Source organism: Manis pentadactyla, chromosome 4, assembly GCF_030020395.1.
Source record: "Manis pentadactyla isolate mManPen7 chromosome 4, mManPen7.hap1, whole genome shotgun sequence".
NCBI lineage: Eukaryota > Metazoa > Chordata > Mammalia > Pholidota > Manidae > Manis > Manis pentadactyla.
Genome location: NC_080022.1, coordinates 179,266,473 through 179,410,651, shown reverse-complemented (window position 1 = coordinate 179,410,651; position 144,179 = coordinate 179,266,473). Strand labels below are relative to the sequence as shown.

Sequence of the window (144,179 nt, the reverse complement as noted above, 5' to 3'; positions counted from 1 at the left end):
GGCCCCAGTGCCAACCAGGGGACAGGGAGAAGTACACACTTGATGGAACTCTGAATCCTAACACCCTCATGCAGCTTGACCTTTTCTGCAAGGAGTTGAGTATGTGGGCAAAGATCCCGTACGTTCAGTCTCTCCTTACCGACTGTATTGCTCCTTACAATGCCTACTTGATTTTGTTTTCCCATGCGTCTCTGAGTCGTTTGCCACACCGAGCCGGGTTCCTGCCTTCCCAACGTATTTGGGGCCTTGACTCAGGTCGAGGGGTGGTAAGTTACTGTTATTCTCCTGTTCCTTTGCCCGCTATCCCGGCCAAGACGGGTCTTGGACTGCCACATTAAAATGACTCTAATGCAGCCGAGGCTAAAATACTCCCGTGAGTGCATAAGGTACTTGCAGATCAGAGAGTGATGCAGTTAGCTTCTGGCCCCACGCGAGACAACATCTGCACGTGTTGGGCACACAGTAAATCACACACATGTCCAACCCCTGGCCGAGTCTCGAGTAGGTTTTCTTGGCTACCGTACGTGTTCTCACTTCCAGCTTCCTTTTTGTTGAGCCTGCTATGGATCAAAGGGATATCTTCTGCCAGCCTCTCTTTCCACTGTCTCCATTCCATTGGAATCACCACAGATCACCAGAATTCGCATAAGGCTTTAAAAAGGGAGCTGAAACTGGGCCCTGGGCCTCTGTCCTCTTATCAGAGATGTCCAAAGACAGGAATTGTTTCCCAGGTCTTGGGACACTGAGACTTCTGGGAAGCCCCCATGAATGCTAGATGCCAGGCTCTGTACCACATTTGTTTGTTCCCACGGGAGCAGCCAGGAATCTGTTCGACCTATCATGCCTTTGGAGTTTTTCCTTTCTCCTTGATCACAGACAGATCCGGAGACACTGAGAAAGAAAAGACTGATCCTTTGCAACACAGCTTGCCCCCAATGCCAACGAGGGACATGGAGAAGTACCCACTTGATGGAACTCTGAATCCTAACACCCTCATGCAGCTTTACATTTTCTGCAAGCAGGTAAGTTGGCAGAGATCCCGTACGTTCAGGCTCTCCTTGCTGAGTGTATTGCTCCTTACTATGCCTTCTCGATTTTGTTTTCCGATGCCTCTCTGAGTCGTTAGCCACACCGAGACGAGAGTCTGCCTTCCCAAAGTATTTGGTTCCTTGAGTCAGATCGATTGGTGGTAAGTTAGTGTTACTCTCCTGTTCCTTTGGCCCGCCACCCTGGACAAAGACGGGTCCACAACGAACACACTAAAATGACTCTAACGCAGGCCGAGGCTAGAATACTCCCGTGAGTGCGTAAGGTACTTGCAGATCAGAGAAAGATGCAGTTAGCTTACAGCCAAACGGGAAACAACATCTGCACGTGATAGACACACAGAAAATCACACCCAAGCCCAACGCCTGGCCGAGTCTCAAATAGGTATTTTTTGGCTGCACAACGTGTTCTCTCTTCCCACTTCTGTTTGGTTGAGCCTGCTATGGCTCCCAGGGATATCTTCTGCCAGCCTCGCTTTCCACTGTCTCCATTCCTTTGGATTCACCACAGATCACGGGAATCCCGCTAAGGCCATAACTCGGGAGCCGCCACAGGTCTCTGGGCATCTGTCCTGTAATCAGAGATGTGAAAAGACCGGAATCGATTTCCAGATCTTGGGACACTGAGACATCTGGGATGCCCCCAGGAATTCTAGGTGCAAGGCTCTGTAACACATTTCTTTATTTCCACGGGGTCAGCGAGGAATCTGTTCGACCTATCATGCCTTTGGACTTTTTCCTTTCTCATTGATCCCAGACAGATCCGGAGACGCTGAGAGAGAAAAGACTGCTCCTTTGCAACACAGCTTGGCCCCAGTGCCAACCAGGGGACAGGGAGAAGTACACACTTGATGGAACTCTGAATCCTAACACCCTCATGCAGCTTGACATTTTCTGCAACGAGTTGAGTATGTGGGCAAAGATCCCGTACGTTCAGTCTCTCCTTACCGACTGTATTGCTCCTTACAATGCCTACTTGATTTTGTTTTCACATGCGTCTCTGAGTCGTTTGCCACACCGAGCCGGGTTCCTGCCTTCCCAACGTATTTGGGGCCTTGACTCAGGTCGAGGGGTGATAAGTTACTGTTATTCTCCTGTTCCTTTGCCCGCTATCCCGTCCAAGACGGGTCTTGGACTGACACATTAAAATGAGTCTAATGCAGCCGAGGCTAAAATACTCCCGTGAGTGCATAAGGTACTTGCAGATCAGAGAGTGATGCAGTTAGCTTCCGGCCCCACGCGAGACAACATCTGCACATGTTGGGCACACAGTAAATCACACACATGTCCAACCACTGGCCGAGTCTCGAGTAGGTTTTCTTGGCTACCGTACGTGTTCTCACTTCCAGCTTCCTTTTTGTTGAGCCTGCTATGGATCAAAGGGATATCTTCTGCCAGCCTCTCTTTCCACTGTCTCCATTCCATTGGAATCACCACAGATCACCAGAATTCGCATAAGGCTTTAAAAAGGGAGCTGAAACTGGGCCCTGGGCCTCTGTCCTCTTATCAGAGATGTCCAAAGACAGGAATTGTTTTCCAGGTCTTGGGACACTGAGACTTCTGGGAAGCCCCCATGAATGCTAGATGCCAGGCTCTGTACCACATTTGTTTGTTCCCACGGGAGCAGCCATGAATCTGTTCGACCTATCATGCCTTTGGACTTTTTCCTTTCTCATTGATCCCAGACAGATCCGGAGACGCTGAGAAAGAAAAGACTGATCCTTTGCAACACAGCTTGCCCCCAATGCCAACGAGGGACATGGAGAAGTACCCACTTGATGGAACTCTGAATCCTAACACCCTCATGCAGCTTTACATTTTCTGCAAGCAGGTAAGTTGGCAGAGATCCCGTACGTTCAGGCTCTCCTTGCTGAGTGTATTGCTCCTTACTATGCCTTCTCGATTTTGTTTTCCGATGCCTCTCTGAGTCGTTAGCCACACCGAGACGAGAGTCTGCCTTCCCAAAGTATTTGGGTCCTTGAGTCAGATCGATTGGTGGTAAGTTAGTGTTACTCTCCTGTTCCTTTGGCCCGCCACCCTGGCCAAAGACGGGTCCGCAACGAACACACTAAAATGACTCTAACGCAGGCCGAGGCTAGAATAATCCCGTGAGTGCGTAAGGTACTTGCAGATCAGAGAAAGATGCAGTTAGCTTACAGCCACATGGGAAACAACATCTGCACGTGATAGACACACAGAAAATCACACCCAAGCCCAACGCCTGGCCGAGTCTCAAATAGGTATTTTTGGCTGCCCAACGTGTTCTCTCTTCCCACTTCCGTTTGGTTGAGCCTGCTATGGCTCCCAGGGATATCTTCTGCCAGCCTCGCTTTCCACTGTCTCCATTCCTTTGGATTCACCACAGATCACGGGAATCCCGCTAAGGCCATAACTCGGGAGCTGCCACAGGTCTCTGGGCCTCTGTCCTGTAATCAGAGATGTGAAAAGACCGGAATCGATTTCCAGGTCTTGGGACACTGAGACATCTGGGATGCCCCCAGGAATGCTAGGTGCAAGGCTCTGTAACACATTTCTTTATTTCCACGGGGTCAGCGAGGAATCTGTTCGACCTATCATGCCTTTGGACTTTTTCCTTTCTCATTGATCCCAGACAGATCCGGAGACGCTGAGAGAGAAAAGACTGCTCCTTTGCAACACAGCTTGGCCCCAGTGCCAACCAGGGGACAGGGAGAAGTACACACTTGATGGAACTCTGAATCCTAACACCCTCATGCAGCTTGACCTTTTCTGCAACGAGTTGAGTATGTGGGCAAAGATCCCGTACGTTCAGTCTCTCCTTACCGACTGTATTGCTCCTTACAATGCCTACTTGATTTTGTTTTCACATGCGTCTCTGAGTCGTTTGCCACACCGAGCCGGGTTCCTGCCTTCCCAACGTATTTGGGGCCTTGACTCAGGTCGAGGGGTGGTAAGTTACTGTTATTCTCCTGTTCCTTTGCCCGCTATCCCGGCCAAGACGGGTCTTGGACTGACACATTAAAATGAGTCTAATGCAGCCGAGGCTAAAATACTCCCGTGAGTGCATAAGGTACTTGCAGATCAGAGAGTGATGCAGTTAGCTTCCGGCCCCACGCGAGACAACATCTGCACATGTTGGGCACACAGTAAATCACACACATGTCCAACCACTGGCCGAGTCTCGAGTAGGTTTTCTTGGCTACCGTACGTGTTCTCACTTCCAGCTTCCTTTTTGTTGAGCCTGCTATGGATCAAAGGGATATCTTCTGCCAGCCTCTCTTTCCACTGTCTCCATTCCATTGGAATCACCACAGATCACCAGAATTCGCATAAGGCTTTAAAAAGGGAGCTGAAACTGGGCCCTGGGCCTCTGTCCTCTTATCAGAGATGTCCAAAGACAGGAATTGTTTTCCAGGTCTTGGGACACTGAGACTTCTGGGAAGCCCCCATGAATGCTAGATGCCAGGCTCTGTACCACATTTGTTTGTTCCCACGGGAGCAGCCAGGAATCTGTTCGACCTATCATGCCTTTGGACTTTTTCCTTTCTCATTGATCCCAGACAGATCCGGAGACGCTGAGAAAGAAAAGACTGATCCTTTGCAACACAGCTTGCCCCCAATGCCAACGAGGGACATGGAGAAGTACCCACTTGATGGAACTCTGAATCCTAACACCCTCATGCAGCTTTACATTTTCTGCAAGCAGGTAAGTTGGCAGAGATCCCGTACGTTCAGGCTCTCCTTGCTGAGTGTATTGCTCCTTACTATGCCTTCTCAATTTTGTTTTCCGATGCCACTCTGAGTCGTTAGCCACACCGAGACGAGAGTCTGCCTTCCCAAAGTATTTGGGTCCTTGAGTCAGATCGATTGGTGGTAAGTTAGTGTTACTCTCCTGTTCTTTTGGCCCGCCACCCTGGCCAAAGACGGGTCCGCAACGAACACACTAAAATGACTCTAACGCAGGCCGAGGCTAGAATACTCCCGTGAGTGCGTAAGGTACTTGCAGATCAGAGAAAGATGCAGTTAGCTTACAGCCACACGGGAAACAACATCTGCACGTGATAGACACACAGAAAATCACACCCAAGCCCAACGCCTGGCCGAGTCTCAAATAGGTATTTTTGGCTGCCCAACGTGTTCTCTCTTCCCACTTCCGTTTGGTTGAGCCTGCTATGGCTCCCAGGGATATCTTCTGCCAACCTCGCTTTCCACTGTCTCCATTCCTTTGGATTCACCACAGATCATGGGAATCCCGCTAAGGCCATAACTCGGGAGCTGCCACAGGTCTCTGGGCCTCTGTCCTGTAATCAGAGATGTGAAAAGACCGGAATCGATTTCCAGGTCTTGGGACACTGAGACATCTGGGATGCCCCCAGGAATGCTAGGTGCAAGGCTCTGTAACACATTTCTTTATTTCCACGGGGTCAGCGAGGAATCTGTTCGACCTATCATGCCTTTGGACTTTTTCCTTTCTCATTGATCCCAGACAGATCCGGAGACGCTGAGAGAGAAAAGACTGCTCCTTTGCAACACAGCTTGGCCCCAGTGCCAACCAGGGGACAGGGAGAAGTACACACTTGATGGATCTCTGAATCCTAACACCCTCATGCAGCTTGACATTTTCTGCAACGAGTTGAGTATGTGGGCAAAGATCCCGTACGTTCAGTCTCTCCTTACCGACTGTATTGCTCCTTACAATGCCTACTTGATTTTGTTTTCACATGCGTCTCTGAGTCGTTTGCCACACCGAGCCGGGTTCCTGCCTTCCCAACGTATTTGGGGCCTTGACTCAGGTCGAGGGGTGGTAAGTTACTGTTATTCTCCTGTTCCTTTGCCCGCTATCCCGGCCAAGACGGGTCTTGGGCTGACACATTAAAATGACTCTAAAGCAGCCGAGGCTAAAATACTCCCGTGAGTGTATAAGGTACTTGCAGATCAGAGAGTGATGCAGTTAGCTTCCGGCCCCACGCGAGACAACATCTGCACATGTTGGGCACACAGTAAATCACACACATGTCCAACCCCTGGCCGAGTCTCGAGTAGGTTTTCTTGGCTACCGTACGTGTTCTCACTTCCAGCTTCCTTTTTGTTGAGCCTGCTATGGATCAAAGGGATATCTTCTGCCAGCCTCTCTTTCCACTGTCTCCATTCCATTGGAATCACCACAGATCACCAGAATTCCCCTAAGGCCTTAACAAGGGAGCTGTAACTGGGCCCTGGGCGTCTGTCCTCTTATCAGAGATGTCCAAAGACAGGAATTGTTTTCCAGGTCTTGGGACACTGAGACTTCTGGGAAGCCCCCATGAATGCTAGATGCCAGGCTCTGTACCACATTTCTTTGTTCCCACGGGAGCAGCCAGGAATCTGTTCGACCTATCATGCCTTTGGAGTTTTTCCTTTCTCATTGATCCCAGACAGATCCGGAGACGCTGAGAAAGAAAAGACTGATCCTTTGCAACACAGCTTGCCCCCAATGCCAACGAGGGACATGGAGAAGTACCCACTTGATGGAACTCTGAATCCTATCACCCTCATGCAGCTTTACTTTTTCTGCAAGCAGGTAAGTTGGCAGAGATCCCGTACGTTCAGGCTCTCCTTGCTGAGTGTATTGCTCCTTACTATGCCTTCTCGATTTTGTTTTCCGATGCCTCTCTGAGTCGTTAGCCACACCGAGACGAGAGTCTGCCTTCCCAAAGTATTTGGGTCCTTGAGTCAGATCGATTGGTGGTAAGTTAGTGTTACTCTCCTGTTCCTTTGGCCCGCCACCCTGGCCAAAGACGGGTCCGCAACGAACACACTAAAATGACTCTAACGCAGGCCGAGGCTAGAATACTCCCGTGAGTGCGTAAGGTACTTGCAGATCAGAGAAAGATGCAGTTAGCTTGCAGCCACATGGGAAACAACATCTGCACGTGATAGACACACAGAAAATCACACCCAAGCCCAACGCCTGGCCGAGTCTCAAATAGGTATTTTTGGCTGCCCAACGTGTTCTCTCTTCCCACTTCCGTTTGGTTGAGCCTGCTATGGCTCCCAGGGATATCTTCTGCCAGCCTCGCTTTCCACTGTCTCCATTCCTTTGGATTCACCACAGATCACGGGAATCCCGCTAAGGCCATAACTCGGGAGCTGCCACAGGTCTCTGGGCCTCTGTCCTGTAATCAGAGATGTGAAAAGACCGGAATCGATTTCCAGGTCTTGGGACACTGAGACATCTGGGATGCCCCCAGGAATGCTAGGTGCAAGGCTCTGTAACACATTTCTTTATTTCCACGGGGTCAGCGAGGAATCTGTTCGACCTATCATGCCTTTGGACTTTTTCCTTTCTCATTGATCCCAGACAGATCCGGAGACGCTGAGAGAGAAAAGACTGCTCCTTTGCAACACAGCTTGGCCCCAGTGCCAACCAGGGGACAGGGAGAAGTACACACTTGATGGAACTCTGAATCCTAACACCCTCATGCAGCTTGACCTTTTCTGCAACGAGTTGAGTATGTGGGCAAAGATCCCGTACGTTCAGTCTCTCCTTACCGACTGTATTGCTCCTTACAATGCCTACTTGATTTTGTTTTCACATGCGTCTCTGAGTCGTTTGCCACACCGAGCCGGGTTCCTGCCTTCCCAACGTATTTGGGGCCTTGACTCAGGTCGAGGGGTGGTAAGTTACTGTTATTCTCCTGTTCCTTTGCCCGCTATCCCGGCCAAGACGGGTCTTGGACTGACACATTAAAATGAGTCTAATGCAGCCGAGGCTAAAATACTCCCGTGAGTGCATAAGGTACTTGCAGATCAGAGAGTGATGCAGTTAGCTTCCGGCCCCACGCGAGACAACATCTGCACATGTTGGGCACACAGTAAATCACACACATGTCCAACCACTGGCCGAGTCTCGAGTAGGTTTTCTTGGCTACCGTACGTGTTCTCACTTCCAGCTTCCTTTTTGTTGAGCCTGCTATGGATCAAAGGGATATCTTCTGCCAGCCTCTCTTTCCACTGTCTCCATTCCATTGGAATCACCACAGATCACCAGAATCCCCCTAAGGCCTTAACAAGGGAGCTGAAACTGGGCCCTGGGCCTCTGTCCTCTTATCAGAGATGTCCAAAGACAGGAATTGTTTTCCAGGTCTTGGGACACTGAGACTTCTGGGAAGCCCCCATGAATGCTAGATGCCAGGCTCTGTACCACATTTGTTTGTTCCCACGGGAGCAGCCAGGAATCTGTTCGACCTATCATGCCTTTGGACTTTTTCCTTTCTCATTGATCCCAGACAGATCCGGAGACGCTGAGAAAGAAAAGACTGATCCTTTGCAACACAGCTTGCCCCCAATGCCAACGAGGGACATGGAGAAGTACCCACTTGATGGAACTCTGAATCCTAACACCCTCATGCAGCTTTACATTTTCTGCAAGCAGGTAAGTTGGCAGAGATCCCGTACGTTCAGGCTCTCCTTGCTGAGTGTATTGCTCCTTACTATGCCTTCTCAATTTTGTTTTCCGATGCCACTCTGAGTCGTTAGCCACACCGAGACGAGAGTCTGCCTTCCCAAAGTATTTGGGTCCTTGAGTCAGATCGATTGGTGGTAAGTTAGTGTTACTCTCCTGTTCTTTTGGCCCGCCACCCTGGCCAAAGACGGGTCCGCAACGAACACACTAAAATGACTCTAACGCAGGCCGAGGCTAGAATACTCCCGTGAGTGCGTAAGGTACTTGCAGATCAGAGAAAGATGCAGTTAGCTTACAGCCACACGGGAAACAACATCTGCACGTGATAGACACACAGAAAATCACACCCAAGCCCAACGCCTGGCCGAGTCTCAAATAGGTATTTTTGGCTGCCCAACGTGTTCTCTCTTCCCACTTCCGTTTGGTTGAGCCTGCTATGGCTCCCAGGGATATCTTCTGCCAACCTCGCTTTCCACTGTCTCCATTCCTTTGGATTCACCACAGATCATGGGAATCCCGCTAAGGCCATAACTCGGGAGCTGCCACAGGTCTCTGGGCCTCTGTCCTGTAATCAGAGATGTGAAAAGACCGGAATCGATTTCCAGGTCTTGGGACACTGAGACATCTGGGATGCCCCCAGGAATGCTAGGTGCAAGGCTCTGTAACACATTTCTTTATTTCCACGGGGTCAGCGAGGAATCTGTTCGACCTATCATGCCTTTGGACTTTTTCCTTTCTCATTGATCCCAGACAGATCCGGAGACGCTGAGAGAGAAAAGACTGCTCCTTTGCAACACAGCTTGGCCCCAGTGCCAACCAGGGGACAGGGAGAAGTACACACTTGATGGATCTCTGAATCCTAACACCCTCATGCAGCTTGACATTTTCTGCAACGAGTTGAGTATGTGGGCAAAGATCCCGTACGTTCAGTCTCTCCTTACCGACTGTATTGCTCCTTACAATGCCTACTTGATTTTGTTTTCCCATGCGTCTCTGAGTCGTTTGCCACACCGAGCCGGGTTCCTGCCTTCCCAACGTATTTGGGGCCTTGACTCAGGTCGAGGGGTGGTAAGTTACTGTTATTCTCCTGTTCCTTTGCCCGCTATCCCGGCCAAGACGGGTCTTGGGCTGACACATTAAAATGACTCTAAAGCAGCCGAGGCTAAAATACTCCCGTGAGTGTATAAGGTACTTGCAGATCAGAGAGTGATGCAGTTAGCTTCCGGCCCCACGCGAGACAACATCTGCACATGTTGGGCACACAGTAAATCACACACATGTCCAACCCCTGGCCGAGTCTCGAGTAGGTTTTCTTGGCTACCGTACGTGTTCTCACTTCCAGCTTCCTTTTTGTTGAGCCTGCTATGGATCAAAGGGATATCTTCTGCCAGCCTCTCTTTCCACTGTCTCCATTCCATTGGAATCACCACAGATCACCAGAATTCCCCTAAGGCCTTAACAAGGGAGCTGTAACTGGGCCCTGGGCGTCTGTCCTCTTATCAGAGATGTCCAAAGACAGGAATTGTTTTCCAGGTCTTGGGACACTGAGACTTCTGGGAAGCCCCCATGAATGCTAGATGCCAGGCTCTGTACCACATTTCTTTGTTCCCACGGGAGCAGCCAGGAATCTGTTCGACCTATCATGCCTTTGGAGTTTTTCCTTTCTCATTGATCCCAGACAGATCCGGAGACGCTGAGAAAGAAAAGACTGATCCTTTGCAACACAGCTTGCCCCCAATGCCAACGAGGGACATGGAGAAGTACCCACTTGATGGAACTCTGAATCCTATCACCCTCATGCAGCTTTACTTTTTCTGCAAGCAGGTAAGTTGGCAGAGATCCCGTACGTTCAGGCTCTCCTTGCTGAGTGTATTGCTCCTTACTATGCCTTCTCGATTTTGTTTTCCGATGCCTCTCTGAGTCGTTAGCCACCCCGAGACGAGAGTCTGCCTTCCCAAAGTATTTGGGTCCTTGAGTCAGATCGATTGGTGGTAAGTTAGTGTTACTCTCCTGTTCCTTTGGCCCGCCACCCTGGCCAAAGACGGGTCCGCAACGAACACACTAAAATGACTCTAACGCAGGCCGAGGCTAGAATACTCCCGTGAGTGCGTAAGGTACTTGCAGATCAGAGAAAGATGCAGTTAGCTTGCAGCCACATGGGAAACAACATCTGCACGTGATAGACACACAGAAAATCACACCCAAGCCCAACGCCTGGCCGAGTCTCAAATAGGTATTTTTGGCTGCCCAACGTGTTCTCTCTTCCCACTTCCGTTTGGTTGAGCCTGCTATGGCTCCCAGGGATATCTTCTGCCAGCCTCGCTTTCCACTGTCTCCATTCCTTTGGATTCACCACAGATCACGGGAATCCCGCTAAGGCCATAACTCGGGAGCTGCCACAGGTCTCTGGGCCTCTGTCCTGTAATCAGAGATGTGAAAAGACCGGAATCGATTTCCAGGTCTTGGGACACTGAGACATCTGGGATGCCCCCAGGAATGCTAGGTGCAAGGCTCTGTAACACATTTCTTTATTTCCACGGGGTCAGCGAGGAATCTGTTCGACCTATCATGCCTTTGGACTTTTTCCTTTCTCATTGATCCCAGACAGATCCGGAGACGCTGAGAGAGAAAAGACTGCTCCTTTGCAACACAGCTTGGCCCCAGTGCCAACCAGGGGACAGGGAGAAGTACACACTTGATGGAACTCTGAATCCTAACACCCTCATGCAGCTTGACCTTTTCTGCAACGAGTTGAGTATGTGGGCAAAGATCCCGTACGTTCAGTCTCTCCTTACCGACTGTATTGCTCCTTACAATGCCTACTTGATTTTGTTTTCACATGCGTCTCTGAGTCGTTTGCCACACCGAGCCGGGTTCCTGCCTTCCCAACGTATTTGGGGCCTTGACTCAGGTCGAGGGGTGGTAAGTTACTGTTATTTTCCTGTTCCTTTGCCCGCTATCCCGGCCAAGACGGGTCTTGGACTGACACATTAAAATGAGTCTAATGCAGCCGAGGCTAAAATACTCCCGTGAGTGCATAAGGTACTTGCAGATCAGAGAGTGATGCAGTTAGCTTCCGGCCCCACGCGAGACAACATCTGCACATGTTGGGCACACAGTAAATCACACACATGTCCAACCACTGGCCGAGTCTCGAGTAGGTTTTCTTGGCTACCGTACGTGTTCTCACTTCCAGCTTCCTTTTTGTTGAGCCTGCTATGGATCAAAGGGATATCTTCTGCCAGCCTCTCTTTCCACTGTCTCCATTCCATTGGAATCACCACAGATACCAGAATTCCCCTAAGGCCTTAACAAGGGAGCTGTAACTGGGCCCTGGGCGTCTGTCCTCTTATCAGAGATGTCCAAAGACAGGAATTGTTTTCCAGGTCTTGGGACACTGAGACTTCTGGGAAGCCCCCATGAATGCTAGATGCCAGGCTCTGTACCACATTTGTTTGTTCCCACGGGAGCAGCCAGGAATCTGTTCGACCTATCATGCCTTTGGAGTTTTTCCTTTCTCATTGATCCCAGACAGATCCGGAGACGCTGGGAAAGAAAAGACTGATCCTTTGCAACACAGCTTGCCCCCAATGCCAACGAGGGACATGGAGAAGTACCCACTTGATGGAACTCTGAATCCTAACACCCTCATGCAGCTTTACTTTTTCTGCAAGCAGGTAAGTTGGCAGAGATCCCGTACGTTCAGGCTCTCCTTGCTGAGTCTATTGCTCCTTACTATGCCTTCTCGATTTTGTTTTCCGATGCCTCTCTGAGTCGTTAGCCACACCGAGACGAGATTCTGCCTTCCCAAAGTATTTGGGTCCTTGAGTCAGATCGATTGGTGGTAAGTTAGTGTTACTCTCCTGTTCCTTTGGCCCGCTACCCTGGCCAAAGACGGGTCCACAACGAACACACTAAAATGACTCTAACGCAGGCCGAGGCTAGAATAATCCCGTGAGTGCGTAAGGTACTTGCAGATCAGAGAAAGATGCAGTTAGCTTGCAGCCACATGGGAAACAACATCTGCACGTGATAGACACACAGAAAATCACACCCAAGCCCAACGCCTGGCTGAGTCTCAAATAGGTATTTTTGGCTGCCCAACGTGTTCTCTCTTCCCACTTCCGTTTGGTTGAGCCTGCTATGGCTCCCAGGGATATCTTCTGCCAGTCTCCCTTTCCAGTGTCTCCATTCCTTTGGATTCACCACAGATCACGGGAATCCCGCTAAGGCCATAACTCGGGAGCTGCCACAGGTCTCTGGGCCTCTGTCCTGTAATCAGAGATGTGAAAAGACCGGAGTCCTTTTCCAGGTCTTGGGACACTGAGACATCTGGGATGCCCCCAGGAATGCTAGGTGCAAGGCTCTGTAAAACATTTCTTTATTTCCACGGGGTCAGCCAGGAATCTGTTCGACCTACCATGCCTTTGGGCTTTTTCCTTTCTCATTGAATCCAGACAGATCCGGTGACGGTGAGAGAGAAAAGACTGATCCCTTGCAACACAGCTTGGCCCCAGTGCCAACCAGGGGACAGGGAGAAGTACACACTTGATGGAACTCTGAATCCTAACACCCTCATGCAGCTTGACCTTTTCTGCAAGGAGTTGAGTATGTGGGCAAAGATCCCGTACGTTCAGTCTCTCCTTACCGACTGTATTGCTCCTTACAATGCCTACTTGATTTTGTTTTCCCATGCGTCTCTGAGTCGTTTGCCACACCGAGCCGGGTTCCTGCCTTCCCAACGTATTTGGGGCCTTGACTCAGGTCGAGGGGTGGTAAGTTACTGTTATTCTCCTGTTCCTTTGCCCGCTATCCCGGCCAAGACGGGTCTTGGACTGCCACATTAAAATGACTCTAATGCAGCCGAGGCTAAAATACTCCCGTGAGTGCATAAGGTACTTGCAGATCAGAGAGTGATGCAGTTAGCTTCTGGCCCCACGCGAGACAACATCTGCACGTGTTGGGCACACAGTAAATCACACACATGTCCAACCCCTGGCCGAGTCTCGAGTAGGTTTTCTTGGCTACCGTACGTGTTCTCACTTCCAGCTTCCTTTTTGTTGAGCCTGCTATGGATCAAAGGGATATCTTCTGCCAGCCTCTCTTTCCACTGTCTCCATTCCATTGGAATCACCACAGATCACCAGAATTCGCATAAGGCTTTAAAAAGGGAGCTGAAACTGGGCCCTGGGCCTCTGTCCTCTTATCAGAGATGTCCAAAGACAGGAATTGTTTCCCAGGTCTTGGGACACTGAGACTTCTGGGAAGCCCCCATGAATGCTAGATGCCAGGCTCTGTACCACATTTGTTTGTTCCCACGGGAGCAGCCAGGAATCTGTTCGACCTATCATGCCTTTGGAGTTTTTCCTTTCTCCTTGATCACAGACAGATCCGGAGACGCTGAGAAAGAAAAGACTGATCCTTTGCAACACAGCTTGCCCCCAATGCCAACGAGGGACATGGAGAAGTACCCACTTGATGGAACTCTGAATCCTAACACCCTCATGCAGCTTTACATTTTCTGCAAGCAGGTAAGTTGGCAGAGATCCCGTACGTTCAGGCTCTCCTTGCTGAGTGTATTGCTCCTTACTATGCCTTCTCGATTTTGTTTTCCGATGCCTCTCTGAGTCGTTAGCCACACCGAGACGAGAGTCTGCCTTCCCAAAGTATTTGGTTCCTTGAGTCAGATCGATTGGTGGTAAGTTAGTGTTACTCTCCTGTTCCTTTGGCCCGCCACCCTGGACAAAGACGGGTCCACAACGAACACACTAAAATGACTCTAACGCAGGCCGAGGCTAGAATACTCCCGTGAGTGCGTAAGGTACTTGCAGATCAGAGAAAGATGCAGTTAGCTTACAGCCAAACGGGAAACAACATCTGCACGTGATAGACACACAGAAAATCACACCCAAGCCCAACGCCTGGCCGAGTCTCAAATAGGTATTTTTTGGCTGCACAACGTGTTCTCTCTTCCCACTTCTGTTTGGTTGAGCCTGCTATGGCTCCCAGGGATATCTTCTGCCAGCCTCGCTTTCCACTGTCTCCATTCCTTTGGATTCACCACAGATCACGGGAATCCCGCTAAGGCCATAACTCGGGAGCCGCCACAGGTCTCTGGGCATCTGTCCTGTAATCAGAGATGTGAAAAGACCGGAATCGATTTCCAGATCTTGGGACACTGAGACATCTGGGATGCCCCCAGGAATTCTAGGTGCAAGGCTCTGTAACACATTTCTTTATTTCCACGGGGTCAGCGAGGAATCTGTTCGACCTATCATGCCTTTGGACTTTTTCCTTTCTCATTGATCCCAGACAGATCCGGAGACGCTGAGAGAGAAAAGACTGCTCCTTTGCAACACAGCTTGGCCCCAGTGCCAACCAGGGGACAGGGAGAAGTACACACTTGATGGAACTCTGAATCCTAACACCCTCATGCAGCTTGACATTTTCTGCAACGAGTTGAGTATGTGGGCAAAGATCCCGTACGTTCAGTCTCTCCTTACCGACTGTATTGCTCCTTACAATGCCTACTTGATTTTGTTTTCACATGCATCTCTGAGTCGTTTGCCACACCGAGCCGGGTTCCTGCCTTCCCAACGTATTTGGGGCCTTGACTCAGGTCGAGGGGTGATAAGTTACTGTTATTCTCCTGTTCCTTTGCCCGCTATCCCGTCCAAGACGGGTCTTGGACTGACACATTAAAATGAGTCTAATGCAGCCGAGGCTAAAATACTCCCGTGAGTGCATAAGGTACTCGCAGATCAGAGAGTGATGCAGTTAGCTTCCGGCCCCACGCGAGACAACATCTGCACATGTTGGGCACACAGTAAATCACACACATGTCCAACCACTGGCCGAGTCTCGAGTAGGTTTTCTTGGCTACCGTACGTGTTCTCACTTCCAGCTTCCTTTTTGTTGAGCCTGCTATGGATCAAAGGGATATCTTCTGCCAGCCTCTCTTTCCACTGTCTCCATTCCATTGGAATCACCACAGATCACCAGAATTCGCATAAGGCTTTAAAAAGGGAGCTGAAACTGGGCCCTGGGCCTCTGTCCTCTTATCAGAGATGTCCAAAGACAGGAATTGTTTTCCAGGTCTTGGGACACTGAGACTTCTGGGAAGCCCCCATGAATGCTAGATGCCAGGCTCTGTACCACATTTGTTTGTTCCCACGGGAGCAGCCAGGAATCTGTTCGACCTATCATGCCTTTGGACTTTTTCCTTTCTCATTGATCCCAGACAGATCCGGAGACGCTGAGAAAGAAAAGACTGATCCTTTGCAACACAGCTTGCCCCCAATGCCAACGAGGGACATGGAGAAGTACCCACTTGATGGAACTCTGAATCCTAACACCCTCATGCAGCTTTACTTTTTCTGCAAGCAGGTAAGTTGGCAGAGATCCCGTACGTTCAGGCTCTCCTTGCTGAGTGTATTGCTCCTTACTATGCCTTTTCAATTTTGTTTTCCGATGCCACTCTGAGTCGTTAGCCACACCGAGACTAGAGTCTGCCTTCCCAAAGTATTTGGGTCCTTGAGTCAGATCGATTGGTGGTAAGTTAGTGTTACTCTCCTGTTCCTTTGGCCCGCCACCCTGGCCAAAGACGGGTCCGCAATGAACACACTAAAATGACTCTAACGCAGGCCGAGGCTAGAATACTCCCGTGAGTGCGTAAGGTACTTGCAGATCAGAGACAGATGCAGTTAGCTTACAGCCACACGGGAAACAACATCTGCACGTGATAGACACACAGAAAATCACACCCAAGCCCAACGCCTGGCCGAGTCTCAAATAGGTATTTTTGGCTGCCCAACGTGTTCTCTTTTCCCACTTCCGTTTGGTTGAGCCTGCTATGGCTCCCAGGGATATCTTCTGCCAGCCTCGCTTTCCACTGTCTCCATTCCTTTGGATTCACCACAGATCATGGGAATCCCGCTAAGGCCATAACTCGGGAGCTTCCACAGGTCTCTGGGCCTCTGTCCTGTAATCAGAGATGTGAAAAGACCGGAATCGATTTCCAGGTCTTGGGACACTGAGACATCTGGGATGCCCCCAGGAATGCTAGGTGCAAGGCTCTGTAACACATTTCTTTATTTCCACGGGGTCAGCGAGGAATCTGTTCGACCTATCATGCCTTTGGACTTTTTCCTTTCTCATTGATCCCAGACAGATCCGGAGACGCTGAGAGAGAAAAGACTTCTCCTTTGCAACACAGCTTGGCCCCAGTGCCAACCAGGGGACAGGGAGAAGTACACACTTGATGGAACTCTGAATCCTAACACCTTCATGCAGCTTGACATTTTCTGCAACGAGTTGAGTATGTGGGCAAAGATCCCGTACGTTCAGTCTCTCCTTACCGACTGTATTGCTCCTTACAATGCCTACTTGATTTTGTTTTCCCATGCGTCTCTGAGTCGTTTGCCACACCGAGCCGGGTTCCTGCCTTCCCAACGTATTTGGGGCCTTGACTCAGGTAGAGGGGTGGTAAGTTACTGTTATTCTCCTGTTCCTTTGCCCGCTATCCCGGCCAAGACGGGTCTTGGACTGACACATTAAAATGACTCTAAAGCAGCCGAGGCTAAAATACTCCCGTGAGTGCATAAGGTACTTGCAGATCAGAGAGTGATGCAGTTAGCTTCCGGCCCCACGCGAGACAACATCTGCACATGTTGGGCACACAGTAAATCACACACATGTCCAACCCCTGGCCGAGTCTCGAGTAGGTTTTCTTGGCTACCGTACGTGTTCTCACTTCCAGCTTCCTTTTTGTTGAGCCTGCTATGGATCAAAGGGATATCTTCTGCCAGCCTCTCTTTCCACTGTCTCCATTCCATTGGAATCACCACAGATCACCAGAATTCGCATAAGGCTTTAAAAAGGGAGCTGAAACTGGGCCCTGGGCCTCTGTCCTCTTATCAGAGATGTCCAAAGACAGGAATTGTTTTCCAGGTCTTGGGACACTGAGACTTCTGGGAAGCCCCCATGAATGCTAGATGCCAGGCTCTGTACCACATTTGTTTGTTCCCACGGGAGCAGCCAGGAATCTGTTCGACCTATCATGCCTTTGGAGTTTTTCCTTTCTCATTGATCCCAGACAGATCCGGAGACGCTGAGAAAGAAAAGACTGATCCTTTGCAACACAGCTTGCCCCCAATGCCAACGAGGGACATGGAGAAGTACCCACTTGATGGAACTCTGAATCCTAACACCCTCATGCAGCTTTACTTTTTCTGCAAGCAGGTAAGTTGGCAGAGATCCCGTACGTTCAGGCTCTCCTTGCTGAGTTTATTGCTCCTTACTATGCCTTCTCGATTTTGTTTTCCGATGCCTCTCTGAGTCGTTAGCCACACCGAGACGAGATTCTGCCTTCCCAAAGTATTTGGGTCCTTGAGTCAGATCGATTGGTGGTAAGTTAGTGTTACTCTCCTGTTCCTTTGGCCCGCTACCCTGGCCAAAGATGGGTCCGCAACGAACACACTAAAATGACTCTAACGCAGGCCGAGGCTAGAATAATCCCGTGAGTGCGTAAGGTACTTGCAGATCAGAGAAAGATGCAGTTAGCTTGCAGCCACATGGGAAACAACATCTGCACGTGATAGACACACAGAAAATCACACCCAAGCCCAACGCCTGGCCGAGTCTCAAATAGGTATTTTTGGCTGCCCAACGTGTTCTCTCTTCCCACTTCCGTTTGGTTGAGCCTGCTATGGCTCCCAGGGATATCTTCTGCCAGCCTCGCTTTCCACTGTCTCCATTCCTTTGGATTCACCACCGATCACGGGTATCCCGCTAAGGCCATAACTCGGGAGCCGCCACAGGTCTCTGGGCCTCTGTCCTGTAATCAGAGATGTGAAAAGACCGGAATCGATTTCCAGGTCTTGGGACACTGAGACATCTGGGATGCCCCCAGGAATGCTAGGTGCAAGGCTCTGTAACACATTTCTTTATTTCCACGGGGTCAGCGAGGAATCTGTTCGACCTATCATGCCTTTGGACTTTTTCCTTTCTCATTGATCCCAGACAGATCCGGAGACGCTGAGAGAGAAAAGACTGCTCCTTTGCAACACAGCTTGGCCCCAGTGCCAACCAGGGGACAGGGAGAAGTACACACTTGATGGAACTCTGAATCCTAACACCCTCATGCAGCTTGACATTTTCTGCAACGAGTTGAGTATGTGGGCAAAGATCCCGTACGTTCAGTCTCTCCTTACCGACTGTATTGCTCCTTACAATGCCTACTTGATTTTGTTTTCACATCCGTCTCTGAGTCGTTTGCCACACCGAGCCGGGTTCCTGCCTTCCCAACGTATTTGGGGCCTTGACTCATGTCGCGGGGTGGTAAGTTACTGTTATTCTCCTGTTCCTTTGCCCGCTATCCCGGCCAAGACGGGTCTTGGACTGACACATTAAAATGAGTCTAATGCAGCCGAGGCTAAAATACTCCCGTGAGTGCATAAGGTACTTGCAGATCAGAGAGTGATGCAGTTAGCTTCCGGCCCCACGCGAGACAACATCTGCACATGTTGGGCACACAGTAAATCACACACATGTCCAACCCCTGGCCGAGTCTCGAGTAGGTTTTCTTGGCTACCGTACGTGTTCTCACTTCCAGCTTCCTTTTTGTTGAGCCTGCTATGGATCAAAGGGATATCTTCTGCCAGCCTCTCTTTCCACTGTCTCCATTCCATTGGAATCACCACAGATCACCAGAATTCCCCTAAGGCCTTAACAAGGGAGCTGTAACTGGGCCCTGGGCGTCTGTCCTCTTATCAGAGATGTCCAAAGACAGGAATTGTTTTCCAGGTCTTGGGACACTGAGACTTCTGGGAAGCCCCCATGAATGCTAGATGCCAGGCTCTGTAACACATTTGTTTGTTCCCACGGGAGCAGCCAGGAATCTGTTCGACCTATCATGCCTTTGGACTTTTTCCTTTCTCATTGATCCCAGACAGATCCGGAGACGCTGAGAAAGAAAAGACTGATCCTTTGCAACACAGCTTGCCCCCAATGCCAACGAGGGACATGGAGAAGTACCCACTTGATGGAACTCTGAATCCTAACACCCTCATGCAGCTTTACTTTTTCTGCAAGCAGGTAAGTTGGCAGAGATCCCGTACGTTCAGGCTCTCCTTGCTGAGTGTATTGCTCCTTACTATGCCTTCTCGATTTTGTTTTCCGATGCCTCTCTGAGTCGTTAGCCACACCGAGACGAGATTCTGCCTTCCCAAAGTATTTGGGTCCTTGAGTCAGATCGATTGGTGGTAAGTTAGTGTTAATCTCCTGTTCCTTTGGCCCGCTACCCTGGCCATAGACGGGTCCGCAACGAACACACTAAAATGACTCTAACGCAGGCCGAGGCTAGAATAATCCCGTGAGTGCGTAAGGTACTTGCAGATCAGAGAAAGATGCAGTTAGCTTGCACCCACATGGGAAACAACATCTGCACGTGATAGACACACAGAAAATCACACCCAAGCCCAACGCCTGGCCGAGTCTCAAATAGGTATTTTTGGCTGCCCAACGTGTTCTCTCTTCCCACTTCCGTTTGGTTGAGCCTGCTATGGCTCCCAGGGATATCTTCTGCCAGCCTCGCTTTCCACTGTCTCCATTCCTTTGGATTCACCACAGATCACGGGAATCCCGCTAAGGCCATAACTCGGGAGCCGCCACAGGTCTCTGGGCCTCTGTCCTGTAATCAGAGATGTGAAAAGACCGGAATCGATTTCCAGGTCTTGGGACACTGAGACATCTGGGATGCCCCCAGGAATGCTAGGTGCAAGGCTCTGTAACACATTTCTTTATTTCCACGGGGTCAGCCAGGAACCTGTTCAACCTACCATGCCTTTGGGCTTTTTCCTTTCTCATTGATCCCAGACAGATCCAGAGACGCTGAGAGAGAAAAGACTGATCCTCTGCAACACAGCTTGGCCCCAGTGCCAACCAGGGGACAGGGAGAAGTACACACTTGATGGAACTCTGAATCCTAACACCCTCATGCAGCTTGACCTTTTCTGCAACGAGTTGAGTATGTGGGCAAAGATCCCGTACGTTCAGTCTCTCCTTCCCGACTGTATTGCTCCTTACAATGTCTACTTGATTTTGTTTTCCCATGCGTCTCTGAGTCGTTTGCCACACCGAGCCGGGTTCCTGCCTTCCCAACGTATTTGGGGCCTTGACTCAGGTCGAGGGGTGGTAAGTTACTGTTATTCTCCTGTTCCTTTGCCCGCTATCCCGGCCAAGACGGGTCTTCGACCGACACACTAAAATGACTCTAATGCAGCCGAGGCTAGAATACTCCCTTGAGTGCATAAGGTACTTGCAGATCAGAGAATGATGCAGTTAGCTTCCGGCCACACGCGAGACAACATCTGCACATGTTGGGCACACAGTAAATCACACACATGTCCAACCCCTGGCCGAGTCTCGAGTAGGTTTTCTTGGCTACCGTACGTGTTCTCACTTCCAGCTCCCGTTTGGTTGAGCCTGCTATGGATCAAAGGGATATCTTCTGCCAGCCTCTCTTTCCACTGTCTCCATTCCATTGTAATCACTACAGATCACCAGAATCCCCCTAAGGCCTTAACAAGGGAGCTGAAACTGGGCCCTTGGCCTCTGTCCTCTTATCAGAGATGTCCAAAGACAGGAATTGTTTACCAGGTCTTGGGACACTGAGACTTCTGGGAAGCCCCCATGAGTGCTAGATGCCAGGCTCTGTAACACATTTGTTTGTTCCCACGGGAGCAGCCAGGAATCTGTTCGACCTATCATGCCTTTGGACTTTTTCCTTTCTCATTGATCCCAGACAGATCCGGAGACGCTGAGAAAGAAATGACTGATCCTTTGCAACACAGCTTGCCCCCAATGCCAACGAGGGACATGGAGAAGTACCCACTTGATGGAACTCTGAATCCTAACACCCCCATGCAGCTTTACTTTTTCTGCAAGCAGTTAAGTTGGCAGAGATCCCGTACGTTCAGGCTCTCCTTGCTGAGTGTATTGCTCCTTACTATGCCTTCTCGATTTTGTTTTCCGATGCCTCTCTGAGTCGTTAGCCACACCGAGACGAGAGTCTGCCTTCCCAAAGTATTTGGGTCCTTGATTCAGATCGATTGGTGGTAAGTTAGGGTTACTCTCCTGTTCCTTTGGCCCGCCACCCTGGCCAAAGACGGGTCCGCAACGAACACACTAAAATGACTCTAACGCAGGCCGAGGCTAGAATACTCCCGTGAGTGCGTAAGGTACTTTGCAGATCAGAGACAGATGCAGTTAGCTTACAGCCACACGGGAAACAACATCTGCACGTGATAGACACACAGAAAATCACACCCAAGCCCAACGCCTGGCCGAGTCTCAAATAGGTATTTTTGGCTGCCCAACGTGTTCTCTCTTCCCACTTCCGTTTGGTTGAGCCTGCTATGGCTCCCAGGGTTATCTTCTGCCAGCCTCCCTTTCCAGTGTCTCCATTCCTTTGGATTCACCACAGATCACGGGAATCCCGCTAAGGCCATAACTCGGGAGCTGCCACAGGTCTCTGGGCCTCTGTCCTGTAATCAGAGATGTGAAAAGACCGGAGTCCTTTTCCAGGTCTTGGGACACTGAGACATCTGGGATGCCCCCAGGAATGCTAGGTGCAAGGCTCTGTAAAACATTTCTTTATTTCCACGGGGTCAGCCAGGAATCTGTTCGACCTACCATGCCTTTGGGCTTTTTCCTTTCTCATTGAATCCAGACAGATCCGGTGACGGTGAGAGAGAAAAGACTGATCCGTTGCAACACAGCTTGGCCCCAGTGCCAACCAGGGGACAGGGAGAAGTACACACTTGATGGAATTCTGAATCCTAACACCCTCATGCAGCTTGACCTTTTCTGCAAGGAGCTGAGTATGTGGGCAAAGATCCTGTACGTTCAGTCTCTCCTTACCGACTGTATTGCTCCTTACAATGCCTACTTGATTTTGTTTTCCCATGCGTCTCTGAGTCGTTTGCCACACCGAGCCGGGTTCCTGCCTTCCCAACGTATTTGGGGCCTTGACTCAGGTCGAGGGGTGGTAAGTTACTGTTATTCTCCTGTTCCTTTGCCCGCTATCCCGGCCAGGACGGGTCTTGGACCGACACATTAAAATGACTCTAATGCAGCCGAGTCTAGAATACTCACGTGAGTGCCTAAGGTACTTGCAGATCAGAGAGTGATGCAGTTAGCTCCGGCCACACGTGAGACAACATCTGCACGTGTTGGGCACATATTAAATCACACACTTGTCCAATCCCTGGCCGAGTCTCGAGTAGGTTTTCTTGGCTACTGTACGTGTTCTCACTTCCAGCTTCCTTTTTGTTGAGCCTGCTATGGATCAAAGGGATATCTTCTGCCAGCCTCTCTTTCCACTGTCTCCATTCCATTGGAATCACCACAGATCACCAGAATTCGCCTAAGGCTTTAAAAAGGGAGCTGAAACTGGGCCCTGGGCCTCTGTCCTCCTATCAGAGATGTCCAAAGACAGGAATTGTTTCCCAGGTCTTGGTACACTGAGACTTCTGGGAAGCCCCCATGAATGCTAGATGCCAGGCTCTGTACCACATTTGTTTGTACCCACGGGAGCAGCCAGGAATCTGTTCGACCTATCATGCCTTTGGAGTTTTTCCTTTCTCCTTGATCACAGACAGATCCGGAGACGCTGAGAAAGAAAAGACTGATCCTTTGCAACACAGCTTGCCCCCAATGCCAACGAGGGACATGGAGAAGTACCCACTTGATGGAACTCTGAATCCTAACACCCTCATGCAGCTTTACTTTTTCTGCAAGCAGGTAAGTTGGCAGAGATCCCGTACGTTCAGGCTCTCCTTGCTGAGTGTATTGCTCCTTACTATGCCTTCTCGATTTTGTTTTCCGATGCCTCTCTGAGTCGTTAGCCACACCGAGACGAGAGTCTGCCTTCCCAAAGTATTTGGGTCCTTGAGTCAGATCGATTGGTGGTAAGTTAGTGTTACTCTCCTGTTCCTTTGGCCCGCCACCCTGGCCAAAGACGGGTCCACAACGAACACACTAAAATGACTCTAACACAGGCCGAGGCTAGAATACTCCCGTGAGTGCGTAAGGTACTTGCAGATCAGAGACAGATGCAGTTAGCTTACAGCCAAACGGGAAACAACATCTGCACGTGATAGACACACAGAAAATCACACCCAATCCCAACGCCTGGCCGAGTCTCAAATAGGTATTTTTTGGCTGCACAACGTGTTCTCTCTTCCCACTTCTGTTTGGTTGAGCCTGCTATGGCTCCCAGGGATATCTTCTGCCAGCCTCGCTTTCCACTGTCTCCATTCCTTTGGATTCACCACAGATCACGGGAATCCCGCTAAGGCCATAACTCGGGAGCTGCCACAGGTCTCTGGGCATCTGTCCTGTAATCAGAGATGTGAAAAGACCGGAATCGATTTCCAGATCTTGGGACACTGAGACATCTGGGATGCCCCCAGGAATGCTAGGTGCAAGGCTCTGTAACACATTTCTTTATTTCCACGGGGTCAGCGAGGAATCTGTTCGACCTATCATGCCTTTGGACTTTTTCCTTTCTCATTGATCCCAGACAGATCCGGAGACGCTGAGAGAGAAAAGACTGCTCCTTTGCAACACAGCTTGGCCCCAGTGCCAACCAGGGGACAGGGAGAAGTACACACTTGATGGAACTCTGAATCCTAACACCCTCATGCAGCTTGACATTTTCTGCAACGAGTTGAGTATGTGGGCAAAGATCCCGTACGTTCAGTCTCTCCTTACCGACTGTATTGCTCCTTACAATGCCTACTTGATTTTGTTTTCACATGCATCTCTGAGTCGTTTGCCACACCGAGCCGGGTTCCTGCCTTCCCAACGTATTTGGGGCCTTGACTCAGGTCGAGGGGTGGTAAGTTACTGTTATTCTCCTGTTCCTTTGCCCGCTAATCCTGGCCAAGACGGGTCTTGGACTGACACATTAAAATGAGTCTAATGCAGCCGAGGCTAAAATACTCCCGTGAGTGCATAAGGTACTTGCAGATCAGAGAGTGATGCAGTTAGCTTCCGGCCCCACGCGAGACAACATCTGCACATGTTGGGCACACAGTAAATCACACACATGTCCAACCCCTGGCCGAGTCTCGAGTAGGTTTTCTTGGCTACCGTACGTGTTCTCACTTCCAGCTTCCTTTTTGTTGAGCCTGCTATGGATCAAAGGGATATCTTCTGCCAGCCTCTCTTTCCACTGTCTCCATTCCATTGGAATCACCACAGATCACCAGAATTCGCATAAGGCTTTAAAAAGGGAGCTGAAACTGGGCCCTGGGCCTCTGTCCTCTTATCAGAGATGTCCAAAGACAGGAATTGTTTTCCAGGTCTTGGGACACTGAGACTTCTGGGAAGCCCCCATGAATGCTAGATGCCAGGCTCTGTACCACATTTGTTTGTTCCCACGGGAGCAGCCAGGAATCTATTCGACCTATCATGCCTTTGGACTTTTTCCTTTCTCATTGATCCCAGACAGATCCGGAGACGCTGAGAAAGAAAAGACTGATCCTTTGCAACACAGCTTGCCCCCAATGCCAACGAGGGACATGGAGAAGTACCCACTTGATGGAACTCTGAATCCTAACACCCTCATGCAGCTTTACATTTTCTGCAAGCAGGTAAGTTGGCAGAGATCCCGTACGTTCAGGCTCTCCTTGCTGAGTGTATTGCTCCTTACTATGCCTTTTCAATTTTGTTTTCCGATACCACTCTGAGTCGTTAGCCACACCGAGACGAGAGTCTGCCTTCCCAAAGTATTTGGGTCCTTGAGTCAGATCGATTGGTGGTAAGTTAGTGTTACTCTCCTGTTCCTTTGGCCCGCCACCCTGGCCAAAGACGGGTCCGCAACGAACACACTAAAATGACTCTAACGCAGGCCGAGGCTAGAATAATCCCGTGAGTGCGTAAGGTACTTGCAGATCAGAGACAGATGCAGTTAGCTTACAGCCACACGGGAAACAACATCTGCACGTGATAGACACACAGAAAATCACACCCAAGCCCAACGCCTGGCCGAGTCTCAAATAGGTATTTTTGGCTGCCCAACGTGTTCTCTCTTCCCACTTCCGTTTGGTTGAGCCTGCTATGGCTCCCAGGGATATCTTCTGCCAGCCTCGCTTTCCACTGTCTCCATTCCTTTGGATTCACCACAGATCACGGGTATCCCGCTAAGGCCATAACTCGGGAGACGCCACAAGTCTCTGGGCCTCTGTCCTGTAATCAGAGATGTGAAAAGACCGGAATCGATTTCCAGGTCTTGGGACACTGAGACATCTGGGATGCCCCCAGGAATGCTAGGTGCAAGGCTCTGTAACACATTTCTTTATTTCCACGGAGTCAGCGAGGAATCTGTTCGACCTATCATGCCTTTGGACTTTTTCCTTTCTCATTGATCCCAGACAGATCCGGAGACGCTTAGAGAGAAAAGACTGCTCCTTTGCAACACAGCTTGGCCCCAGTGCCAACCAGGGGACAGGGAGAAGTACACACTTGATGGAACTCTGAATCCTAACACCCTCATGCAGCTTGACATTTTCTGCAACGAGTTGAGTATGTGGGCAAAGATCCCGTACGTTCAGTCTCTCCTTACCGACTGTATTGCTCCTTACAATGCCTACTTGATTTTGTTTTCACATGCGTCTCTGAGTCGTTTGCCACACCGAGCCGGGTTCCTGCCTTCCCAACGTATTTGGGGCCTTGACTCAGGTCGCGGGGTGGTAAGTTACTGTTATTCTCCTGTTCCTTTGCCCGCTATCCCGGCCAAGACGGGTCTTGGACTGTCACATTAAAATGACTCTAAAGCAGCCGAGGCTAAAATACTCCCGTGAGTGCATAAGGTACTTGCAGATCAGAGAGTGATGCAGTTAGCTTCCGGCCCCACGCGAGACAACATCTGCACATGTTGGGCACACAGTAAATCACACACATGTCCAACCCCTGGCCGAGTCTCGAGTAGGTTTTCATGGCTACCGTACGTGTTCTCACTTCCAGCTTCCGTTTGGTTGAGCCTGCTATGGATCGAAGCGATATCTTCTGCCAGCCTCTCTTTCCACTGTCTCCATTCCATTGGAATCACCACAGATCACCAGAATTCCCCTAAGGCCTTAACAAGGGACCTGAAAGTGGGCCCTGGGCTTCTGTCTTCTTATCAAAGATGTCCAAAGACAGGAATTGTTTTCCAGGTCTTGGGACACTGTGACTTCTGGGAAGCCCCCATGAATGCTAGATGCCAGGCTCTGTAACACATTTGTTTGTTCCCACGGGAGCAGCCAGGAATCTGTTTGACCTATCATGCCTTTGGACTTTTTCCTTTCTCATTGATCCCAGACATATCCGGACACGCTGAGAAAGAAAAGACTGATCCTTTGCAACAGAGCTTTCCGCCACTGCCAACGAGGGACATGGAGAAGTACCCACTTGATGGAACTCTGAATCCTAACACCCTCATGCAGCTTTACTTTTTCTGCAAGCAGGTAAGTTGGCAGAGATCCCGTACGTTCAGGCTCTCCTTGCTGAGTGTATTGCTCCTTACTATGCCTTCTCGATTTTGTTTCCCGATGCCTCTCTGAGTCGTTAGCCACACCGAGACGAGATTCTGCCTTCCCAAAGTATTTGGGTCCTTGAGTCAGATCGATTGGTGGTAAGTTAATGTTACCCTCCTGTTCCTTTGGCCCGCCACCCTGGCCAAAGACGGGTCTGCAACGAACACACTAAAATGACTCTAACGCAGGCCGAGGCTAGAATATTCCCATGAGTGTGTAAGTTACTTGCAGATCAGAGACAGATGCAGTTAGCTTACAGCCACACGGGAAACAGCATCTGCACGTGATAGACACACAGAAATCACACCCAAGCCCAACGCCTGGCCGAGTCACAAATAGTTATTTTTGGCTGCGCAACGTGTTCTCTCTTCCCACTTCCGTTTGGTTGAACCTGCTATGCCTCCCAGAGATATCTTCTGCCAGCCTCGCTTTCCACTGTCTCCATTCGTTTGGATTCACCACAGATCACGGGAATCCCGCTAAGGCCATAACTTGGGAGCTGCCAGAAGTCTCTGGGCCTCTGTCCTGTAATCAGAGTTGTGAAAAGACCGGAATCGTTTTCCAGGTCTTGGGACACGGAGGTATTTGGATGCCCCCAGGAATGCTAGGTGCAAGGCTCTGTAACACATTGCTTTATTTCCACGGTGTCAGCCAGGAATCTGTTCGACCTACCATGCCTTTGGGCTTTTTCCTTTCTCATTGATCCCAGACAGATCCGGAGACGCTGAGAGAGAAAAGACTGATCCTTTGCAACACAGCTTGGCCCCAGTGCCAACCAGGGGACAGGGAGAAGTACACACTTGATGGAACTCTGAATCCTAACAGCCTCATGCAGCTTGACATTTTCTGCAAGGAGTTGAGTATGTGGACAAAGATCCCGTACGTTCAGTCTCTCTTTACCGACTGTATTGCTCCTTACAATGCCTACTTGATTTTGTTTTCCCATGCGTCTCTGAGTCGTTTGCCACACCGAGCCGGGTTCCTGCCTTCCCAACGTATTTGGGGCCTTGACTCAGGTCGAGGGGTGGTAAGTTACTGTTGTTCTCCTGTTTCTTTACGCGCTATCCTGGCCACGACAGGTCTTGGACCGACACATTAAAATGACTCTAATGCAGCCGAGGCTAGAATACTCCCGTGAGTGCATAAGATACTTGCAGATCAGAGAGTGACGTAGTTAGCTTCCGGCCACACGCGAGACAACATCTGCACGTGTTGGGCACACAGTAAATCACACACATGTCCAACCCCTGGCCGAGTCTCGAGTATGTTTTCATGGCTACCGTACGTATTCTCACTTCCAGCTTCCGTTTGGTTGAGCCTGCTATGGATCGAAGGGATATCTTCTGCCAGCCTCTCTTTCCTCTGTCTCCATTCCATTGGAAGCACCACTGATCACCAGAATCCCCCTAAGGCCTTAACAAGGGACCTGAAAGTGGGCCCTGGGCTTCTGTCTTCTTATCAAAGATGTCCAAAGACAGGAATTGTTTTCCAGGTCTTGGGACACTGAGACTTCTGGGAAGCCCCCATGAATGCTAGATGCCAGGCTCTGTACCACATTTGTTTGTACCCACGGGAGCAGCCAGGAATCTGTTCGACCTATCATGCCTTTGGAGTTTTTCCTTTCTCCTTGATCACAGACAGATCCGGAGACGCTGAGAAAGAAAAGACTGATCCTTTGCAACACAGCTTGCCCCCAATGCCAACGAGGGACATGGAGAAGTACCCACTTGATGGAACTCTGAATCCTAACACCCTCATGCAGCTTTACTTTTTCTGCAAGCAGGTAAGTTGGCAGAGATCCCGTACGTTCAGGCTCTCCTTGCTGAGTGTATTGCTCCTTACTATGCCTTCTCGATTTTGTTTTCCGATGCCTCTCTGAGTCGTTAGCCACACCGAGACGAGAGTCTGCCTTCCCAAAGTATTTGGGTCCTTGAGTCAGATCGATTGGTGGTAAGTTAGTGTTACTCTCCTGTTCCTTTGGCCCGCCACCCTGGCCAAAGACGGGTCCACAACGAACACACTAAAATGACTCTAACGCAGGCCGAGGCTAGAATACTCCCGTGAGTGCGTAAGGTACTTGCAGATCAGAGACAGATGCAGTTAGCTTACAGCCAAACGGGAAACAACATCTGCACGTGATAGACACACAGAAAATCACACCCAAGCCCAACGCCTGGCCGAGTCTCAAATAGGTATTTTTTGGCTGCACAACGTGTTCTCTCTTCCCACTTCTGTTTGGTTGAGCCTGCTATGGCTCCCAGGGATATCTTCTGCCAGCCTCGCTTTCCACTGTCTCCATTCCTTTGGATTCACCACAGATCACGGGAATCCCGCTAAGGCCATAACTCGGGAGCTGCCACAGGTCTCTGGGCATCTGTCCTGTAATCAGAGATGTGAAAAGACCGGAATCGATTTCCAGATCTTGGGACACTGAGACATCTGGGATGCCCCCAGGAATGCTAGGTGCAAGGCTCTGTAACACATTTCTTTATTTCCACGGGGTCAGCGAGGAATCTGTTCGACCTATCATGCCTTTGGACTTTTTCCTTTCTCATTGATCCCAGACAGATCCGGAGACGCTGAGAGAGAAAAGACTGCTCCTTTGCAACACAGCTTGGCCCCAGTGCCAACCAGGGGACAGGGAGAAGTACACACTTGATGGAACTCTGAATCCTAACACCCTCATGCAGCTTGACATTTTCTGCAACGAGTTGAGTATGTGGGCAAAGATCCCGTACGTTCAGTCTCTCCTTACCGACTGTATTGCTCCTTACAATGCCTACTTGATTTTGTTTTCACATGCATCTCTGAGTCGTTTGCCACACCGAGCCGGGTTCCTGCCTTCCCAACGTATTTGGGGCCTTGACTCAGGTCGAGGGGTGGTAAGTTACTGTTATTCTCCTGTTCCTTTGCCCGCTATCCCGGCCAAGACGGGTCTTGGACTGACACATTAAAATGAGTCTAATGCAGCCGAGGCTAAAATACTCCCGTGAGTGCATAAGGTACTTGCAGATCAGAGAGTGATGCAGTTAGCTTCCGGCCCCACGCGAGACAACATCTGCACATGTTGGGCACACAGTAAATCACACACATGTCCAACCCCTGGCCGAGTCTCGAGTAGGTTTTCTTGGCTACCGTACGTGTTCTCACTTCCAGCTTCCTTTTTGTTGAGCCTGCTATGGATCAAAGGGATATCTTCTGCCAGCCTCTCTTTCCACTGTCTCCATTCCATTGGAATCACCACAGATCACCAGAATTCGCATAAGGCTTTAAAAAGGGAGCTGAAACTGGGCCCTGGGCCTCTGTCCTCTTATCAGAGATGTCCAAAGACAGGAATTGTTTTCCAGGTCTTGGGACACTGAGACTTCTGGGAAGCCCCCATGAATGCTAGATGCCAGGCTCTGTACCACATTTGTTTGTTCCCACGGGAGCAGCCAGGAATCTGTTCGACCTATCATGCCTTTGGACTTTTTCCTTTCTCATTGATCCCAGACAGATCCGGAGACGCTGAGAAAGAAAAGACTGATCCTTTGCAACACAGCTTGCCCCCAATGCCAACGAGGGACATGGAGAAGTACCCACTTGATGGAACTCTGAATCCTAACACCCTCATGCAGCTTTACATTTTCTGCAAGCAGGTAAGTTGGCAGAGATCCCGTACGTTCAGGCTCTCCTTGCTGAGTGTATTGCTCCTTACTATGCCTTTTCAATTTTGTTTTCCGATACCACTCTGAGTCGTTAGCCACACCGAGACGAGAGTCTGCCTTCCCAAAGTATTTGGGTCCTTGAGTCAGATCGATTGGTGGTAAGTTAGTGTTACTCTCCTGTTCCTTTGGCCCGCCACCCTGGCCAAAGACGGGTCCGCAACGAACACACTAAAATGACTCTAACGCAGGCCGAGGCTAGAATACTCCCGTGAGTGCGTAAGGTACTTGCAGATCAGAGACAGATGCAGTTAGCTTACAGCCACACGGGAAACAACATCTGCACGTGATAGACACACAGAAAATCACACCCAAGCCCAACGCCTGGCCGAGTCTCAAATAGGTATTTTTGGCTGCCCAACGTGTTCTCTCTTCCCACTTCCGTTTGGTTGAGCCTGCTATGGCTCCCAGGGATATCTTCTGCCAGCCTCGCTTTCCACTGTCTCCATTCCTTTGGATTCACCACAGATCACGGGTATCCCGCTAAGGCCATAACTCGGGAGACGCCACAAGTCTCTGGGCCTCTGTCCTGTAATCAGAGATGTGAAAAGACCGGAATCGATTTCCAGGTCTTGGGACACTGAGACATCTGGGATGCCCCCAGGAATGCTAGGTGCAAGGCTCTGTAACACATTTCTTTATTTCCACGGGGTCAGCGAGGAATCTGTTCGACCTATCATGCCTTTGGACTTTTTCCTTTCTCATTGATCCCAGACAGATCCGGAGACGCTTAGAGAGAAAAGACTGCTCCTTTGCAACACAGCTTGGCCCCAGTGCCAACCAGGGGACAGGGAGAAGTACACACTTGATGGAACTCTGAATCCTAACACCCTCATGCAGCTTGACATTTTCTGCAACGAGTTGAGTATGTGGGCAAAGATCCCGTACGTTCAGTCTCTCCTTACCGACTGTATTGCTCCTTACAATACCTACTTGATTTTGTTTTCACATGCGTCTCTGAGTCGTTTGCCACACCGAGCCGGGTTCCTGCCTTCCCAACGTATTTGGGGCCTTGACTCAGGTCGCGGGGTGGTAAGTTACTGTTATTCTCCTGTTCCTTTGCCCGCTATCCCGGCCAAGACGGGTCTTGGACTGTCACATTAAAATGACTCTAAAGCAGCCGAGGCTAAAATACTCCCGTGAGTGCATAAGGTACTTGCAGATCAGAGAGTGATGCAGTTAGCTTCCGGCCCCACGCGAGACAACATCTGCACATGTTGGGCACACAGTAAATCACACACATGTCCAACCCCTGGCCGAGTCTCGAGTAGGTTTTCATGGCTACCGTACGTGTTCTCACTTCCAGCTTCCGTTTGGTTGAGCCTGCTATGGATCGAAGCGATATCTTCTGCCAGCCTCTCTTTCCACTGTCTCCATTCCATTGGAATCACCACAGATCACCAGAATTCCCCTAAGGCCTTAACAAGGGACCTGAAAGTGGGCCCTGGGCTTCTGTCTTCTTATCAAAGATGTCCAAAGACAGGAATTGTTTTCCAGGTCTTGGGACACTGTGACTTCTGGGAAGCCCCCATGAATGCTAGATGCCAGGCTCTGTAACACATTTGTTTGTTCCCACGGGAGCAGCCAGGAATCTGTTTGACCTATCATGCCTTTGGACTTTTTCCTTTCTCATTGATCCCAGACATATCCGGACACGCTGAGAAAGAAAAGACTGATCCTTTGCAACAGAGCTTTCCGCCACTGCCAACGAGGGACATGGAGAAGTACCCACTTGATGGAACTCTGAATCCTAACACCCTCATGCAGCTTTACTTTTTCTGCAAGCAGGTAAGTTGGCAGAGATCCCGTACGTTCAGGCTCTCCTTGCTGAGTGTATTGCTCCTTACTATGCCTTCTCGATTTTGTTTCCCGATGCCTCTCTGAGTCGTTAGCCACACCGAGACGAGATTCTGCCTTCCCAAAGTATTTGGGTCCTTGAGTCAGATCGATTGGTGGTAAGTTAATGTTACCCTCCTGTTCCTTTGGCCCGCCACCCTGGCCAAAGACGGGTCTGCAACGAACACACTAAAATGACTCTAACGCAGGCCGAGGCTAGAATATTCCCATGAGTGTGTAAGTTACTTGCAGATCAGAGACAGATGCAGTTAGCTTACAGCCACACGGGAAACAGCATCTGCACGTGATAGACACACAGAAATCACACCCAAGCCCAACGCCTGGCCGAGTCACAAATAGTTATTTTTGGCTGCGCAACGTGTTCTCTCTTCCCACTTCCGTTTGGTTGAACCTGCTATGCCTCCCAGAGATATCTTCTGCCAGCCTCGCTTTCCACTGTCTCCATTCGTTTGGATTCACCACAGATCACGGGAATCCCGCTAAGGCCATAACTTGGGAGCTGCCAGAAGTCTCTGGGCCTCTGTCCTGTAATCAGAGTTGTGAAAAGACCGGAATCGTTTTCCAGGTCTTGGGACACGGAGGTATTTGGATGCCCCCAGGAATGCTAGGTGCAAGGCTCTGTAACACATTGCTTTATTTCCACGGTGTCAGCCAGGAATCTGTTCGACCTACCATGCCTTTGGGCTTTTTCCTTTCTCATTGATCCCAGACAGATCCGGAGACGCTGAGAGAGAAAAGACTGATCCTTTGCAACACAGCTTGGCCCCAGTGCCAACCAGGGGACAGGGAGAAGTACACACTTGATGGAACTCTGAATCCTAACAGCCTCATGCAGCTTGACATTTTCTGCAAGGAGTTGAGTATGTGGACAAAGATCCCGTACGTTCAGTCTCTCTTTACCGACTGTATTGCTCCTTACAATGCCTACTTGATTTTGTTTTCCCATGCGTCTCTGAGTCGTTTGCCACACCGAGCCGGGTTCCTGCCTTCCCAACGTATTTGGGGCCTTGACTCAGGTCGAGGGGTGGTAAGTTACTGTTGTTCTCCTGTTTCTTTACGCGCTATCCTGGCCACGACAGGTCTTGGACCGACACATTAAAATGACTCTAATGCAGCCGAGGCTAGAATACTCCCGTGAGTGCATAAGATACTTGCAGATCAGAGAGTGACGTAGTTAGCTTCCGGCCACACGCGAGACAACATCTGCACGTGTTGGGCACACAGTAAATCACACACATGTCCATCCCCTGGCCGAGTCTCGAGTATGTTTTCATGGCTACCGTACGTATTCTCACTTCCAGCTTCCGTTTGGTTGAGCCTGCTATGGATCGAAGGGATATCTTCTGCCAGCCTCTCTTTCCTCTGTCTCCATTCCATTGGAAGCACCACTGATCACCAGAATCCCCCTAAGGCCTTAACAAGGGACCTGAAAGTGGGCCCTGGGCTTCTGTCTTCTTATCAAAGATGTCCAAAGACAGGAATTGTTTTCCAGGTCTTGGGACACTGTGACTTCTGGGAAGCCCCCATGAATGCTAGATGCCAGGCTCTGTAACACATTTGTTTGTTCCCACGGGAGCAGCCAGGAATCTGTTTGACCTATCATGCCTTTGGGCTTTTTCCTTTCTCATTGATCCCAGACAGCTCCGGAGACGCTGAGAAAGAAAAGACTGATCCTTTGCAACACAGCTTTCCCCCAATGCCAACGAGGGACATGGAGAAGTACCCACTTGATGGAACTCTGAATCCTAACACCCTCATGCAGCTTTACTTTTTCTGCAAGCAGGTAAGTTGGCAGAGATCCCGTACGTTCAGGCTCTCCTTGCTGAGTGTATTGCTCCTTACTATGCCTTCTCGATTTTGTTTTCCGATGCCTCTCTGAGTCGTTAGCCACACCGAGACGAGAGTCTGCCTTCCCAAAGTATTTGGGTCCTTGAGTCAGATCGATTGGTGGTAAGTTAGTGTTACTCTCCTGTTCCTTTGGCCCGCCACCCTGGCCAAAGACGGGTCCACAACGAACACACTAAAATGACTCTAACGCAGGCCGAGGCTAGAATACTCCCGTGAGTGCGTAAGGTACTTGCAGATCAGAGACAGATGCAGTTAGCTTACAGCCAAACGGGAAACAACATCTGCACGTGATAGACACACAGAAAATCACACCCAAGCCCAACGCCTGGCCGAGTCTCAAATAGGTATTTTTTGGCTGCACAACGTGTTCTCTCTTCCCACTTCTGTTTGGTTGAGCCTGCTATGGCTCCCAGGGATATCTTCTGCCAGCCTCGCTTTCCACTGTCTCCATTCCTTTGGATTCACCACAGATCACGGGAATCCCGCTAAGGCCATAACTCGGGAGCTGCCACAGGTCTCTGGGCATCTGTCCTGTAATCAGAGATGTGAAAAGACCGGAATCGATTTCCAGATCTTGGGACACTGAGACATCTGGGATGCCCCCAGGAATGCTAGGTGCAAGGCTCTGTAACACATTTCTTTATTTCCACGGGGTCAGCGAGGAATCTGTTCGACCTATCATGCCTTTGGACTTTTTCCTTTCTCATTGATCCCAGACAGATCCGGAGACGCTGAGAGAGAAAAGACTGCTCCTTTGCAACACAGCTTGGCCCCAGTGCCAACCAGGGGACAGGGAGAAGTACACACTTGATGGAACTCTGAATCCTAACACCCTCATGCAGCTTGACCTTTTCTGCAACGAGTTGAGTATGTGGGCAAAGATCCCGTACGTTCAGTCTCTCCTTACCGACTGTATTGCTCCTTACAATGCCTACTTGATTTTGTTTTCACATGCGTCTCTGAGTCGTTTGCCACACCGAGCCGGGTTCCTGCCTTCCCAACGTATTTGGGGCCTTGACTCAGGTCGCGGGGTGGTAAGTTACTGTTATTCTCCTGTTCCTTTGCCCGCTATCCCGGCCAAGACGGGTCTTGGACTGTCACATTAAAATGACTCTAAAGCAGCCGAGGCTAAAATACTCCCGTGAGTGCATAAGGTACTTGCAGATCAGAGAGTGATGCAGTTAGCTTCCGGCCCCACGCGAGACAACATCTGCACATGTTGGGCACACAGTAAATCACACACATGTCCAACCCCTGGCCGAGTCTCGAGTAGGTTTTCTTGGCTACCGTACGTGTTCTCACTTCCAGCTTCCTTTTTGTTGAGCCTGCTATGGATCAAAGGGATATCTTCTGCCAGCCTCTCTTTCCACTGTCTCCATTCTATTGGAATCACCACAGATCACCAGAATTCCCCTAAGGCCTTAACAAGGGAGCTGTAACTGGGCCCTGGGCCTCTGTCCTCTTATCAGAGATGTCCAAAGACAGGAATTGTTTTCCAGGTCTTGGGACACTGAGACTTCTGGGAAGCCCCCATGAATGCTAGATGCCAGGCTCTGTACCACATTTGTTTGTTCCCACGGGAGCAGCCAGGAATCTGTTCGACCTATCATGCCTTTGGAGTTTTTCCTTTCTCATTGATCCCAGACAGATCCGGAGACGCTGAGAAAGAAAAGACTGATCCTTTGCAACACAGCTTGCCCCCAATGCCAACGAGGGACATGGAGAAGTACCCACTTGATGGAACTCTGAATCCTAACACCCTCATGCAGCTTTACTTTTTCTGCAAGCAGGTAAGTTGGCAGAGATCCCGTACGTTCAGGCTCTCCTTGCTGAGTGTATTGCTCCTTACTATGCCTTCTCGATTTTGTTTTCCGATGCCTCTCTGAGTCGTTAGCCACACCGAGACGAGATTCTGCCTTCCCAAAGTATTTGGGTCCTTGAGTCAGATCGATTGGTGGTACGTTAGTGTTACTCTCCTGTTCCTTTGGCCCGCTACCCTGGCCAAAGACGGGTCCGCAACGAACACACTAAAATGACTCTAACGCAGGCCGAGGCTAGAATAATCCCGTGAGTGCGTAAGGTACTTGCAGATCAGAGAAAGATGCAGTTAGCTTGCAGCCACATGGGAAACAACATCTGCACGTGATAGACACACAGAAAATCACACCCAAGCCCAACGCCTGGCCGAGTCTCAAATAGGTATTTTTGGCTGCCCAACGTGTTCTCTCTTCCCACTTCCGTTTGGTTGAGCCTGCTATGGCTCCCAGGGATATCTTCTGCCAGCCTCGCTTTCCACTGTCTCCATTCCTTTGGATTCACCACAGATCACGGGAATCCCGCTAAGGCCATAACTCGGGAGCCGCCACAGGTCTCTGGGCCTCTGTCCTGTAATCAGAGATGTGAAAAGACCGGAATCGATTTCCAGGTCTTGTGACACTGAGACATCTGGGATGCCCCCAGGAATGCTAGGTGCAAGGCTCTGTAACACATTTCTTTATTTCCACGGGGTCAGCCAGGAACCTGTTCAACCTACCATGCCTTTGGGCTTTTTCCTTTCTCATTGATCCCAGACAGATCCGGAGACGCTGAGAGAGAAAAGACTGATCCTCTGCAACACAGCTTGGCCCCAGTGCCAACCAGGGGACAGGGAGAAGTACACACTTGATGGAACTCTGAATCCTAACACCCTCATGCAGCTTTACATTTTCTGCAAGCAGGTAAGTTGGCAGAGATCCCGTACGTTCAGGCTCTCCTTGCTGAGTGTATTGCTCCTTACTATGCCTTCTCGATTTTGTTTTCCGATGCCTCTCTGAGTCGTTAACCACACCGAGACGAGAGTCTGCCTTCCCAAAGTATTTGGTTCCTTGAGTCAGATCGATTGGTGGTAAGTTAGGGTTACTCTCCTGTTCCTTTGGCCCGCCACCCTGGCCAAAGACGGGTCCGCAACGAACACACTAAAATGACTCTAACGCAGGCCGAGGCTAGAATACTCCCGTGAGTGCGTAAGGTACTTTGCAGATCAGAGACAGATGCAGTTAGCTTACAGCCACACGGGAAACAACATCTGCACGTGATAGACACACAGAAAATCACACCCAAGCCCAACGCCTGGCCGAGTCTCAAATAGGTATTTTTGGCTGCCCAACGTGTTCTCTCTTCCCACTTCCGTTTGGTTGAGCCTGCTATGGCTCCCAGGGATATCTTCTGCCAGCCTCCCTTTCCAGTGTCTCCATTCCTTTGGATTCACCACAGATCACGGGAATCCCGCTAAGGCCATAACTCGGGAGCTGCCACAGGTCTCTGGGCCTCTGTCCTGTAATCAGAGATGTGAAAAGACCGGAGTCCTTTTCCAGGTCTTGGGACACTGAGACATCTGGGATGCCCCCAGGAATGCTAGGTGCAAGGCTCTGTAAAACATTTCTTTATTTCCACGGGGTCAGCCAGGAATCTGTTCGACCTACCATGCCTTTGGGCTTTTTCCTTTCTCATTGAATCCAGACAGATCCGGTGACGGTGAGAGAGAAAAGACTGATCCGTTGCAACACAGCTTGGCCCCAGTGCCAACCAGGGGACAGGGAGAAGTACACACTTGATGGAATTCTGAATCCTAACACCCTCATGCAGCTTGACCTTTTCTACAAGGAGTTGAGTATGTGGGCAAAGATCCCGTACGTTCAGTCTCTCCTTACTGACTGTATTGCTCCTTATAATGCCTACTTGATTTTGTTTTCCCATGCGTCTCTGAGTCGTTTGCCACACCGAGCCGGGTTCCTGCCTTCCCAACGTATTTGGGGCCTTGACTCAGGTCGAGGGGTGGTAAGTTACTGTTATTCTCCTGTTCCTTTGCCCGCTATCCCGGCCAGGACGAGTCTTGGACCGACACATTAAAATGACTCTAATGCAGCCGAGTCTAGAATACTCACGTGAGTGCCTAAGGTACTTGCAGATCAGAGAGTGATGCAGTTAGCTCCGGCCACACGTGAGACAACATCTGCACGTGTTGGGCACATATTAAATCACACACTTGTCCAATCCCTGGCCGAGTCTCGAGAAGGTTTTCTTGGCTATCGTACGTGTTCTCACTTCCAGCTTCCTTTTTGTTGAGCCTGCTATGGATCAAAGGGATATCTTCTGCCAGCCTCTCTTTCCACTGTCTCCATTCCATTGGAATCACCACAGATCACCAGAATTCGCCTAAGGCTTTAAAAAGGGAGCTGAAACTGGGCCCTGGGCCTCTGTCCTCTTATCAGAGATGTCCAAAGACAGGAATTGTTTCCCAGGTCTTGGGACACTGAGACTTCTGGGAAGCCCCATGAATGCTAGATGCCAGGCTCTGTACCACATTTGTTTGTACCCACGGGAGCAGCCAGGAATCTGTTCGACCTATCATGCCTTTGGAGTTTTTCCTTTCTCCTTGATCACAGACAGATCCGGAGACGCTGAGAAAGAAAAGACTGATCCTTTGCAACACAGCTTGCCCCCAATGCCAACGAGGGACGTGGAGAAGTACCCACTTGATGGAACTCTGAATCCTAACACCCTCATGCAGCTTTACTTTTTCTGCAAGCAGGTAAGTTGGCAGAGATCCCGTACGTTTAGGCTCTCCTTGCTGAGTGTATTGATCCTTACTATGCCTTCTCGATTTTGTTTTCCGATGCCTCTCTGAGTCGTTAACCACACCGAGACGAGAGTATGCCTTCCCAAAGTATTTGGGTCCTTGAGTCAGATCGATTGGTAGTAAGTTAGGGTTACTCTCCTGTTCCTTTGGCCCGCCACCCTGGCCAAAGACGGGTCCGCAACGAACACACTAAAATGACTCTAACGCATGCCGAGTCTAGAATAATCCCGTGAGTGCGTAAGGTACTTGCAGATCAGAGAAAGATGCAGTTAGCTTGCAGCCACATGGGAAACAACATCTGCACGTGATAGACACACAGAAAATCACACCCAAACCCAACGCCTGGCCGAGTCTCAAATAGGTATTTTTGGCTGCCCAACGTGTTCTCTCTTCCCACTTCCGTTTGGTTGAGCCTGCTATGGCTCCCAGGGATATCTTCTGCCAGCCTCGCTTTCCACTGTCTCCATTCCTTTGGATTCACCACAGATCACGGGAATCCCGCTAAGGCCATAACTCGGGAGCTGCCACAGGTCTCTGGGCATCTGTCCTGTAATCAGAGATGTGAAAAGACCGGAATCGATTTCCAGGTCTTGGGACACTGAGACATCTGGGATGCCCCCAGGAATGCTAGGTGCAAGGCTCTGTAACACATTTCTTTATTTCCACGGGGTCAGCGAGGAATCTGTTCGACCTATCATGCCTTTGGACTTTTTCCTTTCTCATTGATCCCAGACAGATCCGGAGACGCTGAGAGAGAAAAGACTGCTCCTTTGCAACACAGCTTGGCCCCAGTGCCAACCAGGGGACAGGGAGAAGTACACACTTGATGGAACTCTGAATCCTAACACCCTCATGCAGCTTGACATTTTCTGCAACGAGTTGAGTATGTGGGCAAAGATCCCGTACGTTCAGTCTCTCCTTACCGACTGTATTGCTCCTTACAATGCCTACTTGATTTTGTTTTCACATGTGTCTCTGAGTCGTTTGCCACACCGAGCCGGGATCCTGCCTTCCCAACGTATTTGGGGCCTTGACTCAGGTCGAGGGGTGGTAAGTTACTGTTATTCTCCTGTTCCTTTGCCCGCTATCCCGGCCAAGACGGGTCTTGGACTGACACATTAAAATGACTCTAAAGCAGCCGAGGCTAAAATACTCCCGTGAGTGCATAAGGTACTTGCAGATCAGAGAGTGATGCAGTTAGCTTCCGGCCCCACGCGAGACAACATCTGCACATGTTGGGCACACAGTAAATCACACACATGTCCAACCCCTGGCCGAGTCTCGAGTAGGTTTTCTTGGCTACCGTACGTGTTCTCACTTCCAGCTTCCTTTTTGTTGAGCCTGCTATGGATGAAAGGGATATCTTCTGCCAGCCTCTCTTTCCACTGTCTCCATTCCATTGGAATCACCACAGATCACCAGAATTCCCCTAAGGCCTTAACAAGGGAGTTGTAACTGGGCCCTGGGCGTCTGTCCTCTTATCAGAGATGTCCAAAGACAGGAATTGTTTTCCAGGTCTTGAGACACTGAGACTTCTGGGAAGCCCCCATGAATGCTAGATGCCAGGCTCTGTACCACATTTGTTTGTTCCCACGGGAGCAGCCAGGAATCTGTTCGACCTATCATGCCTTTGGACTTTTTCCTTTCTCATTGATCCCAGACAGATCCGGAGACGCTGAGAAAGAAAAGACTGATCCTTTGCAACACAGCTTGCCCCCAATGCCAACGAGGGACATGGAGAAGTACCCACTTGATGGAACTCTGAATCCTAACACCCTCATGCAGCTTTACTTTTTCTGCAAGCAGGTAAGTTGGCAGAGATCCCGTACGATCAGGCTCTCCTTGCTGAGTGTATTGCTCCTTACTATGCCTTCTCGATTTTGTTTTCCGATGCCTCTCTGAGTCGTTAGCCACACCGAGACGAGAGTCTGCCTTCCCAAAGTATTTGGGTCCTTGAGTCAGATCGATTGGTGGTAAGTTAGTGTTACTCTCCTGTTCCTTTGGCCCGCCACCCTGGCCAAAGACGGGTCCGCAACGAACACACTAAAATGAGTCTAACGCAGGCCGAGGCTAGAATATTCCCGTGAGTGTGTAAGGTACTTGCAGATCAGAGACAGATGCAGTTAGCTTACTGCCACACGGGAAACAGCATCTGCACGTGATAGACACACAGAAAATCACACCCAAGCCCAACGCCTGGCCGAGTCTCAAATAGTTATTTTTGGCTGCGCAACGTGTTCTCTCTTCCCACTTCTGTTTGGTTGAGCCTGCTATGCCTCCCAGAGATATCTTCTGCCAGTCTCGCTTTCCACTGTCTCCATTACTTTGGATTCACCACAGATCACGGGAATCCCGCTAAGGCCATAACTCGGGAGCTGCCACAAGTCTCTGGGTCTCTGTCCTGTAATCAGAGTTGTGAAAAGACCGGAATCGTTTTCCAGGTCTTGGGACACTGAGACATCTGGGATGCCCCCAGGAATGCTAGGTGCAAGGCTCTGTAACACATTTCTTTATTTCCACGGGGTCAGCCAGGAATCTGTTCGACCTACCATGCCTTTGGGCTTTTTCCATTCTCATTGATCCCAGACAGATCCTGAGACGCTGAGAGAGAAAAGACTGATCCTTTGCAACACAGCTTGCCCCCAATGCCACTGAGGGACATGGAGAAGTACCCACTTGATGGAACTCTGAATCCTAACACCCTCATGCAGCTTTCCTTTTTCTGCAAGCAGGTAAGTTGACAGAGATCCCGTTCGTTCAGGCTCTCCTTGCTGAGTGTATTGCTCCTTACTATGCCTTCTCGATTTTGTTTTCCGATGCCTCTCTGAGTCGTTAGCCACACCGAGACGAGATTCTGCCTTCCCAAAGTATTTGGGTCCTTGAGTCAGATCGATTGGTGGTAAGTTAGTGTTACTCTCCTGTTCCTTTGGCCCGCCACCCTGGCCAAAGACGGGTCCGCAACGAACACACTAAAATGAGTCTAACGCAGGCCGAGGCTAGAATATTCCCGTGAGTGTGTAAGGTACTTGCAGATCAGAGACAGATGCAGTTAGCTTACAGCCACACGGGAAACAGCATCTGCACGTGATAGACACACAGAAAATCACACCCAAGCCCAACGCCTGGCCGAGTCACAAATAGTTATTTTTGGCTGCGCAACGTGTTCTCTCTTCCCACTTCCGTTTGGTTGAGCCTGCTATACCTCCCAGAGATATCTTCTGCCAGTCTCGCTTTCCACTGTCTCCATTCCTTTGGATTCACCACAGATCACGGGAATCCCGCTAAGGCCATAACTCGGGAGCTGCCAGAAGTCTCTGGGCCACTGTCCTGTAATCAGAGTTGTGAAAAGACCGGAATCGTTTTCCAGGTCTTGGGACACGGAGGTATCTGGGATGCCCCCAGGAATGCTAGGTGCAAGGCTCTGTAACACATTTCTTTATTTCCACAGGGTCAGCCAGGAATCTGTTCGACCTACCATGCCTTTGGGCTTTTTCCTTTCTCATTGATCCCAGACAGATCCTGAGATGCTGAGAGAGAAAAGTCTGATCCTTTGCAACACAGCTTGGCCCCAGTGCCAACCATGGGACAGGAAGAAGTACACACTTGATGGAACTCTTAATCCTAACACCCTCATGCAGCTTGACCTTTTCTGCAAGGAGTTGAGTATGTGGGCAAAGATCCCGTACGTTCAGTCTCTCCTTACCGACTGTATTGCTCCTTACAATGCCTACTTGATTTTGTTTTCCCATGCGTCTCTGAGTCGTTTGCCAAACAGAGCCAGGTTCCTGCCTTCCAAACGTATTTGGTGCCTTGACTCAGGTGGAGGCGTGGTAAGTTACTGTTATTCTCCTTTTCCTTTGCCCGATATCCCGGCCAAGACGGGTCTTGGACCGACACACTTAAATGACTCTAATGCAGCCGAGGCTAGAATACTCCCGTGAGTGCATAAGGTACTTGCAGATCAGAGAGTGATGCAGTTAGCTTCCGGCCACATGCGAGACAACATCTACACGTGTTGGGCACACAGTAAATCACACACATGTCCAACCCCTGGCTTAGTTTCAGTAGGTTTTCTTGGCTACCGTACGTGTTATCACTTCTAGCTTCCGTTTGATTGAGCCGGCTATGGATCAAATGGATATCTTCTGCCAGCCTCTCTTTCTAATGTCTCATTCCATTTAAATCACCAAAGATCACCAGAATCGCCCTCAGGCCTTAACAAGGGAGCTGAAACTGGGCCCTGGGCCTCTGTCCTCTTATCAGAGATGTCCAAAGACAGGAATTGTTTTCCAGGTCTTGGGACACTGAGACTTCTGGGAAGCCCCCATGAATGCTAGATGCCAGGTTCTGTAACGCATTTGTTTGTTCCCACGGGAGCATCCAGGAATCTGTTCGACCTATCATTCCTTTGGAGATTTTCCTTTCTCATTGATCCCAGACAGATCCGGAGACGCTGAGAAAGAAAAAACTGATCCTTTGCAACACAGCTTGCCCCCAATGCCAACGAGGGACATGGAGAAGTACCCACTTGATGGAAATCTGAATCCTAACACCCTCATGCAGCTTTCCTTTTTCTGCAAGCAGGTAATTTGGCAGAGATACCGTACGTTCAGGCTCTCCTTGCTGAGTGTATTGCTCCTTACTATGCCTTCTCGATTTTGTTTTCCGATGCCTCTCTGAGTCGTTAGCCACACCGAGACGAGAGTCTGCCTTCCCAAAGTATTTGGGTCCTTGAGTCAGATCGATTGGTGGTAAGTTAGTGTTACTCTCCTGTTCCTTTGGCCCGCCACCCTGGCCAAAGACTGGTCCGCAACGAACACACTAAAATGAGTCTAACGCAGGCCGAGGCTAGAATACTCCCGTGAGTGCGTAAGGTACTTGCAGATCAGAGACAGATGCAGTTAGCTTACAGTCACACTGGAAACAACATCTGCACGTGATAGACACACAGAAAATCACACCCAGTTCCAACGCCTAGCCGAGTCTCAAATAGGTATTTTTGGCTGCCCAACGTGTTCTCTCTACCCACTTCCGTTTGGTTGAGCCTGCTATGGCTCCCAGGGATATCTTCTGCCAGCCTCGCTTTCCACTGTCTCCATTCCTTTGGATTCACCACAGATCACGGGAATCCCGCTAAGGCCATAACTCGGGAGCTGCCACAGGTCTCTGGGCCTCTGTTCTGTAATCAGAGATGTGAAAAGACCGGAATCGATTTCCAGGTCTTGCGACACTGAGACATCTGGGATGCCCCCAGGAATGCTAGGTGCAACGCTCTGTAACACATTTCTTTATTTCCACGGGGTCAGCCAGGAATCTGTTCTACCTACCATGCCTTTGGGCTTTTTTCTTTCTCATTGATCCCAGACAGATCCTGAGACGCTGAGAGAGAAAAGACTGATCCTTTGCAACACAGCTTGGCCCCAGTGCCAACCAGGGGACTGGAAGAAGTACACACTTGATGGAACTCTTAATCCTAACACCCTCATGCAGCTTGACCTTTTCTGCAAGGAGTTGAGTATGTGGGCAAAGGTCCCGTACGTTCAGTCTCTCCTTACAGACTGTATTGCTCCTTACAATGCCTACTTGATTTTGTTTTCCCATGCGTCTCTGAGTCGTTTGCCACACCGAGCCGGGTTCCTGCCTTCCCAACGTATTTGGGGCCTTGACTCAGGTCGAGGGCTGGTACGTTACTGTTATTCTCCTGTTTCTTTACCCGCTATCCCGGCCACGACAGGTCTTGGACCGACACATTAAAATGACTCTAATGCAGCCGAGGCTAGAATACTCACGTGAGTGCATAAGATACGTGCAGATCAGAGAGTGATGTAGTTAGCTTCCGGCCACACGCGAGACAACATCTGCACGTGTTGGGCACACAGTAAATCACACACATGTCCAACCCCTGGCCGAGTCTCGAGTAGGTTTTCATGGCTACCGTACGTGTTCTCACTTCCAGCTTCCGTTTGGTTGAGCCTGCTATGGATCGAAGCGATATCTTCTGCCAGCCTCTCTTTCCACTGTCTCCATTCCATTGGAATCACCACAGATCACCAGAATTCCCCTAAGGCCTTAACAAGGGACCTGAAAGTGGGCCCTGGGCTTCTGTCTTCTTATCAAAGATGTCCAAAGACAGGAATTGTTTTCCAGGTCTTGGGACACTGTGACTTCTGGGAAGCCCCCATGAATGCTAGATGCCAGGCTCTGTAACACATTTGTTTGTTCCCACGGGAGCAGCCAGGAATCTGTTTGACCTATCATGCCTTTGGACTTTTTCCTTTCTCATTGATCCCAGACATATCCGGACACGCTGAGAAAGAAAAGACTGATCCTTTGCAACAGAGCTTTCCGCCACTGCCAACGAGGGACATGGAGAATTACACACTTGATGGAACTCTGAATCCTAACACCCTCATGCAGCTTTACTTTTTCTGCAAGCAGGTAAGTTGGCAGAGATCCCGTACGTTCAGGCTCTCCTTGCTGAGTGTATTGCTCCTTACTATGCCTTCTCGATTTTGTTTCCCGATGCCTCTCTGAGTCGTTAGCCACACCAAGACGAGATTCTGCCTTCCCAAAGTATTTGGGTCCTTGAGTCAGATCGATTGGTGGTAAGTTAATGTTACCCTCCTGTTCCTTTGGCCCGCCACCCTGGCCAAAGACGGGTCTGCAACGAACACACTAAAATGACTCTAACGCAGGCCGAGGCTAGAATATTCCCATGAGTGTGTAAGTTACTTGCAGATCAGAGACAGATGCAGTTAGCTTACAGCCACACGGGAAACAGCATCTGCACGTGATAGACACACAGAAATCACACCCAAGCCCAACGCCTGGCCGAGTCACAAATAGTTATTTTTGGCTGCGCAACGTGTTCTCTCTTCCCACTTCCGTTTGGTTGAACCTGCTATGCCTCCCAGAGATATCTTCTGCCAGCCTCGCTTTCCACTGTCTCCATTCCTTTGGATTCACCACAGATCACGGGAATCCCGCTAAGGCCATAACTTGGGAGCTGCCAGAAGTCTCTGGGCCTCTGTCCTGTAATCAGAGTTGTGAAAAGACCGGAATCGTTTTCCAGGTCTTGGGACACTGAGACATCTGGGATGCCCCCAGGAATGCTAGGTGCAAGGCTCTGTAACACATTGCTTTATTTCCACGGTGTCAGCCAGGAATCTGTTCGACCTACCATGCCTTTGGGCTTTTTCCTTTCTCATTGATCCCAGACAGATCCGGAGACGCTGAGAGAGAAAAGACTGATCCTTTGCAACACAGCTTGGCCCCAGTGCCAACCAGGGGACAGGGAGAAGTACACACTTGATGGAACTCTGAATCCTAACAGCCTCATGCAGCTTGACATTTTCTGCAAGGAGTTGAGTATGTGGACAAAGATCCCGTACGTTCAGTCTCTCTTTACCGACTGTATTGCTCCTTAAAATGCCTACTTGATTTTGTTTTCCCATGCGTCTCTGAGTCGTTTGCCACACCGAGCCGGGTTCCTGCCTTCCCAACGTATTTGGGGCCTTGACTCAGGTCGAGGGGTGGTAAGTTACTGTTGTTCTCCTGTTTCTTTACGCGCTATCCTGGCCACGACAGGTCTTGGACCGACACATTAAAATGACTCTAATGCAGCCGAGGCTAGAATACTCCCGTGAGTGCATAAGATACTTGCAGATCAGAGAGTGACGTAGGTAGCTTCCGGCCACACGCGAGACAACATCTGCACGTGTTGGGCACACAGTAAATCACACACATGTCCAACCCCTGGCCGAGTCTCGAGTATGTTTTCATGGCTACCGTACGTATTCTCACTTCCAGCTTCCGTTTGGTTGAGCCTGCTATGGATCGAAGGGATATCTTCTGCCAGCCTCTCTTTCCTCTGTCTCCATTCCATTGGAAGCACCACTGATCACCAGAATCCCCCTAAGGCCTTAACAAGGGACCTGAAAGTGGGCCCTGGGCTTCTGTCTTCTTATCAAAGATGTCCAAAGACAGGAATTGTTTTCCAGGTCTTGGGACACTGTGACTTCTGGGAAGCCCCCATGAATGCTAGATGCCAGGCTCTGTAACACATTTGTTTGTTCCCACGGGAGCAGCCAGGAATCTGTTTGACCTATCATGCCTTTGGACTTTTTCCTTTCTCATTGATCCCAGACAGCTCCGGAGACGCTGAGAAAGAAAAGACTGATCCTTTGCAACACAGCTTTCCCCCAATGCCAACGAGGGACATGGAGAAGTACCCACTTGATGGAACTCTGAATCCTAACACCCTCATGCAGCTTTACTTTTTCTGCAAGCAGGTAAGTTGGCAGAGATCCCGTACGTTCAGGCTCTCCTTGCTGAGTGTATTGCTCCTTACTATGCCTTCTCGATTTTGTTTTCCGATGCCTCTCTGAGTCGTTAGCCACACCGAGACGAGATTCTGCCTTCCCAAAGTATTTGGGTCCTTGAGTCAGATCGATTGGTGGTAAGTTAGTGTTACTCTCCTGTTCCTTTGGCCCGCCTCCCTGGCCAAAGACGGGTCCACAACGAACACACTAAAATGACTCTAACGCAGGCCGAGGCTAGAATACTCCCGTGAGTGCGTAAGGTACTTGCAGATCAGAGACAGATGCAGTTAGCTTACAGCCAAACGGGAAACAACATCTGCACGTGATAGACACACAGAAAATCACACCCAAGCCCAACGCCTGGCCGAGTCTCAAATAGGTATTTTTTGGCTGCACAACGTGTTCTCTCTTCCCACTTCTGTTTGGTTGAGCCTGCTATGGCTCCCAGGGATATCTTCTTCCAGCCTCGCTTTCCACTGTCTCCATTCCTTTGGATTCACCACAGATCACGGGAATCCCGCTAAGGCCATAACTCGGGAGCTGCCACAGGTCTCTGGGCATCTGTCCTGTAATCAGAGATGTGAAAAGACCGGAATCGATTTCCAGATCTTGGGACACTGAGACATCTGGGATGCCCCCAGGAATGCTAGGTGCAAGGCTCTGTAACACATTTCTTTATTTCCACGGGGTCAGCGAGGAATCTGTTCGACCTATCATGCCTTTGGACTTTTTCCTTTCTCATTGATCCCAGACAGATCCGGAGACGCTGAGAGAGAAAAGACTGCTCCCTTGCAACACAGCTTCGCCCCAGTGCCAACCAGGGGACAGGGAGAAGTACACACTTGATGGAACTCTGAATCCTAACACCCTCATGCAGCTTGACATTTTCTGCAACGAGTTGAGTATGTGGGCAAAGATCCCGTACGTTCAGTCTCTCCTTACCGACTGTATTGCTCCTTACAATGCCTACTTGATTTTGTTTTCACATGCATCTCTGAGTAGTTTGCCACACCGAGCCGGGTTCCTGCCTTCCCAACGTATTTGGGGCCTTGACTCAGGTCGCGGGGTGGTAAGTTACTGTTATTCTCCTGTTCCTTTGCCCGCTATCCCGGCCAAGACGGGTCTTGGACTGACACATTAAAATGACTCTAAAGCAGCCGAGGCTAAAATACTCCCGTGAGTGCATAAGGTACTTGCAGATCAGAGACAGATGCAGTTAGCTTCCGGCCCCACGCGAGACAACATCTGCACATGTTGGGCACACAGTAAATCACACACATGTCCAACCCCTGGCCGAGTCTCGAGTAGGTTTTCTTGGCTACCGTACGTGTTCTCTCTTCCACCTTCCTTTTTGTTGAGCCTGCTATGGATCAAAGGGATATCTTCTGCCAGCCTCTCTTTCCACTGTCTCCATTCCATTGGAATCACCACAGATCACCAGAATTCCCCTAAGGCCTTAACAAGGGAGCTGTAACTGGGCCCTGGGCGTCTGTCCTCTTATCAGAGATGTCCAAAGACAGGAATTGTTTTCCAGGTCTTGGGACACTGAGACTTCTGGGAAGCCCCCATGAATGCTAGATGCCAGGCTCTGTACCACATTTGTTTGTTCCCACGGGAGCAGCCAGGAATCTGTTCGACCTATCATGCCTTTGGAGTTTTTCCTTTCTCATTGATCCCAGACAGATCCGGAGACGCTGAGAAAGAAAAGACTGATCCTTTGCAACACAGCTTGCCCCCAATGCCAACGAGGGACATGGAGAAGTACCCACTTGATGGAACTCTGAATCCTAACACCCTCATGCAGCTTTACTTTTTCTGCAAGCAGGTAAGTTGGCAGAGATCCCGTACGTTCAGGCTCTCCTTGCTGAGTGTATTGCTCCTTACTATGCCTTCTCAATTTTGTTTTCCGATGCCTCTCTGAGTCGTTAGCCACACCGAGACGAGATTCTGCCTTCCCAAAGTATTTGGGTCCTTGAGTCAGATCGATTGGTGGTACGTTAGTGTTACTCTCCTGTTCCTTTGGCCCGCCACCCTGGCCAAAGACGGGTCCGCAACGAACACACTAAAATGACTCTAACGCAGGCCGAGGCTAGAATAATCCCGTGAGTGCGTAAGGTACTTGCAGATCAGAGAAAGATGCAGTTAGCTTGCAGCCACATGGGAAACAACATCTGCACGTGATAGACACACAGAAAATCACACCCAAGCCCAACGCCTGGCCGAGTCTCAAATAGGTATTTTTGGCTGCCCAACGTGTTCTCTCTTCCCACTTCCGTTTGGTTGAGCCTGCTATGGCTCCCAGGGATATCTTCTGCCAGCCTCGCTTTCCACTGTCTCCATTCCTTTGGATTCACCACAGATCACGGGAATCCCGCTAAGGCCATAACTCGGGAGCCGCCACAGGTCTCTGGGCCTCTGTCCTGTAATCAGAGATGTGAAAAGACCGGAATCGATTTCCAGGTCTTGGGACACTGAGACATCTGGGATGCCCCCAGGAATGCTAGGTGCAAGGCTCTGTAACACATTTCTTTATTTCCACGGGGTCAGCCAGGAACCTGTTCAACCTACCATGCCTTTGGGCTTTTTCCTTTCTCATTGATCCCAGACAGATCCGGAGACGCTGAGAGAGAAAAGACTGATCCTCTGCAACACAGCTTGGCCCCAGTGCCAACCAGGGGACAGGGAGAAGTACACACTTGATGGAACTCTGAATCCTAACACCCTCATGCAGCTTTACATTTTCTGCAAGCAGGTAAGTTGGCAGAGATCCCGTACGTTCAGGCTCTCCTTGCTGAGTGTATTGCTCCTTACTATGCCTTCTCGATTTTGTTTTCCGATGCCTCTCTGAGTCGTTAACCACACCGAGACGAGAATCTGCCTTCCCAAAGTATTTGGGTCCTTGAGTCAGATCGATTGGTGGTAAGTTAGGGTTACTCTCCTGTTCCTTTGGCCCGCCACCCTGGCCAAAGACGTGTCCGCAGCGAACACACTAAAATGACTCTAACGCAGGCCGAGGCTAGAATAATCCCGTGAGTGCGTAAGGTACTTGCAGATCAGAGAAAGATGCAGTTAGCTTACAGCCACATGGGAAACAACATCTGCACGTGATAGACACACAGAAAATCACACCCAAGCCCAACGCCTGGCCGAGTCTCAAATAGGTATTTTTGGCTGCCCAACGTGTTCTCTCTTCCCACTTCCGTTTGGTTGAGCCTGCTATGGCTCCCAGGGATATCTTCTGCCAGCCTCCCTTTCCAGTGTCTCCATTCCTTTGGATTCACCACAGTTCACGGGAATCCCGCTAAGGCCATAACTCGGGAGCTGCCACAGGTCTCTGGGCCTCTGTCCTGTAATCAGAGATGTGAAAAGACCGGAGTCCTTTTCCAGGTCTTGGGACACTGAGACATCTGGGATGCCCCCAGGAATGCTAGGTGCAAGGCTCTGTAAAACATTTCTTTATTTCCACGGGGTCAGCCAGGAATCTGTTCGACCTACCATGCCTTTGGGCTTTTTCCTTTCTCATTGAATCCAGACAGATCCGGTGACGGTGAGAGAGAAAAGACTGATCCGTTGCAACACAGCTTGGCCCCAGTGCCAACCAGGGGACAGGGAGAAGTACACACTTGATGGAATTCTGAATCCTAACACCCTCATGCAGCTTGACCTTTTCTACAAGGAGTTGAGTATGTGGGCAAAGATCCCGTACGTTCAGTCTCTCCTTACCGACTGTATTGCTCCTTATAATGCCTACTTGATTTTGTTTTCACATGTGTCTCTGAGTCGTTTGCCACACCGAGCCGGGTTCCTGCCTTCCCAACGTATTTGGGGCCTTGACTCAGGTCGAGGGGTGGTAAGTTACTGTTATTCTCCTGTTCCTTTGCCCGCTATCCCGGCCAGGACGGGTCTTGGACCGACACATTAAAATGACTCTAATGTAGCCGAGTCTAGAATACTCACGTGAGTGCCTAAGGTACTTGCAGATCAGAGAGTGATGCAGTTAGCTCCGGCCACACGTGAGACAACATCTGCACGTGTTGGGCACATATTAAATCACACACTTGTCCAATCCCTGGCCGAGTCTCGAGAAGGTTTTCTTGGCTATCGTACGTGTTCTCACTTCCAGCTTCCTTTTTGTTGAGCCTGCTATGGATCAAAGGGATATCTTCTGCCAGCCTCTCTTTCCACTGTCTCCATTCCATTGGAATCACCACAGATCACCAGAATTCGCCTAAGGCTTTAAAAAGGGAGCTGAAACTGGGCCCTGGGCGTCTGTCCTCTTATCAGAGATGTCCAAAGACAGGAATTGTTTCCCAGGTCTTGGGACACTGAGACTTCTGGGAAGCCCCCATGAATGCTAGATGCCAGGCTCTGTACCACATTTGTTTGTACCCACGGGAGCAGCCAGGAATCTGTTCGACCTATCATGCCTTTGGAGTTTTTCCTTTCTCCTTGATCACAGACAGATCCGGAGACGCTGAGAAAGAAAAGACTGATCCTTTGCAACACAGCTTGCCCCCAATGCCAACGAGGGACATGGAGAAGTACCCACTTGATGGAACTCTGAATCCTAACACCCTCATGCAGCTTTACTTTTTCTGCAAGCAGGTAAGTTTGCAGAGATCCCGTACGTTTAGGCTCTCCTTGCTGAGTGTATTGCTCCTTACTATGCCTTCTCGATTTTGTTTTCCGATGCCTCTCTGAGTCGTTAACCACACCGAGACGAGAGTATGCCTTCCCAAAGTATTTGGGTCCTTGAGTCAGATCGATTGGTGGTAAGTTAGGGTTACTCTCCTGTTCCTTTGGCCCGCCACCCTGGCCAAAGACGGGTCCGCAACGAACACACTAAAATGACTCTAACGCATGCCGAGTCTAGAATAATCCCGTGAGTGCGTAAGGTACTTGCAGATCAGAGAAAGATGCAGTTAGGTTGCAGCCACATGGGAAACAACATCTGCACGTGATAGACACACAGAAAATCACACCCAAGCCCAACGCCTGGCCGAGTCTCAAATAGGTATTTTTGGCTGCCCAACGTGTTCTCTCTTCCCACTTCCGTTTGGTTGAGCCTGCTATGGCTCCCAGGGATATCTTCTGCCAGCCTCGCTTTCCACTGTCTCCATTCCTTTGGATTCACCACAGATCACGGGAATCCCGCTAAGGCCATAACTCGGGAGCTGCCACAGGTCTCTGGGCATCTGTCCTGTAATCAGAGATGTGAAAAGACCGGAATCGATTTCCAGGTCTTGGGACACTGAGACATCTGGGATGCCCCCAGGAATGCTAGGTGCAAGGCTCTGTAACACATTTCTTTATTTCCACGGGGTCAGCGAGGAATCTGTTCGACCTATCATGCCTTTGGACTTTTTCCTTTCTCATTGATCCCAGACAGATCCAGAGACGCTGAGAGAGAAAAGACTGCTCCTTTGCAACACAGCTTGGCCCCAGTGCCAACCAGGGGACAGGGAGAAGTACACACTTGATGGAACTCTGAATCCTAACACCCTCATGCAGCTTGACCTTTTCTGCAACGAGTTGAGTATGTGGGCAAAGATCCCGTACGTTCAGTCTCTCCTTACCGACTGTATTGCTCCTTACAATGCCTACTTGATTTTGTTTTCACATGTGTCTCTGAGTCGTTTGCCACACCGAGCCGGGTTCCTGCCTTCCCAACGTATTTGGGGCCTTGACTCAGGTCGAGGGGTGGTAAGTTACTGTTATTCTCCTGTTCCTTTGCCCGCTATCCCGGCCAAGACGGGTCTTGGACTGACACATTAAAATGACTCTAAAGCAGCCGAGGCTAAAATACTCCCGTGAGTGCATAAGGTACTTGCAGATCAGAGAGTGATGCAGTTAGCTTCCGGCCCCACGCGAGACAACATCTGCACATGTTGGGCACACAGTAAATCACACACATGTCCAACCCCTGGCCGAGTCTCGAGTAGGTTTTCTTGGCTACCGTACGTGTTCTCACTTCCAGCTTCCTTTTTGTTGAGCCTGCTATGGATGAAAGGGATATCTTCTGCCAGCCTCTCTTTCCACTGTCTCCATTCCATTGGAATCACCACAGATCACCAGAATTCCCCTAAGGCCTTAACAAGGGAGTTGTAACTGGGCCCTGGGCGTCTGTCCTCTTATCAGAGATGTCCAAAGACAGGAATTGTTTTCCAGGTCTTGAGACACTGAGACTTCTGGGAAGCCCCCATGAATGCTAGATGCCAGGCTCTGTACCACATTTGTTTGTTCCCACGGGAGCAGCCAGGAATCTGTTCGACCTATCATGCCTTTGGAGTTTTTCCTTTCTCATTGATCCCAGACAGATCCGGAGACGCTGAGAAAGAAAAGACTGATCCTTTGCAACACAGCTTGCCCCCAATGCCAACGAGGGACATGGAGAAGTACCCACTTGATGGAACTCTGAATCCTAACACCCTCATGCAGCTTTACTTTTTCTGCAAGCAGGTAAGTTGGCAGAGATCCCGTACGATCAGGCTCTCCTTGCTGAGTGTATTGCTCCTTACTATGCCTTCTCGATTTTGTTTTCCGATGCCTCTCTGAGTCGTTAGCCACACCGAGACGAGAGTCTGCCTTCCCAAAGTATTTGGGTCCTTGAGTCAGATCGATTGATGGTAAGTTAGTGTTACTCTCCTGTTCCTTTGGCCCGCCACCCTGGCCAAAGACGGGTCCGCAACGAACACACTAAAATGAGTCTAACGCAGGCCGAGGCTAGAATATTCCCGTGAGTGTGTAAGGTACTTGCAGATCAGAGACAGATGCAGTTAGCTTACTGCCACACGGGAAACAGCATCTGCACGTGATAGACACACAGAAAATCACACCCAAGCCCAACGCCTGGCCGAGTCACAAATAGTTATTTTTGGCTGCGCAACGTGTTCTCTCTTCCCACTTCTATTTGGTTGAGCCTGCTATGCCTCCCAGAGATATCTTCTGCCAGTCTCGCTTTCCACTGTCTCCGTTACTTTGGATTCACCACAGATCACGGGAATCCCGCTAAGGCCATAACTCGGGAGCTGCCACAAGTCTCTGGGTCTCTGTCCTGTAATCAGAGTTGTGAAAAGACCGGAATCGTTTTCCAGGTCTTGGGACACTGAGACATCTGGGATGCTCCCAGGAATGCTAGGTGCAAGGCTCTGTAACACATTTCTTTATTTCCACGGGGTCAGCCAGATATCTGTTCGACCTACCATGCCTTTGGGCTTTTTCCTTTCTCATTGATCCCAGACAGATCCTGAGACGCTGAGAGAGAAAAGACTGATCCTTTGCAACACAGCTTGCCCCCAATGCCACTGAGGGACATGGAGAAGTACCCACTTGATGGAACTCTGAATCCTAACACCCTCATGCAGCTTTCCTTTTTCTGCAAGCAGGTAAGTTGACAGAGATCCCGTTCGTTCAGGCTCTCCTTGCTGAGTGTATTGCTCCTTACTATGCCTTCTCGATTTTGTTTTCCGATGCCTCTCTGAGTCGTTAACCACACCGAGACGAGATTCTGCCTTCCCAAAGTATTTGGGTCCTTGAGTCAGATCGATTGGTGGTAAGTTAGTGTTACTCTCCTGTTCCTTTGGCCCGCCACCCTGGCCAAAGACGGGTCCGCAACGAACACACTAAAATGAGTCTAACGCAGGCCGAGGCTAGAATATTCCCGTGAGTGTGTAAGGTACTTGCAGATCAGAGACAGATGCAGTTAGCTTACAGCCACACGGGAAACAGCATCTGCACGTGATAGACACACAGAAAATCACACCCAAGCCCAACGCCTGGCCGAGTCACAAATAGTTATTTTTGGCTGCGCAACGTGTTCTCTCTTCCCACTTCCGTTTGGTTGAGCCTGCTATGCCTCCCAGAGATATCTTCTGCCAGCCTCGATTTCCACTGTCTCCATTCCTTTGGATTCACCACAGATCACGGGAATCCCGCTAAGGCCATAACTCGGGAGCTGCCAGAAGTCTCTGGGCCACTGTCCTGTAATCAGAGTTGTGAAAAGACCGGAATCGTTTTCCAGGTCTTGGGACACGGAGGCATCTGGGATGCCCCCAGGAATGCTAGGTGCAAGGCTCTGTAACACATTTCTTTATTTCCACGGGGTCAGCCAGGAATCTGTTCGACCTACCATGCCTTTGGGCTTTTTCCTTTCTCATTGATCCCAGACAGATCCTGAGATGCTGAGAGAGAAAAGACTGATCCTTTGCAACACAGCTTGGCCCCAGTGCCAACCATGGGACAGGAAGAAGTACACACTTGATGGAACTCTTAATCCTAACACCCTCATGCAGCTTGACCTTTTCTGCAAGGAGTTGAGTATGTGGGCAAAGATCCCGTACGTTCAGTCTCTCCTTACCGACTGTATTGCTCCTTACAATGCCTACTTGATTTTGTTTTCCCATGCGTCTCTGAGTCGTTTGCCAAACAGAGCCAGGTTCCTGCCTTCCAAACGTATTTGGTGCCTTGACTCAGGTGGAGGCGTGGTAAGTTACTGTTATTCTCCTGTTCCTTTGCCCGATATCCCGGCCAAGACGGGTCTTGGACCGACACACTTAAATGACTCTAATGCAGCCGAGGCTAGAATACTCCCGTGAGTGCATAAGGTACTTGCAGATCAGAGAGTGATGCAGTTAGCTTCCGGCCACATGCGAGACAACATCTACACGTGTTGGGCACACAGTAAATCACACACATGTCCAACCCCTGGCTTAGTTTCAGTAGGTTTTCTTGGCTACCGTACGTGTTATCACTTCTAGCTTCCGTTTGATTGAGCCGGCTATGGATCAAACGGATATCTTCTGCCAGCCTCTCTTTCTAATGTCTCATTCCATTTAAATCACCAAAGATCACCAGAATCGCCCTCAGGCCTTAACAAGGGAGCTGAAACTGGGCCCTGGGCCTCTGTCCTCTTATCAGAGATGTCCAAAGACAGGAATTGTTTTCCAGGTCTTGGGACACTGAGACTTCTGGGAAGCCCCCATGAATGCTAGATGCCAGGTTCTGTAACGCATTTGTTTGTTCCCACGGGAGCATCCAGGAATCTGTTCGACCTATCATGCCTTTGGACTTTTTCCTTTCTCATTGATCCCAGACAGATCCGGAGACTCTGAGAAAGAAAAAACTGATCCTTTGCAACACAGCTTGCCCCCAATGCCAACGAGGGACATGGAGAAGTACCCACTTGATGGAAATCTGAATCCTAACACCCTCATGCAGCTTTCCTTTTTCTGCAAGCAGGTAAGTTGGCAGAGATCCCGTACGTTCAGGCTCTCCTTGCTGAGTGTATTGCTCCTTACTATGCCTTCTCGATTTTGTTTTCCGATGCCTCTCTGAGTCGTTAGCCACACCGAGACGAGAGTCTGCCTTCCCAAAGTATTTGGGTCCTTGAGTCAGATCGATTGGTGGTAAGTTAGTGTTACTCTCCTGTTCCTTTGGCCCGCCACCCTGGCCAAAGACTGGTCCGCAACGAACACACTAAAATGAGTCTAACGCAGGCCGAGGCTAGAATACTCCCGTGAGTGCGTAAGGTACTTGCAGATCAGAGACAGATGCAGTTAGCTTACAGTCACACTGGAAACAACATCTGCACGTGATAGACACACAGAAAATCACACCCAGTTCCAACGCCTAGCCGAGTCTCAAATAGGTATTTTTGGCTGCCCAACGTGTTCTCTCTACCCACTTCCGTTTGGTTGAGCCTGCTATGGCTCCCAGGGATATCTTCTGCCAGCCTCGCTTTCCACTGTCTCCATTCCTTTGGATTCACCACAGATCACGGGAATCCCGCTAAGGCCATAACTCGGGAGCTGCCACAGGTCTCTGGGCCTCTGTCCTGTAATCAGAGATGTGAAAAGACCGGAATCGATTTCCAGGTCTTGCGACACTGAGACATCTGGGATGCCCCCAGGAATGCTAGGTGCAACGCTCTGTAACACATTTCTTTATTTCCACGGGGTCAGCCAGGAATCTGTTCTACCTACCATGCCTTTGGGCTTTTTTCTTTCTCATTGATCCCAGACAGATCCTGAGACGCTGAGAGAGAAAAGACTGATCCTTTGCAACACAGCTTGGCCAAAGTGCCAACCAGGGGACAGGAAGAAGTACACACTTGATGGAACTCTTAATCCTAACACCCTCATGCAGCTTGACCTTTTCTGCAAGGAGTTGAGTATGTGGGCAAAGGTCCCGTACGTTCAGTCTCTCCTTCCCGACTGTATTGCTCCTTACAATGCCTACTTGATTTTGTTTTCCCATGCGTCTCTGAGTCGTTTGCCACACCGAGCCGGGTTCCTGCCTTCCCAACGTATTTGGGGCCTTGACTCAGGTCGAGGGCTGGTACGTTACTGTTATTCTCCTGTTTCTTTACCCGCTATCCCGGCCACGACAGGTCTTGGACCGACACATTAAAATGACTCTAATGCAGCCGAGGCTAGAATACTCACGTGAGTGCATAAGATACTTGCAGATCAGAGAGTGATGTAGTTAGCTTCCGGCCACACGCGAGACAACATCTGCACGTGTTGGGCACACAGTAAATCACACACATGTCCAACCCCTGGCCGAGTCTCGAGTAGGTTTTCATGGCTACCGTACGTGTTCTCACTTCCAGCTTCCGTTTGGTTGAGCCTGCTATGGATCGAAGCGATATCTTCTGCCAGCCTCTCTTTCCTCTGTCTCCATTCCATTGGAAGCACCACTGATCACCAGAATCCCCCTAAGGCCTTAACAAGGGACCTGAAAGTGGGCCCTGGGCTTCTGTCTTCTTATCAAAGATGTCCAAAGACAGGAATTGTTTTCCAGGTCTTGGGACACTGTGACTTCTGGGAAGCCCCCATGAATGCTAGATGCCAGGCTCTGTAACACATTTGTTTGTTCCCACGGGAGCAGCCAGGAATCTGTTTGACCTATCATGCCTTTGGACTTTTTCCTTTCTCATTGATCCCAGACATATCCGGAGACGCTGAGAAAGAAAAGACTGATCCTTTGCAACACAGCTTTCCCCCAATGCCAACGAGGGACATGGAGAATTACACACTTGATGGAACTCTGAATCCTAACACCCTCATGCAGCTTTACTTTTTCTGCAAGCAGGTAAGTTGGCAGAGATCCCGTACGTTCAGGCTCTCCTTGCTGAGTGTATTGCTCCTTACTATGCCTTCTCGATTTTGTTTTCCGATGCCTCTCTGAGTCGTTAGCCACACCGAGACGAGATTCTGCCTTCCCAAAGTATTTGGGTCCTTGAGTCAGATCGATTGGTGGTAAGTTAGTGTTACTCTCCTGTTCCTTTGGCCCGCCACCCTGGCCAAAGACGGGTCCGCAACGAACACACTAAAATGAGTCTAACGCAGGCCGAGGCTAGAATATTCCCGTGAGTGTGTAAGGTACTTGCAGATCAGAGACAGATGCAGTTAGCTTACAGCCACACGGGAAACAGCATCTGCACGTGATAGACACACAGAAAATCACACCCAAGCCCAACACCTGGCCGAGACACAAATAGTTATTTTTGGCTGCGCAACGTGTTCTCTCTTCCCACTTCCGTTTGGTTGAGCCTGCTATGCCTCCCAGAGATATCTTCTGCCAGTCTCGCTTTCCACTGTCTCCATTCCTTTGGATTCACCACAGATCACGGGAATCCCGCTAAGGCCATAACTCGGGAGCTGCCAGAAGTCTCTGGGCCACTGTCCTGTAATCAGAGTTGTGAAAAGACCGGAATCGTTTTCCAGGTCTTGGGACACGGAGGCATCTGGGATGCCCCCAGGAATGCTAGGTGCAAGGCTCTGTAACACATTTCTTTATTTCCACGGGGTCAGCCAGGAATCTGTTCGACCTACCATGCCTTTGGGCTTTTTCCTTTCTCATTGATCCCAGACAGATCCTGAGATGCTGAGAGAGAAAAGACTGATCCTTTGCAACACAGCTTGGCCCCAGTGCCAACCAGGGGACAGGAAGAAGTACACACTTGATGGAACTCTTAATCCTAACACCCTCATGCAGCTTGACCTTTTCTGCAAGGAGTTGAGTATGTGGGCAAAGATCCCGTACGTTCAGTCTCTCCTTACCGACTGTATTGCTCCTTACAATGCCTACTTGATTTTGTTTTCCCATGCGTCTCTGAGTCGTTTGCCAAACAGAGCCAGGTTCCTGCCTTCCAAACGTATTTGGTGCCTTGACTCAGGTGGAGGCGTGGTAAGTTACTGTTATTCTCCTGTTCCTTTGCCCGATATCCCGGCCAAGACGGGTCTTGGACCGACACACTTAAATGACTCTAATGCAGCCGAGGCTAGAATACTCCCGTGAGTGCATAAGGTACTTGCAGATCAGAGAGTGATGCAGTTAGCTTCCGGCCACATGCGAGACAACATCTACACGTGTTGGGCACACAGTAAATCACACACATGTCCAACCCCTGGCTTAGTTTCAGTAGGTTTTCTTGGCTACCGTACGTGTTATCACTTCTAGCTTCCGTTTGATTGAGCCGGCTATGGATCAAACGGATATCTTCTGCCAGCCTCTCTTTCTAATGTCTCATTCCATTTAAATCACCAAAGATCACCAGAATCGCCCTCAGGCCTTAACAAGGGAGCTGAAACTGGGCCCTGGGCCTCTGTCCTCTTATCAAAGATGTCCAAAGACAGGAATTGTTTTCCAGGTCTTGGGACACTGAGACTTCTGGGAAGCCCCCATGAATGCTAGATGCCAGGTTCTGTAACGCATTTGTTTGTTCCCACGGGAGCATCCAGGAATCTGTTCGACCTATCATTCCTTTGGAGTTTTTCCTTTCTCATTGATCCCAGACAGATCCGGAGACGCTGAGAAAGAAAAAACTGATCCTTTGCAACACAGCTTGCCCCCAATGCCAACGAGGGACATGGAGAAGTACCCACTTGATGGAAATCTGAATCCTAACACCCTCATGCAGCTTTCCTTTTTCTGCAAGCAGGTAAGTTGGCAGAGATCCCGTACGTTCAGGCTCTCCTTGCTGAGTGTATTGCTCCTTACTATGCCTTCTCGATTTTGTTTTCCGATGCCTCTCTGAGTCGTTAGCCACACCGAGACGAGAGTCTGCCTTCCCAAAGTATTTGGGTCCTTGAGTCAGATCGATTGGTGGTACGTTAGTGTTACTCTCCTGTTCCTTTGGCCCGCCACCCTGGCCAAAGACTGGTCCGCAACGAACACACTAAAATGAGTCTAACGCAGGCCGAGGCTAGAATACTCCCGTGAGTGCGTAAGGTACTTGCAGATCAGAGACAGATGCAGTTAGCTTACAGTCACACTGGAAACAACATCTGCACGTGATAGACACACAGAAAATCACACCCAGTTCCAACGCCTAGCCGAGTCTCAAATAGGTATTTTTGGCTGCCCAACGTGTTCTCTCTACCCACTTCCGTTTGGTTGAGCCTGCTATGGCACCCAGGGATATCTTCTGCCAGCCTCGCTTTCCACTGTCTCCATTCCTTTGGATTCACCACAGATCACGGGAATCCCGCTAAGGCCACAACTTGGGAGCTGCCACAGGTCTCTGGGCCTCTGTCCTGTAATCAGAGATGTGAAAAGACCGGAATCGATTTCCAGGTCTTGCGACACTGAGACATCTGGGATGCCCCCAGGAATGCTAGGTGCAACGCTCTGTAACACATTTCTTTATTTCCACGGGGTCAGCCAGGAATCTGTTCTACCTACCATGCCTTTGGGCTTTTTTCTTTCTCATTGATCCCAGACAGATCCTGAGACGCTGAGAGAGAAAAGACTGATCCTTTGCAACACAGCTTGGCCCCAGTGCCAACCAGGGGACAGGAAGAAGTACACACTTGATGGAACTCTTAATCCTAACACCCTCATGCAGCTTGACCTTTTCTGCAAGGAGTTGAGTATGTGGGCAAAGGTCCCGTACGTTCAGTCTCTCCTTCCCGACTGTATTGCTCCTTACAATGCCTACTTGATTTTGTTTTCCCATGCGTCTCTGAGTCGTTTGCCACACCGAGCCGGGTTCCTGCCTTCCCAACGTATTTGGGGCCTTGACTCAGGTCGAGGGCTGGTACGTTACTGTTATTCTCCTGTTTCTTTACCCGCTATCCCGGCCACGACAGGTCTTGGACCGACACATTAAAATGACTCTAATGCAGCCGAGGCTAGAATACTCACGTGAGTGCATAAGATACGTGCAGATCAGAGAGTAATGTAGTTAACTTCCGGCCACACGCGAGACAACATCTGCACGTGTTGGGCACACAGTAAATCACACACATGTCCAACCCCTGGCCGAGTCTCGAGTAGGTTTTCATGGCTACCGTACGTGTTCTCACTTCCAGCTTCCGTTTGGTTGAGCCTGCTATGGATCGAAGCAATATCTTCTGCCAGCCTCTCTTTCCTCTGTCTCCATTCCATTGGAAGCACCACTGATCACCAGAATCCCCCTAAGTCCTTAACAAGGGAGTTGAAAGTGGGCCCTCGGCTTCTGTCCTCCTATCAGAGATGTACAAAGACAGGAATTGTTTTCCAGGTCTTGGGACACTGAGACTTCTGGGAAGCCCCCATGAATGCTAGATGCCAGGCTCTGTAACACATTTGTTTGTTCCTACGGGAGCAGCCATGAATCTGTTCGACCTATCATGCCTTTGGACTTTTTCCTTTCTCATTGATCCCAGACAGCTCCGGAAACGCTGAGAAAGAAAAGACTGATCCTTTGCAACACAGCTTGCCCCCAATGCCAACGAGGGACATGGAGAAGTACCCACTTGATGGAACTCTGAATCCTAACACCCTCATGCAGCTTTACTTTTTCTGCAAGCAGGTAAGTTGGCAGAGATCCCGTACGTTCAGGCTCTCCTTGCTGAGTGTATTGCTCCTTACTATGCCTTCTCGATTTTGTTTCCCGATGCCTCTCTGAGTCGTTAGCCACACCGAGACGAGATTCTGCCTTCCCAAAGTATTTGGGTCCTTGAGTCAGATCGATTGGTGGTAAGTTAATGTTACCCTCCTGTTCCTTTGGCCCGCCACCCTGGCCAAAGACGGGTCTGCAACGAACACACTAAAATGACTCTAACGCAGGCCGAGGCTAGAATATTCCCATGAGTGTGTAAGTTACTTGCAGATCAGAGACAGATGCAGTTAGCTTACAGCCACACGGGAAACAGCATCTGCACGTGATAGACACACAGAAATCACACCCAAGCCCAACGCCTGGCCGAGTCACAAATAGTTATTTTTGGCTGCGCAACGTGTTCTCTCTTCCCACTTCCGTTTGGTTGAACCTGCTATGCCTCCCAGAGATATCTTCTGCCAGCCTCGCTTTCCACTGTCTCCATTCCTTTGGATTCACCACAGATCACGGGAATCCCGCTAAGGCCATAACTTGGGAGCTGCCAGAAGTCTCTAGGCCTCTGTCCTGTAATCAGAGTTGTGAAAAGACCGGAATCGTTTTCCAGGTCTTGGGACACGGAGGCATCTGGGATGCCCCCAGGAATGCTAGGTGCAACGCTCTGTAACACATTGCTTTATTTCCACGGTGTCAGCCAGGAATCTGTTCGACCTACCATGCCTTTGGGCTTTTTCCTTTCTCATTGATCCCAGACAGATCCGGAGACGCTGAGAGAGAAAAGACTGATCCTTTGCAACACAGCTTGGCCCCAGTGCCAACCAGGGGACAGGGAGAAGTACACACTTGATGGAACTCTGCATCCTAACAGCCTCATGCAGCTTGACATTTTCTGCAAGGAGTTGAGTATGTGGGCAAAGGTCCCGTACGTTCAGTCTCTCCTTACCGACTGTATTGCTCCTTACAATGCCTACTTGATTTTGTTTTCCCATGCGTCTCTGAGTCGTTTGCCACACCGAGCCGGGTTCCTGCCTTCCCAACGTATTTGGGGCCTTGACTCAGGTCGAGGGCTGGTACGTTACTGTTGTTCTCCTGTTTCTTTACCCGCTATCCCGGCCACGACAGGTCTTGGACCGACACATTAAAATGACTCTAATGCAGCCGAGGCTAGAATACTCACGTGAGTGCATAAGATACTTGCAGATCAGAGAGTGATGTAGTTAGCTTCCGGCCACACGCGAGACAACATCTGCACGTGTTGGGCACACAGTAAATCACACACATGTCCAACCCCTGGCCGAGTCTCGAGTAGGTTTTCATGGCTACCGTACGTGTTCTCACTTCCAGCTTCCGTTTGGTTGAGCCTGCTATGGATCGAAGCGATATCTTCTGCCAGCCTCTCTTTCCTCTGTCTCCATTCCATTGGAAGCACCACTGATCACCAGAATCCCCCTAAGGCCTTAACAAGGGACCTGAAAGTGGGCCCTGGGCTTCTGTCTTCTTATCAAAGATGTCCAAAGACAGGAATTGTTTTCCAGGTCTTGGGACACTGTGACTTCTGGGAAGCCCCCATGAATGCTAGATGCCAGGCTCTGTAACACATTTGTTTGTTCCCACGGGAGCAGCCAGTAATCTGTTCGACCTATCATGCCTTTGGACTTTTTCCTTTCTCATTGATCCCAGACAGCTCCGGAGACGCTGAGAAAGAAAAGACTGATCCTTTGCAACACAGCTTTCCCCCAATGCCAACGAGGGACATGGAGAATTACACACTTGATGGAACTCTGAATCCTAACACCCTCATGCAGCTTTACTTTTTCTGCAAGCAGGTAAGTTGGCAGAGATCCCGTACGTTCAGGCTCTCCTTGCTGAGTGTATTGCTCCTTACTATGCCTTCTCCATTTTGTTTTCCGATGCCTCTCTGAGTCGTTAGCCACACCGAGACGAGATTCTGCCTTCCCAAAGTATTTGGGTCCTTGAGTCAGATCGATTGGTGGTAAGTTAGTGTTACTCTCCTGTTCCTTTGGCCCGCCACCCTGGCCAAAGACGGGTCCGCAACGAACACACTAAAATGACTCTAACGCAGGCCGAGGCTGGAATACTCCCGTGAGTGCGTAAGGTACTTGCAGATCAGAGACAGATGCAGTTAGCTTACAGCCACACGGGAAACAACATCTGCACGTGATAGACACACAGAAAATCACACCCAGTTCCAACGCCTAGCCGAGTCTCAAATAGGTATTTTTGGCTGCCCAACGTGTTCTCTCTTCCCACTTCCGTTTGGTTGAGCCTGCTATGGCTCCCAGGGATATCTTCTGCCAGCCTCGCTTTCCACTGTCTCCATTCCTTTCGATTCACCACAGATCACGGGAATCCCGCTAAGGCCATAACTCGGGAGCTGCCACAGGTCTCTGGGCCTCTGTCCTGTAATCAGAGATGTGAAAAGACTGGAATCGATTTCCAGGTCTTGGGACACTGAGACATCTGGGATGCCCCCAGGAATGCTAGGTGCAAGGTTCTGTAACACATTTCTTTATTTCCATGGGGTCAGCCAGGAATCTGTTCGACCTACCATGCCTTTGGGCTTTTTTCTTTCTCATTGATCCCAGACAGATCCTGAGACGCTGAGAGAGAAAAGACTGATCCTTTGCAACACAGCTTGGCTCCAGTGCCAACCAGGGGACAGGAAGAAGTACACAGTTGATGGAACTCTTAATCCTAACACCCTCATGCAGCTTGACCTTTTCTGCAAGGAGTTGAGTATGTGGGCAAAGATCCCGTACGTTCAGTATCTCCTTACCGACTGTATTGCTCCTTACAATGCCTACTTGATTTTGTTTTCCCATGCGTCTCTGAGTCGTTTGCCAAACAGAGCCAGGTTACTGCCTTCCCAATATATTTGGGGCCTTGACTCAGGTGGAGTCGTGGTAAGTTACTGTTATTCTCCTGTTCCTTTGCCCGATATCCCGGCCAAGACGGGTCTTGGACCGACACACTTAAATGACTCTAATGCAGCCGAGGCTAGAATACTCCCGTGAGTGCATAAGGTACTTGCAGATTAGAGAGTGATGCAGTTAGCTTCCGGCCACATGCGAGACAACATCTGCACGTGTTGGGCACACAGTAAATCACACACATGTCCAACCCCTGGCCGAGTTTGAGTAGGTTTTCTTGGCTACCGTACATGTTCTCACTTCCAGCTTCCGTTTGATTGAGCCGGCTATGGATCAAACGGATATCTTCTGCCAGCCTCTCTTTCTAATGTCTCATTCCATTGAAATCACCACAGATCACCAGAATCCCCCTAAGGCCTTAAGAAGGGAGCTGAAACTGGGCCCTGGGCCTCTGTCCTCCTATCAGAGATGTACAAAGACAGGAATTGTTTTCCAGGTCTTGGGACACTGAGACTTCTGGGAAGCCCCCATGAATGCTAGATGCCAGGCTCTGTAACACATTTGTTTGTTCCTACGGGAGCAGCCATGAATCTGTTCGACCTATAATGCCTTTGGACTTTTTCCTTTCTCATTGATCCCAGACAGCTCCGGAGACGCTGAGAAAGAAAAGACTGATCCTTTGCAACACAGCTTGCCCCCTATGCCAACGAGGGACATGGAGAAGTACCCACTTGATGGAACTGTGAATCCTAACACCCTCATGCAGCTTTCCTTTTTCTGCAAGCAGGTAAGTTGGCAGAGATCCCGTACGTTCAGGCTGTCCTTGCTGAGTGTATTGCTCCTTACTATGCCTTCTCGATTTTGTTTCACCATGCCTCTCTGAGTCGTTAGCCACACCGAGACGAGATTCTGCCTTCCCAAAGTATTTGGGTCCTTGAGTCAGATCGATTGGTGGTACGTTAGTGTTACTCTCCTGTTCCTTTGACCCGCCACCCTGGCCAAAGACGGGTCTGCAACGAACACACTAAAATGAGTCTAACGCAGGCCGAGGCTAGAATATTCCCGTGAGTGTGTAAGGTACTTGCAGATCAGAGACAGATGCAGTTAGCTTACAGTCACACTGGAAACAACATCTGCACGTGATAGACACACAGAAAATCACACCCAAGCCCAACGCCTGGCCGAGTCTCAAATAGTTATTTTTGGCTGCCCAACGTGTTCTCTCTTCCCACTTCCTTTTGGTTGAGCCTGCTATGGCTCCCAGGGATATCTTCTGCAAGCCTCGCTTTCCACTGTCTCCATTCCTTTGGATTCACCACAGATCACGAGAATCCCGCTAATGCCATAACTCGGGAGCTGCCACAGGTCTCGGGGCCTCTGTCCTGTAATCAGAGATGTGAAAAGACCGGAATCGTTTTCCAGGTCTTGGGACACTGAGACATCTGGGATGCCCCCAGGAATGCTAGGTGCAAGGCTCTGTAACACATTTCTTTATTTCCACAGGGTCAGCGAGGAATCTGTTCGACCTACCATGCCTTTGGGCTTTTTCCTTTCTCATTGATCCCAGACAGGTCCGGAGACACTGAGAGAGAAAAGACTGATCCTTTGCAACACAGCTTGGCCCCAGTGCCAACCAGGGGACAGGGAGAAGTACACACTTGATGGAACTCTGAATCCTAACAGCCTCATGCAGCTTGACCTTTTCTGCAAGGAGTTGAGTATGTGGGCAAAGATCCCGTACGTTCAGTCTCTCCTTACCGACTGTATTGCTCCTTACAATGCCTACTTGATTTTGTTTTCACATGCGTCTCTGAGTCGTTTGCCACACCGAGCCGGGTTCCTGCCTTCCCAACGTATTTGGGGCCTTGACTCAGGTCGAAGGGTGGTAAGTTACTGTTATTCTCCTGTTCCTTTGCCTGCTATCCCGGCCAAGACGGGTCTTGGACCGACACACTAAAATGACTCTAATGCAGCCGAGGCTAGAATACTCCCGTGAGTGCATAAGGTACTTGCAGATCAGAGAGTGGTGCAGATAGCTTCCAGCCACACGCGAGACAACATCTGCACGTGTTTTGCACACAGTAAATCACACACATGTCCAACCCCTGGCCTAGTCTCGAGTAGGTTTTTTTGGCTACCGTACGTGTTCTCACTTCGAGCTTCCGTTTGGTTGAGCCTGCTATGGATCAAAGGGATATCTTCTGCTAGCCTCTCTTTCCACTGTCTCCATTCCATTGGAATCACCACAGATCACCAGAATCCCCCTAAGGCCTTAACAAGGGAGCTGAAACTGGGCCCTGGGCCTCTGTCCTCTTATCAGAGATGTCCAAAGACAGGAATTGTTTTCCAGGTCTTGGGACACTGAGACTTCTGGGAAGCCCCCATGAATGCTAGATGCCAGGCTCTGTAACACATTTGTTTGTTCCCACGGGAGCAGCCAGGAATCTGTTCGACCTATCATGCCTTTGGACTTTTTCCTTTCTCATTGATCCCAGACAGATCCTGAGACGCTGAGAAAGAAAAGACTGATCCTTTGCAACACAGCTTGCCCCCAATGCCAACGAGGGACATGGAGAAGTACCCACTTGATGGAACTCTGAATCCTAACACCCTCATGCAGCTTTCCTTTTTCTGCAAGCAGGTAAGTTGGCAGAGATCCCGAATGTTCAGGCTGTCCTTGCTGAGTGTATTGCTCCTTACTATGCCTTCCCGATTTTGTTTTCCGATGCCTCTTTGAGTCGTTAGCCACACCGAGACGAGATTCTGCCTTCCCAAAGTATTTGGGTCCTTGAGTCAGATAGATTGGTGGTAAGTTAGTGTTACTCTCCTGTTCCTTTGGCCCGCCACCCTGGCCAAAGACGGGTCCGCAACGAACACACTAAAATGAGTCTAACGCAGACCGAGGCTAGAATACTCCCGTGAGTGCATAAGGTACTTGCAGATCAGAGACAGATGCAGTTAGCTTACAGCCACACGGGAAACAACATCTGCACGTGATAGACACACAGAAAATCACACCCAAGCCCAACGCCTGGCCGAGTCTAAAATAGTTATTTTTGGCTGCCCGACATGTTCTCTCTTCCCACTTCCGTTTGGTTGAGCCTGCTATGGCTCCCAGGGATATCTTCTGCCAGCCTCACTTTCCACTGTCTCCATTCCTTTGGATTCACCACAGATCACGGGAATCCCGCTAAGGCCATAACTCGGGAGCTGCCACAGGTCTCTGGGCCTCTGTCCTGTAATCAGAGATGTGAAAAGACCGGAATCGATTTCCAGGTCTTGGGACACTGAGACATCTGGGATGCCCCCAGGAATGCTAGGTGCAAGGCTCTGTAACACATTTCTTTATTTCCACGGGGTCAGCCAGGAATCTGTTCGACCTACCATGCCTTTGGGCTTTTTCCTTTCTCATTGATCCCAGACAGATCCGGAGACGCTGAGAGAGAAAAGACTGATCCTTTGCAACACAGCTTGGCCCCAGTGCCAACCAGGGGACAGGGAGAAGTACACACTTGATGGAACTCTGAATCCTAAGACCCTCATGCAGCTTGACCTTTTCTGCCTGGAGGTGAGTATGTGGGCAAAGATCCCGTACGTTCAATCTCTCCTTGCTGAGTGTATTGCTCCTTACTATGCCTTCTCGATTTTTTTTTCCGATGCCTCTCTGAGTGGTTAGCCACACCGAGACGAGATTCTGCCTTCCCAAAGCATTTGCCTCCTTGAGTCAGATCGATTGGTGGTAAGTTACTGTTACTCTCCTTTTCCTTTGGCCCGCCACCCTGACAAAGACGGGTCCGTAACGAACACACTAAAATGACTCTAACGCAGGCCGAGGCTAGAATACTCCCGTGAATGCGTAAGGTACTTGCAGATCAGAGACAGATGCAGTTAGCTTACAGCCACACGGGAAACAACATCTGCACGTGTTAGACTCACAGAAAATCACACCCAAGCCCAACGCCTGGCCGAGTCTCAAATAGGTGTTTTTGGCTGCCCAATGTGTTCTCTCTTCATACTTCCGTTTGGTTGAGCCTGCTATGGCTCCCAGGGATATCTTCTACCAGCCTCGCTTTCCACTGTCTCCATTCCTTTGGATTCACCACAGATCACGGGAATCCCGCTAAGGCCATATCTCGGGAGGTTCGACAGGTCTCTTGGCCTCTGTCCTGTAATCAGAGATGTGAAAAGTCCGGAATCGTTTTCCAGGTCTTGGGACACTGAGACTTCTGGGAAGCCCCCATGAATGCTAGATGCCAGTCTCTGTAACACATTTGTCTGTTCCCACGGGAGCAGCCAGGAATCTGTTCGGCCTATCATGCCTTTGGACTTTTTCCTTTCTCATTGATACTAGACAGATCCAGAGACGCTGAGAGAGATAAGACTGATCCTTTGCAACACAGCTTGGCCCTAATGCCAACAAGGGGGCAGGGAGAAGTACACACTTAATGGAATTCTGAATCCTAATACCCTCATGCAGCTTGACCTTTTCTACAAGGAGTTGAGTATGTGGGCAAAGATCCCGTACATACAGTCTCTCCTTACCGACTGTATTGCTCCTTACAATGCCTACTTGATTTTTTTTTCCCATGAGTCTCTGAGTCGTTTGCCACTCCGAGCCGGGTTCCTGCCTTCCCAACGTATTTGGGGCCTTGACTCAGGTGGAGGGGTAGTAAGTTACTGTTATTCTCCTGTTCCCTTTACCCGCTACCCCGCCAAGACGTGTCTTAGACCGACACACTAAAATGACTCTAATGTAGCCAAGGCTAGAATACTCCCGTGAGTGCATAAGGTACTTGGAGATCAGAGAGTGATGCAGATAGCTTCCGGCCACAGGCGAGAAAACATCTGCACGTGTTGGGCATACAGTAAATCACACACATGTCCAACCCCTGGCCGAGTCTCGAGTAGGTTTTTTTGGCTATCGTACGTGTTCTCACTTCGAGCTTCCATTTGGTTGAGCCTGCTATGGATCAAAGGGATATCTTCTGCCAGCCTCTCTTTCCACTGTCTGCATTCCATTGGAATCACCACAGATCACCAGAATCCCCCTAAGGCCTTAACAAGGGAGCTGAAACTGGGCCCTGGGCCTCTGTCCTCTTCTCAGAGATGTCCAATGACAGGAATTGCTTTCCAGGTCTTGGGACACTGAGACTTCTGGGAAGCCCCCATGAATGCTAGATGCCAGGCTCTGTAACACATTTGTTTGTTCCCACGGGAGCAGCCAGGAATCTGTTCGACCTATCATCCGTTTGGACTTTTTCCTTTCTCATTGATCCCAGACAGATCCGGAGATTCTGAGAAAGAAAAGACGGATCCTTTGCAACACTGCTTACCCCCAATGCTAATGAGGGAGATGGAGATGTACCCACTTAATGGAACTCTGAATCCTAACACCCTCATGCAGCTTTACTTTTTCTGCAAGCAGGTAATTTGGCAGAGATCCCGTACGTTCATGCTCTCCTTGCTGAGTGTATTGCTCCTTACTATGCCTTCTCGATTTTGTTTTCCGATGCCTCTCTGAGTTGTTAGCCACACCGAGACGAGATTCTGCCTTCCCAAAGTATTTGGGTCCTTGAGTCAGATCGATTGATGGTAAGTTAGTGTTACTCTCCTGTTCCTTTGGCCCGCCACCCTGGCCAAAGACGGTTCCGCTACGAACACACTAAAATGACTCTAATGCAGGCCTAGGCTAGAATCCTCCCATGAGTGCGTAAGGTACTTGCAGATCAGAGACAGATGCAGTTAGCTTACAGCCACACGGGAAACAAAATCTGCACGTGATAGACACACAGAAAACCACACCCAGTTCCAACGCCTGGCCGAGTCTCAAATAGGTGTTTTTGGCTGCCCAACGTGTTCTCTCTTCCCACTTCCTTTTGGTTGAGCCTGCTATGGCTCCCAGGGATATCTTCTGCCAGCCTCGTTTTCCACTGTCTCCATTCCTTTGGATTCACCACAGATCACGGGAATCCCGCTAAGGCCATAACTCGGGAGATGCCACAGGTCTCTGGGCCTGTGTCCTGTAATCAGAGATGTCAAAAGACCGGAAACGTTTTCTAGGTCCTGGGACACTGAGACATCTGGGATGCCCCCAGGAATGCTAGGTTCAAGGCTCTGTAACACATTTCTTTATTTCCACGGGGTCAGCCAGGAATCTGTTCGACCTACCATGCCTTTGGGCTTTCTCCTTTGTCATTGATCCCAGACAGATCCGGAGTTGCTGAGAGAGGAAAAACTGATCCTTTGCAACAGAGCTTGGCCCCAATGCCAACCAGGGAACAGGGAGAAGTACACACTTGATGGAACTCTGAATCCTAACAGCCTCATGCAGCTTGACCTTTTCTGCAAGGAGTTGAGTATGTGGGCACAGATCCCATACGTTCAGTCTCTCCTTACCGACTGTATTGCTCCTTACAATGCCTACTTGATTTTGTTTTCCCATGCCTCTCTGAGTCATTTGGCACACCTAGCCGGGTTCCTGCCTTCCCAACGTATTTGGGGCCCTGACCCAGGACGAGGGGTGGTAAGTTACTGTTATTCTCCTGTTCCTTTGTCCCGCTATCCCGGCCAAGACGGGTCTTGGACCGACACACTAAAATGACTCTAATGCAGCCGAGGCTAAAATACTCCCGTGACTGCATAAGGTACTTGCAGATCAGAGAGTGGTGCAGATAGCTTCCGCCCACACGTGAGACAACATCTGCATGTGTTGGGCACACAGTAAATCACACACATGTCCAACCCCTGGCCGAGTCTCGAGTAGCTTTTTGGCTACCGTATGTGTTCTCACTTCCAACTTCTGTTTGGTTGAGCCTGCTATGGATCAAGGGATATCTTCTGCCAGCCTCTCTTTCCACTGTCTCCATTCCATTGGAATCACCACAGATCACCAGAATCCCCCTAAGGCCTTAACAAGGAGCTGAAACTGGGCCCTGGGCCTCTGTCCTCTTATCAGAGATGTCCATAGACAGGAATTATTTTCCAGGTCTTGGGACACTGAGACTTCTGGGAAGCCCCCATGAATGCTAGATGCCAGGCTCTGTAACACATTTGTTTGTTCCCACGGGAGCAGCCAGGAATCTGTTCGACCTATCATGCCTTTGTACTTTTTCCTTTCTCATTGATCCCAGACATATCTGGAGATGCTGAGAAAGAAAAGACTGATCCTTTGCAACACAGCTTGCCCCCAATGCCAACGAGGGACATGGAGAATTACCCACTTGATGGAACTGTGAATCCTAACACCCTCATGCAGCTTTACTTTTTCTGCAAGCAGGTAAGTTGGCAGAGATCCCGTACATTCAGGCTCTCCTTGCTGAGTGTATTGCTCCTTACTATGCCTTCTCGATTTTGTTTTCCGATGACTCTCTGAGTCGTTAGCCACACCGAGACGAGATTCTGTCTTCCCAAAGTATTTGGGTCCTTGAGTCACATCGATTGATGGTAAGTTAGTGTTACTCTCCTGTTCCTTTAGCCCGCCACCCTGGCCAAAGACGGGTCCGCAACGAACACACTAAAATGACTCTAATGCAGGCCAAGGCTAGAATACTCCTGTGAGTGCATAACGTACTTGCAGATCAGAGACAGATGCAGTTAGCTTACAGCCACACGGGAAACAACATCTGCACGTGTTAGACACACAGAAAATCACACCCAATTCCAACGCCTAGCCGGGTCTCAAGTAGGTATTTTTGGCTGCCCAACATTTTCTCTCTTCCCGCTTCTGTTTGGTTGAGCCTACTATGGCTCCCAGGGATATCTTCTGCCAGCCTCACTTTCCACTGTCTCCATTCCTTTGGAATCACCACAGATCACGGGAATCCCACTAAGGCCATAACTCGGGAGCTGCCATAGGTCTCTGGGCCTCTGTCCTGTAATCAGGGATGTGAAAAGACTGGAATCGTTTTCCAGGTCTTGGGACACTGAGACATCTGGGATTCCCCCAGGAATGCTAGATGCCAGGCTCTGTAACACATTTGTTTGTTCCTACGGTGTCAGCCAGGAATCTATTCGACCTGCCATGCCTTTGGGCTTTTTCCTTTCTCATTGATCCCAGACAGATCCGGAGACGCTGAGAGAGAAAAGACTGATCCTTTGCAACACAGCTTGGCCCCAGTGCCAACCAGGGGACAAGGAGAAGTACACACTTGATGGAACTCTGAATCCTAACACCCTCATGCAGCTTGACCTTTTCTGCAAGGAGTTGAGTATGTGGGCAAAGATCCCGTACGTTCAGTCTCTCCTTGCCGAGTGTATTGCTCCTTACAATGCCTACTTGATTTTTTTTTCCCATGCGTCTCTGAGTCGTTTGCCACACCGAGCCGGGTTCCTGCCTTCCCAACGTATTTGGGTCCTTGACTCAGGTCCAGTGGTGGTAAGTTACAGTTATTCTCCTGTTCCTTTGGCCCACTACCCAGTCCAAGACGGATCTTTGTCCGACACACTAAAATGTCTCTAATGCAAGTCGACGCTAGAATACTCCCGTAAGTGCATAAGGTACTTGCAGATCAGTGAGATGCACATAGAATCCGGCCTCATGCGAGACAACGTCTGCACGTGTTGCGCACACAGTAAGTCACCCCCAAGTCCAACCGCTGGCCGAGTCTCGAAATGTTTTTTTGGCTGCCCAGCATGTTCTCTCTTCCAGCTTCCATTTTTTGAGCCTGCTATGGCTCCCAGGGATATCTTCTGCCAGCCTGTATTTCCACGTCTCCATCCCTTTGGGATCTCAACAGATCACGGGAATACCCCTAAGGCCTTAACTAGGGAGCTGCCACAGGGCTCTGTGCCTCTGTCCTGTGATCAGAGATGTCCAAAGACAGGAATATTTTTCCAGGTCTTGGGACACTGTGACTTCTGGGATCCACCCAGGAATGCTAAATACCAGGCTCTGTACCACATTTGTTTGTTCCCACAGTGACAGCCAGGAATCTGTTCAACCTACCATGCCTTTGGGCTTTTTCCTTTCTCATTGATCCCAGACAGATCCGGAGACGCTGAGAAAGAAAAGACTGATCTTTTGCAACACAGCTTGGCCCCAATACCAACCAGGGGACAGGGAGAAGTACACACTTGATGGAACTCTGAATCCTAACACCCTCTTGCAGTTTGACCTTTTCTGCAAGCAGGTGAGTATGTGGGCAGATATCCCGTACGTTCATATTCTCCTTCCCGATTGTCTTGCTCCTTACTATGCCTTCTTGAATTTGTTTTCCCATGCTTCTCTTAGTCCTTTCCCACACCGAGCTGAGTTCCTGCCTTCCGAACATATTTGGGTTCTTGACTCAGATCGAGTTATGGGAAGTTACCGTTACTCTCCTGTTCCTTTGTCCGCTACCCTGGCCAGGACGGGTCTGGGACGGTCACACTAAAATGACTCTAATGCAGGCCGAGGCTAGAATACTCCCGTGAGTGCATAAGGTGCTTGTAGATCACAGACAGATGCACTATGCTTGCCGCCGCCCATGAGACAACATCTGCACGTGTTAGTCACACTGTAGATCACACCCAAGTCCATGTCTTTGCCGTGTCTCGAATAGGTTTTTTTGGCTGCTCATCATGTTGTCTCTTCCAGCTTCTGTTTCTTTGACCCTCCTTTTGTCGCCCATATAGATCTTCTGCCAGCTTCCCTTTTCACTGTCTCCATCCCTTTGGGTTCACCTCATTTCACGGGAAGCCCCCTCAGGCCTATACTAGGGAGCTGTCACAGGTCTCTGGGCCTCTTTCCCCTTATCAGAGACATCCAAGGACATGGATTCTCAGGACTCTAGTCCTGTGTCTTGCTATCAGGGATATCCAAAGACAGGAATAGATTTCCAGGTCTTGGGAGACTGAGAGTTCTGGGATGCACCCAGGGATTCTATATGCCAGGCTGTCTAACCCTTATATTTCTTCCCATGGGGGCAAGCAGGAGTCTATTGGAGCTACCATGCCTTGGGGCTGTTTCCTTTCTCATTGGTCACAGACGATCTGGAGACACTCAGAAAGAAAAGCCTGAGTCTTCTGCAACACAGCTTGGCTCCAGTGCCAACATGGGGACAGGGAACAGTGGCCTCTTGATGGAAGTCTGAATCCTAACACTCTCATGCAGCTTGCCCTTTTCTGCCAACCCCTCAGTAAGTTGGCAGAGATCCCATATGTTCAGGCTCTCTTTAGTGAGTGTATTACAACTTCCTGTGCTTTCTTGACTTTGGTTTTACATCTTGTTTTCAGTCCTTTGCCACCGACTCATTTTCTTAAGGTTGAGGAAACGGGGTGTTCCAGGTTAAGTCCCCTGCCCAGCACTGCGCAGCCTGTAAGGAGTAGAGCTAAGGTTTCAAAGTTAAACATGATGGAGGACTTAGAGTGCAGAAGTTGAGAGGGGGGCACATATACAGGTCACAGAGTAAAAATTTAGGTTAATTTTTTACATTGCCATTGGACTAGGTTTAGATAAGTTTCTCGCTAAGGTGGTCATTACTAGACTGGAATGCCACAAAGTACTAATACAGGACTTTTCAGATGAGAGAATTAAAAAATGGGCAAGGGGAACCTGAAAAAAGGAACAGAAATAACTCATTCAGTATAGAAATGGAGAAATGGAAAACCACAGGAAAGCTTATTTTAGAGACCATCAAATCAGATGACCAATTGAATTGAGTATCCTAGGGACTTACATCTCTCGTGGAAAGTAAAAGATTTTGCAGACTGGGTGCAAGAAGTAATTAAATCATCCCATTTCAAGAGCTACTTGGAGGCAGATAATAGAGATAGGTCAAAATATATCTGAGAAATGCAAATCCAGGACAAGAATATATCATACAAAAGATTCTTCAAGGTGAAAAAACAAACAAAACAAAACCCAGGACCAAGTAGAATTTCTTTCTTATGTTTTTACGAAGAGAAATTTTTGGAGAGTATCTGTCAAAACCCAGATGCAGCAATGCAGCCGGGTCTGAGGAAGGAAGAAAAACAAGAACAGAAAACTCCCTGGAAAATGAGCAGGCATCTTCAGGATTGCTGTCAGGCTACTGGTCCACTTCACACTTCTCTCTTTGTAAATCAGGTTTTTCTGCTTTTGCACGCTGTGGTGAAGGCTGCACGCAGATTCCGTGGCGCCAAGTATTCTGTACATGTAGCCACGGAAGGACCCTAGAGGAATGTGTAGCCTGATGCAAAATACACCACATAAAATCTACAAGGCTACTGGCCCCAGAGGATAATACTGCAAAATTCATGAAGCGAAAGGCTATGAGAAACTGCAAACAGGGAGAGTCCTCAAATGAACAGAGGCACATGCAAACAAGACAGCTCAGCATTTGTTGTTTATAGTCACAGCCTGGAGATGTCTGGGGTTGCAACCTAGGTTCTGCTATGCGCCAGGGGTGTGAATATGGGCAAATTACTTACTCTCTGGGTCTCGGTTTTCTCACCTGTAAAATGGGGGTGATTATACTAGTGCCCATTATAATCATGAGATAACTATGTGGATTAAATGTGTGAGTACCTAAGTGTGTTTCACATATAGTAAGTGTCATATCTGGCTGCTTAGTAAGTACTTTATGCTATAAAATCAGTGCCATTCCAGTTTTGAAATCCCAACATGATATTTTTTTTATTGGCAAACTGATTCAAAAGCTTATTTAGAAGAGTGAAGATATGACATAGTCATGAAAATGTTGAAAAGGAGATTAGTGAGGACAGGCTTTCTCTATTACAGTGCTTCAGAGAAGACAGTGTGGTGCATGTGAAGGAAGAGGCCAATATGAGGCCAATATATTGAAGGAAAAGGCAAAAATGGAATATAATATATTGATTGAAAAATATATAGGGCTAGAAGAAGTAAGTTTTGTCTTAGATACAAAGTTCTTCTATGAAAAAATGTTACTGAAGAAGCTTTCCTAAATTATATCTTTGTATAAATGGCTGCAATATTGTTAAATATGATAATTTTGTGTCTTCTACAGCAAAACACACAGAAAATCAGAAGCCTTTTTTTTTTAAGTTTGTCAGTCTCATGCATTAATGAACTCAATCTGCGTCTATTTTATTGGCTAAGCAATTTCTGGACTCATAGTTACCACAAAAGTAGATATGATTGAATAAATATTGAAAGAGTGGGAAGTAGGTGAGGAAGATTTCATGTCATTCTCACGGACAACGGGATACAGATGAGTCTGTCTGATTAAAGAATCACACGCATAGCACATTGTTCCCCTTGGGTTGTGTGCTCAGGAAGCGATTACAGCTCAGAAGAACTTCACAGCCTTACTGACTGTAAGCAGAAAGAGTGGTCCTTTTCCACCTTTCTTCTTCGGCCAAAGACAGACTCCATGAATTATAACAAGTTTTGGAACTGTCTTGTCTTCAACTTACAGGAAATGTTTGAAAAAAACAGAACAGCAGCTCTTACCAGTTGAAAATGTTTCTCGAACAATATGGAAAACAGGACATACTAAAAACCAGTGGTGGCTTACAGAGAAAGTAGTTTGTTTTCTGGGATTTATTGCAGAAATAACAAGTTTGAGGGCTTGGGACTGCAGTTCTTTCTATGTGGAATTGCTCTAAGGACTTTATTTTCTACTGTAGGACAGGTGTACTGTGAGCTTGCATGTCCTGCAGCTGAGATGTAGATGAAAATTCAAGGTTCATTTTGCTACACTGAAAAAAATGCCATTGCTTCATTTCCCTATTTCTACATCCAAGTTTTAAGAACTAAATTTCAGTGTAAGGTTTTGAGTTCCTTTCTGACCTCATTTGTTCATTGATAGCTATAATTTTTGAACAAATCTTGTCTTTTTCACTTCTCTCTGCTCTTCTCTGAACTCTTATATATTTTTAAAAGACTGTTTTGGGAGTCAACTCTCCCATTCAAGCTTTGTATGAAAAAGCTAATTGAGAAAGATGAGATTCTGTCTGGTTTTTACTTCTTAATGTTTTGATGTGTCCAGCCAGCCATCTGCAACTACGAATCCCTGCGGGAAACTGGCAGGGAGACAAAGAAATGAAAAACTGTAAAGAAGTCAGCCTGTCATGTGAGCAGCGTTTGGCAGGCTGGTTGAATTAAGACCATGATCCTTTTTGGAAATCATTCTAAAATGAAACTAGTCACAATAAACATGAAATAAAAAGCATGATGTAGTAGTGACCCAAAAGGGATGTGAAGTCTTCTCCAGGACATGCAGAGACCTGTGGATGAGCTCTTTCTAGATTGTGCTCCAGCTTTTCTGAGAGTAAGTCAACCTCTAAAATTGTGGTTGTTTTACGTACATAATTATAACATAGGACTTCAAAGAGGGAATGACAAACATTTGGGTGGGAACTAGTAAATGCAGGAAGTTTATGAGCAGGTCATTTTGATTGTTCAAATCATCTGAATGTTTTACGTTGTAGGACTGGATAACCAGTTGGAGAAACAAGATTTTTTTTTTCATTTTATTGCATGACTCAAGTGTATTTGGACAGATAGCATATAGTATCTATCTATAGTATCTATCAAAAAAATAGGTTTTTTGATAAATGGAAGGGAATGTAACTTTATGTTGCCTCTTTGCAAGCATGAGTTATATCCCAAGTTATTAGAATGATGTATTCTTTTCTGTTCAGTTTTACTTTTACTGCCAGAGGATTTGTAAGCATTTGGGGGATACACAACTTTCTGAATTTTGAGTAGTCTTAACTGACTTGAGAATATTTTCATCAAGAAAACTGAGGGCAGTATTTTTGTTGACCTTGTATATCATGCTAGATATATAAGAATTTAGCTCTAATTTGTTGTGCAATGTATTTATCCTTTATTTTCTAAGAATTCTATCTGACAGGAAATGAGTGGCTTTTTATAGCCAAGTTATTTCTAGATCACACGACTTCCTATTTGGAGGAATTTAAGTTGATGAGATGTTTTGTGTAACTACAGTAGGTAGTAGTTTTTTTCCTGATATGTAAATCATGGTGTGCAGTGGAACAAAATCAGTCCGAATAATCAGAAACAAATAGGCACACTCATGATAATGAGATCATGTCAATTACTCTTTATTCATAAATATTTTCTAGCACGTTTTGGTCCACAGAAAGAAGAGCGAGCACTCAGGCAATATATTTAACCCTTTCAGGTCCCGTGGTTTATCAGGGCATTGATTTCCTAATCGGAAATGTCGCAGTTTCATTTTTAGTTGGGGGTCCCAGCCTGCTCTGTGGCGTTATTATCAGGAGCTCATCCATATAGCTTCTGAATCCATTTGCTCGTTCTTGGACAATTTTTAAACATAAATTCATGCCCTCTTTGTTCCATGATTGGGGCGCATCAGAAAAACAACTATGTTTCAAAGCCCAGGCTTCAGACCAGTGTTAGAATTTCTTGTTTTCAGTTTTCAGGCTCTCGACTCCATTTATGCACTTGTTTTCTATTGCTGCTGTAACCAGTATTCACAAACTTAACGGCTTAGAACAAAACAGATTTATCATTTCACAGTTTGGGAGGTAAGAACTGTGATGTGCGTCTCTTGCCTTCCAATCAAGGTGTTGGCAGGGCCGCGTCCCTTCTGCTTCTGGAGAATGGAGAGGGGAATTCTGTTTCCTTGCCTTTCACAGCTTCTAGAGGACCCCTGGTTCATGCTCTTCTGTCCTTCAAAGCTGACAACGGGTTAAGTCTTTTTAGCATCACGTCACTCTGACCTCCTCTGCTGCCTCCCTTTTCCATTTTTAAGGACCCTTGTGATCCAGGATTTAAAGTTGGTTGATTTGCCCCCTTTCTCCCATCTGCTACCTTAAGCCTCCTCTGCTGTGCGCTCTATGTCACAAGGTTCAGGATTAGAAAAGGACCATTATTCTGGCTCTGACGTTCCTCTTTAATTATCCTTTGCTTTGCAGACTTCAGCAGCATCACAGCGTTAACAAATCAGCACTGGGCTCCCTCCAGCAGATCTTCCCGTCTGAGTTGCCTCCTGAATACCAGCAGGGGCCAGTATATTCATGGCTTTGTTCCTCCCTCATGGATACAATCAGGATTAGGTCATGGACTTAGTAGCCAGAAGCAACCTCGGTGGTAAAATGACGGAACCCTGTGATTTCCATCCACTTTCACACTGATACCAAAGCAGGGCACTGCTAGTGTGAAAACCCAGGTCTTGCGGGCCATTTGGCCTTGAACTCTAGGCACTGTACCAAAGCTCAAGCCACTACCCTTGGAAAATTTCTTGCACCAATTCCCTCTCCTAGAATGTTGGGTTCTGTTAACTAAGATTAGGCCTTATGCTTTATCAACTAAGATAATTCATAGGCATTTATACCCAGTAGGCCTTGGAGTATTTTTTGTTTTTCTTCCTAATTGAAAATAATGAGATAGACCTCTTGCAATTAAATTATGTTACCCATTCTGAGTGATACACTAGTCAGTCATTCTTAGGCTGCACTAAGATGACCATATAAATAATCACATCACACAACCACTACCAGACTGAGTGTCATCTCTGAAATTGGCTGCCTTCATGAGGTTTGAAGCAGATCAGTTAATGACTATTAGACAAATAAGTCCTGAATTCTTGTTGTATAGGTTCTAGACGAGAGTTAGGGTGCCCCCTACAAACTATTCTATGAAGAGTTGCCTATGACTCAGTCCACATATTAGAAACTGACAGTCTGGCTGACCGATGGACCTGTGTGCACACCTAAAGGCTAGTTCTCTCTGAGAATCACCCTGAAGCCCAAGGTCAAGCCCATAAAAAGGAGGCCATGGATGATTTTTTCCATCCACATTAGCACAGCAACATGGGAGCCTGCAAATAATCATGCCTATATTGCCTCCCAAAATATCCAATTAGAGTAAATTTCCAGTTCTAGAACCTCCATGTACAAATTTATCTGATTCATGTATCTGTGGTCAGCTCACCCTTGGCACTAGTCTCACCTCCTACCTGCCCACTCACATGAGTGGATAACTAACAGACATCAGGGATCTGAAAATTATTTAGGTGCTCCTTTCTCCAGGCAATAAAACAGCACCCTCCACTTTGTAAGAATCAAGTTGTCTATACGTAACACCATGCATACCCCTTTACCCAACAGACCTCCCCACAATAACTATTTTTCTGCCCATACTTCTCCAGCAAAGAGCACCTTCACACCACTGGGTCCACCTCTGATAGGGCCTCAGAATCCAAGCAGCGTGAGAATGCACAGAACTTCAAGCATTCTCTCTATTTTTCAGGTTCCTCTTTCATTGTTGCTTTTCTTGGGAAAATCCAATGTGGCTGCAGGATGAAAAAATAATTGTTTAGGCAATTTTTATTCTTTGTGTTCTAGACTCTTTTAGATCCCACTATTCCCAACCAGCCCATACTATCATCTAAAGTTTGATTTTTTTCCTCTTCATTCTTGCAACTCGTCTTTCTAGTAGACTCACCTTCTCTGTCTGCCGATACCAAGGCGAGGAGTTTGCCCCAAATGCAGAAGCTCCAAGGGTGGTTCACTTTGCACACACGATGGGCTTGTTTTTTGGGGAATTCAGTTCAACAAGGTCTCCTTGCATTTACTGTTTTTTGCTCATGCCATGGGAAATATGATTTTAATTTTGCTTGGATTATTGTTGTTTTGACCATTGGTGTAAAGATGTTTCATATTTATATCCCAACTTTGGAGTGGAAGAATATGAAGCTAATGTAACCTTGCAGTTTCCCCTTCCCCTACACCTGACATTCCACGTTATGGAGTCAGACTCCATAGTTCTGTCTAGATCTGTAACACTACAGGTCATTTCAAGTGGAGGGCTACTGTGTGGGTTTATCTATAACTTTAGAGTCAATTAATTTTCTCAAGTGATTTTAGATTAATACATACATCTTAGAAGAGCTGAAAAACTCCTTTGTGTATTTTCCTTAATTTGAGGCAAATTTCAGTGACGTAGCTGACATTCGGGGGTGGGGGTCACGTAGTTTGGAGTTAGATCATATTCTAGTTTTATCACAAATGAATATTTCTTCGGTGTTCTTTATTTTTTCCATTTTTGTATATTTTTCTAAGGAAAATTAGCAAATCACTTTTGCATGTCCACTTTGAAGATATCAGGCTGATTTTTGTTCTATTATGAAACATTTACTCAATCCCTCCTAAACTATCCCACCTCCACCCTGGCAAGTTGTTTCTTAGAGATTTTTCCCTTTATTCATTAATTTCAAAATACCATTAGTTTCTGATATTTTTTGTCATTATACTTGGTAGTTGGAGAGCCTTTTTGGGAAATATATTTTCCCACAGTCTTGAAAAATTCATTTCCATTGTACTTTTTACAATGTATTTTCTTCAATGCATTTTTCTTATAGCTGTAATTTCTTCTTTTTGGATATCTCTTTATAAAATGCTTTTCATTTTAATCATTTTTTTCTCTCTACTCCATGTATTTTTCTCATTGTTTTCAAATATGTTTTAAGTTTTCTTTGAAAATTTGGGAGGATTACAAAATTCTTCTCTATCATGAAACATTTTGTTCTTTATTGACTTCTTTACTATCTGGGAATTTTAAGAATGTTAATTGCTTTTCATTTCTTTTTACCTTCTCGCATTTTACTGTAGTCTTTAAATGGAAGATTTAAAAACTTTTCTTCTGGCTATTGTATTAAAACTTTCTTTAAAAAATTATATGTTTCCTTTGCTTTCTGGGGGTAATCTACCTTTCTTTATATTCCAGCCTTTGGGTGTTCCTGATAATAATGGCACAAACTGAAGCATGCAAATAAATCATGAGTGGATTCCTCCCAGAGTATGTCACTGCCTATCTGGATGCCAGTAGAATCTCAGATTCTAGATCTTACACTGAATAGAGAATCGGTCTATACATTCCCTAGACAAACGTCTGCAATAGTATGGCACACGGGTCAAGAGTGCGGTCCAGAGCTTGATCATCTGGGTTGAAGCCCTGGCTCTACCACCATTAGCTGTGTGTAGCAAATCACTACACCTCTGTGACTCACTTTCTTCATCTGTAAAATGGGGAGAATAATAGGATCTATCCCAAAGGTTTACTGGGAGGCTTAAGCTAATTAATCCTTAACGACCACTTAGAACTGCTGAAACACAACAAGCCACCATTAAATGTTAGTTCATATTATTTTCTCTCTGATATCTATATTCAAATCACCTCCAATCTCTCTTTGTTCCAGCCATAATGAAGAACACGAAATTCTCTGAAATTTCACGAAATTTTCTATCTACTTGCCTTTGGATTTTTGTTGCTGCTGGGTTTATTTGTTTTGTTTTTTTTTTAATGGTTGGTGTGGGACTTTTTTGGGCTTCACTTATGAAAGGTTGATAAAGATCAAGTTAATCATGTTTTTCATTTCATGGCACACAAAATAATGGGTTCAAAAACAGATCCTGTCTTGCTTTGATGATTTATTTCCTTAAATTTATAACTCGTGTTTCATACTGAATCTCCATTTCCCTTTCCCACCGCCACAGGTAACCTTTTCATTGTACTTGATGGCGATCCTTTAGTTGCTGCATGTTCTTGAAAAATATGTATTGCATGTACTCTTAATTAATATAAATGATACTATGATATAACTCTCAACCTTTTCTTATTTTTAAAAAATTGGCATGTTTTTAAGATCTCTTCATGTTGATAGCCACATACCAATTCATTGCTTCTGAATCCTGCACCAAACTACTGACTGCACACATTAAAATCTGTGTAAGAGCACTGTGCTACATTACATGACAGGGAGCATCCTTGTCCAGGTCCCCTCTGGGAGCTGGGTGGGAATTTCCTTGGCTTACCCACCAAGAACAGCATGGTAGCAAGGAATTGGTAATGACTCATCAAATGGCTGTGTAAGTCTATATTCCCACCATCAGTATATAAAGTCCCTTTGTTCCAGTTAGAAAATTGAACAATGCCAAGTTGTGGGGACAACAACTTGATGATATGAAAACTCTCTAATGCTTGTCTGTCTGATGGAAGATAAATATAAAAGATGTCTCGTAATTGGTTTAGTTTTTATTTCCTTTAATACTTAACATGACCATCCCTTCATATGTTTTTAGCCTTTTGGTGCCCTTTTCCACCCATGCAATTACGATGTTTCCTTTTGGTTTGGTAGTACCAAGTTTCCTATTTTAGACCTCCACTTTACTTCCTTTATTTCCTTGTTTTCAAACAAACAGGTCAGAATGAGCAAGAGGCACATCAACGTGGGTCAGCAAATGTGGGCCCTTCTCTACAAGAACTTTCTTTAAAAACGGAGGATGAAATGAGAGACGTTGTTGGTATGGTTCAGTCTATGTCTTGTCATATTTGGAAGAGAAAAAAGTATTTTCTCAGGCAGTGCAAATACTTTACCTTCATTATTTAATATTTAGCATATATTCTGTTCTAACTGGCAGGCTGGGTTTTTTTAACCCCCAAACTCTGGACTTCACTATTATTTCAAGGTAAGATCCTGTAAAATAGATCAATATTATAAGCCTTCCCAAAGGCATTATTAAAAGAATTCACATTCAGAAACTCCCAGAAAAATAAAGCCACATCTCTATGCTGCAGAGATAACAATTCTTAACATCCAAATTCATTTGAAACTCATGAAGGAATAGGTCCAGAAGTTCAGGGTCAAAGTCCAAGAAAGAGGCAGGATTTAATCCAGAATTAATTCAGGAAGTAATCAAAATTTTTTAAAATTCAAAAGCCAAACTGTAGCACGTCCACCCACTTGTACTACAGATACAATGTCCGTTTTAAAGAGATAATGGGCATGTAACCAAACAGAAAAAGAAAAAGGCATTTTGAACCTTTGCTTCTGTTAAGATAGTACTTGTTTCTTATGATCATAAAAATGATTAGATGTGCTTTGTGTAGGAAACTCAGTAAATTAAAAGTGAATAAATAAATAAGTTGAAGTCGCTCATAAGATACCTATAGTTCAAGGGCTATGTGAACATTTGATCTTAGGGACATTGTATGCATGTGTTCTCTCAGCAAATATGTAGTGAATGCTTGGATTGGCAATGAATAAAGTATACAAAAGTCTTTGCAAGAACTAAGGATTATATAAATATAAATTAAAATGTTGGATTATATATTATATAAATGTTTTACTTCCAATCTTTTAACTCTTTTTTATATAAGCAGTGTACCTGTCAATTCATCTCTCCAGGTAGGTGGTATAGACATAGCCACCCAACACACATAGCTAAAATAAGATCATATGATGAATAAGATACATACTTCTCTTAAAGGCCATGTGTTTAGAATTAAAACTAAATAATGAGGCATGTTCTTATCACTGAAGTTGAAATGCATTCTAATTCCAGAATGTTGTCACAATGACAAAGACTGAAAATTCTTTTCATGAATAATATTCTGGGACTATCATCTTCCACATGCAGGCAACAAAAGATAAAATACGACCTTGTTCCTGTTGATGGAAAATGGTTGTCTATTTCATGCCACCTAACATTTCTTTATCATTGTCACTCAAATTTTAAGATAACTCTAAACCATTGGGCCTTTCATGAAGCAAACCAATCTTAACACTTACACCGAAGTATGATGAACTTAGATTCTCAACTGGAATTGGAATTGATGCTACAATTCAGTCTTGATGCATGATGTGCATATTTCAAAACATGTAAAAGACAAAAGAAAATCAAGATATTTAAACTGGGAGAGAGGGAAAAATGGAATCCAGACTACATAGCAGAATTAAGTTTTTAAATTTCTGGTGGGTGATTAATTTGTGGTTCAACAGATATTGATTTGCTTCATTTCTCTCTCATTGCTGTGTAGGAATGGTTTTTCTCATGTCTTCTAATATTGTTTACATCCCAATTTTCCTTCAATTTACACCAAGTTAATGACTTTTTCAATTGTCTGCAGTAGATCTGAGATGTGTAGGTAATTGTAATGATTCTAATTATATTATTGCATTTGCACCTGATTCCAAAACAACCTGGGAGATCATGAACAAAGTGGCTTCAGCCCCATTCATGAGAGGTATGTTCTTTGGCAGTCCCTGGTAATTTCCTCATGTGCAAAACACACAATTCATTTTGGGGTTTCCTTGGTAAATCCTGTGTTAAATGTTTGAGTTTCTAGATTTAATTAACAAAGCTAATGCATATTCCTTTCTACTGTCAAGGGGATTTTTTTGCTCTATTCACTAGTCTCCTATTTAGGAAATTGTAAGTTAAAAGGGTTATCCTCATTATAGTCCATATCAAAATGAGAGAATCCAGGATTATTCCAATGTGTTTGTCAGAAGATTCTGGAAAGATTGGATAGCGGTGACAGAATGGCTTTTTAATCTCTTTAACTAGTCACACAAAAATTGAGAATAAATTAGCAAACCAAGAAACCATAAGCAGTATTTACAAAAAAAGCCAGGTGGACAAGGTGTTTCCTCAGACCCCAAAATACAGGTGAGCTGGCAAGACAGCTGAACAGCTCAAATATCTGCATGGTATCTCTGGGGCAGTGGGAGAGCAAAGAGAAGCAATAGGGTATCTGCTGGACCCTCAGAGAGAGTGAGAACCGTCTAAGGGTAAACCAGTAGCCACTGCAAAGCAGAAGATTAATTTGAGAACCACTGAAGTCATTTCCAGCAATCGTGTTGGTAGTACAGTATTTGGATGTTCTACCAAGGCTGTTATATATGTAAGGTGGAATATGCCAAGTAAGTAATTATGGAATCATCTAATTCTCTCACCCCTATATCCATGAAACACAGAAGCCTCAGCAGAGGAAAAGGGATGCAAAGGCCTGAGACAGCAATTGCAGGTTGGAGAACCTTGTTCCAGGTAGCGAGCAAACCATTGAGAACAAATAGGTTTTGTCAAAAGGACTCAGCAGTCAACTTGAAGAAGCTCCCACTGGTCAAAGATGGCTCACATTGAGCTTCAACAAAATTATAAGTATAATGATTTGAAACTCACCCAATGTATATTGAAAATCCATTCTTCATCATGATATTAAAAGAAAAAAACTGTTTGCCCCAGAGAATGATAGGAAATCAGTTCTTATGATGAACATTTATAAAGAAAAAGGAAATGCTGCATTTATCCTATATGAGCTGTACTGCTGGATAACTAAACAGATGGTGGAAAGTACTGTTTTATAAACAGTTTCTACTTGTAAATGAAAAACAAATGGTAGACATAGAGTATCACCACTTTGAAACTCCTGGTGAATTAATGGACTGAGGCACTGAGTATCAATGACTGCTAATAGCTCAGAAAGAGAGACAATCAGAAATTATGACATTCTGGTGAAGAATACATCACCAATAGTCTACATTCAATAGTCAATAGTCTATAAAAAATATAGTCTATAATCACTACAGTCTTCACAAAAAGATTGGACCTGAGTCTGATAAAGCCTCTGGATCTAGCTGTCAGATAGAGAAACACAGGGCAAACCACCACCCCAGAGACACCATGCAGATACATATTGACAAACAACATGCTCAATTTCACCAGCATACATGCACAGAATCCAGACTGGGGGAAATTATATGGTTACACGGCCTGGGGTTGGGCAGTAACGTCATTTTCATATTACAGATTTTAGAATAAAGAAAATTCTTTGAGAAAACACTCCTCTAACTTAACAATTTTATGCTGTGTTTGGAAATTTGGCCAAATCAACACCCACTGTTAAGTGGAAATAGATATAACTGTAGTATATATTTCAACTTTAGATAGGTTTGTATGTATCTGAGCTTGAATGTATGTATCGGTATTGCTAGTAGTCCAAGTTCTTTGTGCTTTAAATTATTGATTAATAGGTTATTTGGAAAGGCACAATCTATTTTAGTGATAAAAGTGACTGCCATGTAGCACTTCTGACTTTTTCTAGAATATTAGAATCCCCTTGTCCACAAATGTAAGTCTTTTATTTAGGCCCAGCGCTGCCTTTAGTGAAGAAATAACTGTAACATGAAATAGTTTTCACATCACTGCATATGGCATGCTGTCTCTGGGCCACAGAGAAATCCTCTTACTTAGCCTTCCCTCCTTTCACATGGCAGGAAGAACAGTCACAGGGCAGCCTGACGAAAAGAGTGTGGATGAACTGGGTTTAAATTATTCTATAGGTGCAGTGAGAGTCATCTTTAAGGACACCTTTGCATATCGTTTGAAGTTTTCCTGGGGAGGTAGAGTGTCCAGGATGAAGGAACACAGAGACCATTCAGGTAAGTGTCCTATTAGAAAAAAATTTTTTTGCTAGTCTGTCATTAGTCAAAAGGGAGCAGATGAAATAGCAGAAAGCAACACGAACATAACATAAACTTTTAAATTCTGAACATAAATGAGATCCATTCTTATTAAATAAAGCCAGTGTGAAGTATACGATTTTATTAAGAAATTGTATTTTCTATTATTCCTATGTTGTTCTTAAACATAACCTCAAGAAAAAGCTCTTGCTCAGTATGCCCAAACATTAAAAAAAAAAATTGGTGGTTTCTTGGCACAAGCAACAGAAGAGCAAAGCTCAACGAACCCTTCTTGGCTAATGGAGAGAATTATAAGATTGAATGGGAGATTATTGAGAAATGGTTTTGACAACATTAATGAAGCAATTCCGGGGTGTTTTCCTCGGGTGTGCTCTACAGACATCACCTGAGGAAGCCTCACCATACAGTATTAGTGTGGCCTTGGAGACATGTGATGTTTTGGCTTTTCTTAAGACCAGGATCATCCCATCCCATCACAATGGCTGTGTTCTTGTTTTCCCAAAGCTCATTGTCAAGCAATAGGTGACAAACTCACGTGTGAAGCTTCACTCTTCTGGGAGAAGGGCTTTGTGGCTTTTCAAGCTGTCATTAATGCTGCTCTCATAGAAGTGAGTATTCAGTTAAATGAAACTAATTGCATGGCAAATGAAATTTTGATGGAAGGTAATAAAATGAACTCTCCTATCTTATCACTTCATGAATTTATTCACTTAATTTATTTGACATGATATGCTGAGCAACCACCATGTTAAACCATTACACTAAGCACCAAGGATCAGGAAATAAGTAGAATACAGGTACTTTTCTCCAGGGATACTGGATCATGGAGGGATAGAAATATGGATATATAGTCATAATAATAAGCACTTAGGTTCTATCATGGAATTTTAAATGGTGTGCTAGACAAACAAGGAAGCAGAAGATACTCTCGTGAGAAATATCAGAGAAGATTTGAAGAACTGATGTGATGTTTCAGTTGTACCTTCAGTCATGAGTGAAATTTTGTCCAGTGGAGAAAGATGATAAGTAGGGATGTTCTATGGAGTCAAGACAAAACCTGGAGTGTTCCAGGAACTGCAAAGGACTAGATCATGATGGGCATATATATTTAAGGGTGGAATGCACACCATTTCTTATAATTGAGAGAAAACACATGAAGTTATCATTCACTTAAGGATAACAATTCGTTTGTTGGTATCTTTCTTTAGATCAATGTTAGGCTGGAGGAAGGAAAAACAAGGACATGCAAACAGAACAGAGAGATACCATAAAAGGAGAACAGACCAGACCCCAAGGTCCCTGCCTTATATGGAAAGGGGACAGCTCTTCTTGAATTCCATCCTGATGTGCTAACTAAGATCCAGATGTCAGCCTCCTCCCTCTTGGAAGGAAAAAAGTTTCTAGTTGTCTATTATGTCACCTGTAGCCAATCATACCTCTCCAGGTCCCCTAGGATGGCTTGCCCACTCCTCCCCTCCTAACCCCTTATAAGCCCCCACCTCCCTGACCGGGTGTGACTTCCCCGGCTGGTAATACCCAGACTGGGGAACATCACCTGGGAATTGCGCTCAAATAAACTGCCTGGCCCTTTGTTGCCTCTTGTTGCCTGCTTATTTTGGCTAGAATTTATCTTACAATCACAACAAATCATTCAGTGATGGAAGAGCTGATGTCAGCTACTGGTGTAAATATGAAGATACTTCCCTTTGTTGCCCAAGCAGGATATGACTGATTTTTTTCATTTTCTTCTGCGTTATTTCTTTTTCTACATTCATATACCATATATCAGTCAACGTTACACAAGAAAGACAATACAGTAAGTCAGTGATGACTGTGGTGGGACTTTGAGAGCCAGCATTCTGGTAATTTACATGGCCACAATCCATCACACCACATAAATAAGCAGAATGAGTTAGCTGGCTGGACTCCCTAGACCTAGAACATATCAGACTTAAACTTACTTGATTCTTTCATAAAAAAGTGCATTATAATTTCAAGTAAGCTAGGTAAATGAAACTTTCCATGCTTCTTTGAATTGAAGCTTACTCCTATAGATGTCTGCTGGTGCCCAGGTCACTAACCAATACAAATGACTCTCAGTCACTAGTTACCATGTCTGGGTGGACCCAAATATATAAGAACTTGAGGATTCTGATGTAGGTGAAATACATGCTTCATGCCACCACCACCTTGAATAAGTCATCACTTTTATGACACGGCAGGAAAATTCCTGTTATGCTCTTTAGACCTTTGTTTCACTTTCCTTAGTGAAGGTTAAGTAGTAAGAACACAAGCCTGGGAGGTAGGAAGCCATGGATCATCTCCACCTAAAACAAGTTACTAAATCTCTTTAAACCTCAGTTTTCTTTTCTGTGACACATTGATAACAACATCTATCTTTCATTGGTCATGAAGATTAAGGAAGGGAAAGGAAAGTGTTTACACTGAGCTGAACAAGAATCAAACACACAACTGTTAGATAGCAGTGGATAAAACTTTGGGAATGTTGTGTCCTGAGATGACAGGAGATGCAAAACACCCAGGATCGAATCCCCACTTAGCAACAAGGAGTTTTAATGAGTTTAGCCAAGGGATATATTTGTGACATAAAATAGTAAAAACATAAGTTCTATAGTCAGTAAGCAGTGGTTTGAATGTGCCTTTTACTAATCTGATTTTATTCTCAACATTAAACACGATTTGTAGGAAATACAGAATTGTTCTAGGTATCTATCATGTAGTCTTTATGAAAACATGAGGTACTGTTGAGTAGGAAGACCCCACATTTTTAGTGTTGGCAATTTACACCAAATTCATGTATTTTTCCTCCAGAAATGTTCAGTAAACTGAGTGCAAAAGTGCAGAAAATAGATCACTGGTTTGATCTAGAATGGGAGTTTTTTTCCATTGTCTCTTTGTATTAAAATGGTATGACTCAATACTGAAGGAAATTTTGGTCATTGTATTTAAAAAAAAAATAATGGCAATCTACAGTCTAGTAAAAGTAACCAATATGATTAAATAAAAAGAAACCAAATAAATCCAATAAGGAAGGGTTCAGAAATCAAGACTTTTCCTTCATAAGGAAAGGCTGGAACATTCTATTTGTATGGCATATGAATGCAATTAAAGAGAGGCTTATTGAACACAGAAAAATGAACAATTTTGGATGAACAGACATGTATTGTGCAAAGGGAATCATTAGTTAGGCAAGACTCCCCAAAACATGATGACATTTTCCACTCTAAATAAAAAAAAGAAAATGAAGTGTTCATTGTGGACCCATTACAACCCAGTTGCCGTAGTAAACCCATAAAATGCAACATTTCATTTAATTTTCATATTATTTTTCAGTAGAGAATAAGAAAGTTTAAAGAGATTAAGTAACTACCCCTCCTATAGTTAGAATATAATAAAGACACCTTGAACCTAGATCTGTATGATTGGAAAGCTTAATCTCTTTCCACTCTAAAGAACTTTCTCCCTGTTTCTTTGGCATTGATATCAAGAAAACACATCTTCATGTCCATCTAAATATGTGTGTTTATCTACGTCCTATGCCTACATGTTTATCTGTATATCTATATCAGCCTATATCTAACCATCTTTATCAGGGTTGGCAAACTATGGTCAGTTTTATACAATCTGCAAAGTAGGAATGGCTTTTACATTTTTAAACCCTTGAAAGAAATCCAAAGAACAATGATATTTTATGGCACACAAAAAGTTATATGAAATTCAAATTTCAGTGTCTACAAATAAATCATTACTGGAACACAGTCCCACTCATCGTCTCATGCTGTCTATGACTGTTTCTGTGCTATGAAGGCAGTGTTGAATAATTGAAACAGAGATTATTCAGTAGTCTAAAAACCCTTAATATTCACTATCTGGCTCTTCAGAGAAGGAGTATGTGGATCCCTGCTTGACCCTCCATTCTTTGTTCTATGGTGTCCGTACAATTAGTCCGCTGAAGGAAGAAATCCAGAACTGATAAATCATCATAGACGTCTTCGTCTGCAAGCCTCTCCCAATCACTCTCACAATATCATCCAGTTTCTTTCTTTCTTTCTTAGGTTGCAGTTTACTTCAACATGTTTATTTGTGTTTTGCCTACTTTCCCCAGTAAAATATGAGTTTTAGGGACCGAGAAATCTTCTAATTGATTAGCTGTATTGATTCTTCTAATTGATTCCCTTTACTCTTGATGTATGGTCAGCGTCACGAACCCTTTGCTGAGTTTGTCAGTGAATGAAGTGAAGAAGTAACAGCTCAAGGAACTGATGCCTCATCTCTGCACTAGGCTCTCACGGGGCTTGATGCATGCTGCCTCCATCTTTCTTGTGGCTGCTTTGATGGCTCTTACTGTGAAATCTGCCCAACTTGTCGTCCTCATGGGCTTCGTGGTGGTCTTCACCCTCTTTCTCCTCTATGGCCTGTCTTCAGTGAGTTGGTGAATTTAAAAGCAATCTCTCTCTGTCTCTGGACTCTTTCTCAGAGGAGCCTACCAGTCATTGGTCACTGATTCTCGCCCCATCTCTTCTATTTTGTTTGTAGTATTTGAGTAGTTGCATGAGATGGTATCTAGGCATGGGGGAATGGATGAAATATACTTCAGTATTATGAAATTCTTTCGGAGTGGACCTTATGTCTCCTCAGCCCCTTTGCTTTCACTGCTGGAATGGCCCAGTTAAGAATTAATATACCTATTTCATTTTTTACAAAACATTTCAAACCAAGGCCCTCTGAATAATTCATGCTACAGGTTCAAAGCATTAAAATTCCTGACCACTTTTGTAAAAAAAAACAGAAGAGAGAGGTTTTTATTTTTCTCTTTTCTCTCTCAGCATGATCAGTTTTCTTTTAAGTCACTAAATACAGGCTGATCCTCCATTATTGATGTGGTTCAGCTTTTGCTTTTAGTGACTTGTACCCATGAACATTTATCTAATTTGATGCCCAAGAAACATGATCTTTAATATTATTGCAAGTATTTGAAAACCAGGAATTCAATAGAAATAAATTTTTATTTTTAGTTGTCTAATTATATACGAAGCTGAACCTCTACTCAGAAAATTTAAGTCTAATTCCACCCATCCTATATCCTATGAAATCCTATAGACAGCCGAGCTCAAACATCACCGTCCTTGAGTTTTTATCACCTGAAGGACTTGCTTCCTGCTGTCTGTGGACCTCTAAGCCCTTAGTGCCAACCTCCTCTAATGCCCAAATTCCTTTGTAGTTAGATGGTTTTATCGCTGTGGCTTCCAATAGATTAGAGCCCTGTAAAGTCAGGGATTATGTTTCATTTGTCTTTTCAACCCCAGTGTCTAGCAGAAATAAGACAATAATGATTCTTAATGCTCTATCCTTTTTAAATTCAATGTATGGATCTTTTTCTTTTCAGCTTATACTTTTGGACTATGATGTGAATTCTACCATTTGGATTCTTCAAACAGCCCATACCTATTAATAGCCCCCCTATTCATGTTGGTTTTTGATACGCTTCTCTATTTGGTATTGACATCATATTTTGACAAAATTTTACCCAGTAAGTAGGAACATGATTGTGAGTCAGTGTATTTCATTCATTGCATTTCTTTAAAAAAAAAATCTCTACAAATTGAATATATATTCTCAAGCATCCTCACCCACCCCAGTTTCTAAAATAAGCATAACAATATTCTACACATTGTTTACAGAGTCACTTTCTAAGATCTTGTTCTTTTATAACACTTTAGATTGTGTCTTCTTTAAGAAGAGACACTTATAAAGGAGTGAGAATAATTATACTGATAATGCTTATATCAGAACTGGATGAAGAAAACTTGTGCTTAATACTGGATCTTAGGAATTTCTAAGTGCTCCCCAAAAAGGTTACACTGACATGCTGTCCTACAGTGCTTGTAATCCTTAATGTGGTGACTGACCCAATATTCAATTGCTTCCTGATCATGTAGCTGAATATGGACATCAATGTTCTCCCTGGTTTTTCCTGAAACTCTCCTTTTGTTCTCAACACCAAAGTGTGGATCATGTGGCCCTTGAGAATGAAATAGATTCAGATTCTTCATCTAATGACTCTTTTGAACCAGTGTCTCCATAATTCCAGGGGAAAGAAGCCATCAGGTAATAAAGAAGTTACATGGAGGTGTAAGCAGAGGACAGGGCAGAGACCAGAGATGGATCAGACAAAGATTTCCGTCAGTGCCTCTTGGTAGCCACCTGCACCCAGGCTGCTGCACTCATTCTGAGGAGTGTTTTGTTTTATTCACATGTCAGCAGTTCCATTTACTAATATCTGACAGCACAGCAACAGCCATCAGTGAATAAATAATCATTGTTCCATTTTCCTCATTATCTTTTTTTTCTGTTCTTCATGCTTCTCTCTCTCTTCCCTGTTCTCTCTTTAGGACAGATACTGTCATCATCCCCCTTGTTATTCTAGCCTCCTTTTCCCTTTGATTCATTTTGCCCCTATCCTCTTTGCTTCCAGATTAATAAGATGAGAAGAAGAAGCAGGGGATGCAGAAAGGGTGGAGAGACATTCCAGAGACATTGGAAGGAAATATGAGTTAGGGGTACTCATGTCATGCATATCTTCCCTCTGAGATGATCTGTGTGTTTTATTCAATGCCCTTGCCTTATTTGCAAACTAGAAATCCCTAGATTCCCTAGATCTTGGCTCAACATTTGTCTATCGTTCAATGTTGCCTTTGTCTCATTTCTCAGTAAACTATTTCCAGCCTGCCTCTCCCACTAATCTATTTTAACTCTGAATATTTGTGATACTTACAGTCTCTGAATATTTAGATTCTAAAAACATAGGTCCAAGATGAACAGACATCAAAGAGTAGATTCTCTCACTCCTCAGGTGTGTTATCAGGAACTGTGATCCCCCTCCAAGCTGGAACTCTTCCAGTATCTAAGACAGGATCAAGTGCTTTCAGAGCAGTGATAAATAGCCTTGGATACTAAAAGAAGGCATTTTGATTCACCCAGAAGGCAATGAGGAGGTTACTGAAGGCTTGTGAATTACAGGTAGCAAGATGAACCCTGTGGTCTAGGAAAACTGTCCCCAGCAATGGATGGAGGCACTGAAAGCAGAGTCTCACACACTTTCTTGTTAGGATAGTCTAGAAGGTTGGATTTATGGATTGACAACCTGAGTCTGCTTGTCCTGCTTCATTGCTGTGGCCTGAACTACATCCAACAGACCAGGGCACAGAGCTCTGAAACTCTGGGTCATTCTATCCCAGAGGCCAAGCCAGCTGGGCCCACAGTCACCTCCCAGTATAGATGGCAAAAGAATGGAACATCAATTAAAACTCACTGTTGTGCCAACCACAGAAGAGATTCTACCTAATCTAGAATCTCCTACCTTAACACTATGGCTAAATTCTATCCACCATCATTTTTATTATTTATTTCGAATGAAGGAGAAAAACAAGCTAATACCTGTTAATGCCTGAGAAAGAAAAGATGGGAACACAAAGGCTGGGAAAAGCCAAGCAACTTGCCTGACGTCCCACAGCTGAGAAAGAGAGGCAGTACTGAAGCCCTATGTGCTCAAACCCAAAGCCATTGCACCTCCCTGCCCATCCTCTTCAGTTATTTCCATAGTTAACTGGATTATGCCCATACTGTGGACTGAATTGCACCCCCAAAACTCAGATGTACTTCCTCTCACCGAGTCAACCTCCGCAAGTTCTTCTGACCCACTTACTGGTCATCAATAAAACAGATGAACATGGAGATAAAATGCAACTTTTAAGTGTTGTTCTTGTCGGTAAGACTCCTCAGACAACCTACACCATGAAGGAAAAACAAATTCTGTATGTTCTAGAAAGTACCTAGGAGGCCAAACAGGAAATTAATTTAAAAATGAAAAATCCAAGGTTGGGGAGTTGGTTTTACAGACACATTCTGCAAGTTGACTTAAACCCTAAAGCTTGTTGCATGGGATTTAGGAAGGTGGGTCAGTGACTGATCTGTGAGGTCTTTCCATAACATTTTCAAGTACTATGCCTTTGAGGGCTCCAGAAAAAATCAACAGTTCCAAATTTCTAAGAAAATAGAACATTAATATCTTCAAGGATTGTAATATTAATTTTAAATAGCATTTTTACATAAACAGAAATTTTAGGTAAATACCTAGGCTCTAGGTGATGTAACTGTGTCATATCTTTGATATCAGAGTGGATTTCAGTCCCACAGCATGAATCCTTAGACAGTCCTTATTATGGTGTGCTTTGAATGATATCTTTTATGCTTAGGGTTTTAAAAATTATTATTATTGCTTGACCATTGTTTTACTTCAATTTTGCTTCTTTTCATCTTTACCTTCATGGTAGGGTCGAGTATTGATCACTTTATGCATTCACTGAGGCGACAGAACATAGCTTTGGAAGTGGATCCTCGGGTCTAGAAATGGCCCAAACGAGCCATCCTACAATGGCGCCATCACCGTGTCCCAGGGTGACAAGGTATGCTGGGCTCTGAGGGCTACATCACACAAAGATGGAGAAGGAATGTGCAATTTGAATAATATTTGTCAACTGACATCAAAGGGCAATCTGACGCACACAGAAGGGATAGTTCTCATTTTTAGAGGAGAAACTAGACCACAACTACTTGCCCACAGCCTCCATTGTAATAATATATCAAAATGCTTATTTGATTTTATTCTTTTTATTTTTTATTTTAATTTTAATTTTTTTTGAAGAAAATTATGTTTACTAGGCTCTCCCCTACCCCAGTCCCCCACAAAACCCCCATTACAGTCACTGTCCATCAGCATAGTAAGATGTTGTAGAATCACTACTTGTCTTCTCTGTGTTGCAAAGCCCTCCCCTTTCCCCCACCCCCCACATTATACATACTAATCATAATACCCCCTTTCTTCTTCCCTGCCCTTATCCCTCCCTACCTTCCCATTCTCCCCAGTCTCTTTCCCTTTGGTAACTGTTAGTCCATTCTTGGGTTCTGTGATTCTGCTGCTGTTTTGTTCCTTCAGTTTTTCTTTTGTTCTTATACTCTACAGATGAGTGAAATCATTTGGTATTTGTTTTTCTCTGCTTGGCTAATTTCACTGAGCATAATACCCTCTAGCTCCATCCATGTTGTTGCAAATGGTAGGATTTGTTTTCTTCTTATGGCTGAATAATATTCCATTGTGTATATGTACCACATCTTCTTTATCCATTCATCTACTGATGGACACTTAGGTTGCTTCCATTCCTTGGCTATTGTACATAGTGCTGCGATAAACATAGGGGTGCATCTGTCTTTTTCAAACTGGAGTGCTGCATCCTTAGGGTAAATTCCTAGAAGTGGAATTGCTGGGTCAAATGGTAAGTCTGTTTTGAGCATTTTGATATACCTCCATACTGCTTTCCACAATGGTTGAACTAATTTACATTCCCACCAGCAGTGTAGGAGGGTTCCCCTTTCTCCACAACCTCGCCAACATTTGTTGTTGTTTGTCTTTTGGATGGTGGCCATCCTTACTGGTGTGAGGTGATATCTCATTGTGGTTTTAATTTACATTTTTCTGATAACTAGCAATGTGGAGCATCTTTTCATGTGTCTGTTGGCCATCTGAATTTCTTCTTTGGAGAACTGTCTGTTCAGCTCCTCTGTCCATTTTTTAATTGGATTATTTGCTTTTTGTTTGTTGAGGAGCATGAGCTCTTTATATATTTTGGATGTCAAGCCTTTATCAGATCTGTCATTTATGAAAATATTCTCCCATACTGTAGGGTACCTTTTTGTTCTATTGATGGTGTCCTTTGCTGTACAGAAGCTTTTCAGCTTGATATAGTCCCACATGTTCATTTTTGCTTTTGTTTGTTTTCCTTGCTCGGGGAGATATATTCATGAAGAATTCACTAATGTTCACATCCAAGAGATTTTTGCCTATGTTTTTTTCTAAGAGTTTTATGGTTTCATGACTTACATTCAGGTCTTTGATCCATTTTGAATTTACTTTTGTGTATGGGGTTAGACAGTGATCCAGTTTCATTCTCTTACATGTAGCTGTCCAGTTCTGCCAGCACCATCTGTTGAAGAGACTGTCATTTCTCCATTGTATGTCCATGGCTCCTTTATTGAATATTAATTGACCATATATGTTTGGGTTAATGTCTGGAGTCTCTAATCTGTTCCACTGGTCTGTGGCTCTGTTCTTGTGCCAGTACCAAATTGTCTTGATTACTATGGCTTTGTAGTAGAGCTTGAAGTTGGGGAGTGAGATCCCCGCCACTTTATTCTTCTTTCTCAGGATTGCTTTGGGGTCTTTGGTGTTTCCATATGAATTTTTGAACTATTTGTTCCAGTTTGCTGAAGAATGTTGTTGGTAATTTGATAGGGATTGCATCAAATCTGTATATTGCTTTGGGCAGGATGGCCATTTTGACGATATTAATTCTTCCTAGCCAAGAGCATGGGATGAGTTTCCATTTGTTAGTGTCCTCTTTAATTTCTCTGAAGAGTGTCATATAGTTTTCAGGGTATAGGTCTTTCACTTCTTTGGTTAGGTTTATTCCTAGGTATTTTATTCTTTTTGATGCAATTGTGAATGGAATTGTTTTCCTGATTTCTCTTTCTATTGGTTCATTGTTAGTGTATAGGAAAGCCACAGATTTCTGTGTGTTAATTTTGTATCCTGCAACTTTGCTGTCTTCCAGTATTAGTTCTAGTAGTTTTGGAGTGGAGTCTTTAGGGTTTTTTATGTACAATATCATGTCATCTGCAAATAGTGACAGTTTAACTTCTTCTTTACCAATCTGGATTCCTTGTATTTCTTTGTTTTGTCTCATTGCTGTGGCTAGGACCTCCAGTACTATGTTAAATAACAGTGGGAGAGTGGGCATCCTTGTCTTGTTCCCGACCTCAGAGGAAAAGCTTTCAGCTTCTCGCTGTTAAGTATGATGTTGGCTGTGGTTTTATCGTATATGGCCTTTATTATGTTGAGGTACTTGCCCTTTATACCCATTTTGCTGAGAGTTTTCATCAAGAATGGATGTTGAATTTTGTCGAATGCTTTTTCAGCATCTATGGAGATGATCATATGGTTTTTGTCTTTCTTTTTGTTGATGTGGTGGATGATGTTGATGGATTTTCAAATGTTGTACCATCCTTGCATCCCTGGGATGAATCCCACTTGGTCGTGGTGTATGATCCTTTTGATATATTTTTGAATTCGGTTTGCTAATATTTTATTGAGTATTTTTGCTTTGATTTTATTCTTAATAAATAGTATGCACTGCTAAAATTACTGATTTAAATCTTATTATCAATTGTATTTCATTCCAGTAAGTAAGTTAAATCTTACTGTTAATTGGATTTCGACTCAAAGGACATTTTGGTGAAACTTCCAAATATAGATTAATACCTGTTGTGAACTTCAGCTCCGATTACCAAATAAAAATGAGCTCTTAATTTCTATTATAGATTTTTGTGTGGCATTAATGGGAAAAAAATTCATTCCTACCTGTCAAACTTTACATGGATGGCTCAAACCTTCCTATAAATATTTATGCTCAGCTATCTGATATTTTTTTTAAAAAAGCTTTAGTTTCCTGCAGTTTGAAGTGTGGTCCTGAGTCAACAACATTGAATCACCTGGGAGTGTGCTAGAAATGCAGACTCTCAGGTCCCAACTCCAGGCCTGCTGAGTTAAAATCTGCACTTTAATAAGATCTGCATAATATGCATAATAATGAACATAATTGGTATGCTCCTTAAAGTATGAGAAGACCTCTTATTTACCAAATATTTAAGATTGCTGTATTTCACATGAAATTTTAAATTTCTGGCTTCTCTTGAAAAATCCCTCTATATACCAATTCCAGCAGTCTACAGGTAGAATTGAGAAACAGTTGCTCAATTTAGACCTGGACTTTCCTTTGCAGTTGGCTCTATTTCCATACTGTCTCATTCATTTATATGGCCTGCCTAGACCCTGCAGGAGCTTGGGTAGAGATCCGTATAGTAGAACAATGGAAAAAGATGAGAAGATAGTTATATGTTTAAATATAAGTTACTTAAACTAATAAGAAGGTAGTTAAATGTATAAATCACAACAGTTAACACTGTATCACAAAACTTGACCATTTGCAGCTTGTCAGAATTAATTTTCAGCAATTATTCCTATGCCAAAAGTAAAGTTAGAAATTATCTTCTAACTGGTCCTTGATATGTCTTAATCAGGTTAGTTTCCAGTACACCCTAAAAATTGGCTTTAAAGAATGGCACCCTTAATGTCAATAAACATGGCTTTAAGTAATTAGGTTATATACAACTCACTTGATTTATTTATGATTGAAAAAAATGTAGATAACAATTTACTTATATTCTTTTTATTTAGAAGAGAAATAATCATGTTTATGTGTGTATGTATATGTATATATATAGAAGGTTTTTTTTTTTTTTTACTATGTGGGTTTTTTCCTGAGCTTTGAGATATAATTGACATATAGCACTGATTCAGTTTAAGGTATACAGCATAATGACTTGATTCATGTATATTGTGAAATGGTTTTAAGATATCATTTTAAAGGAGATTTTACAGGCAACATTGCTATTGCAAGTTCAGTGTTTGTGAAAACCTAGGCTTTCATTACAACAGCTGCTTGCCTCCTGCTTCCCAAGTACCCACATTCTTTATTTATAAAATAAATGTACACATTTTGAAACAAAGCCTACTGCCAGATTAAAGTGAGGTTGCATTAAGGAGTTAAATAGTGTTGCTGCCAAAAATCATGTGAGGCATTTTGTTTTGTGAGAATTTAGGCATAAATAGCCACATGGTTGATGCTATGGCTGGTAAATGCCAAAATACTGGATTCCTTGCAGTATATTGTGAATTAATCAAATAATGGGAGTGATGGTATTATTTACATTCAGTGCTTCAGCTTTACCGTACTGTCAATCATTTGAATGGGTTTCCACCATCATCTTTCATTAAATTTCGTGTTTGCTTTCTGAAGACATAGACCGCCTATTTGTTATATCTTAGGATCACAAGTTATTGATGGCATGTAATATCAAAGGCTGAATTGCTTTCCTGTCCTCATGGATATCATTAGCAATGGGCTACTTGGCATTTTTAATTCTTCAGAACATATTCAGACTGACAGAAGCACAAATTTTGAAGTAAGTATATTATCTCCCTTATCCTGAGCCATAAAGAAGTTTTTGAGAAAATACTTGAAATGTGGAAATAACATCATGTTAATTTTTATGAACTTATTCTTGAATAAGTTTGTTTTACATATATATAGTTCACTACACATATATGCATATATACTATACACATACATATATGTTTATGTAAATACACACAGTATGTAGTAATGATTGTATAACATAACTTTAATCAGATGATTTAGGGTCAATGTAACAGCAGAAAATACAACTAATTAGGAAAGATAAATGATGACTTTTAGTCTTAGGTCTGTCACCACCCCCTAGATAGAGGGACCTCATTGAAACAGCCAGTCTTAAGGGCCAAATTGTGTGGCCTTCTTAATAACTTAACTTCTGTAAGTCTTGGTTCACCAGTCTACAAAAAAATACAGATTAAAACTGCATCACAAAGGTTTCTTGAGAAGTAAATAAGGCCATGTGAGCACCAGGTTTGGTTGGCTGAATTATTGTTGAGGTGAGCTTAATAAGGCACATAAACATAGAAAATGATAGGCACCCAATAGATGACGTTAGTAATGTTTTTCTTGGGAATGCATCAGGTTTCCCTTAAGGAATGCACCGCTTTGATTAGGTCAGGGGAGTGACTGGATTAGAACTAGAAGCAGTTCCTGTTTAGAATTTAAGTTGCCAGGCCTTCTCGAATCCTCTGAGTCAGAATCTCCACAGAGAGGAGGAGGGTAGGCAGGTCTATGTCTTACGTCATCTCCTTCATCTCACTCTGCTGAATCTCTCTTTGCCTCTTTCTAATGGCACCTTGGGCATATACTACTGCTTCCTGGTCATTCTTTGTTACTGACAATTATTCCAGCACTGTCAATTTCCTATCCAGTTCAAACACTGCAGGGTCAACTTGCGGCCTATGGGGCATGGACAGGATGGGTGGGTGGGGTGTGATCTGCTCTTCCAGTCCATTCCAGTCCATTCCATGGTCTAACATCTTGAAGTAGAAAGGAGAGAGCGCCTTGCTCTGGAATACCCCCCTTTCTTTTCCTTCTGAGAAAAATGCTGCTGGGGTGGGAAGCAAAAAGGATGGATGGACAGATCAAGATATGGAAAGAAATAGTGTTGTATGGAGACATTTCATGGTCTAGCTCTGTCTGCCCCCAGTAGCTTCTACTTGTGTGGCTAGCATAGCCCAGGTAACCCTGGGATTGTCTTGGTGTAGTGCTCGGCTTTGATGCCAGCCTCTCCTATAGATGAAGACACACTCGATGTTTCAGAGCAGAATTTCCCTTAGGCTGCTGCAGAGAAGTCCACACCATCAAGTTTCTCCATCATCCAGGTGATTTAATAACACCTGCCTCTGCTTTAACCTCTGTGCTTCTTTTGAGAGAGCAATGAGAACACGTCCTCTTGAATATTTGAAAACTATCAAGATTTGGAGTGTGATGGGGGTTGACCTATCCTCTCCATAAACACCTTATACCATTGTCCCCTCAAACCACATTTCAGTAGTCCTTTCTTCTGAAATCTTTAGGGCAGAAACAGTGGTCTCCTGTTCATACAAGACCCCAAGTTAACCTCAAATATTTAGAATATCTACCATGTGATTTACATGTACTATCATATTTAAATGTCTTAAGACTTTAAGATAGGTGGTATTTATTATTATTATATATAGCTAAGGAAACAGCAGCACATAGAAGTGCTTATATGTTTCAAATCAGACCTTTTGCAGTGTTTTGGGTGGTCAGAGTAATTTATCTATTTGAATGATGACTTAGTGAAGAAAGTACAAATGAACCACATGCCAGATTGCCATCGGCTCACGTGTTCTGCATGGTTTCAGGAGCATAGGTCTTACGAGCCTGGGAGCCTGAGTATCACCTTCTTCTGGACTCCTGTGGCAGCCTGTTTTGCTCCTTACATCGCAATGAACAGCATTGGTGACTATAAAGTAAGAAGAGTTAACAAAGTCCTTACCTGTTCTTAATACCCAGACAACCCTGCCCTGTCTTATGACCATACATGCATATGTAGGTGGAGCACCTAATTTGTGTGCTTAAAATAATGAATGATCAAGCATTTTAGTGAAAGGTTGGCAAATGTGAAGAACATGTTATTTTTTCTTAAACAAATATGAGACCCCAGGAGGACAGCTTTGGAGGTTATCATCAAGTAACAGGGAATGACAACTTGTTTCTGGTGTATCACGCAGCCACTTACCCACTGACATAATCACATCCCCTTTCTCAGTGATGGTTTCCACTTTCCAGATGGTGGTGACATTGCTCACTTGAACAGTCCTAGCCAACTCACCACAGCACTTTGGCTTATGGTTAAAAAAGACAGTTCCTTTAAAGCTTCATTTTTTGTGATGCTTTTATAAAAATGTAAGAAGTCTGTAGTAGAGAGTTCCTGCCTCCCCATGGTACTTCTGTGCCATTCAAAAGCCCTTTCCTGTGTCTCCATGTCCTTTAACACCATCCCCTGATGCTCATTTGTGCTATTGAGCCTGGGAAAGTTCAGGAGATGTTGATGGGCTTGATTTAATTTTCATTTATTCAGCTCTTAAACTCTCCCTATTTTGGGAGGCGGAGCCAACATGGCGGCGTGAGTAGGACAGTGGGAATCTCCTCCCAAAAACATATATATTTTTGAAAATACAACAAATACAACTAATCCTAAAAGAGAGACCAGAAGACACAGGACAACAGCCAGACTACATCCACACGTGCGAGAGCTCAGCACCTGGTGAAAGGGGTAAGATACAACCCCCGGCCCGGCGGGACCCGAGCACACCTCCCCCCAGCTCCCGGCAGGAGGGAGAGGGAGCCCAGGACTGCTAAACACCCAACCCCAGCCACCCGCACCAGAGCGCAGACACACTGCATGCGTGGAGGGCTGGAAACTAGGGAAACAGGGCAACAAGACCTCTGAGCGGGTGCCGAAGCTGATGCCCCTGTGACAAAGAAAAGCAAGTGCTTTTTGAAAGTCTTAAAGGGACAGGGACTTAACAGCTAGACGGAAACAACACAGGCCACAGCCCAGTGGCTGGAAATTACAGGGAAAACCGGGTGCATTAACCCCCTGGGCAACAGCTCTGAGACCCCTCACAGAGGTAAACAACCAAACAGCCCCCCCCCCGTCCATTACCCCTCCGGGTGCTGCGAAAGCAGAGAAACAGCCTAAAGCAAACCCCGCCCACAGAAAGGGAGATCCATTCATATCGGCCGGGCAAGACACAAAGACCCAGCCTACACGCAATTACCCAACACAAGCCACTAGGGGTCGCAGTTGTCCCAGTAAAGAAAGGCCAGTAGCAAGTGAAAAGTTTGGCCCTCCCAGCCAACAGTCAATAGCACCTGTCAACATGAAAAGACAAAAAAATATATTCCAGACAAGACTAACCCAGACAGCTTCGGCATCTGCTACATCTTCCCCTGAGAAGGAATCTGGGGAGATATATTTAACCAGTCTTCCTGAAAAAGAATTCAAAACAAAAGTCATAACCATGCTGATGGACTTGCAGAGAAATATGCAAGAACTAAGGAAGGAAAATACAGAAATAAAACAAGCTCTGGAAGGACTTCAAAACAGAATGGACGAGATGCAAGAGACCATTAATGGACTAGAAAACAGAGAACAGGAACGCAGCGAAGCTGATGCAGAGAGAGATAAAAGGATCTCCAGGAATGAAAGAATTTTAAGAGAGCTGAGTGACCAATCGGAATGGAACAATATCCACATTATAGGGGTACCAGAAGAAGAAGAGAGAGAAAAAGGGATAGAAAGTGTCTTTGAAGAAATAATTGCCGAAAACTTCCCCAAATTAGGGGAAGAAATGGCCTCTCAGACCATAGAGGTACACAGAACTCCCATGACAAGGGATCCAAGGAGGGCAACACCAAGACACATAATAATTAAAATGGCAAAGATCAAACAAAGACAAGGACAAAGTATTAAAGGCAGCCAGAGAGAAAAAAAAGGTTACCTACAAAGGAAAACCCATCAGGCTATCATCAGACTTCTCAACAGAAACCCTACAGGCCAGAAGAGAATGGCATGATATACTTAACGCAATGAAACAGAAGGGCCTCGAACCAAGACTACTGTATCCAGCACGAATATCATTTAAATATGAAGGAGGGATTAAACAATTCCCAGACAAGCAAAAGTTGAGGGAATTTGCCTCCCACAAACCACCTCTACAGGGCATCCTACAGGGACTGCTCTAGATGAGAGCACTCCTAAAAAGAGCACAGAACAAAACACCCAACATATGAAGAAGGGAGGAGGAGGAATAAGAAGGGAGAGAAATAAAGAATCATCAGACCGCGTTTATAATAGCTCAACAAGCGAGTTAAGTTAGACAGTAAGATAGTAAAGAAGCTAACCCTGAACCTTTGGTAACCACAAACGTAAAGCCTGCAATGGCAATAAGTACATACCTTTCAATAATCACCCTAAATGTAAATGGACTGAATGCACCAATCAAAAGACACAGAGTAATAGAATGGATAAAAAAGCAAGATCCATCCATATGCTGCTTACAAGAAACTCACCTCAAACCCAAAGACATGCACAGACTTAAACTCTCCCTATTTTTAGCAAGTTCTTCCAAGAGAAACACAAAATACTATTGTTGCCTTCTCTTTCTCCTGTTCTTGTTATTCTTGTTACTCCTTCTTACTCTTTTTTTTTTTTTTTGGTCAAATCAATATTTTGCATATATATAGTAAAGTTTCCCATAAATGTAGTGCTCAATGTCCAAATGTCCAGGATTTAGTTAAGGGCTTCTTTTTAGCTATTTCCAGAATTCTCAACTTCTGAATATTTAACAGCTTACTTGATATCTCCAGATGGATGCCTAATGGACATTTCAGCATGTGTGAAAGAAAACTTGTGATGTTCTTGGCTAGAGCTCTCATTCCCCATCTGCAGTTGCTCTAGTGTAACAAGTTGGCATTGCCTTTGTTTCTCTTTCTTTTATCCCCCTTATCCAATCCCTCAGCAATTCCTTTAAGCTCTGCCTCAAATGTAGCCAATTATCCGCTCCTGCCTACCTCTCCTATTATCACCGTGGCCTGCATCATCATCATTCCCTGCCTGCACCACTGTAACAGCTACCCGTGGGTCTCATTTCTTGCAATTAATTCCATACACAGCCAGAGTGAGCTTTCACAAGTTTTCATCAGATCACCTCATTACCTTGCCTGATCATATCCAGCAACGTCTTTCTGCACCTAGAATTAAATCCTAACTCTTCCTGATGTTGTCTGGCAGAGTCTTGCATGATCTCTCTCTCAATCTTTTCTCACTGCAGTCTCCTCCTCTTCCCACCCCCATTTCCTTCTGGTTCTCAAACATGCCAACATCATTCCCATCTCTGCTCCTCTGCACTGGCCATTCCTTCTGGCTGGGATGCTCTTACCTCCTGCCCTTTGCACAGATGACTTCTTCCTGTCCATTCCAGTCTCAGGGCAAATATCATTCAGACTCCCTCCTTGCTTTCCCAGTCTAAAATAGATTCCCCATCACTGCCACACGAGTTCAATTAAAAAATTTACCTCCGATACTTATTGCTATCTGAATCTTTTCTCATTTGTTTATTAACTGCTTCCTTCCCACTAGGAATAAACATCATCAGAGCAGGAATATTTTTCTCTAAATTCTTCCTACTCTGTTGTCCCTCATCTCTATAAATAATGGATTACCTTTCACTCTTTTACTCTTGAGTGAATCCTAGAGCAATTCCAGTGACGGTTGCTACATTAAAAAGATAAAATTACAGATACCAAGTTAAACTTCAATATCGGCTAAACAATGAATAATTTTTTAGCTCAAGTATGTCCCAAATATTGATTGGGATACACGTATGCTTTCAAAATGGCATTTATCTAAAATTCAAATTTAACTGGCAAGCCTATGATGTTGATACCTCTCTCCCCAACCTCTGTAACTGGCTAATGGTGAAGTCATGGAATTTACTTCCAAAATATATCTGGAATTTTTCCATATTCCTCCATCTCTCCCTCAGCACACTGGTCAAAGCTGCTACTGTCTTTCTCCTGGATGAGGACATCGGCCTCCCTGACTGCTTGCTGTGGAGCCACATTAGTTCTTCTCCTTATCCACTCTCTACACAGTGTGACAGAGCTATGTCTTAAAAAACACAAGTCTGACCATGTTAATTACCTGCCTAAATCCCTTTATTGGTTTCTAATTGAACTAAGGAGCAAGAATGGAATCCCTACTGTAGCCTGAAAAGCCATATGTGATCTGATCCCAGTGTCTTTCTCCACTTCGATTTGATGCCACTATCATCTTGATAACTGTCCAGCCACACCGGCTTCTTTCCAGTTTCCCAAGAGCAGCAACTCTCCTTCCCACAGGGCCATCTCTCCTCCTGTTCTCTCTGCCTGCAGTGTTCCCGACCTGTCACCTGCTAACTCCTACTCATTGCTTAGACCCAAGCTCAAACCCTTCACAAGGGAATCCTTTCTGACCCAACTCCCCTAATTACAATCCATCACCCTCTAAAGGCTCTCATATGACCCTGAACCGTCTGAACACTTTTAATTTTAATTTTTTAACTGTTTTAATTATAAGGCTATTGCTGTAGTTCTTTGCTCATTGCCTTTATCTCCTTCCCCCACTGTAACTGAAACTCCACAAGAGTTTGATGAACAGAACAAAGCCAGGCACATGGTGTGGGCTCAGTAAATACGTATGGACCTAATTAGTGGGTAGGAAATGCCCAGGTCTCTCACGTGTCCTCACTCTCCTCTTTCCTGCTTCCTTCCAGATGCACTTTCCTTCCCAGAGTATTTATCCACATCCTAACTTTTTCCTTAATGAATCTCTTTTCATAGACTCAATTTTAAATTTAAATTTTTAATTGTTTTTCTGCTTTACTGTTAGAAAAGTCACAGCTATATTTTAAGACCTAGTGTTAAGATAATCACTGCAATAATATGCTTTCTTGGGTCACAATATCAGAGTCCACTTACTAGTTTTCACATGTCGTAATGAAAGATGTGCTTTATTTCAAGACAATAAGTGTAGCATTTTAATGGCAGCGTTCTTATGCCAACCTAAGGAATTTTTAGTGAATTTGACTGGTTAGATGAACACTTCTTGGACTTAAAATGCCAATTATAAATGCACTACTTATATTCAGCATAAAATTTAAAACTCTTACAGGGAATTAGAAACCTGTGCCTTTTGAATCTGTAGTTTGAAAGTCTTCATAGTGTGAAAGGGAAGAGTAGCTTTGGAAAGAAAAGAACAGGTCTCTTCTCACTGAGGCCCTGCCCATCATTCTGTAATGGAATGTGAGCTAGTTATGTTGGTACATTTTTCCTGCAGATCAAGAAGTTTTCATGTGGTTTGTAAGCATTATTAATGCACCTGCAGGAAATAACAGTGCCATTTACTAAATCAGCATAATATTTAAAACGGACACAGAGAAAATGAATGCTTTTGTGACTAGGAATTTGCAAGTTCTTAAGCTTCTATGATTCAGGAAACTTTGATGATTCTTCTGTTTCTTTTCCAGAAAAAAGTTCTCTCCCAGCTTTGGATTTCAGGCCTCTATCCTTCTGCTCACTGATTTGGGCAGGTGCTGGTAGATATCCCACTGTACTTTTTCATTTTCCTCCTAATGCAAATGATGGATTACATTTTTAGCCCAGAAGAGATTATGTTCATAATTAAAAGCCAATTAGTTCAGGTAAGTGGCAAAAATTGTGAGGTGGTTTTATTAGACTATTTTTCATGAATGCAGTAACATCATTAATCTTTAATCAAAGAACTTCAAGCTACCTTTGGTGTAACATAGTTTGGAAAATTGAGATATAAGTAGGAATACTTTCTGAGATAGCATTTACCTTATACAACCTATTTCTATTTGCAGATCCTGTGTAGTAGTGGATATGTCTCATCTCTTGGTGTATTGACATATGTGCTATCATTCATTTTTCACAATGGAAGAAAAAACAGTGGTATTTGGTCATTTTTATTCTTATAAGTCTGCATATAGTGCATATTATTTAATTTTTAAACTATTTTTTATTTTAAACTATTTTTTAATTTTAAGAACATATATTTGAAAAGCAAAATCAACAAGTGGTATATCAAACTAAAAAACTCCTGCACAGCAGAAGAAACAATCAACAAAGTAGCAAGGAAACTTATGGAATGGGAAAATGTTTACAAACAATGTATCTAATAAGGGACTAGTATATAAAATACATAAAGAACTGATACAATTCAATAGCAAAAAATAGACTTGAATAGACACTTTTCCAAACATGACATCCTAATGGCCAACAGGTAACATGAAAAGATGCTCAATGTTGCTAATCATCAGGGAAATGCAAATCAAAACAATGAGATAACACCTTCCACCTGTCAGCATGGCTATTGTCAAAAAGACAAGAAATGGCAAAAGCTGGGAAGGATGTGGAGAAAGGAAGCTCTTTACACTGTTTTTGGGAATATAAGTGGGTAGGCCAGTACGGAAAACAGTATGGAGGTCCCTCAAAAATTTTAAACTAGAACTACCATCTCATCCAGCAATCCCACTTCTGGGTATTATCTGAAGGAAATGAAATCACTGTCTCACAGAGATATCTGCACCCCATGTTCATTGCAGCATTATTCACAAAAGCCAGACATAGAAACAATTTAATTATCCATTGACAAGTGAATAAAGAAAAGGTGGTATATATACACAATGTAATATCATTTAGTCACAAAAAGAAGGAAATCCTGCCATTTGCAAAAAAAAACAAAAACCATGGATTAATCTTGAGGCAAACAGAAAAAGACAAATACTGTATGATCTCACATATATGTGGAATCTGAGAAAGCCAAACTCATAGAAACAGAAAGTAGAATGCTGGTTACCAAGGGCTGGGAGAAATGGGGAGATGCTGGTCAGAGGGTACAAACTTCCATTATAAAGTGAGTAAGTTCTAGGGATCTAATGTACAGCCTGATGGTTATAGTTAACAATATTGTAGCATATACTTGAAAGTTGCTAAGAGAGTCTAACTTAAATGTACTCATTGTAACAACAAAAAAATGGTAATTATGTGACGTGAAGGATGTGTTAACTAACCTTATGTTGGTAATCACTTCACAATATATACCTGTATCAAGTCATCACATTGTATACCTTAAACTTAACACAGTGTTACATGTCAACTATATCTCAACACAGCTGGGAAAAAAGATGAACCACTTAAGGATGAAATTAATCCAACCAAGAAATAAGTCAAGAAAAACAATTCAAGAAAATAAAATTTTTGTACAAGTACCAATAGGGACCACTGAACTCTGTTAAATATGGATAAGATTACATAACTAGGGAATCATAACACATTTATATATAGGAAAATCCACAAAGTTTAATATCTCCTTTCATAAAACAAGCATAATTTTAATAACAAAGCCAGAGAAAGAATAATAAATAAAATATTTGATAAATTCACTTGCAAATATCAAAAACAGCTCTAAATAAAAGGACAGCACAGTAAATACAGTACTAAATTAAAATAATAATGAATAATAATCAAGTATATGACTTATTTCAGATTGCAATGATGGTTCAATATTAGCAGCTATCAAACTAATGTTGGGAAAAACTGCATGAGTCAATAAAACCCCATACAATTACTTTAAAATGTCCAATAAAAAGAAAACATAAACACAAGAAGGAAAAATTACCAAAAATCAATGAAATATATTACATGGGAAAATTATACAATTATTCACCTATTATCAGCAATAATACAAAGATACCTGTAATAATTAATTATAAAATCCTGTGTCAGTGACATGTCATAATGTGTACTCTAACTCATGGTTTATAGGACAATGGACTGTCACAATCTTTTTGAGAAGTAATCTGTTGGTGTGAAAATTTAAATGCAAATACATTTTAAACTACAATTTTACTTCTCAGAATCTCTGCTTAAAGACTAAACATGTCACTGTATAAGGATTTATGAAGACCATCATTCATAAAAGCAGAGCAGAGAAATTGAAACAACACATTTTTGGACATAAAATTGTTGAATCCTTGCCTATCCCTTCAAAGAAGTACCATGCAGCTATGAAAATGAATCGTTGGTATGCCTAAACATAAAAGGATGTCTACAACCTATTGTGAAATGAAAAAAGAAAAATGCATAACAATGTGTAATAAATAGCCCCTTTGTCAGAATTTGAATTTTAGCACAAACTCCAGCTGATGTGTATGCACATTGAGTCTGAGAAGCCCTTTGTGTCTTACAAATTTCATAGTCAAACAAATACAGAATTGTAATACAAACTCGTGTTTTAAAGAAAAAAACATGATGGCAGTACTGCCCTGGGGAGTGGGGTGGAAGTGAAAATAAGAATATTTGCAAGATGAATTCCCACCCTTTTGGAAAACATCCTAAATTTTAGTTAGTTTTTAGTGAAACTGTGCTGTGCTTTTACTTTAGATTACCGTCTTCTCCACAGTTGCAATCGATATAAGTGAATACAGATTTCTAGGGCTATTTCTCTGCCCCATATTAACTCCTCCCTTCACACTGATTAGCTCTCTATGCATTTATTCTGAGGTAAGTAATTTCATTCCTGTCCTAGGGTCATAAATGTGTAGCCACTGGAGAAAACCTTGAATATTATAAAAATGTAGGTGGGGTCCTTAGCTATACAAAGCTAGAAGTCTCTGTCTTTGGAAAGCCAGTTCTCTTAGCACAGGTAAGAGTCATGTTCTCATTCAACAGGACGCTCTGCCTTGGCTTTATGAAGGTCGATGGCAACTCCACAATAGTAGAATTTTACAGTTCTAATGGTAAGCCTCACTCCTGGGAACATATGACCCTACTGAGAGACTGAGAAGATGTTCTCTTTCTGTTAATTTTGGACATGTTTGGTTTAACTTTCCTAATAGATGTACAGTGAGAAATATCAAGTGGCCGGTTGGATATGTGAATCTGAAATTCAGTGTGTGGAGTTACGTAGAGTTTGAGACTAAGTAATTTGAGAGTCATCAGCACATAAATGATATTTAAAGCCATAAAACTAGATAATATAACCTACAGAGTAAGTATAATTAGAATGAAAAGAGGGCCAAGAATTTGACTTTGAATGCCAAACTTTAAAGATTGGGAAGAGGAAGAATCAGTACATCAGTTTGAGAAGGACCCTGAAAGGTAGGAGAAAAAAATGGGGACTGTTGTATGTCAGAATCTCTTCTCAGAGACTCTCCTTAAACACTTACAGTATCAGTATATAAGGATGTGTACTGCATGGCAATGAAAAATGCTTCAAGGAGGGAGTGATTCAGTCATCAAATGAGAGGTCTAGAAAGTTGACAGCTGAGAAGATGCCATTGGATTTGACAGCATGGAAGTCTTTGGTGAAATTAATAAAATAGATTTCAGCAAAAGGGTGAATGCAAAAACCTAGTAAAAGGAAGCTTAGCAGAGAATGTGGGCAAGAAAGTAGTGCGGTGTATATAGAAGGGGTGTGAAAAATATCTTATAATGCAGCAGCAAAGAGGTTGCCTTCCATAAAAGCAGGAAGATTCCATCTATTGATCAAGATCAGAGCCAGAGTAAATGAATACAGAAACAGATCGTTCAGTGGCTTTGATGGCAGAAAGATGCAATGATTTTGATCCCACTTTCCCATAGAAAGAGGTGAGAGTGAGGTGAAGAGGGGTGTCAGGACTCTAAGGATAGAGGAACAGGTGTGAGCAATCATTTCAGAGGGTAGGTCGGTGTTACTGTCAGGCAGCGATAGAGGACCTCCTGCCCTACTTTTCAAGTGAAGTCAGCAAAGTTGACTATTCTTATCAGAGTCAGATAGAGTCTTAGATGCAGTTCAGGGCAGGTGGAGAGTTGGATTCAGTCAGGTTAGTGTTTTGCCAGATGAGACTGACAAAGAAATGGGTAATGGAGCAGCACCTTCATATAAGGAGATAATTCTAACAATGGACCACGGATTCTCAGCTAGGGAATGAAGAAGTCAAGGAAGTGATGTTGTTTGTGGACAATGAAGAAGTGGTGGGGTTGATGGGTTGGAGGTTCGCTGACTCCAAATTATGGAGTAAGGATACTAGAGCAAGGAAGCTAAAAAAATAAAGGTGGTGGCAGGCAAGGCAAAGATTAGGGGACCTGGAGTTGATTTTGGATGTGGGACAGTTATTGGAAATGGATGAGCAAGGCACTTAGGACAAGATCATTTGAAATAATGTCAGGGTCCTGGCATTTCATTCAATGGAAAAAAATCATTTTCTCTTAGATGGTGGGTGGCTGTGATGGTTAGAGATTGGCTACATCAGACTAAAATAGCTCAAAGAAAAAGCTCAAGAAACAAAACTGGCCCTTTGTCCTTTACTCACTGAAGAGTTGGGAGATGTTTCAAAATGTAAATCTGATGGAAACCATGCACTTACGTGTATGCATGCAACACTCCAAGTGGAGAGCTTTGTCTGCAGCATGAGGGATGTCATGATTATTCTCAGGAATGGATTCAGCAAGGGCCAGCCCAATGTCATGGTTCTAGGGCCCTTGAGGAAGAAGAAAGGAAAAGGAGCACAGTGAGAAAGGGCAAGGGAAGTTAGAGGAGAGGGATTGTCTTAAGACAAATTTTGCCCATGACTTTGATGAATCCTGCCAACATCACCACCCAGGTTCTTGTTGCAGGGCAGATCCTGCTGACTGACAGTGTTACTGATCAAAGCATCTGTGCCTGTAGCCAAACACAGCTTAACAGGTAACTGGGTGACACTGGAAGCAAGGAAGACACACTGCACAGTCAGAAATGGACATTGTCCTGATGCACAAGAGAGAATCACGTAGAATTCTGGCAAGATTATTTGGTGGGCATAAATTTATCTCATGTGAGATGAGATTCATGAGCAGATGAAGGTTCATCCAAACACACTTTTTCCTCATTTTACAGATTTCTCAAACTATGGAATACTTAGGAACTTCAGAGGATCAACTTGTGTTCCTGGCATTGCTAATAGTAAGAAGACATTTAAGTGCTCTTGAATGAAGGAACATTGTTGGTATGCTTTGGGTTAAGTTAAAATTTTAATTTTGGTGCTTAAAAATTTAGGCATGTGAAGCAAACACACACACAGAGGCTTTAAAATCTAGACCACTGTCTTTATAATGATCATCTGACATGGTGAGTGAAGCCCATTTACTACAGCTATTATGTCTGTATGGTTTCTCTGAAGAGCAGTGAAGCTAACTCTGAAAGTTTCATAGAATATTAAATAGTTTGCCTTTCAATCTTGTGAAAATGTTATCAAATCTCTCTTTATAGATGATCAAACTCCTTAAATCACTTGTAATATTGAAATTGTTGTTTATATGGTGATTCTAATTTTCATTGTCTTTTTTCCCCCTTAGACTTACCTTCATTTTCTCATTTTCCTTTTTGTTCTATGATGTCTGGAAAGGAACTTTAGGAGGAAATCAATGAGAAAAAACTCTGTGTTCAGGCTGAAAAAATTCAAATAGAATTTTGTGTGTTCTTTTAATATTTATTGTTTAAAGACATTTTAATGTGCCTAAATTAACTAAGTAAAAAGTACTGCAAAGGATTGTTTTTAAGGTAGGGTGTAGTATATAAAAGTACTATAATTCATGGTACTTTAGTGAGCTGACAATCTAATGAGAAAAGTCACATTAGCACACAAGACACTGAAAAATGAAGGCATTCCATAATTCCACTGACATTCTAGAAGAAAATATACATAAGCGGTAAAATCTTTAAAATAATGGGTAAATATAGATCAGCAATTGAATAAGTGTAGTCAGTCCAGAAAGGGTGAGTAGTCTGAGCAAAAGGACAAAAGTTGAAATAAATGCCACCTTCCTGTAGACTTGCGAAGGCAGCTGGAATGAACTTGAAGGCTTGTGTGGGAGGATAATTGGAGATTAAATTGAAGCTACTTATTGGAAGGTCTTGGAATAGGGAAGCATTGGGAAAGTTTTGCAGATTACATAATGGGAAACAAAGCTAGGTGTGTTTTGAAAACTTCGCCTAACTCACAACATATGAATCAATTTCAAGTTTTAGGGTAGCTGGTAGAACATAGATGGCCCTGTTTTAGGAAATCAGCCAACAGCAGTAATTTGGGATGGCATGATGGAGAGAGAGACAGCAGCAGTAATCAGTGGTGGGGATGATGAGGGATAGAATAGACTGGGAGTAGCCAGGAAAGAGTGATTCTAACACATACTCCTAAGAAGTGACAGTGCTCAGTTACTGGCCATTATATGTCCTGGAGTTTCTGGGGCCCATCTCTGATTCCACTCTGATCCATGGCTGTCACAAAGCCTTCCAAATTCCAAAATACCTGTGTCAAATTTACAGTTCCTAGAGTCCTTTCTCATACAATGCTGCCCCAAGATCTCTTGCCAGAGAGTGTGTACTGTTTTGTTTTTTTTAAAAGAGAAGTCACGACTAACAAGGAAGATTAAAGGTAGGCAAAAAGCAAGGATGACATAAGAATAGAATCATTGGACCTATTGATGGAAACTAGGTTGTTAGCAAGGCAGATGGTGTAGAGCAGAAAACTGGAGATGAATTTGTGCTCACAGTTAATATGTTCAAATCCTGGGTAGCAATATAGAGAAACTTAATTATTTGTGCTACAAGTTTTTCACCTGGAAACCTGTTATTATCACACTCTTCTGACTTTAGAATTTCTCCAAGAAACAGTTATGATTTTCCAAACCCAGAAGAACCTGAAGGAGAGGAAGAAGATGTTCAGGTGGACCGAATGAGGACATCAAGTGCTCTGACTGTTCCAGACACTGATGAGGTCGAGCTACTAACAATGTCCATCAGGTAATTTTGTTTCTCAGAGAAATGGGCCACTGCTATAATTTTTACTCTTAATTTTTGGAAAAAGCACTGAGGTTCTTTTAGCTTTAGACATATAGGTCACTACTTGACTTCAGCGAATATGCCATACCCACAACAATAAGAGAACAAAGGAAATGCACATATATACACACAGACATCGATTTGTTAATTCATTTTCCAAGGTCATAGTTTTGGTAAGTAAAGCTAAACATTACACAACCTAAGTAAGACTTTGTGAGTTTTATTAACCTAGTACAGCTTACTGCAAGCAATTTAGAAGACAGAGTTCATTGGAGGGGTGTGTGTGTGTGTGTGTGTGTGTGCACATGTGTGTCTGTGAATGATGTTAACAATACTGTGGGTTTGGTAGATGTGTGTATTCCTGTATTCTGAGGAAGGGCCACCACAAATCACATGGTGCAAATGCAAGTGTATCCTGTGGGAATAGGGATTGGGAGAGCTCACTTGAAAATGGCAGTTCCTGGAAAGGACTAGTTTGAGTCATGATTCTATACAGGTAAGATTTTGGTTAAAGGGAGTATGGAGTACTAAATCATTTCAAGGTGACAATAAAGTCCCGTTGTTATTTGCTTGTCTGCAGAAACCAGTCATCATTGCCAGCTGTCTATGGAAGGAATATGCAGGCAAAAGGAAAAATTGCTTTGCCAAGAGGAAGAAAAAAGTGGTCACAAGAAACGTCTCTTTCTGTGTTAAAAAAGTTTGGAAACAGTAGTTCTGGTAGCAAAGGGATCAGACCTCTAAACATGAGATCTTTTGAAGGGAAGAATACTGTCCAGTTCTGGGGCTGTACACTTATAAGCATGAAAGGCAGTCAACTGAGGCTGATCTCAATCTTACTTAAAAGCCTCAGTTATAATTCCAGCAATGTTCTTTCTTTGCATAAGAAGACTGTCATGTCTGTTCTGTTAAAACAAGCAAACAGAAAAGAACAACAACCAAAAAGGAGGCCGTCTTTCTATAAAGAAGGATGGTACAGCTTTCTAAGCAATACAGTTTATTTCATGATGGGGAATACTGCACAGAAGAGTACTCACTGGGGCATAAACAGTGCATTCTTCATTCTCACAAACAGCACATTTTGTGGAAGGGTCAGTTAAATGCAGTAGGCTTTGGAATCAAAATTTGTTTCAATTCCAGCTCAGCATCTCATGGGCTGTATGTCCTTGGGCAAATTATTCCTTCTCATTGCATCTCTGTTTCTTTGCCTGTAAAATGAAGTTAGTAATAATGTTCAGGTGTGTGTGTATGTGTGTAGAATAAGTGAAATGATGTGTTAGTGCTTTTGACCTAGAGCTTATCACATAGTGAGCCTCAAAAGGTCTTTGTTTTTATTTTTTACTGTAATTTTTTGAAGTTATAAATCTGAGCTTATCTATTTCTTTCAGGTGAAGTTATAGGTCTCTTAGGGCATAACGGAGCTGGTAAAAGTACAATTTTTAAGATGATAACCAGAGACACAAATCCAACAGCAGCTCAGGTCAGTAAAACATACAGAAATATGGTCATTAATGCTGCCTAGAACATTAACAGTAATATTGATGACAATCTTAAAAATGCATAATGATCCTTTCTTATTAATCAATGTGATTTATGCATTGAATGAGAAGGATTCATTTAAGCTTTCTTTCCTTAATTCCAAAAATAGTTAGGTGCTTAAAAGGGCTACATGTTATCTATACCATGTCTTTTATTGAATGAACAATAGAGGCATTATAAGGAAGTATTTTGGTAAGTTAAACTAAACATGAACTTTATTCATGGTTAGAGATCTTTGTTTTTTTAGCTTATGTATCCTGAAAACTTGTTGAATTGAATTGCCAAGATCCAGGATTTATTCAGAAAATAGAGGTCATAGGTTAGAGAAAAATAATAATAATTATCTAAATTCCAAAGCAGAAACTAGTAGAATATGATATTGCTTAGCAGTATGTCTAGGCCAAGTTGGACAAAATGATAGACAGAGGTCCAAAGAACAACTTTGAAGAGATGCTACTGACATTTGACAGGTTACTGTTAGAGCAGGTGCAGGTGTTCATGGTGTTTGACTGCTGCAGAGGTTTCCTAAATCTTCTCTCCCTTTCTACTCAGGCCTCACACAGCAGCCAGAGCAATCCTTAAAAAACACAAATGAAGTAAAATCAGCACCTTGCTTAGAATCCTTGTTAGAACTGATCCAAAGTCTTTACCATGTCCCTGCAAGATCAGGGTTGCCCACCACCTTTCACCCTGCATCCCTTGCACATTGGCCTTTGATCACCTTCCCACTATAGGATCTTTGCTTTTGGTTTTCCCATGGCTACGGTGCCCTTATTTTGGCTTTTCATATGCTTGGTTATCCCCTCTCATTACCTTAAAATTTACCTCCCCCAAAGGCCTATCCCTGGCTGCATGAGGAGCTAAATTGGATCCTCCCTTTATTCTTTAGCACATCTATTTCCTTGAAAGCATGTGCCGTGGCTATAATTCATTCACATAATGTGTTTACTTATTTATTTTCTGTTTTTGTCTAGACTGGATGCTCTGTTGAGGCCACATTCACTAGTTCTCTCCTCCTTTGTATTAGGAAGAGACAATATAGCATCATGTTCAAGGGCTTGGATTCAGAAGCTAGATCCCAGTTTGCAACCCCAGGTTTACCTTGTGGGCCTTCTGCAAGTTTCTAAATCTATGTACATGTGAGTTTTCTCACATGTGAAACAGGTGATAAAACTAATGCCTAAGTCATAGAGGGATTTTCTAAGAATAAATTAATTTAAAATATATAAAATGTATAGATTCTGGCCCAAAGCAAGCACTGGTACACATTACCTGTTATTTTATTGTATAGCACATAAATGCTATACAATAATAAATAATAAATGCTGCCATGTGTTTATTGGTGCCTATGTGCCAGACTCATGCCAAGGGCTTCTTGCTTATGACCTTAGCTCAGGATTTCTCAAGTTCGGCCCTGGTGACATTCTTATCGGGAGGGATTGTCCTGTGCATCATAGGATCCCTATAGCAGTCCCCCTGGCCTCCATTCACTAGCTTCCAGTAGCACCCCAACTGTGACAACCAAAAATGTCTCAACATTACCAAAGCCCACTGTGAGGAACATTGACCCTGAGAACCCTAGGCTTGTTTTCCTCACAATAAACTGGTGGAACAGATCCTATAGTTATCACTATTTTAACATGGGGTAAATAGAATCCTCAACGAGTATTTAACCCTTTCAATGTTTGGATCCATGAATGGAGTCAAACGACAGACAACCCAGAAGCGACCTTGAGTTCAACTGTGGTGACAGACTTGGTAATAAAGCTAGCTTGGTGGAGGGTCGTAACAACTGGAATAGCTGCCTTTTGATGTACTGAATCTTTGTCCTCTTTTTCCCAGAGCTCACTGTCTACTTGTTTATTTCTGCACTCTTGGCAGGCATGTGTGTAACCTGAGGACATCACGGAAATACACACTCGTGTGCGCAGGCACACGCATGCACAACTTTGGACTGAAGGTGAGAATGAACTCCTCTTGTAGGTGATTTTGAATGGGAGCCACGGAGGGGATGCTCTCGGGTTCCTGGGCTGCTGTCCTCAGGAGAACACGCTGTGGCCCAGCCTGCCCGTGCAGGTGCACCTGGAGGTGTTCACCACCGTGAAGGGGCTGAGGAAGGCAGCTGCCACAGCCGCCATCGCACGGTACCTGGGGTGAGCCACACCTGGACTCCCCTGGGAGGGTGGTGGTGAGGATGCTCACACAAAGCTAAGGAAGAGGGGCTCGCACTGATGACTCCATGCTTGTGGGAGAAGACTGGGTCATCTAGAACCCAGTTCAGGTTTGCTTTCTCTCACTTCAAGCCCACAGAGAAAAGGTTATTGATTATTCTTAATATGGAAAGAAGTTATTGAAAATATGCCTTTGAACTACCCTGAAAGGTTCATAAAGTATCTAAGTAGTCTCAGTTTTATGATCACTCTGAATACCCTTCAGAAAATGTCTCCCTATAGTGTTTGCTCTGGTTTGTCCATTCTCCCACACATATTCCCCTGGTGCGGGGCTCATGTGGTTGACTCACTGTTTCCATCAGCTTGGTGGATGCGCTCAAGCTGCAGGACCAGCTGAAGCTTCCCATGAAGGCCTTATTGGAGGGAATAAAGAGGAAGGTATGGGCGGGCCTGGGTGTTACTCTGCGCACCCCACAGGTCCGTGCCAGACGCTGTTCCTCTCCTTCCAGCTGTGCTTTGCACTGAGCAACCTGGGAAACCTGTCGGTGGTTCTCCTGGACAAGCCATCCATGAGCATAGACCCCGAGGGGCGGCAGCAGACGTGGTGAGGGGATGTCACGAGTAACCCTAACTGAATGTATTTCTGGATATATTTATTCATACAGGATTCTGTAACAGTTGACCTTCAAAATTATTGTCCACAAGGTGGAAGACACCCACGTTACCAGGAATAGCAGTATTAAAGGAAAAAAAATCTGATGTCATATCACAGTCAGTTTTTAAGGAGAAAAAGATAATTCTGACTACTTAATACTTACTCTAAGAATTTCGTTTTCATCGTATGTCTTCTGGGTATGCATGCCCCATTTTTTTAAGTTTTAAATTTCTGTAATAGCGCCTGATACACTTTCTTTTAGAGAGAAAAAAATTCCAAGTCTTTAATATATTCTTTGATTACTTTAGGAGTATTCTTTAATTATTTTAGGCATATTCTGTCACTTTGTACTTTAGGGTATATATGATTATCATCATGCTTTAAAATTCTCATTTCTTATCTTTGTTCCCACTGCCTTCTCAGAAATAGTCTTGAAATTCAGCATTTTTTTAAACAACCTTCTGCCCAGTATCATTCATTCTCTACATTCAGCCAAAGCTGTGTTCTTTATTATATACCCTGACCAATAGTTTGGCTATTTCCATGCCTGTCCCTCCAAAAATCCTTTCTTTGTCTAATCTGAATTCACTAGTTGTTTCATAGGTGCCAATGGAAACTTCCTTAAGTTTTTTCATGCTACCTGAGCATCCCTACTAGTTAACATTTCCTTCAACCTTACTTTAGCAGGCAATGCAGGCCACCTTCAGAAACATGGAGAAGGGCACCCTCCTGACCACTCATTACATGGCAGAGGCTGAGGCCATGTGTGACTGCGTGGCCATCCTGGTGTCTGGAAGGCTGAGGTGAGTGCCCATCCAAGCCCACCCTTTGCCCCCCAGGTACGCCCTGAACAAAGGAATTGCACAGCACTTGGTTATCACTGTGAGCAGCTGGCTGCTCCGGTTTTACATGGCCACGCCCCTCACCTCCAGAGGCTGAAAATTGCCTCCAGTAGATTCTCTCTCCCTTTTCTTGCTTCATCTCACTCTCCTACCTCCGGGTGTATCGGTTCCATCCAATATCTGAAAAGCAAATTTGGCAAAGGTTACCTGCTGGAGATGAAGGTGAAGCGCCCTGCCCAAGTGGAGTCGCTCCACGGGGAAATGCTGAGGCTGTTCCTGTTCCCCCAGGCTGCGTGCCAGGAGAGGTAAACAGAGGTGTTGTCTTTGTTTTTCCCTTGTGTTGATTAGAAATAAAAGCTTTATCTTCTCATTCCTTTGTTTTTAAAGTTTATGGTAGTTGTGAGTACTTTAATTACTGGTGAAGGGCCCAGTTCCAAGGGATACCACAGGAGGGAAATGAGACGCCAGAGGGCTGATTTGGAAGTGGATTCTCGTCAGGGAGGGCATTCCGGACAGCTCTGCCAAGTGCCCGGTGCTGATATGTGCAGTACCTCGGCCGTCTCAGGGGTCCCTTCTAGAGGGCAAAACCATTCCCATTAAATGGGTGATCACCGGCATAAAGCCCTGGACCAGGCATTGGTCAGAGCACGGTGAATGGTGTCTCTTAGCACTTTTATTGTTATCAGTAATGGCCTGTGAGGCTCAGATAGGTTAGAGGCTCGGTAAATTATGCCAGTAACTCAGGAGGTGAACCTAGTTCTTTTTATTTAAATGCTAGTCTCTTCTCACTAATTAATAAGGGCGATGGTAATCCTGCTGCTTTCCTTCCAGAGGCAAAGGCAGAGTTGGCTTCCTCCTCTTTGTCTCCCATTCCCCCTAGACTAAGCAGGGCCTTTCCACGAGAGCTTTCCTTCTCGGGTTGCTGCTTTAGTAAAGTCACCTGTTGGTCGAAGAGCCTTTGCACCACCACTGTCCCCAGCACTACACGGACACACACCTTTAAACAAGCTGTGGGCAAGACTGTCGCTCCTCTTTAGACCTGCACCCACCAGGGGCTGAGCTCTGGGCACCAGCAGTTCGGCTCCACCCTCTTTTCCTCACAGGTACTCCTCCCTGATGGTCTACAAGTTGCCTGTGGAGGACGTGAGACCCTTGTCTCAGGCCTTCTTCAAACTAAAGATTGGTAAATGTGACCGTTTAGAGATGAGCCTGGGAAACAGATAAATTCAAATCTTGCATAAAACCAGTATACTAAGTATGTGAACATTTAACTGGGTATTATACTATAAATAATTTAGGACTTTTAATCCAGCAGCTCTCAGCCAGGAGTGATTTGGCAATGTCTGTGGGTAGTTTTGGTTGTCAAGATAGAGTGGAGGTGGGGGGTGAAACTGGTACCTTGTAGGTCAAGGCCAGGGATGACACAGCACCCTTCAGTGCACAGGTCATAACACAGAATGGTGGGACCAAAACATCGTTAAAGCCCAGGCTGAGAAATCCTGCCCCATGGAGCAAGGCTCTAGATGGAGGACTCCCCACATTTAGGGTTTGAGTGTCCACAAATTCATACCAAGATTTACATTTGCTTTTCTCCCTCGCTTCTCTTTAGATAGCATTAGATGCTGATAAGGAGGTTCCTGTCTGTTGAGGTGGGCTATGCCACACCATTTTCCTAGATGCTTGGATTTTGACCTTTACATACTGAATTGATCTATCATGGACTCAGTTTTTGCCTGTCATACCCGTATATGAAATCTCATAAGCTGAACCCCTCTTCTTGATCTGTATGTTATTGCTTATCACCTATCACTAGAAGCTCCAGGAATCCTAATTAGAGAAGAGAGTCTCCTCGAGGCAAGGTTAGGATCACCCCAAATAGCTTTTCTTTTCTCTTTCTCATTCATCTGCTCAACTTTGCTGTAAAATCCATGTGGCCATTTTTCACACTGGCCTTTTGGCCTAAGGACTAATTTGCATCATGTCAGTGGAAAAGATTCCCACAACAGGCTCCAATCAACAGGAAGGGTTTATAACTAATTAGACCAGGGAGGGAGATATTCTAGGAAGGCTGCCTCCTGAGAGCACAATGGAGCCTTTTCTGAAGAGCCTTCTAATGTTCCTGCTTTCAAAAATGGTCCCTCCCACCTCAAATTCCTTCTGTTGTATTTGGTTTGTTAAAACTGAAGTTCTCATTGAGGTGGGAAGAAAACAACTTTTTATCACTGTTTCCTGCCCCATTATGTGAAGGTGACACAAAGTACAAAATATGGGAACATGAGCACATTTCTTTCTCCAAATGTTGTTAGACCCGGTTACCTTCTCAGCTGTACTGCATTTATTGCGTGAGCTGGGCCCGGCAGTGTGCAAGCAATGGGCATGCCCGTGACCATTCCTTTGCCTTGCTGAATAGACGCATTCTTCCATACCACTTTTTGGGTAATACAAGCTGCCCCAAAATGTAGCCCCACATGCCCCCTCCCAGTCAAAGGTGCTTCAGACTTGGAGACTTGAAGCTGGGAAGGTGGAATCGTCAGTTTTGTCTCTCTTCTGACCCTATCCCTCCTCTACTCCTAAGCTGACGTTTTGGGCCTCTCCAGGGTGGAACATAAGGGGATGGAGGAAGAGATAATGTGGCAGCAAAGCTGACTCGAGCATTAGACCTGGGCCTTCTATAGAGAGATGAACCATTGCTGGCCCTTGCTTTTGTGAGTGTCTTGGTAAGACTCCCTCTCCCCTTCTGCCTGCAACCTCCAACCATAGCTTCCACCCCGGGGGAGGGCGATGCCTCCTCCTCTTGGACTTTAAGTCTCTTGAAGCCTCTTCTTGGAATCCCTTTATGCTCCCAGATCTTCTTGGGGAACCTCCCCTCAACACAGCACCTTCGCTTCTCCAGACTCTTCAAATGCAGGGCCAGGAGCCAACCACAGCATTTCTTCTGGACATGTTCCCAGATCTGAGCCAAGGGCCTGTCTTCATGTCCCCAGACTGCAGACCAACCTCACCATGCGCTCTGTCCTGGGAGGGGAGAAAGGAAATGCCACGAGAATCTGATTGACTGTCCGGGAAAAATCTCAGCTTTCCAGTTTCACCTTTCTACTCATTATTTTCCTCCTCTTATGTATCTGCACATGTGGGGTCTCAGTCACAGTCTACATAGGTGATAAATGGTAAACTCAAAAGAGGATAATTCAAGGAAGTTGTGTTTATAAAGGGACTATCTGCAAAAGTACGAGGAACAGTGCAATTACCCAAGACTAGAAATGGCAGAAGTGTTGCCATCCTTAGGTGAAAATGGACTCAGAAAGGAAGCAGTGACTGGCCCCTGGGGGTGGAGTCATGTAGAATTTGTCACCTTGAGAGAAGCAGTGACCTTCAAAGTCACAGTTGATGTTAGGGAAGGAGTGAAGGTACAAAGGCCTGGACCTCCCTCTCCTCTGTCCCCTCTCTTGGTCTGCAACTGGAACCCATGGAAGGAGCCTCTGAGCAGCATAGAGAAGAGTGAGGGCAGGTGTATAGGGGCATGTGGCAGTCGTCCAGCACAGAGGGAACCGTCCCTTAGCTTGTCCTGCACAGGTGGTCCGGAACCTCGTATACCGTTTTCCAGTCTTGTACCTCTGCCCAAAGTCCAAGACAATGAGAAAATATTTCTATCCTGTTATAGGGCTAAATGGTAAATTTGTACTCCCACATTTAGTTCAAAAATATTTATTGCCATATCTTTTATATTTAAGTTCATTTGCATGTATTTTTTGTACGTGACTTGATAAAACTCTGAGTAAAAAATAAATGAATCCTCAATGTGCATCCATCCTCCTGCAGTTAAACAGAGCTTCGACCTGGAGGAGTACAGCCTCTCGCAGTCCGCCCTGGAGCAAGTGGGTCAGTTTTAGTGATTTTATGTCATCCATGGATATAAATTACAATATGTGCATACACTCTTCACTCTTTTGGAGCTACAGGAGGCAGTGTGAGATCTCTTTCTCTTCATTTTTTCCTCCCTTACAGGTTTTTCTGGAGCTCTCCAAAGAGCAGGAGCTGGAGGACTTTGATGAGAAAACTGATCTCTCAGTGAAATGGAAGCTCCTCCCACAGGAAGAGCCTTGAACCCCCAAATACCCCATGTTTCTCCTTAAGCTTGTGACTTTTTAAGACAGTTTTTTATGTCATTAATATACTTTACCTCAGATATGGCACAAAATACTCTGGAAACTCTTGTCTTCGTTTTTGTCAATATTATTACTCCAGAGTAAATATAAGTAAGCGTAAGTGGGACTACAGAGTAAGGTCAGTAAGAACTTGATGTAGCCAGGCCACACACTTTCTGTCTCTGCAGCTAAATCCCACATTTCATACAGTAGTAAATTTAAAAACTCATTTATTATAGAATTGTTGATGCTTCTGAAGATTATACAGAGATTATTTTATTTTCTTTCTCTGGACTTCAAAATATTGGATCTTTTCTTATCTTTGTGAGTTAGGAAGTACAAAGACCTAATGCTGATTTTAGAGGAAAAGGCGCTAATTGATTATGCCACAGTATAGTATTTGCTCTCTGTCATTCAGTTTTTTTTCTTACTCTTAATTCACTGATTTTCCTTTTTGGTTATTTTTCAAATGTTAGACTGTAAGTCCATGCTTTGTTGTGACTATGAAGGAAATTTGAAATCTCTTAACTTCAGTAAAATTTTTGAAAGATCAAGTTGATAAGAGTTTTCAAACACATTATTTTACATGCAATTTTGAAACATATTTCTGATTTTATATGTTTTCTTATGACACAAGGGTCTACCCTTACACAAAGTGCTACAACTTCATAGATCTTAATTTCTCATGCTTATGTATGTTATGACCTATCCAACTGGTGACCCTATAACACCTTAAAATCAATGTAATATGCTTGTATACTCTTATTTAGGTGAGTTTGTATTGTTGTTGTTGTTGTTGATATGATTATTATTGCTTGCTGTTAGGGGCTGGATTGTGTTCACCCCAATTCTTATGTTGAAGCCTTAAATTCCAGTGTGGCTGTGTTTGGAGGTAGGGCCTTTAAGGAGATAATTAAGGTTAAGTGAGGTCGTAAGGGTGGGACCTCAATCCAATAACATGAGTGTCTTTCTAAGAAGAGGAGACACCTATCTCTCTGTGCACTAACAGGGGAAAGATCATGTGAGGAAGACATGCAAGAAGGTGGCTGTCTGCAAACCAGGAAGAGAGACCTCACCAGAAACTGAATTTCTTGGCACCTTGATCTTGGACTTTTCGCCTCCAGAACGGTAAGAAAATACATGTCTGCAGTTTAAGCCACCCAGCCTGTATTTTGTTATGGCAGCCCAAGCAGGCTAATACACAAGCTAATCAAACATTGGAAGGAAATTGTGTGAGGGGCCTTTACTTGGATTCTAGCTGTGTCTTGTATCCTCTTAGCTTATGGAAATAAAGCACTGCCCTCAGCACATGAGAATCCTCATATGACACCTTGAGTGAAGGGCCCAAGATTTCTTGTTTTACATTAATACTGGTCCTACTGACTCACTTGATTTTCCTGAGAAAAACATGAACTGATACAAGTGAACGTGTTGAATATAACCTAGGACAGTTCACTTATCATATATTAGTAGCAGAGCAAGTGTGTTCCTTGCAATGAGCCAAATTGCCACTAATGTTGTAAGCATTGGTGTTATACACACTGCACCTCAAAGCCACCACTCTTCCATTGGTGAAGCTGAGCTTAGACAGAGAAAAATCACTTACCAAGCTTACCGAATGCAAGAGAACAGTGTGGATGTGGATTTCACTTACATTCCTCAATATATTGTAGAAGTAATATACTTGGGGATTCAAGATACACAAGAGAATAGCTCATGTTGTTTTAGTCTGGAAAAAAATAGGCTCCAAATTCCTTTTAAAAAATTCCTCACAGGTGCTTTTTTCTCTACCAGGATTTTAATTAAATTTTGTATCTACTAATTAAATTTAAAACCTTTCCCAACACTGTAGAGAATAGGCATTCTATGTTACCAATCAGAAGATGATATTCTTAAAGCTCAGCTAAACATGTGCTAGGTTTGTGAACACTGAGCAATAGGACAAAGAAACTATGACCTGAAAATATGTTCCACTTCCAGCCGAAGGAAGGTCTAGACCACAGCGGATCTTAGGAATGCCCCTGGGGTGTTCGTGTGCTCCAGGCCAAACCAGCTGCTACCATATAACTTACTCTAAGACACCTAAGAGACCATCTACTCAGAGACAGTAAATAAAACTGACTACATATCCCACTGAAAACAGAATAAAACTCCTCAGAATTAACCACGTCAAGTTCTTGTTTACCAAAATTATCATCCAAAGTCCCAGGTTCCCAGGTCATCCATCACCATTAGAACTCTCATCCACATACTGCTTTCTGATTCTTAGATCCAACTGGATCTCCACTTCTTAAAAACGTAAAAACGTACCTCTGTAGATAAACCTCATCTGCAACCACAGAAAGCAGAGCCTGAGGTGCTATTAAACTTAATTTGGAAGGTACAAGCCTGGGGCCGTGAGCATGAGGAAGGAGAAGAAGGCAAAATGAAAGGCACAGCCCAGTGTCTTGTGTGTGTTGACATGCTGACCGCAGCTCCATCATGATCTGTAAAGGAAGAAGTAGGTTGCTGAACTGGTATGTTCACTCACCACATGGGCTTTCTCTAGCCGCAGAAGATGCTTGAGGTAGCCCATGGAAGAGAGAAAGAAAAGGAAATTTATCATCCAAGCAATATCCTGTTCCTACTTTTGTATAAGTTTCGCCCCACAGGGAATTAACTGTGATGCATTCTTAAAATTGTGTCCAGCCTCTCATTATCCACTCAGAAAGATGGATCCATGACTGATGATGCATTGTTTAAAATAAATCAGAAATTGAAGGCCATCCCAAGGAAGATAAGGCTCGGCATATGCAGCATGAAGACCAATAGACCTAGGGCCATCGCAGGGACTAATTCATCTGGGGAAGCTCTGCGAGAACACCAGCAAATGTGGAGGTGGTAGTGCTCCCGAGAGGAGGTAGTGGCTTTTTAAAGAAGGAGGCAGGAGGGACAGTGCTACATCATTACAGGAATAAAAATGATTACAAGGGAGTGAGCAATGGGATGCCTACAAATCAGATAACTGAAGTGAAATGGAAAAGTTCATACTAAGTTCACAAATTGGTGAAACTGCAGAAGAAATAGAAAATTTGAATAGGCCTATGTAATAAGTAAAGAAATTGAATTAGTAATTTAAGTATTTCCTTTAAAAAAAGGACCAAATGATAAATGCTACTGTATACTTAAATAAGAATAAATACCAATTATTTAATACTAGTTCTTCAATTAATATCAAATTTTTCCATAAAATAGAAGCAGAGGAAATACTTCCCAAATCATTCTATAAGATCAGTATTACCCTGATACCAAACCTGAACAAAGAAGTCACAAGAAAAGAACACTACAACCAATATCCCCTATGTATATAGATGCAAAAATCCTCTACGACATACTATCAAAAATAATCTGGCAACATATGAAATAGATTATACACTGTGGCCAAGTGGGATCTCTCCCAAGAATGCAAGCTTGGCTTAATATCCAAAAATCAGTTGAACATAATACATCATGCCAATAGAATAAAAAATAAAAGCTACAGGATCCTCTCAATTGACACAGAAAAAGCACCGGACAAAAATCCAGCAACCTTTCATGATAAAAATGCTCAACAAACTGAAAATAGAAGAGAATTTACTTAACCTGATAAAGGGATATCTATTTTAAAAAAAAAAAACATGGCTACATGTTTTTTGGGTGAAAGACTGAATGTTTTCCCCTAAAACCAGAAAAAAGATAAATATATCTGCTCTTACCATTTCTATTCAACATTGTTAGCCAGGGTTATTAGGCAGGGAAAGGAAATAAAAGGCATCCAGATTAGGATCTAAATAAACATCTCCCCAAAGAAGTTGTACAGATCGCCAATAATCACATAAGATATTCAGTTATCACTGATCATTAGGAAAATGCAAATCAAGACCACAATGTAATACTACATCATTCCTACTAGGATGGCAAAAACCACAGACAGATAATAACAAATGTTGCTGAAAATGTGGAGAAACTCGAATACTCATACATTGCTGGTAAGAATGTTAAATGGTGCAGTTGCTTTGGCATACGGTGTTAAGTATAGTTACGATATGACCCAGCAATCCGACTCCTAAGTATCTACCCAAGAGAAATGAAAACATATGTCCAAACACCTGTGCACAAATGTTCATAGTGGCATTATTCATAAGGGCCACAAAGGAGAAACAATGCAAATGTCCACCAACTGATGAATGAGTAAATTCAATGTGGTTTATCAGTACAATGGAATATTGTTCAGCCAAAAAAAGGAATGAAGATACATGCCATAACATAGATGAACCTTGAGAACATTATTCTCAATGAAAAAAGCCAGTCACAAAAGACCACATATTGAATGACCCCATTTATATGAAATATTCAAAATCAGTAAAATCTTTAGAAAGAGAAATTGGTGTTTGCCTAGGGCTAGGGGGCAGAGAGGGACTGCTGATGGGTTCAGAATTTCTATTTAGTGTCATAAAAATGTTCTAAAACTAGATTGTCATGATTGGTGCTTAACTCCTTGGATATACCAAAGACCTTTGAAATGTACAACATAAATGACTGAATTGTATGGTGTGTGAATTATAGCTCAATAAACTGCTTTAAAAAGAATAACAGAAAAGGAGACAGTTGAGGGAACATGAGAAGCTGCCTACATTTTCCATCCAATACGTGGTTGATCTTCAGCAAAATCTTTACCCTTAACCTTTCCTGGTTCCAGTGAAACTTGTCACATCGCTGAAGGTACTGCTTCTCCTCCAGCCTTCTCACATAGTAAATTTTTTTTTCACCTGTCCCCTTGGGTATGACAGGGCTACAAAATGAAGTAGGTTCTCTCTGTTTTTCACCATGTCACTTCTAAGCAATTTTCCCCTCTCCTTTCTCAGAAACACAAATTCCTTTAAAGTTTATCATTAGACAGTGTCAGTCACTTAATTCTTGTCATCTACCCACCTCCTGTGACTCTAATTCATTCTCTAAATATATTGACACTTGAATCATAGGATTTCTTTCACCACAGCTCCTGATGCCATCCCTGGATACTTCAATATCTGCAGAGATGGTCCATTCAGTACCTGGTCTCATCTTGTTGGCCTTCTCATTTCCAGTGCTCTCTCCCTTTAGTTCATTTCCATCACTGTTGCTCCCCCTACCAAAGAATTATTTAGCCCAAAATACCAATGATGTAGAGGTTGAGAAACCCTGGGATAAAGGTAAGTGTTGTGCAAAAAACAATAGAGTAATATGATTGAGTAATGGGAAAATGTGGTAGGAAATATGGAGTGGCTTATCAGAAAACTTCTTTGGAGAATGACAATTAAACTGAGGATTCAAGAAGAAGGCAGTGATGCTGAAAACAGAGGAGAGATGGACAGGCGAAGAGGAGAGCATAGGCAAATGGACCCAAGTTAGGAACAGGTTAGAATGTTTATAGAGAGACCTGGTAAAATAGGGAAATTGACTTGGATCTTAAACTAAGTGCAATGAGGGGTCTTTGAGGGTGCAGAGAGAGAGAGAGAGAGAGAGAGAGAGAGAGAGTTAACATCAGAGACACATTTAAAAACAGATAACTCTTGCCTCTGAGTGGAGAGTACAATGTAGGGTATTAACAGTGGATGCAGAGTTCATTAGGAAGCCATTGCAATACTACTAACTAAGAGAGGGCAGAGGCTTGGCACAGGATGGTGCTAACAGATATGACAGCGAATGGGCTAGAATACACTCTGGAACTGAAGTTGACAGATAAGACTTAGTGATGGATTTTATGTGAGGAGGATGTCCAGGGAGGGAGGGAGGAATAGTCAAGATTTCCTGTATTCTATCTTGCGTGAGTGGGAGATGGTGCTATTTCCTGAGAGAAGGAAAAGAGGTTGTGATGTGGGAAGCAGAAAAGAATCAAGAAGTTGCTTATTTAAATGTACAAAACCTGATTAGATTACCTTTGTCAATGTGTCAATAAGAAGGTCCAGAACTCCTGAGTAGAGATAACAAGCTCTTCTCTGACTGAACTTTTTACTCTCTTACTGTTTAAAGATAGTGTTTTATATTCTGCAATCAGCCTTTCTTCCAAGGCCCAGAAGAGAACACTTACAGTATTAGATCCCCTCTGTAATATACCTCTTTATGATATGGTACACCTAGCCAACTACCCCTGGCACTTCTCTGCCATAGGAACTGGCTGGAGGGCAATAAAAAAGCAGTTTGTCCAAGTCAGCATGCAAATTCAGAGTTTGCAGACCAAGAGAATGGTGATCACATTCTCCCTCCAGATAGCAGTCTCAGTGGGACTTTTCAAAGCAGTTCAACCAGTTCAACCATAATGCAGAGATCAGGAAGAAATATGAACAGTGTTCCTGAAAATAATGAGAAGTAATACACCAAGTTTCTAGATTACTTTCCCAAAAGTAAATTCATCTTTATTTTTTCTATGGTGTTTGTATTATGCAAGGACAAATAATATTTCCATATATAAAATGCCAAACACCTCTGGAGAAAGTATTTTGATAATAATTAATTTAATGTTTATGAATAGTTGCTGATTTATATTCCACAGAGGAAAAAATGGCTGGGTTAATTCATTTTTTAAAATTTTGCAATATTTTATCATGTTAAGACAAAAAGCAGGAGTGTGTGAATAAGCTGGAAATTTGCTAGGAGGAACTTAAGTAAATCTTGTGGATGCATTTGCAAGGCTGAGTTGCATATATAGATAGATACCCATGCATGAGACACATACATGAGAATATATTTGATGTTATTGTAGGCATTTGGGATACACTTTCTCTAACTTTGATTCTTTTTCATCATTAGGAACGTGTCTTTATTGTTTCTGCCTCACTCTCAGACTTATATTTTTGAAACATAACATGCTTTCCTTTATCTTTTATTCTTTGGATATAATGTGTTGAATCAGATTGAGTAGTATATACTTTTCCTTACACAGGTATTATCGCAAATCCACATTTTTTGCAGTTGAGAATAGTTTGTAGTAAACAGTCTTTCGCACTCATAGTGGACATGTGAGTTTTCTTCTGACATGAACATCAGCATGACAGGAGAAAAAGCAGGATCTTTACAGTTAGAAGCGAACTACGAAATTTGTAACAAGTCCATAATGTTGTGACTTTTTATTCAGATTTGAGCTAAAGAACATACATGAATCCGGGAGTAAAGAAGAAAGTAAGCATCAGGGTAGCTAAATGAACTAATTTATACTAATCAAGATTATTCAACAATAGAAGTCTAAGGGGTTTGGAGTCAGACTTTGCTCACCCTGATGTTGGGCTGTGATTGATCCCAGAGACAGGAGCTCACTCTTGGCCCACTCACCCTCCTATGCAGCCCTGCATAATCCCTTTTAAAATGTCCACGTGGCAAGGAGCAATCCATGGGGATCCCAGACACCTGAACTAATGCCTTCTTTCTGGGGACTCTCATGCTCCCATCCTAGGCTGACTTCTCCAAAGGTCAACAGCAAGCCCCACCAATGGGCTACAGCCCACATGGTCTTTTGCCCTGCATGCAACAAATGCTGATGTAGCCATTGGGCCTCATCAGAAGCAGGCTTTCCTTCTAGCCAGCGCACCTGGGGCAACGTGTCTGCTTCATCATTCCCTGGGGATGCCACAGGCAAATGGCCACTCACATGATATATGGTAACAGTCTTAGTCTGACCAGAGGCCCATAGGTCTTGCCATAACTCTTGCCCCCAAAGGGGCCGGTGTCCAACCATCCAGCTGGCATGGTACCATGTCGGTAGCCACAGGGTCAAGCCCTGATAGACGGCCCAGCTGTCAGTGCAGACAACTATAGGGGAGGGCTCCTGGCTGATCACGAGCCATACCGCCGGCAACTCAGCCCACTGACTGCTCTTCCCCTCTCCATCCTCCATCCATGTTATCTCAGTCTTAGGATGGAAAGCCACTGCCCTCCACTTTGGGGGCTGCCCATGACTGGAGCCATCTGTGTACCAAGCATCCTCAGGTATAGGGGCTTTTCCCTCCTAATAAGGACTCTCAGCTACCAATGGCTCAAAAGCAAGTTCTTCCTGCTTTCCACTGTTATAGGTCACTGGCCCCAATAAGTGTTGGAGTTCTCCACTTAAGGGGTGGGTAGTGAGGGCACTCTGCTGCTGTAAATATGCACCCCATTTGACCAGTGTAGGTGTCTGTGCCGTGCCACTCCATGGCCTCGGGTCCAGGTGCTTATTACTTTGGTCAGAGCTGTTCCAATGATGGGCTCCATAGCCAGCAAGGCATAGTATATAGTAGCCAGTTGCTTCTCTGTCAAGGTGTACTGGACCTCTGCTCCTTTCCATAGTTGTGACCAGAATCCAATAGGTTGGTGGGTCCATTCAAGCCACTGCCAAAGACCCCATCGATAACCATCTTCAGTTACATGAACATCTAGCTCATGGGGCCTTGATGAGTCCATTACACTCAAGGCCTGTACGGCCTTCACTGCCCGCTTAGCAGCAGTTAAAACAGCTGCACATGTCTCATCCCAGTCTCACCTGATGCCCTTTTGTACCAACTGGCATAAGGGCTTCAGAATTTGTGCCAAGTGCGGGATAAACACTCTCCAGTAGCCCAAAAGACCCAGAAACTCTTGTAGTACTGCCACAGTGGTGGGGGTGGGGAAAGCCTGGGCTTTGTCTATGACTGCTTCAGGAACAACTTTAGTTTTACCCGACCAGACAACCCCCAAGAATTTTACAGACAAACCAGTTCCCTGAACCTTGGTGCTGTTCACAGCCCATCCTTTCTCCTCTAGATGTTGCCACACTCTGGGAACTGCCCCTTCTAAATCTGGAAGAGAATCAGATGTGAGCATAATATCATCAATGTAGTGAATTTGTAGTTTCTTCCATGTGGCCAAGTCCTGGGCTACAAGTCCATGACAGATGATGCAACTGTGGAGGTATCCCTGTAGAATAGTGAATGTCCACTGCCGGCCTTCCCAGGTGAAGGCAAACTGTTTCTGACTTTCCTGTGCTATGTCAATAGAGAAGAAAGCATTAGCAAGGTCTACTACATAATGATATGTTCCCAGATCATGGCTGAGGGCGTCCAGAATGGCTGCTGTAGAGGGGACAGCAGCATGCAAAGAGGGTATGACTTAATTCAGTTCCTTGTAGTCCATGATCATATGCCAGGAGCCGTCTGACTTTCTTACTGGTCACACTGGGGATTAAAAGGACTATGAGTGGGCTTTTGATGCCCATCTTCTCCAACTCTCTGTAGAGTTTCTCCAATTTCCTTGTGCCCCCCAAGCAATTTATACTGCTTAGTATTTGTCACCTGCTGAAGTACAGGCAGAGCTACAGGTGCATGCCTAGCATGTTCCCTCAGAACTGCCTTTACCACATGTAACCTCAGTCTGAATTCACCTGCACTGGTCTATAACCACAGGCCATGCAGGATATCTACCCCCAAAATATATTCAGGGATGGGAGGAATGTCCACAATATACTCCTTTGGGGGTAAACGCTCTATTCCCAATGGTATTTAGTCTTTCTTCAGTCTAATAGCCTTACCCCCATAGCCATCTATCACAGCAGGGGCCCCTGTAAAGTGCTCAGTGTTGCCATAAATCAGAGAACACTCAGCTCCATGTCCACCAGCGCCAGGACACATTGTACATTCACAGGGGACCGATGAATTGTTAATCCTACATGTGGCCTCTGGTCCCCACCCTGTCCCCCAAGGTGGGGACCTTGATCCACCCTCCTCTGTCAAACTGCGATGCCCAGTCGTCCTCCTGTGGGGGTGAGGGCTCAGGAAAATTCTGAGTACTGTCTCCCATGAAGCTTTGCAGGGACACAGGCCAGGCACGAGGCCTTGACTCTGGTTTCCGTGTCCTGGACCTCAGCGGCTGGAACTGCTGCTCTGGCTTTAATTGGTGCCATGGTTCTAACAAGATTCTGTTGGGCTGCCCATCAAGTTTTTCTTTCACTACCTCAGCCTTTATCAAATCAACCCACATCTGGGTCCTCGAGACCTTCATGGGGCCTTTTGCACCTCTCCTGTCAGTCATGGCCCATACTTCCTTCTGTGCTCTTATTGTTTCAACCTCCCCCAGATCTGCTAAAGCACGAGTAGCCTCTCTCATGTGTTGCCCTATGTGGGGGGCAAGAGTATTCATTAGGGACCCAAAGAGAGATGGGGGAGCTGTATGCAGCACCAGATTTCTCATTATTACAGTGAACACCTCCTCATCAGGGCCCTGGGCGTCCATATTATAGATGATATTTTTCATACCCAATTCCCGCAATACCTGTTGGAGCTCTACATACATTTTGCAACTAGTGGATAAATGGGTAAATATGGTAAGTCATCTTGATTAGGCCAAACTGCCCTGATGGCAGCTGTCAGCCATTCCAGAAGTGTCTGATTCCTTGAGGCAAGACGGGCACTTTGCAACCGCTGCTGGAGGGAAGGGTGAGTCATCAGGGAAGCCAGTCTACTCATTTCAGTACCCACATAACAACGTTTTCCACCCCCATATCCCAGAGACGTAAAAGCCATGTAGGCAGAGAATCCGACGGCCTCTGCCTATACCCGACCTCATGTCCACCAGCTCATCCTGGATTCAGGGACAGAGCATGGAGTGCTCCACAGCCTGGGGAGGGGGAGGCTTCTTTCCCTGCGGAGCCCACGGTTGTTTCATTTTTATTTTCTTAATTACAGCTGGGCAGGCCTTTAATGCAGGAGAGGCTGGTACCTTGGGCAGTGGCCTCGGCAGCAGATCGGCCCATGGCCCCGCCTCCTCCTCTTCTCCCACCCCGGTTCCTCCTCCATCTCTGGGGCCCAAGGCACCACTCTTTCCTCCCCCTCCCCCACAGCCTCCTGCTATGCGGCTTCTCCTGCCGCCTCCCCCCTCCCCGCTGCTAAGGAACCTTCCAGGAGGGTGACCTGTCTTTTCAGTGACTGCTTCTCTTCCTTACTGGCATCCCATAGGTCATCGCCCAGCTCCTCTAAGCGATGCTGAAGTGTGTCTCTCTCCTGCCAAGTCCCTCTCTCTCCTCGCTAACCCTCTCAACAATCCTCTCTCCTGATAGCCCTCTCTCTCTCGTATAACATTTTCCATTATCTCGATGAAAAGAGACAGTACAGTGCCAGCTGCTACGTGGCCACTCAGGGCCCCTAAGCAGTCTTCTGTCTCATGGGCTAATTCTGCAGCTTCCAGTATCTCCACCCTTCCCAGTGGGGAAGGCCCCAGCCCTGTAGGAGGTGCTTCACCCTAGACCAATTCCCCACAGGCAGGTCGGCAATAACAGGTGAAGTTGCCCCCTCTGCCACTGCATCCACTGGTCCTCCACCATCTACAACGGGAGTTCCAGGCATCTCCCTGCCGCCTCTAGGGGCAGCCCTCCCAAAGGACGCACCCATTTAGACAGATTTCGGGTTCAGAGACCCTGCCGACCACCACCAGATGTAACTCCAGGGAGAGGAAATAAATCCCAGGGCAAAAAACCTCTAAAACCAAAATCAGTCAAAGGGAGAAATAAAGTCTCAAACCATTTATTGCTTACAAACTGCAGTCCGGGCACCGTCTCTTTCCTGCTCCAGCAGAAGCAAGCGAAGCCTCCCAATTTCTCAGGTTCCCATAAGCCCTCGGTTGCCCTGGTAATTACCCGTTGACAAAGAGATGAACTGCTTCTCTCCACCCCTTAGGAACGCCGTTGATATGGGGATGCACCAAAGTCAGGTGAGGCATTCTGGAAATTCTGCAATTTTACCCACACCTATTAAAGCTTCTATATAAATTTATAAGATTCTGGCAGCCCAAGCAGCAATTTCCTTGTCCTGCAGCCCCCAAGACAAGCCTCATAAGTGCCCGTTGTTACTTAACCCTGCCCCCTCCAGTCTTTTCTTCTCTTTTTTTCTTTGTCTTTCTCCTGCTCTGTATGTACCTGCATGTTTGGCGTCAGGTTTCAGATTACCGGGGAAGCTCTGAGTTTGTGAACCAGCAGTATTTAAAGCCATGAAGTTCCCTTTAATTGTGGATATATGCCACCAATCTGATGTAGTGTTTTCTTATCATTATATTTTATAAAATCTCTAACTTCTACTTTTATTTCCCTTTCCACTCAAGAGATGTTCAATAGACGGTTTTCAATTTCCAGCTGAAATACCTTTTCAAATTTTGCTAATTGCCAGTTTTGTAGCAATGTTTTCTGAGATTGTTGTTTACACTATTTCTGCTTTATATGAAACACAGGGATTGTGTTGGTGAGCCATTAAATAGGTCAATATTTCTGACTGGCTCATGTGCCCTAGAGAAGAAAGTGTGCTCTTTATGATCAGAGTGTAGTTATTTTTATTGACAAATGATATATTGAAATGAATTCAGACTTAGAGGAAAGTTGCAAAACCACATGCATACATGCAAGACACACTTGCATACATAACACATTGAAATTATATCTAGTACATTATTGACTGAGATATTTAAAATAGAGCCATATATATGAACTATAAAATAATAGTTTTATGTACCTATATTTATAAATAGTAGCTTTTAAATTATGTTGTTCAGATCTTCTATACCCTCACTATGTTTTGTCCAGTTTCTCTATCTTACACCAAATGGAGTGGGTTAAAATATCCCACTATTATTGTGTTCCTATTTATGTCTCTGTGTCTCTTTGTGATTTCTGTTTTACAAAATCAGTGGCTGGCTTTTGGTGAATAGATACCATAATTGTTATAAATTATTTATCATATTTTATTTTTCATCAAATTTTATTTTGCATGTTATCAGTATTGCTACATGATTTCTTACTTCCAATTACCTGGTATATTTTTATCAATCTTTTCATTCCTGCTATAAGGCAATTTGTGTCTTCTGTCTTTTTTTCATGATCAGTTTAATCAGAGGTTATCAATATTATCTAATGACTGTGAATTACTGAGGTATAAATGTTGAAATCTCCAACTGTAACTGGATATGCTAATGTTTTTTGTTCATGAATTTTCAAGCTCTGCTGTTAGGTCTTGTATGACTTTAGGTTTTTCATGTGTTTTAATGAATTAACCCCGATATTATTAGGAAATATTCCTCTTTGTCTCTGGCAGTAATTCTTGTCCCGAAGTCTACTTTGTATCATATCAATATAGCCACTCCTGCTTTCTTGAGATTAAATGTTTCCATGGTCTAACCTTCTCCCTTTGTTTAAGTTTTCATCTTTGGATCTTTAAATTTAAAATTGGCTTTTTTGTCCACAGCATGTATTTATGTCACACTTTTAAAATTAACTTTGGAAATCTTCTTATAACTGGAATGTTTGGATTATTTGTATTTAGTGTAATTGTTGAAGTGGTTGGGTTAGAGCTACCATATTTTTATTTCCATCTTCTCACTATTTCCTTTTGTCTCTATTTCTGTCCTTTTAAAAAAATGATTTTGTGCTCTTTGTGTTCCACTTTATACTATTGGCATATGATCTATACCACTATCTATTTATTTTTAGCAGCTCTGGGGTTGACATTATGTATCTATCCTTAAGGAGTTTTTTGCAGTGTGCCAAATTCTCTCAGCTATTTTTGTTTTTCTGGAAAGTGTTTATTTTGTCTTCGTTTTTGGTAGATATTTTTACTTGGTTAGAAATCTAAGTGGGCTAATTTCTTTCTGCACTTTAATATGGCTCTATTGATATTGGCTTGCATGGTTTCTGACAAGAAATGTACCTGGCTCTTTTGGAGTTGTTGTAGAAACAGTGATCTGACACAATCTGCTACATTCTATCCCAAAGCAAAAACTTCCAGCAAACTTCTGTTTGAAGTTCATGGGTCTGTGAACATTTACAAAAGGGTATAGGACCCAAAACTGAGTGGCTCAATCAGCTGTGAATCATTTATGCATGAGCAAACAACGAACCAAAGCAAATGAACTGTGGCAAGAACTGATTAATGTAATCTCTGGAAATTCATTTATAGCAAGGAATATTGAAGTGATACAGAGAAATCATCTGGTCATCTGGAATTACTCCATGAACAAATGCAGAGGGCTCTCCTTTTAGCGTCTTTTGGTAGCCTGATGATGTACAAGCTCAAAATAAATAACAAGACAGGAGTGCGTTTCAGCCAGCATTAGAATATAATCATTGTATATAGATCTGAAATTGTCCATAGGGATCATACCATCATTTGCTTCCTTTAAAAGGAGAGAAACTTAACTGCATATATGAAAACAAAGAGAATTTTATTCCTGTGTGCTGTAAATAGAGCACAGTGATTGATTGGAAATTATTGAAACCCAATCCAGAATGAGAACTATGGTCAGTTTTACCTGCTTCCTGGCTATGAGCCTGTAGTCCAGCTCAGAGTATTTAGCAGTCCTAAATGGCTGTGGTGGCCAAGAGAAGAATCACTTTTGTTGGTTCAGTTTGACTTCTCCATCAGCCCTGTATGTCTCCAGCTGCCCTTGATCTTCCCTCTAGGCTCTGGAGTATCTACCTCTTCCCTGAGAATCTTTATTTCCCCAGCAAAAATTGAGGGGGTACACTTTGGCTGATGGAGCAGAGATAGGGGATGATGAACTGGAGGAGGGTAGAAAAGGCCACGTCCTAAAAAAGGGAGCTAAGAATTAAGCACAAATAAGCATAGCACTTTATGCAGTTTTTTGTATCTTGTTCTATTCATCTTTGTTTGAGTAACTCATTCTGCTTATTTTTTCACAGACTTTTCTTCCTCTTGGCAAATGTCTAGAGACATTTACGTAGGTTATGAAAAGAGAATTATGTGATTTCAAGCCAGTGAGTACACTGAGCTATCTGTATTTCCATCCCACTGAGACACGTCCCCTCCCATTACCATCTAGTCTGTGCCCGTGGGCACATACACTCTACCTCTATCCATGAGTCTGTCTCCACGACTCAACTCCAGGTCAATGCCACACTCCCATTTCTACCCCTTTTGGGGCCCAGACACTGTTGGAGGAAATCACTGAACCTTGGAATGATGCCGACTGGCCTTTGATTTCATTTGTTTCCTTTCATTCATTTCGGTCACGACCTCTCCTTTCCCTTCAGCAACAGCTCCCAAACTTCCTTTCTCCCCATCTCTTAAACTCAGTACAACTTTTATCACTTGAACCAATGACTTCACATCCTAACTTACTAAGAATATTAAGGCCCCTTGCAAAAAATGATTTCTTTAAAAATAATGTTCTGTACTTATAAATATAGTAGCAAAAGACTTTGTACATGTTCTTTTGAACCTCCGAATGCAATGTACTCTGTATCCTGGTCTCAGCCCACCCCTCACCCTTGCCCTTGATCCTATGTCCTCACCGTTCCTCCAGGACCACACGCCATCATTTCCCTTCTCTCCTGTGTCTCCATGTGATTAAGACACTGCACTCCACACATAAATATCCTTTTCTCTTCCGTCTCAAAAACATCCTCTTGAAACTGTTGTCTTTTAGAATCTACAGCCTTTCAGGTGGCCCAAACTTTTGAGCAGGCATCTGTTTTTCCATCATACTCTCCTTCAATGCCCACATCAGCCCACACCATTCACCCCATAGCCACTATTGCATTCCAGCATGCCCACTTCCGTGATCTTTTAATCCCTTCCTCTACCACCTCTGGGCAGTTTTGTCATTTCAATTTAGCACCATCTATGCATTGCTTTTGCACATGTGAGTTTGCAGCAACTTGTGGGATCCTTGCCGGGGTGTTAGATTTGGTGCCTTGAGAGAGACCTCTGAGGTTGATAAAACCCTTCCCCATCCATAGTTTATGTTCTGGGTCCTTAGAGTCTAATCACACATGTACTTCTCTGGCTCTCACGGGTACACTTTGGCTTAGTTCTACCTTCAGCAGCCCTTTGGTTCCCTTATAAGGCCCAGGGTGATGGTTAATTTTATTTGTCAACTTGACTGGACAAAGGGATGCCCAGTTTACTGGTAATACATTATTTCTGGGTATGTCTGTGTGGGTAGTTTCAGAAGAGATTAGCATTTGAATCAGTAGTCCTGTTCAAGATCTGCCCTCATTAATGTGAATGGGCAGCAGCCAACCCATCAAGGGCCTGAGTAGAACAAAGAGACACAGGAAGGGGGTGTTCTCTCTCTCTCTTTTTGAACTGGGAGGCCCATCTCCAGACGTATGAGTTCAGGTTTCTCAGGCCTTGGGCCTCAGACTGGGAGGTACACCTCCAGCTCCTCCGGTTCTCAGGCTTTTGGTCTCAGACTGAATTACACCACCAGCTGTCCTGGTTCTCCAGCTTGCAGACAGCAGATCGTGGGGCTTCGCCACCATCAAAATCCTGTGAGCCAGTTCTTGTACTGTGCCATCTCTATCTCCCTATCTGTATTCTTGTACTGTGCCGTCTCTGTCTCCCTATCTGTATTCTTGTACTGTGCCGTCTCTGTCTCCCTATCTGTATTCTTGTACTGTGCCGTCTCTGTCTCCCTATCTGTATTCTTGTACTGTGCCGTCTCTGTCTCCCTATCTGTATTTTTGTACTGTGCCATCTCTGTCTCCCTATCTATATTCCGTTAGTTCGTTTCTCTGGAGAACTCTGGCTACCTTCAGCATTTCTACGGCTATGTTCTACAACAAGTTTACCCCAGTTATAGCTTAATGGCCAAGAGTAGAGGGGAGGGCAGATCCTGAGGGGCACCCATTTCCTTATGCAGCAGAGGCTTCTGGATTGTTTTTCAGCGTGGGAAAGTGCTAGACTAAGTTAGGTCGGGACACTTCTGTGAGTTTGCAAGTTTAACGGGTTTGCAGGGTCCTAATAATTGGAAGCTTCCACCCAAATGTGCCCATCCTATGTCTCAGGGCCCTGGATTTTCCCAGCCAGGGTCACAGTGCCATGGTGGGCAGTTAACTGTCTCATAAGTTCAGTTACTCTGACTATGATGTTGTAAACTCGGTTTTCTGATCCCTCTATATGCCATAGACATGGACTCTTGCATGAACCAAAGAGTCCTTGTGGCTCCCACACCTGGTTTCCACTTGCCTCCTACTGGGCCTCAACTACAGTGGTATTCAGCAAAGGCCATCACTGTTTACTTACTGAGACCATAAGTTCTAATGCCTTATAAATGTGTGCCTGTCAGTGCATTCCCTTCCATCAGGACATTTCCTGATTTTCCACTGGTGGAAGTTTTAACGCTTGGACCTGTGCATGGGTCTGTGGAACTCAAATCAGGTAGAATTTCCAGCCAGGAAGCAAGTGGTCCAGTTTACTGGATCCCATCTTATCACATGCTTTCTGTTAGTAAATGTTGGATTCTCTAGCCCAAGACACTAAATTGGAACTTTTAGTGCAAAATAACAAGGGTTAATATCTGATAAAAGAAAGAGAACAAGGGAAGATAGGAGAGACAGAGAAGTGGTGCTGAGATGCAGCAACAAGAAAGCCTCAGGAAACCTGGCTGGGAGCCTTAGAGCAAGTTCTGTCCATCATTGGGTTGAACTGGGCTTTAAACCTTGCTTCACTCAGTCACTGGACGCAAGTGGCCCCAAGGAAGAATGTGACCGTGTGCCAGATGGGCTTCGGCAGCTAAGGCTGAGCCCGAAGGAACCGACAGATGGAGGCTATCTGCTGATCACACTCCCCAGAGTCAAGCAGCAATTCCTTCCTTAAAAGGACAATTAGATGAAACAGCTCCACGTCTACTGCAATAATATGAAAGCAACATTACAACTCAATCTGTGTACCGCTCATTACTTAATATAAGAACACCACCAAGGCACCATAGATAAGCACTGTGGGTGAACATTATCGCCCCACAAAGACATGAAATTGAATCTTATGCACCGGAATCTAATGCTTTCTGATTTTTAAATACAACATATTTATCTAAGTAACAAATTAGAAATACTGAACATTCCTGAACAAAATCTGGTGCTAAATTGCTAAGTATTTCTAGTCTCCCAATCATTCAGATTATCCTATGTTTAGGGTTACAGTTTGACTGGCATAAATGGAGTAAGGGGGTAATGGACCTAGATTTCCACTCTACCTGGAAATGTCCAGGAAACTATAGTGTATTATCAGGACATTGCATTCTTGGTTGGAAAAGTGATGTCCATGGTCCAGTAGGCAGCTTAGAAAATAAACTAAAATTAAGACTCAAAATACCATCTGGATTTAGGAGCTTTTGCATTTGGATTTTCCCTACCCTCTTCCCTCCTTGAGACACTAACCTGACTGGTTTGCCCTCCACCCCCCAGTCCTTCTTGTGATCCAGATCTCTTTACTTATGGTGAGTTTACCATAGACTTTCTGGCTATACCAAACAGCCCCATATTTACCAAATAAAGACTGTAAAGACATTTTCCACAGATTGCATCAGTCCTAGGTTGTAGTCTGACAGCCCAGAGGCCAGCCTCACTCCAATCTCTCTGGCATTTTTCCCAGGGAGCTATAAATTACTACGGAGGATGACAACGTTTAGCCCAAGGTTTCCTCACATCAACAATACATAAGAACTA

At 45.1% G+C, this 144,179-nt stretch overlaps 1 protein-coding gene across 1 annotated transcript; it reads left to right on the top strand.

The window, feature by feature from the left end:
* Positions 1–78,148: 78,148 nt before the first annotated feature.
* Positions 78,149–127,057, top strand: LOC118919742 (ATP-binding cassette sub-family A member 9-like). The gene is given in 30 exon segments (XM_036899950.2): positions 78,149–78,324; positions 82,773–83,178; positions 83,692–83,774; positions 84,248–86,072; positions 88,171–88,269; positions 88,816–88,919; positions 92,615–92,756; positions 92,869–94,440; positions 96,666–96,726; positions 96,728–96,797; positions 101,333–101,357; positions 101,360–101,469; positions 103,313–103,420; positions 109,025–109,198; positions 109,382–109,495; positions 111,963–112,082; positions 114,436–114,501; positions 114,894–114,985; positions 116,194–116,314; positions 116,960–117,076; position 117,467; positions 117,765–117,856; positions 119,899–120,059; positions 120,449–120,524; positions 120,596–120,700; positions 121,426–121,543; positions 121,741–121,888; positions 122,687–122,766; positions 125,403–125,458; positions 125,589–127,057. Coding segments are annotated over 23 exon segments (2,166 nt in total). The 5' UTR covers positions 78,149–78,324; positions 82,773–83,178; positions 83,692–83,774; positions 84,248–86,072; positions 88,171–88,269; positions 88,816–88,919; positions 92,615–92,756; positions 92,869–94,388; the 3' UTR covers positions 125,688–127,057.
* The last annotated feature ends 17,122 nt before the right edge of the window (positions 127,058–144,179 follow it).